General features: G+C 41.0%; 5 protein-coding genes across 8 annotated transcripts in view; 4 read left to right on the top strand and 1 right to left on the bottom strand.

Annotated features, from left to right (window-relative positions):
* The window catches only part of LOC123760225 (spermine oxidase), a 40,207-nt gene extending 19,652 nt beyond the window's left edge, over positions 1 to 20,555 (top strand). For all 4 annotated transcript variants that reach the window (XM_045745735.2, XM_045745750.2, XM_045745739.2 and 1 more), the window contains 11 exons: positions 4,992 to 5,131; positions 5,542 to 5,703; positions 6,188 to 6,431; positions 8,301 to 8,480; positions 8,737 to 8,823; positions 10,809 to 10,917; positions 11,811 to 11,978; positions 12,995 to 13,191; positions 14,421 to 14,553; positions 17,094 to 17,209; positions 19,383 to 20,555. In XM_045745735.2, coding sequence (XP_045601691.2) covers positions 4,992 to 5,131; positions 5,542 to 5,703; positions 6,188 to 6,431; positions 8,301 to 8,480; positions 8,737 to 8,823; positions 10,809 to 10,917; positions 11,811 to 11,978; positions 12,995 to 13,191; positions 14,421 to 14,553; positions 17,094 to 17,209; positions 19,383 to 19,422 — 1,576 coding nt within the window. In that variant the 3' untranslated portion in view covers positions 19,423 to 20,555. The remainder of the gene's footprint in view (positions 1 to 4,991; positions 5,132 to 5,541; positions 5,704 to 6,187; positions 6,432 to 8,300; positions 8,481 to 8,736; positions 8,824 to 10,808; positions 10,918 to 11,810; positions 11,979 to 12,994; positions 13,192 to 14,420; positions 14,554 to 17,093; positions 17,210 to 19,382) is intronic.
* Positions 20,556 to 28,377: 7,822 nt separating this feature from the next.
* On the bottom strand, positions 28,378 to 50,101 carry eIF2A (eukaryotic translation initiation factor 2A). The gene is made up of 13 exons (XM_045745764.2): positions 49,961 to 50,101; positions 46,654 to 46,798; positions 45,121 to 45,239; positions 43,713 to 43,812; positions 41,049 to 41,224; positions 39,779 to 39,870; positions 38,175 to 38,325; positions 36,035 to 36,249; positions 33,892 to 34,022; positions 32,878 to 33,029; positions 30,529 to 30,642; positions 29,993 to 30,207; positions 28,378 to 29,522 (listed from the first exon to the last, which is right to left on the bottom strand). The coding sequence occupies exons 1-13, from the start codon at positions 49,974 to 49,976 to the stop codon at positions 29,397 to 29,399; spliced, it is 1,752 nt and encodes a 583-aa protein (XP_045601720.1). The 5' UTR covers positions 49,977 to 50,101; the 3' UTR covers positions 28,378 to 29,396.
* A 13,556-nt stretch (positions 50,102 to 63,657) lies between these two features.
* On the top strand, positions 63,658 to 78,715 carry LOC123760261 (rhodanese domain-containing protein CG4456). Its single transcript, XM_045745774.2, has 4 exons — positions 63,658 to 63,796; positions 73,283 to 73,396; positions 76,053 to 76,215; positions 78,312 to 78,715. The coding sequence occupies exons 1-4, from the start codon at positions 63,790 to 63,792 to the stop codon at positions 78,391 to 78,393; spliced, it is 366 nt and encodes a 121-aa protein (XP_045601730.2). The 5' UTR covers positions 63,658 to 63,789; the 3' UTR covers positions 78,394 to 78,715.
* A 7,817-nt stretch (positions 78,716 to 86,532) lies between these two features.
* On the top strand, positions 86,533 to 122,803 carry LOC123760268 (rhodanese domain-containing protein CG4456). Its single transcript, XM_045745786.2, has 4 exons — positions 86,533 to 86,651; positions 119,870 to 119,983; positions 121,082 to 121,247; positions 121,680 to 122,803. Exons 1-4 carry the CDS (start codon positions 86,630 to 86,632, stop codon positions 121,843 to 121,845), a joined length of 468 nt encoding a protein of 155 aa, XP_045601742.1. The 5' UTR covers positions 86,533 to 86,629; the 3' UTR covers positions 121,846 to 122,803.
* Positions 122,804 to 132,262: 9,459 nt separating this feature from the next.
* Positions 132,263 to 133,993, top strand: LOC123756650 (uncharacterized). Its single transcript, XM_045739881.2, has 4 exons — positions 132,263 to 132,417; positions 132,882 to 132,923; positions 133,028 to 133,320; positions 133,548 to 133,993. The coding sequence occupies exons 1-4, from the start codon at positions 132,394 to 132,396 to the stop codon at positions 133,792 to 133,794; spliced, it is 606 nt and encodes a 201-aa protein (XP_045595837.1). The 5' UTR covers positions 132,263 to 132,393; the 3' UTR covers positions 133,795 to 133,993.
* Positions 133,994 to 144,179: the final 10,186 nt, after the last annotated feature.

Here is a 144,179-nt window from a genome sequence, read left to right as displayed (position 1 = left end):
AGACCCCATGAAAAGCATCAACTATTCTAAAATAAACATGCTTGGTCTGATATATTCAGCACTTGACAAAAATGAGTACCTTTTAGGACTATTTGTTGATCTTCAAACAGCCGTTGAGACTGTTAACCACAATGATGTCATCATTAAACTACATCACCAAGACGTAAGAGGCATTCACTTGTATACATCCAGTCTTATCTGAGTGGTAAACACCATATGTTTCTGTGAATGACACTACTATTCCCACACTGCCAGTTAATAGTGGCATACTACAACACTCTTGGTCCACTCCTATTTCTCCTATATGTCAATGACTCGCTAAATACCATCTTAAACCAATTCTATTTGCTGATGATGTCTTAAATCCAAACATCTTAAATGATACGGTTATCTTGAGATGAGATCTTGAGATGATTTTGGGGCTTTAGTGTCCCCGCAGCCTGGTCCTCGACGGTAAATAAAAAATTAAAATAATTTGCTAATTTCTAGCAAACTCACTCTTAACATTCACAAGGCATGCTGGATATTGTTTGGAAACAAATCTACTTGTCAAATAATCTAAGAATAAACATTTAAAATGAGAGTAAAGTACAGTAGAAGGAATATTCCATGGCATACTGTCATTTAGACAACAAGTTAAACTTTTCCAGATAAGAAAAGCATTAACAAGCTCCATCCTAAGGCGACATGCAGAAACTATTTATTTGAACATGCTAAATATTTTCTGCTTGGAATGCAGCGCATACTAGTGGCTTTACAAGAATGTAAACACCATGCTATGTATCCTCACAAACCCAATGTACCTTCTTGTAAATATATATAAATAAATATAAAATCTATATAGTACACACAATTTCAGGTGTACTCTAGATCTCAAACCTCAAAGTTGCCATACCAATCCCAAATTTAAATGTTTCTTAGAAAGGTGTAATGGAACTCGAAGATGCTACACAAGTGCCAACAGAACTCATAAACATCACACATGCACCAATGGAAAGCAAACACCACACAAGAAATAAATATCTATTTTACAGTCGATGGAAAACAAAAATGCCATGCAAATAAAGGTACCTAAATTGTGGCATATTGTTCTATACAGGCATACCTCAGTTTAAGAGTTTAATTGGTTCCTGGAGACGCCTCGTATTCCGAAAACTCGCATTCCGAAGCTAATTTCCCCATAAGAAATAAAGGGAAATGAATTAATCCGTTCCTGACTACCCCAAAAACCCCACATCAAACTAAATTTTTATACCTAATTCATCTAAATAAACCTACAAAACTATGTTCAAGTTATTACTTACCTTGCTGTTGAATGCTGTAGGCGTATGGAAGATGGTGAGGAGGTGGGAGGAAGAGAGGAGTTACTGTTTGGAAGGGGAGTCCCCTTCCATTATCACATCAGGCAGTGAGGACTTCACTTGTATGCACACTGGCACATTTTGCCTGCATACCACTAGGACCTGCTTGTTTTACTAAGAATTTGTCTAATGACACTTGTTTTTCCCTACATTTTAACACTTGTCTGTAGTAAGACATCACATTATCATTTAAAAGGTCAATGCAACGGCCTGCTACAGCTTTATCTGGGTGAGTTTTTTCAACAAAACTTTGCAGTTCTTCCCATACTTAACACATTTTCTTAATCAAGAAGGGACATCCTCTACTGCCTCTACTCACAGCTATTTTCTTAGGTTGAACCTTACCAATGGCTTGTCTTGAGACCCATGGCAAGATATATAATGACAACTTTTATGCTCAAATGGCCAAAAAACCGATAAAAAACTGTGAATCCTTGTGAAGAATTCAGGTGGGATAGTCACTGGACACGAGACACTGGTAAACTGAGGCGCGATCGCCATGCCACCACGCGCCAGTCGGCCTGTACACGTATCAACAAACTCACGTCCCGAGGTAACCCTCGCCTTCCGAGACATATTTTTGGAGTAAATCCTGCTTGTCTTCCGAAAAACTCGCATACAGGGACACTCGCATTCCGAGGTACCACTGTATGCTATAAAATACTGTATGATCTGTTACCAATTTAAAATTGATTGAAGTACCAAATTGATAATGTAATCAATATACATTATGTATATACTGTACTGTACATATATATATATATATCTACCATACCAAATTGCATATACAGTACATGTATTTCCTAAATTGTGAATTATGCTTGCTGTTACTTTTTGCTCTAAAATATTGCAACTAAACTGAACACTTCTTCTTTTAAACTCGGTATTGACCAATAAAGCTATTGACATATGAATAAAGTAGTCTGCACACTTTAGTATTATCAACTAGAAAACTGTCATTAGCTAAATTTCTTAATTTGTATCTGCATTTATATATTCAGTATTACATCTTTACATCTTCTTGTATTATTACCCTCAAATGTATTATCTTCAGAAAAAACCAAGGTTGAATGTAATGAAATGCCATTTTTTGGGTGAGCCCCAGAGGCTCCCTGAAGCTATCCGAACTGATACAGTGCTATATTAGTTTGGGGTCATCAATCACAGGAGTCCTTTGCCTACCGGGGACCACAAGCCAGAACCTGGCCCCCTCAGAGAGGTGCAGAGAGCAATGTCCTATGAGCACTTAACATATAAAATATGTCATAATTGCCATTGACTGGGGAAGGCACTCAGAAAGATAGGCGAAACAGAAGGGACCACAATCTGGAGAAATTGCTACCTATGCCCGAAAAGAGCAAAAGGAATGCCCCAGGAAGAAAACAAATAAGCAACACTGCATCCAACTAGTGCTCCTACTCGTTAGCGCTACACCATCTCCCCTAAAGGGGGAGAAGGGGGAAGCTGGCAGCCCACCACCTAAGTTCTTGAACTGATGTGCTGGTGATCGGACATCATCTCTGGCCTGAAATACCTGTTCTGGATTTTTGTCCCGTGTGGCTGTTCCAGCTGTGTGTGTGTGTGTGTGTGGTGTGGTGGCCAGGTGTCTTAGAGTACAGGAGCAGCATGTGCCTAGGGTGATCTTCCTTAGGTGCTCCATAAGTACTGCCCTTGCGTTTCAGGGTTATCTTCCCTGGAATGTTCGGGAATCAATCTCATTTGAGGGCTTCGTCGCTTGGCGCTGTCTTCTTTTGGCGTACATTGTGGGTCTTGAGCTTTCCATCTTGCCCTGGGGGGGGGGGCGGCATTATTGGCTTAGTGGGGTGCCCTGCGGCTGGCGCAGCTTGCACACACAGAGCGGCTGATGATTCTCTCTGGCTGCCAGTTTGTTTGTCTTTGGGGGTTTTTGTTTCTCTTTTCTAGCATTTTTGCTTTTTGTTAATGGAGGAGGTCTGCCTAGCGTCTCATTAGGCTAGCCTAGGTTGTGTTGGTAGTCCTCTTCTGTTGCCCCCAAGGTCTCGCGACTACTACAGTTGGTCAGTTTCCCTGCTGACAGACAGGCTTCTACTGGCTTAGCTAGCCCAAGTGCCTGGACTTCTTGTAGGGCTTACTCACTATACAGGCCGTGGAAAACCCCAGTGGGCTTGAGGGTACCAAGAAGGTGTCTTCTGAACCCTCTCTTGCATTGTGCGGAGTTAATGGTTGTTTGTCGCCCCTGCCTCAGGGAGACGTTCATCAACACTGCCTCCATCATGCTGCCTGTTCGGTTAGTGACACCACCACCCCGGAGTCTTGCGGGACTTATTCCCCGCTTGTGCTTCAATTTACTCATTCCTTGTCTGACGATCTCAGGGATCAGGCGGTGGCTGTGTTGCATGCTCGATTCTCCTGTAGCACTAATGAGCGGGAGTGCTAGTTGGATGAAATGTTGTTTGTTTGATTTCTTCCTGGGAGAGTTCTTTTGCTCTTTTCGGACATAGATAGCAATTTCTCCAGATTGTGCCATTTTGTTTCGCCTATCTTTCTGCGTGCCTTCCCCAGTCAATGACAATTATGACATTATGACATACTTTAAATGTAAAGTTCTCATAGTCCATTGCTCCCCGCACTTCTCTGAGGGGGCCAGGTTCTGGCTTGTGGTCCCCGGTAGGCAAAAGGACTCCTGTGACTGATGATCTCAAACTAATGTAGCTCATATCAGTTTGGATAGCTTCAGGGAGCTTCTGGGGCTCTCCACAGATAAACATTAATTGTAAGACTTACCTGAAGCACTGCATGTGACTAATGGTTTATAAAAACATATAAATGCCCTGTACTTATGGAAATACAGTAATTGTTTATTTTAGTCTTTAAATTTGTTAAAATAATAATGGTATTATTACATACATGGGAGTTGTTTGATATAGATGGCTCCTGCAGTTACAGCCACTCCTGTAATATATTACATAAGTTGGAGCTGTTTGATATCAACAGAAGCTGCAGCATTTATAGCCACTTCTATAGTTACAGTCATACCATTATTCCACTCATATATTTCAGCTTGTACTATATTTCACAGTTACCAATCCTGAGTGCTTGCATCACTATCATGGTTCTTCCATTTCTCAATTGTTCCTGCACCACTATCATGGTTCTTCCATTTCTCATTTGTTCCTGCACCACTATCATGGTTCTTCCATTTCTCAATTGTTCCTGCACCACTATCATGGTTCTTCCATTTCTCAATTGTTCCTGCACCACTATCATGGTTCTTCCATTTCTCAATTGTTCCTGCATCACTATCATGGTTCTTCCATTTCTCATTTGTTCCTGCACCACTATCATGGTTCTTCCATTTCTCATTTGTTCCTGCACCACTATCATGGTTCTTCCATTTCGCATTTGTTCCTGCACCACTATCATGGTTCTTCCATTTCGCATTTGTTCTTGCACCACTATCATGGTTCTTCCATTTCGCATTTGTTCCTGCACCACTATCATGGTTCTTCCATTTCGCATTTGTTCCTGCACCACTATCATGGTTCTTCCATTTCACATTTGTTCCTGCCATGTGCTACAGCCTTCATTTTCCATTTCCTTTGCTGCATGGGATGTTTGGCTGTTTATCCTAATAGAGATTTTTTCCAACAGTGTTCCAACTTCCGAAAATTGTCAACCAGTTGGCTCTCGTCAAAAATACAATGTCGTCATTGTCGGAGCTGGGGCTGCAGGTATCGGAGCAGCAAGAGAACTTAATGCGCAGGGCATCGACTCCATTCTCATTCTTGAAGGCTAGTGTTCAAAAAGTATACTTTGCTTGAAGGCCTTAGAATTACAATACCTTTCTGTTTATTATCAGACTGATGGGACCTGGGCATGGTCTGATATCTGGATGGAGGTAGTAGGTAAAAGTACCATCTGATGTTATATACAACTAGATTGAGAATTCATCATAGTCTTTTTTTTCTCTCCCGTATATGGCCCAGGAGGGAAGGGAATGCTTTGGAAAGACTCAAGCTGCATTGGGAATGATGAAAGTCACACTGTTGAGTCCTGAGGGAAGAGGATCTGATCTAATGAACCAACTGATGGGTTTGCCCAAAATGTACATTTTTTACATTAACTCAAAGCCTTGAATAGCATACAGTAATTGATTTGACATGGAATTAGACTGGATGTTTAACATTATGATATTCTACAGGCAGCAACCGTTTTGGTGGACGTGTGAATACGGTTAGAACAGTACCTCAAGGTGTTGTAGAATTGGGTGCACAGTGGATTCATGGAGAAGATGGTAATGCCATTTTTCAGTTTGCAAGGTCCAGAAACCTCCTTCACCATAAGCTATCTGTAGATGGCAGGGGTGAGTACCACTTTATTATGTTTTGTAAATTTTGAAAATATTGCTGGTATTGTAATGTTTAAGTAACCTTTCTGGTTAATCCCTGTCAGTGTCTCCTTGGTGCTTAAGCACTGGTACTACTAAGCCTTCAGGTTACATCAGGTCTCTTACACTTATTGAGGTCTAAGAGGACTAGGCATTAGTCCTCTTAGGCAACTAGGACTAGAATCTGGTTCACTTGGCAAGGAGAGAGAAGAATGGTATCTGAGAACGACCAATAACCAAGGAAAACTGATCTGAGGAACTACAAAGCAAAATATACCACTACTTGAAAAAAAAAATAAGGATAATTATGCAAATACTGTAATGGTTGGCAATGAGCGAATAACCTTAGCGCCAATTAAGCTGGCTGCCACTATGTGCTAGGCTGGACCATTTGGTACTCCCAATCAACTACTGCTTTAAATAATTCATCTTTAAATAATTTTGTTTTACCTTTTGTTAGGTGATTTCCGCATGGAGAATGGAAAGCTCATAGATGAACACTTAGTAGACGAAATATTGGATGTCATGGAGGAGGCTGATGAAGAATGCAAGACTTACAGTCAAGACAAAGAGTTCAAAGAGGTTCGACAGCTATCAGTTGGAGATGTTTTTAGGAGAAGATTTCTTGAGTACTTATCAACATGTAAAACTGATGGTCCCTTATTAAGAAACCTGAAGAAAGCCCTGTATTATTGGACCTTAAGGTTAGTGATTTTATGAAAGGTACAGTACATGCAGACCTTTTATTATTAGCTAGGAACTTTTATTATTTGGCTAGGACACTTATATGTTAAGTCATAAATTCTATCTATATAAATTTCTAAAGTTACTATACAGTACAGTGAAACCTCGAAAAAATGGCACCTTTGATGAGCTACAAAGAATCTATCATTGGAACAAATCTTGTTTGTTTTTTCAGAAAAGGGTATCAACATGACCAAGGCCTCTTTAGTTCATAGGTCTGGCTTTCCATATTTCTGGGAAAGCTCCATCAGTAGTTCCCCAAGCTTGTAGCAATTGGATTTAAATGCCATATCTAATTTGCCAAATTTCTGCAGCTTGCTCACACTAACTAGGAGCAAGTACCATTTCAAATTGATTTTCCCCCCTCAAATGTGTGGTGGCGAGTACATTGGAATCAGAGATAAATGTCATAAACTGCCCGTAAAACAATTTACAAAACACTCAAAACGCCATCCAAGTGTTCATTCGAAAAATATCTTTCACTGCCACCTGAAGGTGGCTCTGGAGGGGATGCCAGTCTCTTTTCTTCCTGCCACCATTTCTGAGTAGATGGATTCCACCGAGACCAGACATCATCTTTATAGGTGGCCATCTTTCCATTTGGTCTTTCATCCAAACATAGACTCTTTTTCTTTATTACAATACATGTTCATAGTTGCCGGTTGCCTTGAATGTCATTTGCTTAGTTTGCTTCAACTTTGTTTTCAGAGTCCCATTTTGTGATGCTGCTAGCCAGAGATATTAACCACCAGAATTTATCTTTTCTGAGGTTTTTGGACTCTACCACTTCTCCTTAGTAGTGAGGATTGGTGCTTGATTTCTTATCCTCTGGGGCCGGCCGGCCAAGCGGACAGCATGCTGGACACATGATCCTGTGGTCCAGGGTTCGATCCCGGGCGCCGGCGAGAAACGATGGGCAGAGTTTCTTTCACCCTGCTGCCCCAGTTACCTACCAGTAAATAGGTACCTGGGAGTTAGTCAGCTGTCACGGGCTGCTTCCTGGGGGTGGAGGCCTGGTCAAGGACCGGGCCGCGGGGACGCTAAAAAGCCCCGAAATTAACTCAAGATAACCTCTGTTAGATTTGACTTCTTGCCTTTGGCTTTGATGGTACAGTATATTTAGATCTGCTTGTGTTGATCTCTGTATCAGGCAGTCATGTTGGGGAACTCCATGCCTTCCATCAATGCAACATTATTGTTTTTAATCTTTGGGATTACTTTCTTAGGTTGAACATTCTTCCTTCATTCCCAGCCAAGAATGTACTGTTTTTTTTTTCAAAGTGGTCATCTAGTCATTGAGGCATGCATTGACAAGCCAAGCTTCTCTCATTCTTTCTCTCCAGTTGGTACTATTTGTAGACTAATCGGGCATCCTGTGAGGTGGCTCTGTTCCTTAACCCTCGCTCTATTCTGTACTGTTTCAAAGTAAGATTATATCAGATTATTCACATGTTGGTCAAATTTAGTCAGCTATATGTCAATTCACAAGATTTTGATCTCTAAGCAGCTGATGAAATGGTGATGGATACATGGTGAGATAGTATTGGCTCTGGAGTATCAATGTTTTATTTTTGGGGAGTTACTGAGGGGGCCCAGAGAATGGAGTGTTACTATTAATGTTTAATAGGTGATTTTTGGATGCTATCCTATTTTAGCCATGTACCCTAGAGTCCAGTTTATATGGCAGCATTTTCTTGACTTTTGTGTATATTGCTTTAAATCAAGCAGTGTTCAGCCATAAATATCAATGTATATTACATTCACTTGAAACACTTTGTGTAGGCAAATGCTGTAGTGGAAACACTGAAAATGGTTTTCTTACTTTTCAGATGGTACAGAATTGATAATGCTTGCGATTCCCTTCATCAGCTCTCAGCCACCTGCTGGGGAAACTATATATACTGCAGTGGAAAAGAGAATATGAACCCCAAGGATGGATTTTTATCCATTTTGAGTTCCATTCTTGCAGAAACTAAAACAGACTTGCTGCTTAATAGCGAAGTGGATTGGTAAGCTGTATTGGTAATAGTCGTTATTACTAACCCCTTAATTATTTGATTATATAGTATAAGTCTTCCAAAATAGAAATATATATATATTTTTTTTTTGTATACAAGATGCATTGTTCATTTGTATAGTGTTCATTCATTATGATTTGATTATTCTTAATCAGTAGAATAATCTGTAGTAAAATGTAAATTGAACACATTTGATTTTACAAGGAACATATAACACAATGTTATAATGTGAGGTTTTGTTTTTTAGCATTGACTATGCAAGTGAGGTTACGACTGACGAAGGGTCTTATGTACGACTAGATGGCACAACTTATCCTGTGATTGTCAAGTGCAAGTGAGTGAACATGTTTAGTTGTGTACATACTAGTTAAGCATGTGTTTAGTAAGCATAAGTTATGTCTTTAAAAATATATAAAAACAGGTCATTTGTCACAACATTAGAAATTTGGGTTTAATGCCAGTACAGGCTATAAGGAAATGGGGAGAAAATAAATATGACGTTGAGTGAAATGAAACATTCCTGAGCAGATTCCTCGGTTGAATCCTTGAGTTCATGGCCTCTGTATGTTCACACACACATTCCGCCCTCCAGGCTCTAATGACTTGTTCATCCACCAGAAGCAGAAACATTCCAATACTGTAGCATAGTCACATGGGTTGGGAAAGGAGTCAGTGGTATGTCTTACTTAAGTCACAACCAAAAGCCCAACTTGCAGTCAGAAAAAACCAGTATCGGTTATCATCGGTACCCCAATAACCACCAGATGGCAGCAGTACCACAGCAATAACATGTTTAAAGAAGTCAGCAATTTTACTTGTTACCAAGGAAACTGAAGTATGCATGGGAAATATATGACAGAAAGAAAAATAATGGCAAAAAACAAGTGACTGGCTCTGAAGGGGGTGTTTCATTACTGGATTTTAAAAGATGCCATTTGAACCAAAATTAAAAGGAGGGTGCCCCCTGCTAGAAATAATGTGAAAACAACTGAGCAAAGAACCTTCAGGATAGGGTTAGTACATTAACCACCAACATGTGCCAGCAAACCCTGCAGGAAGGCTAACCAATTCCAGAGAGCAACCTATGGAGAAAACCAGGAGCACTCACACCTTTTCCTCTCAGACTCACCCTCTCTTCAGACTCTTCCTTCCCTCAGCCTATGAGGTGCTGGATGGCCAGACCTGCCTGAGAAAAATAAAATAGATAGTGACTATCTATACCAAGAACCAAGCAGTGGGCACCCAGTTGTAAGAAGCATGTTCCTAGAATGCCAGATCCAGACTTTGTTAAATCACCAAAAGGAGAAGGGAAAGGCTGCAGAAAAAGATGTAGACTTGAACCAGGACAGAGGTAACTGGTAGATCACAGAACCCCATCTCTGGCCACAAAAGTGCAGTTCCATCAGTCCCAACCTAAACCCCACCCAACCACAGACAGGAAAATTATAAGGTGGGGCCAAGTTACCAGACGAGAGCTTTGCTTTTGGTGTCCCATCTTCCATTACCCTTTATCATATGATGCTTTGAAGCCACTGTACTGATGGTTTGGCATCCACCACCACCTTCTTAACTTCTTCCAACCAACTACCGCTTTGTTTGCAAAGAACAACTTTTGAATTTTTTTTGGTACCTTTGTTTCCTCAGCATGAATTTATAACCTTTTGTTTTTGAAGTTACAGGTTTCAAGAAATTTTCATTGTTAATTTTATCATTTCATGTTACTATTTTGTACATGGTGATAATATTGCCTCTTTTCCTTTGTCTTCTAGCTTGGCATATTTAATGCCTCAGGCCTATCTTCGTAGCTCTAGTTTTCATTTTTGGAAGCCATTTAATAGGATGTCTCCACCTTTTCCAGTTTATTTATGTGCTTCTTGAAGTATGGGCACCATTTAACTGCTACATATTCTAGTTTTGGTCTCACAAAGTCATGAACAATTTCTTTAATATTTCATCGTCCATGTATTTAACTGATTTTGAAGTCGGAAAGCGTAGCATAGGCTCCTTGCTGCACAACGTCCTTTATGTAATCTTCTGGTGATGGTTTACTATGTATAATGCACATTTTATTCATTTTGATTGAATGCCTTCATCTTGGAACACAATGATACAATAGTGTTCGACTGGCCATTGTGCAGTCTCACAGTTCTCGTGTAGATTTCCTGTTTGGCTCCTGTTAGGTCAGAGTGGTACTCTAAGATGTGGGATGAAATAGTGGGCAAAAATTCTTGGTGAAATGACATAGATCCAAAATAGGGGCTAGTCCATATCTGGGATACAGTATACGGTCTTTATTTTTCATGACAGTTAACATTTCAGAGATGGAAGTGAATTTGAAGCTCAGCATGTGATAGTGACTTCCTCTATTGGTTACTTGAAGAATAACCCAAACCTGTTTTTTCCTGCTCTTCCAAGAAGACTTCAGAAGGTAAGTTGTTTCTTCTTCACAAAATAGAGCCAAAACCCATTCAGAAACTCAAACACACACACACAAAAAAAGAATATAATGTTTTTAGAAATTTGTATTCCTGACGAAAACAATGCAAATCATTGCTACTGGAGCAAAATCACCGCATGGATACACTTGCTCACCACCAGATGGCAGCCCAAGCGATGCAGAATTTCAGCCAGCTAGCTGAAAACCTAAATGCTGTAATGTTCTTCAACCAATTTAATGATTTGGCTGTGACTTTGGAGGAGGATGCCGACTTGTGAGGGCAGGAGGAAAAAGTTTAATTTAAGGACAGACTGAAGGCCATAGAGGTGGAGCTGTATACTTGACGCAGTGTTGCAGGAACAGGATCTGTAGACTTGATGCAGTGTTGCAGGAACAGGATCTGTAGACATGATGTAGTGTTGCAGGAACAAAGATGACAGGTTTTCAACTCAACTGAAACCTGTCGTGATTGGCAAGAGTTGTTGTTGTTGTTATAGATTCAGCTACTCGGAACAAGTTTCAAGTAGCACGGGCTATGGTGAGCCCATAGTGGACTTACCTGGCACAGGAGCGGTGCTGTTGGCAAGAGGGAGGAGGACCTATAGGAAAGAAGTCACCAAACAATTGCCAGACTTGCAATGCTCTGGATGATGAGGGAGAGGACAAACACGGCAAAAGGAGAGATACTAATCTATGTTTTGAAATTCAGTGATATATGATAGACCAAAATGAATTGTAATACAATATTTATATAATAATGCAAGAGATCTGTTCATTAATTTGTTAATTTCTCCAATAATAGGGCATTTCCGAGTCATTTGATTCAATTTATGGGATGAGGCAGCGGTTATAATATATTTTTATAAGTTTCTCATTATTTGCAGGCTATTACATCCATGGGATACGGTACCATAGACAAGATATTCTTGGAGTACACAGATGCCTGGTGGCAGAATGACTGGGAAGGCCTTCAGATAGTGCGGACCACCGATATACCAGATTTTGAACGCAAAGCTCCTCATACAAGACTTTGTGACGGCACTACAGAGCAGGTACTAAGTGTACTTTTTATATTATCAGAATGGCTTAGTTATTAATTTTCCTGATACCCAAATCTAACGTCTGTTAATGAGTGCTTACCTATCAGTGAGATTCATGTATTGTTGCCCCTCCAAGCTTTTTGAGGTTGTGGAAAAGGTGGTTTCAACATCTTCTTTCCCTGTATTACACTTGTTATCCACTCATACAGAAAATGAGTATTTCATTACATTTCTTTGACCTGATTGCAATTCCATTTTCCACCGATATACTGTACCTGGTTGCAATTCCAGCTTCCACCGATATACCTGGTTGCAATTCCAGATTCTGCCGATATACATGGTTGCAATTCCAGCTTCAACCAATATACCTGGTTGCAATTCCAGCTTCCACTGATATATTATTGTTTTGTTTTCTTTCACGTTAAAGATGATATCTTTGCCTGTCTCTCCCTCAGTATCTTGTACATAGTAATCATATTATTTCTTTCTCTTCACTCAGGCTGTGAGATTGAGTTTCCTTAATTTGTACCCACAGTTTTGTCCATTTAATTCAGGCACAAGAAGTCTCCAATTTGGAAAGGGTGTCATTCAAAAATTTTTGAAAGATGCTCTTCATACTAATGTTCTATTTCTGTGGTGTTTTCATAGTGGCTTCTCAGAGCTTCTAACCCCATGACACCTGGAATATGGAACCCTTCAACTCAGTTCAAATACTTTATTTACCTAAAAACCTGAAAAAGAAACATTATTTTTCTTCTCAGTTTTGGGTTGATCCACAAGCTCATTGAGGGAGTCAGATTTTGGTCCTGGCTCCTGGTAGATAAAGTGGGTCTCAAAGGCCTGGTGCATCTTAATGCACCAACCCTTTTTCAAGGCTTGGCTAGACCAGCTTTTAGCTAAGGGAGGTACAATGGCTACTGCCAGAAAAGGGCAGTTCATTACCTTCAGTGCTTACTTTATGGTGCTTTATTAACTGTACTGTACAGTACTCTTAATCTTGTAATTAATGTTGTTTATTTCCACTACAGATGAGCAAATATTGGGTACGGGCAGTCTCGGGGTTTGATCCTGTTTTTAATCAAAGAGCAATGCTCTGTGGTTGGATTGGTGGACCTGAAGCAGAGTACATGGAAGGGCTGAGTGAGCACGAGGTGGGCCGAGAATGCACAAACCTTTTACGACGCTTCTTGAACTGGGATGTACCTTACCCTAAAAAAGTTTACAGGTATGTGTTATTTGTATTTTTATTTATAGGTATGTGTTGTTTGTATTACCTGAATTTTAACTTTTAGGTTATATATAGGGAGGCACAGAAGCAATACTTCATTGGGATTTTCAATAATAATATTTGTTGTAGGATCCATTAAGAGAACTCCTCCAAGTAGTTTATATCATTTTGCCTACCTTTCTGGGTCCTTCCCCGCTTAATGGTAATGACATACAGTACAGTAGTTTAAATGTAAAGTGCTCATTGGTCATTGCTCCCTGTGCCTCTCTTAGGAAACCAGGTTCTGCTTCGTAGTTCCTGGTAGGCATAAGAACTCCTGTGACTGATGGCCCCAAACTAATATAGCACATATCAGTTCATATAGCCTCAGGGAGTCGACGAGGCTCCCCACAGAACAGTATCTTGCAGCACAGTTGCAAATGATGAGTCACAATAACGTGGCTCAAGATATGATGACCAAACCACACACCAAAAGATGAGGAGACGACGAGATTTCAGTCTGTACTGGACCATTATCAAGTCGAATGTGATAGTGACATTTAACATGATGATGGTCCAGAACGGACCGAAACATTGTCGTCTTCTCATTTTCTGGTGTGTGGTTTGGCCATCATTGCAACACAGTTATTTAGTACCATAATGTATAATTGTTAGTGTGTGGGGACAGGGTGCCAAGTAACATCATGAAAGGTAATAACTTTGAACACTTTAAAAATACTGTTGGTTGGGTGTGAATGAAAATGATTAGATTTTAAAAGGACTTGCCTTGCATTGGCCAATAGGTCTACTGCATTTTTCTTATAACTATGTTCTTGCATTGTTTGAAAATGCACATTAGCTAAACATAATGGTTAAGTTTAGCACAGAGATTAACAAAATACGAAATTAAAATTTAAGTTATAAAAAATTTGTAACATAATTCCATAAGTTACAATAATGGAAAAGGGTGAAAAGCTTTTTCAAGCATTGTTAAATTGTAAAAACTTGCTAAAAATATTTGTGAAGAAATCCTCCACACGCAATACTATTTTGAGTTAGTATGTATGAATAAGTGTGCTAATATCATGATGATCACCTCCTGCTGCATTGATTGAATAGCAGTAAAAGTTGAGCCTGGCATTTGGCCGGTCTCGGAAGTAGAAGAACTCCCGATACCCCCTCCAGGTATGCTCCAGGTACAGTATTTAATATTGTGCTAAGGCTCTTAATTCCTATCATTATGACAGATCTCAGTGGGCAAGTGATCACTTCTTTCAAGGATCTTATTCCTATCATCCTCTTGGTTGTGACTGCTGCAGTGAAGACTCGGAGAATGATCTTAACGTGCCAGTGTGTGCTCTTTCAAAGGACGGTGATGAGGTTAGTTGAGAATATTAGTGCATTATAAATGTAACATTGATATAATGAATTATATAGAACTAGATCTATTCTCAAATTTGAAGGTTTCTGTTGTATCAGGGTTTCAACTATTTACTGCTAAATTTTGCCTTTAAAATAGAAAATAAAAAATATTCTGTATATATAACTTGTATTTGCAAATATTAGTAAAGACTATATTTGCAAATTAGCCTTTATTCTGTATCTGTCTGTATTTTTCTGAATAAGTCACATGTCACTTTGTCTTTCATATTCATATACAGTACTGTACATCAAACATTTAATGAATATGATAGACCCACGTGTAAAAGCTGAAACAGTGATATGCACACATGATAGCAACTGCTTATTTCTTAATGGAAAAATGTTACACATGCACACACACTCACTAACGGGCTATGCAGCATTGCCAGTCAGTAACAAAATACTGATTTTGTTATTTCAACATCAACAATATCCTAATATTTCATGACGAGCTTTATGTGGTGTGTCCCAGTTCAATACTAGTACAGTATCTAGAAACTAGATGTCTCATTATAAAGCCTGGTGCCCAATGTGACAAAACACTTTTCATAGTTTAGCTTCATGGTTTGAGGCTCACTCTGCTTGTGTACCTCACAAATTTCAGTCTGCTTTGGCTTGGTTTGAAGGCAGTACCCTACCCCTGGCTTTCATTTATGGTGACTCAAAAGCCACCAGTTCTCTCCTCCGAGGCTTTTTGGGCTACTCATCTTTCAGAATGCAGATGTGGTATGCGCAGACTTTGCAAAGGTAAACAAGATAAATGTGACCATAGAGTGATAGCCCACAAAATGAGGTCAACACGAATAACAGATAAAGGAGGACGATGGATATTCAATTTTCTGTCAAACCAAACAAACAGTAACAGTCAACCAAATAAAATTGAGTCTTAAGTACAGTTAAAAGCTTTGTACCTCAGGGTACAGTCCTTGTACCACTGCTTTTTCTTACTCTCATATCAGATATAGACAAAAATACAAGTCACAGATTGTCATCATTTGCAGATGACACAAAAATCGGCATGAAAATTACTTCTGTAGAAGACATTGAAAAACTACAAGTTGATACAAATAATGTTTTTGATTAGGCAGCTGACAATAACACGAAGTTTAACTATGATAAATTCCAGGTATTTAGATATAGTAAGAATAAAGACCTTAAGCAAAATACGGGTTACAAAACACAATCATATCTGGTCATAGTAGGAAAGCAACATGTAAAGGATCTGGGAATAATGATGTCCGACAACTTAACGTTTAGGGAGCATTACCAAGTAAATATAGTGTCAGCTAGACAAGTTATAGCATGGATTATGAGAACCTTCAAATCCAGGGATCCCATCACAATGCTCATACTATTAAAAAAAACACAAATCACATTAACTCACATTAACTCATTAACTCTTCTCACTCATATTATTTAAATCACTGGTGCTGTCCTGCCTTGAATATTGCTCAATACTCACTTCTTCCTTCAGAGAAGGAGAGAATGCTGAAATAAGAGGGAATACAGAGAACATATACAGCACACATAGACAATGATAAAGCATGCTAATTATTGGGATTGTCTCAAAGCTCTCAAAATGTACTCTCTAGAAAGGAGATGAGAGAGGTATCAAACAATATATACATGGAAGGTGCTGGAGGGTCAAGCCCTAAATTTTCACAGTAAAATAATAGCAAGTGAATGATATGGAAGGAAATGCAGAACATAACCAGTGAAGAGTAGATGTGTCAGGCACAATCAGAGAACACTGAACATCAGAGGTCCTTGGTTGTTCAGTATCCTCCTAGCAAATGTAATAAATATTGCAGGAACAAAAGTGGAAATCTTCAAGAAGTCCCTGACCAACCAGGCTGCAGTGGATATGTGATCCTACAGGCTACTCCAAGCAACAGCCTGTTGAACCAAGCTCTCACAAGTTAACCCTGGGCTGGGCTTGGGAAGTAGAACAACTCCCAGAACCTCATTCAGGTACAATCCAGAGTCTACACACTACAAGTGCTTTGGTGTCTTGCTCCCCAGTTGAGGACCAATTCTCAGGACCATTGGTATAACACATAGTATGATGAAGGAGGACACATATAGGTCCCCCACATGACTACATAACACAAGTCAACAAGACGGCACCTTGAAACATATCTGCCACTAAAGGCACAACTTGAACCCTCGGAGAGGACAGGAAAGCAAAAATGTAGATCAAAATCTATCCAGTAATATATACATATACGTCAGAGCTGAGGTTAATATATATGGTCCGCCTTACAGCACAGTATGTCCCCTTAATGTTCAAGTATGGTATTTTCAGTACATACAACGTTTTTTTTTAATTCTTCTGCCATTTTAATTTAGAGCATATAGCATCATCACTGTCACCACAGCACACGTGCAGAATCACATTACTGTATGTGTGCATTATGGATCTATAGTAGTGAACTTTTAAATTGAGTTAATATTATTCACATAATTATAATTTGCATGATGGTGGCATTCTACTTCAGATTCCATTGTTGGTTTTAGCTGGAGAAGCAAACAGCCGAGCTTATTACTCTACTGTCCACGGTGCACTGCAGAATGGAATAGAACAAACTGGACATTATGTCATCGCATATCGGAGGTAAATTATGCCTATGCTTTTTTATTCATCATGTAATGTCTAAATTTTTTTTAATTTTCAAGAAACTATTGCAATTTAATGTTTGTATTTATTATGTATCAAATCATTTCTCATTAACATGCTGGTGTGTAAATGCAGTCTCTCATTCAAGTGCAGCATTCTTGTTTATGCACAGCTCCATCTAACACTCATAACACGCTCATGCCTCCACACTGGCACTCATTTCAACCCCACTCCTCAACACTGATGTCCATCTCGCCCCCACTTTTCTGCACTGACACTCATCTCAGCTTCGCTTCTCTATACTGTCACCAGTCTCACTCCAATTATGTTTACTAACTGGGCTCGGCTGCCCCCAGACTGTGTGCCCGGCTGTTGTATGCGTTGTTTACTATTCAGAACCACCCCTAAAACCTTTCCTTGTCAGAGTTCATCAAACCTGTTCACACAACATTTAGGCTGTGTGTGGCTTGTGGATAGTATTGGCTTCAACAGCCACTTCAAACAATGCATTCCACTTGCCTACTTTCCATACAGGGAACAAGAACTTCCTTATGTCTCTTCAACTGAGTTACAAGTCTAGTTTCCACTAGCGTCCCCTTATACTCCTACCCCTTTTAATTTAAATAGGTTTCCTTTATCCACTTTATCTATTCTGCTCGAGATCTTGTATTTAGTTATAACATCCTGTCTGTGTTCTCTCAACCTGTCCTCACAGCTGAGAGACAATTCTGGTACTAATCTAGTTGCAAACCTTTGAACTTTCTCTTCAGAAACAGAAAGTGTGTTTCTCCTTCAGAAGATGTTGCATGCTAGAGCAGCATACTCAATGAATTGTCTCACATAGGTAGTATCTTCAGACATGAAAGCTTCCTTGTTTAGATTCTTAAAGAACGTTCTTATGATTCCTAATGTCCCATATGCTGTTGATGATGTTATCCTGCTCACATGAGCTTCTGGTGTTAGTGTTGGGATTATGTCTACTCCCAGGTTTTTTTCTCTTATTGTTTCTTGTAATTGCCTTTCCCTCATGGTATACATGTAGCTAAGTACTGGTCTACTATCTCCTCTACCCATTTTCATTAAGTTGCACTTATTTGGATTGAATTCCAGCAATCATTTATCTGCCCACTCCTGAAGTTTGTTAAGGTCTTCTTGCAGCACCCTACAATCTTTTTATCTCCTTTTCATCAGTTAATGCATCAGATGCATTAATTTTGCATCATCTGCAAACATCAACATGTACAAGCTCACCCCTTCTATGAGGTTATTTACATAAATTAAAAACAACAATGGTTCTAGGGCAGAGCCCTGTGGAACACCACTTTGCACTCCTCTCCAGCCTGACAGATCGTCTCTATGATCCTTTGTTTCCTTGTCTGTCAAATTCTCCCGTACCTTTTGTATCTATCTTGTGCATTAGCCTTTTGTGAATTGTATCAAAAGATTTTTGGCAGTCTAGGAAGATGCAGTATACTGAGCCTTTAATCACTTGTCTTATTTTTGGTGACCATGTCATGGAATTCATGGAATGTTTGTCAGGCATGATTTTCTCTCTCAGAAGCAGTGTTGTGCCACTGTATGTATGGAGGTATAGTATGATCTGTATGTCTGTCTTTATATATTTGCCTGTGTATACATGACATTCCATTCACCTGGGCTGTAGGAGGCTCGAAACAGTGGACCCGGACACATGTGAGGCCAAAGCTCTATCGACCGAGCTATTGAGTAGTCTTCAGTACAGTACTATTCAGTAGTAGTCAGGGGAAAGTAAAAAATTTCAGTTTGGCGGCACGATGCTGCTTCTGGAAACTTTCCTTATTAATTTAAGACTCCTCAATAGCTCGGTCGATAGAGCTTCAGCCTCATGGTTCGAGTCTCCTAGAACCCAGGTGAATGGAATGTTTATTTCCACGGACGTGTGGAAGACAATTTATATACATGACATTGTTTTGTTACATTGATAACAATTTGATATCTAAACTACTCTCTTGCCTTATGTGAGTAGATGCCTCCCAAACCCATGAATGTGGGGAAATGAGGTAATGATGCTGATGGTATGTTGTACCTTCGGGTCCAGCTGGTGGTGTCATTAACCGAAATGAACTGCAAGCTAATAAAACAAATGTTGGTAATGCTTAGGTGACAATAATGTTGTTTTGTTTTGTTATAGGTTACGTGGTGGTCGGTGCAACATCAAGAGTAAAATATAATTCTATGGTTTATTGATCAAATTTGCAAAGTGCTTATTTGCATATTTGATGAGACTATATATCAGCACAAGAGCTGCTTGCTTCACAATGTTTATTAAGTAATCATTAGGATATGGTGATAATAGTAGGATATTGTACAGTATAAAAATTTAATGTTTTAAATTTTACTGACAGAATTTATTCATGATTTTAAATGTAGAGTATCAAATTTTATTATTAATGTATTTGCCAAAATAATACTGTAGTGTACTGTATAGTTTTATATTGCAGTGAAGTCTTGCTCAAATAGACCAATTTGTTCCAGACTCCTCTGTAGCAAAATAATTTCCATTACATCCTACCGTTGCTGTCTCTTGTTACCGTATGCTTCAAATATGCCTTTTTATTTAGGGAAAGCAAAACAAAACAAAAACAAAAAACATGCTTTTTATGCATATTTTGGATACAAAAATCATGTAAAAAAGTAAATGTTTGATATTAACATTAATATTTTAGTGAACCTTGTTAAGCTTCTAATATTTTCCCTGCTGACTATTTGCAACAATATTATGTCTGGAATTATTTCTTTTCCCATGCATGTAGTCTTTCATTTGACTGAATTTTATTTGAGCAAGACTCCTCTATACTGTACAGGGTACAGTACTTAAACCTTTTATTCTAAATTATAAAAATAACTTGAACTTCCAAGATTTTTGTACTATGCATGTTCCAAAATTCAATAACAATAATCAATATTGTTATTCCAAATGTCTGACATATAAAAACAGTGTGTTAATGCAGAATAATCACAGTTTTGGAGCGCGTGTGAAGCGTAGCATCCGAGACATAACTGTTTCCTGTCCACTGTATGCGAACTAACGAAGTACTACTGTACTTACGTTGCAATAGTACGATACGTGTTGTAAAGATAAAGGTAGTGAAATCAGTTTAGAAACGCTTTATATAGTATAGGCAAGGTGAATACACTTCCCTATTGTATTTGGGGAAATGTGTGGGCAAATTGCTATACAATGCCCACACATTTAGCATAATTTTTCCATTAATATTTATTGTTTACCCATTAATAAAATAGCTAGTACTCAAATGTGCCTAACGACTAAACCCACATTAAAAATATAACAATAAAAATAAAAGGATGCATCATTGTACCTTTACGCTGATGGATCCTATAACAATACCCAAGGCTATTAGTATAAGACAACAGTTTTGATGTGATAATAGTCCAGGGTAGAGTAACATGTTGTCAGTTTGATGTTTCTTAGGTGTAAGGTTTAGCGTTAATGTTCCAACTGCAGTACAGCCAAACATCTAAATAATTTTAATCAAGATATTTTATATACGTACTGTATAAAAAAAAACTCCCGATTCTGACATTTGTCTGTCTTCTTGGTCTCAAAATACAAATACTAGAACAGTAGACCAAAAAAAAAATTAATTTTACAAAAATTTCTTTATTATATTTTATCGTTGTATTTATACAACCTAATTTATAAAGTTAAATTACACAAGAAATATGTAAAGTAGCAAGTACATACCTAAATGAAAAAAATGCCCAGTGGTCTGACTCAAACTATTTCAAGTGTTAGATGCTTGACTGTATTTGTGACTCCATTTTTTTAAAAGCAGTGCCAAATGAAGTACAATTACAAATGTAATGTGTGCGTGCCGATAGACCAACGAGACCCATCAATCCATCTAGGCCTGGATATTATTTTTGGGTCCAGCCCAGATAATCAATTTGCTGCGCACAGTATCATTGTTTGTGTCATACTGTAAGTATTTATTGTGCGTGCACTCATAAGATAACATGTATTGTTAGATAGAGTGGCTACAGGGTCTAACCATGTAAATATGAAATCAAATGTAGGTTACTGACATTTGTGGCTGCTCTAGCTATTTAAATATAAAGTTTACAAGGGAAAAAATTAATGCAGTTTATTAATATGAAATCAATAAATAATATGGTTTTATGTGCTCTCCTTCCATTTGCAAATTGTTATACAATGCCCACACATTTAGCATAATTTTACCATTAATATTTATTGTTTTCCCATTAATAAAATAGCTAGTACTCAAATGTGCCTAAAGATTCATCATTTATTACTATGTGATTCTTAGATTGTATTATGTATTTTATTTTGCATTTTAAATTCTAAATTCTCTCGCCAAGAGCCTCCCAAGGGTTAAATAGTGTGCGGCAAACTCAATCGTCTATGTATGATGTGAGCCATTTCGTGACAGTTACTCCTATTGTCTATGTATGTATTGCTCCCTTTAAGGGGTTATATTGGCTGCTTCTCGAAGCATCTGAGAACACATTAACTATTGTTAAATTACATACTAAAGATATGTTTCATAATTGTGAAAATTGATCCAAGGGTGTGATGGAGTCGAGTGCCCATGCCAGATAAAAATAATACTGGCTCCACCATACACTTGGGACAAGGATGTACGAGGGTGACTGTGGCAAGTGGCGCCTCTGTTGTGTTGTTAAGTGGGAAGCACTGTCGGTGATTGATGTATGAAATATCCATGCCCTCGTGGATAGGTCACCACTTTTAGTCGGTTGACTCAATTGACTCGATGGATAGCATGAATAATTAATCAGTTGCTGTAGATAAAAACATTAAAACCATATGTGTAATGTGCTCCAAACACTTCTCTGAGAAGCAGTATTGTGCCACTGTTATGTATGGAGGTATGGTATGGTATGAGGGAGAATACTCCCGATTTGATGAGTTCCATAGGGTCCCTGGGTATATTAAAGTATACATACATACTGTATATATACTTGAAATACTGTATTTTACACTAAACAGTTTTAAGATAATATTGGTGCGTAGATCATCTTGCATATAAAGAACTTAAAATGTTTTAGTGTTAACTGTTAATGTTCATAAAGATTTTAAAATTATATTAGTGTACATTTAATCAAGAAATTAAATTTCAGTGCAGTTACTGGCATACAAAATAATTGCATTGAATTTTATTGTTATTAATTAATTTTTCTTCATGGTACTGTAACTAGAAGATTATTAGACTATGTTAAACATAGAGAGGTTAAATTTTCTATATATTTTTGCATAATGACATCTCGGTTATTTACACAGATTTTTCAGAAGTACAGTATATTTGTAATATATTGAGAACAAGTCAAGCATATATTCTTCTGCTGTAATGTATATATATATATATATGGTGTAGTAATAACATACTAATGTAATATGTATGATATACAGTAGAATCACAATATTTTGCGAGGCATTTGTAAGATTTCTCAAAACGCCCAGTTGTGAAAATTAGGATGTTCTATTAAGGTGGATTTAGGAATAGTATGTAAAAAAAATATTCATGGTGAAGGAAAGATGTACAAATGTATTAAAAACCAAATTTTCTGATGTAACCTACATCCTTTCTCAATGTGCTGTGTACAGCACCTTGAAAAAGGATGTAGGTTACATCAGAAAATTTGTTTTTAAATACATTTATAATACATGTACTGTATATTGGGTTTTTCCTTCATATAAATTCAAGCACTACAGCATTGTAGTAAGCATATAGTTGTGAGAAGCAGTGAGAAGCATGCTCTAGTTAACCCTGAGGAGCAGTGATTGTTGAGTACACTCATTATTAACCTAGTTTATTATAAGTGTATAAAAGTTTAGACAGAGCTTATTGTATTATCAATGTATATTGTATTTTATCAGCTTTTAGAGTTCCATAACAATTAAGTGCAGATGAAACTTAAGATAAAGACCACCAAATTTTCATCCTTTTGCTACCAAAGACTTACATCCTCGTACAAGATTAACAATTTACATAGAAAAATCATTATAATGATTGTATTTTTCGATTGCTAAAAATTGTTTTACAAAATGACCCTCACAAGAAAATTGGATTGTACTGTATACAATATATAATTTTGGGGTGACTGCCAGTTCTATACCTCATCCAGTTTTGGTGCTTTTAGGGGTAACTTGATTGTCAATTCCTTTTCTAAGATTATAGCATGTAAGAGTAACTATTGTTGTAAGTAAAAAATGTACAGTATATAAATAAAACAGGTTTTAACTAAAAATTCAAATATTTGCCCAGTTGACATTTTAATGACTACAACAAGCGCTTGTAAAATCTTAGTAAAACCTGTTTTTAAAACTTAAAAAGTAACCTTTTTTTTTAATATTTATATAAACCTGTACAAGAGTTCTTACATTCTGGTAAAGCCATTAGCATGCATAGCATTTCAGGCAGGTCTCAATTTTAAAAATCTTAATATTCCTTGGAATAATACCCGCCAAATCGGTTAATGACCAGGTACCCATTCACTGTTAGGTAAACAGAAATACTGTACAGTCAAGGATTGGCGTCTAGTCAATCCTTCCTGACTAGGATACGAACCCAGGTTGGTCCAGGCTGTTGGATGCAGCTGCTTGCAGCCTGATGTATGAGTCACAGTCTGGTTGATCAGGTATCCTTTGGAGGTGCTTGTCAAGTTCTTTCTTAAAACACTGAGGGATCGGCCAGTTATGCCCCTTATGTGTAGTGGAAGGGTGTTGAACAGTCTCGGGCCTCTGATGTTGATAGAGTTCTCTCCGAGTACTTATCATACCTCAGCTTTTCAATTGGGGAGGGGGGGGGGGAGGTATTCTACACATCTGCCATGTCTGCTGGTCTCGTGTGTTACTTCTGTGTGCAGGTTTGGGACCAGCCCCTCCACTATTTTCCATGTGTAAATTATTATGTATCTCTTCCGCCTGCGCTCAAGAATACAGATTTAGGCATTTCAGTCGGTCCCAATAATTTAGATGTTTTACCAAGTGGATTCTAGCAGTAAAGTCCATAACCATAATAGAGCTAACACAAGTACAGTATTGGATACGAGTGAGACAGACATTGATGACGATGATGCAGCGAGTGTATATAGTAATAGTATGGTCATCTCACTCACCCCATCTGTGCTATCCTAGGTCAATGCCACTCCCATTATCATCACCTGTGCCATCTGCATTTCCTGATCACCATGGTAATGTAAGAGACGAGTCATTTTGCTGGGTTCAGTGGCATTGGTTTAGATTAAAGTAGCATAGATGTACTGTCCTATCTGGAGAACTGCTCAGTACTCGCTTCCCCCTTTCAGAGCAGGAGAGATTGCAGAAATAGAGGGAGTATGGCGAACATATACGGCATAAATAGACACGATAAAGCACCTAAATTATTGGGATTGTCTCACAGCTCTCCAAATGTACTCACTAGAAAGGAGACGAGAGATATCAAATAACATACACGTAGAAAATACTGGAGGGCCAGGTCCCAAATCTGCACAGCAAAATACTGTAACAACATACTGGAGTGAACGATATGGAAGAAAATGCAGAATAGAACCAGTGAAGAGCAGGGGTGCCATAGGCACAATCAGAGGACACGGTATAAACATCAGAGGTCCACGGTTGTTCAACATCCTCCCAGCGAGCATAAGAAATATTGCCGGAACAACGGTGGACATCAAGAGAAAACTAGATATTGGTCATTTTCTTCAAGAAGTGCTGGACCAACCGGACTGTGGTGGATATGTGGGCCTGTGAGCCGCTCCAAACACCAGCCTGTTGGACCAAGCTCACACAAGTAGAGCCTGGCCTGAGGCCGGACTTTGGGAGGAAAAAAACTCAATCAGAAGTACGCATTGGCATGTCCCAAGCCAAGAGGACTGAAGATAGTGTGGCTTCCAGTTCAACTGTTCGTGTTGAGACAATACAATGTAGAAGAGCTATATCTCCTGGCCAACAAAGTTTTATTTCGAGAAAACGGCCATTGTGCTGGCGGCACCAGTATAAGCAGCAAGTGCATTCATATGGGACGTGATGAATTTGTACTAGAAATACAAACATTTGCCTATATACTAGTGATGAGGAGTGATTATTATATGGCTTATTCTGTTGAGCTTACATGCAGAATCTTGATGATGAAACTTCTCTTTCAGTTTGTATTTCTAATATTTTTCCTCGTGTTGTTCCTTCCTTGCCTCCGTGGTGAGTCCCCCTTCCGAAGTTTTGTACATCCTTAACCCGCATCACTAAAGCTTTTACCAATCCTACGGTTCTGAAACGCCTTTTCCTTGAGCACTTTTCTTTGCACTCCCACTTCGTTTCCATCTTCACCGATGTGTCTAAGTCTGCAGACGGTGTGGGCTACTCTGTTGTTTTTCCTGACAGCACTTATATGTGTCGCCTCCCTCCGGAGACTAGCATCTTCACAGCGGAACTTTGTGTTATTCTCTATGCTGTTCGTCTCCTGCTTTCTCGTTGTCAATCTTCCTTTGTAGTTGTCGACGACTCGTAGTGCCCTCATGGCTCTCGGGTCCATCCAGTGGATGTCGAGATTCAGCATTGGCTGTTTCTTATTTCCAGTAAATTTAAGTCAGTTGAGTTTTGCTGGGTTCCCAGCCAAATTGGTCTCTCTTTAAATGAGCGTGCGGATGCTGCCGCTAGGGAAGCTGTCCACTCGTCCCATCTCCCGTAAAGGTATTCTTTATTCCGACTTTTATCCAGTTATTCATTCCGCCATCCTTACCCGTTGGCAGGATTGTTGGTCTTCTGTTACTGGTAACAAACTGCATACTCTTGGGAGTAGTGTGTCCTAATGGCCGTCCTCCTACCACTGTAATCGGCGATGGGAAACGGCTCTGGCAAGGTTGCATATTGGCCATACACGCTTAACTCACGGTCACTTAATGGAGCGCCACCCTGCTCCTTCTTGTCCAAATTCCATTGTCCGTCTTATGGTCGTGCATATCCTTGTTGATTATCCTGACTTCTGGGACAAGCGTGTGTCTTGTCCCTCGATGGAATTCTTGGTGAATCGGATATTTTTTATATCGTTTACGCCTTTTGTGCTTGTTCTTTTATTGGCATCCTTGGTGATATTTAGTGCCCTCTGGTTATCCCGCACATTTGATGGTGCTACATAGCCTTCCTGGTTTGGTGCCTTCTTTTGATAATTACTTACTTGATGATGAAACAAACTGCAGTGCTACTCATTGCATCTGGCATATTACCAGCTTCATGTATGACATGTTGGAAAGACACGAGACTATGTTGGTGAGATGTGTGTTTCTTTTGCTGTATATGATGGTGAAACATGTCATAACAGGATTATTGAAACAAAGACAGTAGTAACACACTTACACACACAAAACCATGTCGTAGCTCAGTCGATTAAGGCAGCGTCTGGGATGCTCCCGGACACAGGTTCGAATCCTCGTCACGGCCTTTGTGGATTTGTTCAAAGACAGTGGTGTTCCATCCCCAGGTTTGGGGAGATGCATGTCACATGACAGGTTCCTGCTACTTCTAAGGTGCATACATTTTGAAAACATGTCACATCATAGGTTCCTGCTACTTCTAAGGTGCCTACATTTTGAAAACAATGATAATGTGGATCGAAACAATGGACTGTAGAGAGTGAGTAAAGTATTCAGTAATGTGAGAGAAAAGTTAAATTTCTTTTAGGCCAGAATATAGTGACTGACGAATTGCAAGTTCTTTTCAAGGTATTTCTTGTTTTCAAACAGCACGCGTCTGGACTGAAATTCTTCGTATGTGAAACCAGAATAGTGAATGATGACATATTCTAGTACCGACATACACCCGGTCGAGTTCCTAACAGTGTGGTCAAGACACTCACGAAACCACTGCTGAACATGGGCAATACACTGTACTGTCTAGTAAGGCAGTATTCTGTACGCTGACAATTATACAAGCCTCTTGCTATGTTTCTGCTTGAACATGAGACTGGAATCCGTGTCACAGTAAAGGCACATAGAGAAATGTCAGTGTTTGGCACTACCAGTACCAAACACTGGCATTTCTCTCTCATTATAAGCTTAAAACCCACATTATACAATATAAATTTATATTTCAGTGGGTGATTGTCAGTCGAGAAAAAGCAACAAAATTTTATCGTTGCATTGGAAAGACACACAAAGTGAATATGTTGACAACAATTCACACTGGTGAAATGGTTGACAGTGGCAATGTTAACTTTGCAACACAAGATAAATTGTATAAACTAAATTGTACCATAAATGACGTAAATATTAATTCAAAGCTAGTCTGCACTCTCCAAGACATGGGAAAATTTTCCAATGCTCAAGGGGCATGAAATGGCAGTCTCTTCCACTCACGAGGCATGGAATGACTGGAAAGATGCCTTCCATGAAAAGAAGGGCAAGTGTCAAGGAGGAAAAGCTTTTAAGAAATCTAAAGTAATACTTGCCATTCCATACCACCTTCCATTTAGCGGCGGCATGGTACCTCTCAGTAGTGTTGTACAAATCTGGCATCATAACTTAGTACAGTACTGTGCAAATCTATGAATTGTACAATCTTAGTATTGTACAATTATCAATTAGTATTGTACAATTAGTATTGTATTGTACAATTGAATACTATGGATATCAAAGACTGATATCCATAGTATTCAACAGTTCCAAATTCCAGGTTTCAGGTACAGTACATCATGCAAATTGCTATAAAAGCAATCCGTTAATAAACAAATCCACAAGGGCCTTGATGAGGGTTCGAACCTAATACTGTTATCTGTTAATACTTTAATAACCTATTTCCACTCTCCATTTCTGCCCACTTTTTGAACTGCCTTTGCCACTAATTTGTAAAAATTACATCTACGACTCCTTATTCATTTATTCTACATAGCCATATTGCTGTACACAAAGACATCACAAAAGCGTGATATACCTATGAAAACATCATTGGAGCAGGCTGGGGAGCGAGCCAGCACCCTGGGTAAGGCACACGTCCGGGGTGCCCAGGATGATGGTTCGATCACAGTCTTGCTGCAATGATTTTCTCTCGCTAGTGTAATCAACCTCCTAAATATTATTGTCGCTGACTTGTACACTTGTATTTGCAGAATATAAGGTTAATTGAAAGCAATTGGTGTCTGTGATAACATTGTTTATGAGCTAGAACAGCTTTTAATTGTATTAACAAAATAACATCACAAAGATAATTATTTATAGGTTGATAGCTGGATTGTTTCAATCAAACTGTATTCCTTCATTTAATAATTAACTATTAAGGTTCTGAAGGCGTCTAAGCTTATTATATCCCATTACATTGGATAAGTTAGGCTATACTGTACACACACAAAACTATTTAGCCTAATATAGCTTCTAATTATTATGGAAAAAAACACAAAATTATACAAATATTTGCATTAAACTTCTATCTAATGGGCTAGTGCCTTCTAACCCTCATAAACCAATCCATCCGTAAATATACAAATTATATAGTTATATAAAAAGCAAATAATGTTAACACGTGGATAGTTCAAAACATTGACACTGTCAAAGCAGTGAAGCTCTCTGCTGTTATAAATATAAGAAAACAATAACACTTAAGAGACAACACCATATATACAATTTTTAGAAAGCTTTCTTTCTACATTATAGTGTAATTATTCATACTGGTAACAATATTCCAAGCTTGAAGCTACCTTTCAACTCAAATACATTAAGTTTCAAAGAGGGGTATGGAAGACACAAAATTTAAAGAAATTATGGCCAGCATCTAAAAATATCTTTGATAACGACATTGATTCTAAATTATATAATCCTGTATGTGCAAGAACATGTGAACTTAAAATGAACTTGAAGAATTAGTTATTTCTAAAGATTAATCCAAATGTTGACAGTTCAAGGATTCTTTGTTTTCTTTTTAACTGGAGACTAGACAGACTTAGGTAGTGAATATATTGTTTCCTTTGACTAATATGCTGAACATTACCAGTGAAGCACAAATCTAAATACTGTTTACCGCTAAAAAATCTCTTACCTTAATAGGATATGTCACCAGCCAGATGCTGTCAAGTTTTTGCTCTCAAAATTAAAACTAAATGTACTTCACTTTTGAAAGCTTGTCATAAAACAAAATTGCAAAAAATAATATTTAAGCAAATCAGAGTGTTAGTTCCTCCAAGTCTTTGATCAGTTTCTCTTCTGTGGCAATTTTGTCCAGTTGGTTTTTCTCCAAGGTCTTCCCATTCTCTTGCTCCCCTTTCAGCTTAGCAATTGCATCCAGTTTCTGAAAAATACAGAAAACTTGTTTAATATGAGCTTTCTTGATATGCAACAAGTAGATGTGCTCCAATTGCATGAGGGCAATTGCAACACATTACAGGAAATAACCAGGGTAATGTAATGAGTTCAAGTAGTGCACTGCTAACAAGCTCTAGTAAATGACGGGGATATAATATGTTCGATAAGTATGTTGAGTACAAGTTCGTGTAATCTCAATGCTGATTTAGGAAGTGTTTACAATACAGGCTGAATGTGGACCAATGTCTAGTTTGTTCAAATTTTATGTTCATATTTCTATCTTTGAATCCCTGTTCAAAATTTTCAAGTATTGTTCTAATAGTCAAATCATCACGGCTTTTAGAGCCGTCATTACTTCCAGTTTCTCCCCCTAATATTTTATGTCACTCATCATCTGAATTCTCTAATCATGCACAATAAATCACAACTGTTTACCAGTGTTCTTGTAGTCCTTACCTTTTTGAGATTTTTTATTTTTTTGTCTTTCTCTGGATCGCCAGTCAGTTCAATGTTGGCAGCAAAGGATTTAACTGGAGCTGCAGTCTCTGGAGGACCCGCCTCTCTCCAGTTGTTTCCCCCTTTCTCAGCCTCCCCTTCTTCTTCACGCTTTTTCTTTGCAGCTTCTCTCTTCTTCTTGTTTTTCAAAGCTGACTTTGACAACTGGGCAGGTGCTATCCATAACAAGAAACGTAAACTATAGCTAACAATTATGACAAATTACAAGACAGACAACTGTCTATTAACGAATCAATTACAAATGGTGATGATATGACAGCACAAGAGGAAATCTCCCTCCAACCTTCCATATTTTTCAAATGACCTCTAAACTTTCAGGAAATATTCCTCTTTAGTGTCAATTTATTCTAAAATTGATCCAAACTAATAGCAAGTTTTGCATTAGCAAAATTCTTTTCATGTAAAGACATGATAATAAGTGCACATCAACAACACAAATTGGCCTTTTACCATAAACAAAAATTGTAAAGTATTACCTTCATTCTTTGTTGGGTCATCTACTTCACTGAGGAACTTTTTCTCAGTATTTGTCAAACCAACAGGGCCTTTGGCTCCTCTCTGACTTGGAAGGATGTACTTCTGCTTTGAAGCTGCAAGCAAAGATTAGACCTTACATTTATAATCTCTCCGAGTCACGAACATGTGTAACTAAATGCTGTACTGAGGGGCAGTTGAATGATACATTTTAGTCATCTACAAAAGTGTATATACTGTATCTCCACATGCATACACAATTTTGTTACATAATATTGAAAAGTAACGTCTTTTCAGTTAAAAAATTGAGCATTTTGATGGCCAAGGAACACAATTGGAAAAGAATCTTGAATATACGTGTAGTCAACCTGCTCTTTTCACAGAATCCTCAGGACCACAATTCTCCAAAAAACCTGTTGAAATGGGTTACTGTCCAGAATTTTCAGTCAATACTATGGTTGATAATGCATAATTGTTTAGACGGTTGAGTGGTGGATGTTGGACGGCCAGAAGCCCTGAGCCAAGACATTAGCCATGGACATAATGGCAAAGAAAACTGTGACACCAGTAAACTTTCACACGTGTGCAAGGATATATAGCCAGCTATTGAACTGGACTACATCCTGGATGACCTGAGAGAAGTAGGCTTTGAAACAAAGAACATTAGGAACACGGTTAACAAACAATGCATCCACCAACACAGTACAAGTAGCATGCAAATAATATTGCACTGCAGCCACAGAACAGACTATATGATGAATTCTTGGCTTAACAAACCATGCATCAATGACCAAAAATCCCCATCATACAACCAAAGTCTCATTCTTAACAAAAAACTAAGGAGAAGCCTGGAAGCAAAGAATATCATCCCCTGGACCAAAAGAATAAACCGATACATCTGACTCACAGCATGACGATAGAAGACTTTTTAACCCAACAGTTGGAAACAAGGGCCAGGAAACACATTAAAAAGAATTCCTTGATTGAGAGAAAAACCTGAAAAATGACAAGAGGACAAGAATGCCAACACATGATTTACAGATTACAACAGTTCTAGAGAAGAACTCATTATTCACTTCAATGTAACGAGAAAAAAGGCTCTGCCAAGGCAAACTGGTACGAAATGACAGTAATAGATATCAGTCAGTAATACATACAAGAGACAGAACAGAAAAAACAGCACCACAACCAACAACACAAGAGGACAGACACTGTAAAGAGAAGAGATGGAAGGACCACCAACTCAACTCATGCTGCTGGTGCATAGAAAGATGCAAATGCAAAAGGTCCACCTCGTTTTTTATACAGGTGATGGTACACAAGGCCTAGAGATGCCATTCAAATTGGCAGAGCCTTGAACCATCAAAGTAGGTTGCATTGCAAATTTCTTAGGGGAACCATGGGGACCAGTACCAAACCAACCACACAGGAGTCAACAGCAGAAAGAAACTCATAAAATACTCCAACCTGACCAAAACAAGAAGCAGGATGGACTAGGTATATATTATCAGTATATTATCCACCAACCCCAGTCCAGGTAAACTGCATCCACAACAGATGCCTCCTGATCTAGAAGCAGATGCAAGATAGTGTCATATTACCTAAAAATAGTTACAGGATGAGAGTTGAGCTCATGGTGTCCCAACTTCCCAGCACTATCATATACTGCTTTGAAACCACCAACAGTTTTGGCTTCCACCACCACCTCACTTGACTTGTTCCAACTGTCTACTGCCCTGTTTGCTAAAGTGAATTTTTCTAATATTTTTTTCAACAGCTTTATTTAGTCAGCTTATATCTGTGACATCTTGTTCTTGAAGTTCCAGGTCTCAAGAATTCTTCTTTATCAATTTTGTTGACTTCCATTACTATTTTGTTCGTTATGATCATATTTGCCTCTTTTTCTTCTAGCTTTGGCATATTTAATGCCTCTAACCCCTCCTGGTAGCTCGTCTTTCATTTCAGGAAGTCATTTAGTTGCAAGTCTTTGCACCTTTTCCAGGTTGTTGATGTGCTTAAGATATGGGAAGGTTATCTATCTAGAGGTTATCTTGAGATGATTTCCAGGTTGCTGATGTGCTTAAGATATGGGAAGGTTATCTATCTAGAGGTTATCTTGAGATGATTTCGGGGCTTTAGTGTTAACTCAGAGTAGTTAATAAATGGAATGCACTAGGAAGTGATGTGGTGGAGGCTGACTCCATACACAGTTTCAAATCTAGATATGATACAGCCTAATAGGCTCAGGAATCTGTACACTGGTCGACTGACAGTTGAGAAGCGCGACCAAAGAGCCAAAGCTCAACCCTCGCAAGCACAACTAGGTGAGTACAACTGCACATACAACTCACCAGCAACAATGGAGGATTCTATACCAGTGACCGGTGTCGTGGAAATAGTGAAGGGCTTAGCAGCCTCAGGGTCAGGAATCCACTGGGCAGCATAGAGCTCATTTACGAAGCTTTCATGCAGCAACACCGCTGTGTAGTGCCACATTTTATATCTGAAAATATTAATGACCCTTAACTGTTGCAAAATTGGAGAAAATGGATTATTTAACAATTATTATTGAACATTTGCTATCTGGACAATAAATAAGGTTTATAATCTTATTCTCAGACATAAAAAGTGGAGCAGAAGAAATTCCTGGAGTCCTGATTAATACTTTTTAGTTTTTTTTTACCAGAATATTTATGGGGAAATTTAACAAAAATCTGAGATGAGAGAGAAAGATGAGAGTAGAAAAAAAAGAGAACATGATAATACAGTAAATATGGAAAGTTTATAGATAAGGATAGAGAAAATACATACAGAAGCCTGACAGAAATGGGGCAAGTAACAATTACAACAAAACAATTTACCGAGATAGAAAAATTGAGAAATAAGAACAAGATGACAAGAACAGAAACAGGGAGTGAGGTAATTAATCCTGACAATGCTCCACAATACTGAATAAAGGGAAACAGAAAAGATAACCGAAACAGAAAGATGACCTGAAAGTGCAGGTGTAAGAAATGTAGTGTACCTCTTGGGCTGGACGGTAGAGCGACGGTCTCGCTTCATGCAGGTCGGCGTTCAATCCCTAACCGTCCAAGTGGTTGGGTACCATTCCTTCCCCCCATCCTATCCCAAATCCTTATCCTGATACCTTCCCAGTGCTATAGTCATAATGGCTTGGTGCTTTCCACCTGATAGTTCCCTTCCCCTTCTGTGTACTGATGGCTGCTTTGAAGATTATAGCATTAAAGCAGAAGACCTAGAGAGCGAGACTAAGAAAAGAACTGAACTCCAATACTGTGTAAAATGTACTAAAAATCAATGGAACACACAAAGGCGACAACTCTTTTTGTTGAGTAAAAACATACCCATTATTAACTCTCAGTCTTGGAGAGCAGGTCGCTGTCAGCATGTACTGTCCACATGGAGACCAACTGAAAGATGTGCTATCAGGGCACTCGGTTTCACCAATTTTCTTGCGTGCTGCGATGTCCCACGTCTGCAAGGAGCCCTTTGGTTATAGCACAAGAATATATGTCTTGCGGCTAAAAATAAACATTGGGGACCCCATGTTTCAAAGTTACTTATGGAAGCACCACTGGCTGAAGTAAATCAATTTCTTTTCTACCAGTGATACGTTATTCTTTTGTGTCCCCAACATCGTAACAAATTAATGAACCTTCCCTAATTACTGTACAGAAAAATGAGAATAAAATAGTGTACTACAATTCTATCTTGTTTTCATCTATATCATAAGTTTACTATATAAATACATGTTCACGTAGTCATCATTTGATTTATACTATTTACAATCTTCATTATATTCTACTCATTATATTTCCAGTAATCATTGCACCCCATCACTCTTTACAACTCGGTGCCAGCCTGGAAATACCTCGCACGATTGACCAGGGGTGCCAGATTTGAGCTGCAAAAAGTCGCGAGCTGAAGAACTAAATGTCACAAACTTTACAATAAAAGTAGCCAAATATTTTTTTCCCGATTGATTCGCTTTTTAGAATAAACAGCCCAGCTTATTTTAACTGTAGCCAAAAAAGTAGTACGTAGCGACATACATAGATGGCTTTTTAATTGAATACAATTATCCTAATTGGTAACCGAATTGGGCTACAAGTAGCCCAATCTGGCATCCCTGCGATTGACTATGGACAATGCATATCTAGTTGTTCTTTTGAATTTCTAAACCTTAAAAGATTGTGTCATGTGTTCTTAGTTAATGATAATATTTTCTGAAGCTGCATGAACATGTATTTGACCAAAAGAATAAAAATGACGAAAATCAGGATATATTAGCTGATGTTTATTATACATGGTGGCCTCTCTTTCTAGTACAATGGATTCCTCTATCCTCTTTCGAGTACATTGGATTCCTCATCCCTTCAACCATCCCAACCACCTGCCTACCCGCATATGCACCATACACATTTTTCAAATGAATGATTTTTAACCCTTAGACAATGGTGGTTCATATACGCCTATGCCCCCCCCCCCCCCCAACAAAAAAAATTAAATTCCAACAAATAAGTTTTTATTATAGAATTATTAACTTGTATGCAGAATGCAAGAAAAACACAATTTCTTTTTTAATATTTATCGTTTCACCGAGTGGGAGGTGCTCGGCAAGGCTGCGTCTCGCACTTGTCAACGCCTGGTGCTCAACTTTGCTGACGCTTCATGTTTTATCCTCCAATGTTTCCCTGATTGTTTTATCACTTGTTTTTCTTTCTTTACATCCACAGAGAACTTTTATATCTATATTTGCATTATATATGTAAAACCCAGACAATAATTGTTTAAATCATCATATGATGATGACCACATTCCCTAGTAACATTCATGATGATAACGGCATTTCTACCTTGAAATAGTAGCAGGATTTTATACATGGGTCAAGGCAAACTCCATTACATCTATATAGACCCATTATATCCATATTTGCATCATAAGTGTAAAACCCGCCCAATAATTGTTTAAATCATCATATGATGATAACTACACTACCCTGTGAATCAACAATTGACGATAACTGCTGTCGAAAGGTCAATGAATGTTTTGTCATTACTGTATAGCCTGTGTTAATCACCTGTCTGAGAGATAATGGCACCCCCCTCTTTATAGATGCCACAGAGCAGATCGTACTATGAACATGTGAACGTGGGTTCACATGTACGAAGTAATGTTTGTCAGTCTCATGTCCGCAACTTGGGGACACCCAGGATATGTAAACCCAGACACTGAGACTACTTACGGCTAAAAATAGAAGATGTATATAATTTTGACAGATTTATGCTAATATATGAATAATATAATTAAAAACTAAAAAAAAAAAATCTGGTATCATTTACATCAAAATAAGGTTTGTTAAGCAATGAAACAAAAATTTATGCTGAAATGTATGTTCAATTCTGTGTGATATCAGTGAAATAGAAAATTATTGAATACTGAAGACTGATTAACGAAATAACCAAATTTATTCTAGGCACATCTTACCTCAAATCTAGCTGCAATGTTACCAAATCCACCCACTAATGCAATATTACCAACTGGATTGACAAGAACAGTGTTCCGAGCCCCTGAGCCAAACTCAGCTATGGCTTCACACTTGTGGTTATAAAGTGTGGCTTTGGACGGCATTGTACCATAGACTGCGAAGAATTCCTGACCATTTGGACACCATGACACGGAGTGAATGTTTCCTGGTTTGGCTGAAAAAAAAAAAAATTGTCTGAATTTAAAACATAATGGCACAGTAATTTATTCTAAAAAAATTTTAACTATCCAGTAGCACTACGTGGTATTTTGCTCCTGCTTCTCCTCCTCCACACTGAACATTTAAAGAAAATCTTGACCCATTTTCTGTCTTTTCATCTTACCTGTACTGTACTTAAGAATGTGACAATGCCTGCCATTGGCCCTTAATTTTCTTCCTTGTATATACTTGGTGAAACTTCTTTCACAACAGAGTTGGTTCTCTATGCAAGCAACAAATCCCTGCTTCACTCTTAAGAACCAGAACATGGGGTACTATTCAAGTCTTTATTATGCACCCCATACCCATTCTGCGGACAGTGGTGGAAAGGGTTACAGAGGCACATAATCGGTTTTCAGGAACCAAACCCATAGTTGTTTGGGTAATAAACCATTTGTTACACCTAAAGTCTTCAACTCTAAGCCAGTTGTAATGTCAAGAACAGATTCATATGTGGGCCAACTCCCCAAAATAAATCGGGTATCAATGTTGTTGTTGTTCAAGATTCAGCTACTCGGAACAAAAGTTCCAAGTAGCACGGGCCATGGTGAGCCCGTAGTGGACCTGACCCTGGTATTAATGAAACAAGATAAACTGATTCGAAGAGCTATTTAGATACAAAATCAAGAAAGAATCACAAAAATAAATACCAACTTTTTTACATGGAATTTAAATAAATTTGGGGTCTCACTAGAGCATGTTAAATTCTGAATGGAAACTACATTTCCATTTTAATTTACCACCTTTATAACCCATGACTGCCATTGTAAGACGTCTGGTTAATATAAGAGGCAAACAGAGCCGACGATGCATTAACAACATTGTACACTGCTCAGTCAAATGACTAGTGCAGTGGAGTTGAATAACTATGGCTTCAGAGTATATTTCAACATTTGTTTCAGCAATTTTGTGTATACTGTATGTCAACTTGTTATTTGTCAACAATTATATTTGTATAATAACTGGTTGTATTTTAGGTGTTCAAGTTTTTATGTATTTTATCAATATTTGGATTTAGCATTACTATCCCTTGTGCATAGATGAGCAGTTATATCACATAATGCAATAGATTAAATCTTAACCACTGTGTGTATAATTTAGTTTAATAGCTTTATTTTATAACATAATTAGTAAAATAATGTTGTATCCGAGTTTGTTCGAAACATTTTATGGACTGTACAGTAACATAGTTTACACAAATGAGCTTAGGAACGAGCACAGGTGCTACACCACCACCACTGAAAGAGAAGGATATATATGGACAAAATTTTTTTAAGCAACTCTTTGAAAAGATTACAGAAGCCAAAGGCTCCTGGAACAGATGAATGTGGTGGGTGGGCCACACTTCCTAGTACTGTCTGGGAAGACATAGGGATGTCTGGCGATTCCTATCGAAATCTGGGGATATTTGGTGCTGCTACTTATGTATTTTATAAATTCCCATTACAGAAAAAGCTAAGGAAAATGGAACAGTTCACCGATAAAAATGCTTCATAATGTGGCTTATTTTTTATGGATTTTTTTGTTTTTCACAATACAAATATTAAATAAAAAAAATAGAATAAATACTAACAAGACTGAGAAATCATTTCTTAACACACAGGTATACAAATACAGTGTATATCAATAAAAACCCCAAGCCATATACATGAAAGTGATTACTTTTGAGCCCATTAGGGACCCTTATGTGAGAGTTGGGAAATTTATTTTCAGCCATGATTTTGTGATTTATTATTTTTAAATATAGCAGTATTTATAAGCAGGAAACAAGAACTGCAACTCACAAATGGGCCTGGTGTGCAGGCCCCATTTGTGAAATCTAGGGAATTCATGAATTTATTTCAAGATACATGACAAATTCATGTAATGTACTATACTTACAGAACGTGACCCTTGTCGAATCTCCTCGAGTATTGAGGTAGAAAAGCATGTGTTCACCATAGTATGAAGTCCCTGACTTATCCATCTCGGCAGCAGTCAGAAGCAAACATGCCGTAGACTGCTTGTTCCAAAAGCTGTCTATCGTGTCAACCTGTAATAATAAACAAATAAAAACTGCAAAGAAAACTGAAATGGTGTCGGGTATTAAAGCAATACAACTAGACCTAAATAATGCTAACATTGCTTACCTGAAAAAGTCCTAGGATAAACTACATAACTGCAGCAGTCTACTCAAATATTCCAGTAAGGTTATGTTAGCAATTCACCATAATTAGGGCTCAATTTTACCATGTATATTTACTGTGAACTCAAATATGATAACTATCAACTCTGGTGATCATTTCTTATAAATTTGGCTGGGGGGAGGGGGGGGGGGGGGGGTTAAAAAAATGTCTTTTTTGGCAAGACCAATCGGACAAGTTTACCAAGATTTCTTGCAACAAGCATTACTGCAGTATCTAGCATTACAAAACACCAAAATGTTTGACATTTTAACTGAAAATAATGAGTCAGATGGGCCTTCTCTTGCCACTATACAGTACTTGTATAAATTGTAGTACAGTACATACAAAAATACCTTTTGTCATTTCTTATTTGAAATTTAATAATGCAGGAGTCTTAGTGATAATATCTGCACATGAACAGTACAGCAGTTACTGAAAACTATTTTGAAAAGCTACCAAGCCAGCGATGGTAAGAGGAAGCTGTTTTCTTTCCTCCTACCTTAGAACACAGAAAAATCAAATTACCACAGACAGACATTATACCTAAAACAATAAACAAAATACTGTACACAGGAAAACTGAAAAGTCTCTCCTCAATAATAGCTACGAAAAGAACTTATCCATCCACCAGTTATCGTTACTCCATTTCCCATTTTCATCGGGTCTGGAGGCATCATCCCAGAGAAAAAAACTCCAGATATGCTCTCATTGTCTCTGTACAATCTTTGTACATTGTCTTCGTACACACACAGACTTGATGCTCTCCAGGTAAGCATACTTCTCTCAAGTACATATTCACATACCCTTGTTTGCACAATTGAATAATTCATCCTGTATTGTGTATCATTACATGTATTATAATCAGTGGTACAAACGGTATCCCAACAAAGATGTCACATCAGTCATACAACTAGGCAGAAAGTAACACTATTGTGTGTGTTTCCACAGAAAATTCACAATGGTATAGTGTCCACCTTTAGCGCTTCTCCAGGAAAGCATCCAAAGTGCTAAACGCTGTAGGCTTGTACTTTATACAGAGATTTATTACTGCCAAATTTTGGATGGCACCTAGACTCAACTCTGACAACCATCTAAACATTTAATGGTTTCCCAATTTCACAGAAATCTAAGTTTTATGTACTGTTGAACTTTGGGAGCTTCAATTTTCCACCTTAAACTTAATACTTTCAAAAAGTTGCACAAGGTGTATATAATCAAACTTGGAGAATATACTGTATAGTGGTCATATTATTACATAGTGAAGTAATAATAATAAAGGTGTGTTAGACATTATATAATACATATACAGTATTCAAATACCTTAAAGAAACTTTTATTGGCCAAAGCATTAGAAGCTTCCTTGAAATTTGGATAGCGATAGAGGTGCACATACGCCGGAGCTCCCTTAATACCTGAAAGAAGACAAATAAGTACATTAATTTAAATTTGTAATAAGGTGTGCAATTTTACATTTTAATCACTAAGAACTTCCAATTCTCTGTTGTTGCTACAATACAATGTGACTGATCATAACCCTCTCCTATATTTTTATATACTGAATTAACATTAATTCAAACTCCATTTTCCATAAGAAATTGGATATCAAGAACTTTAATATTCAGCATTCTTAATTTATATACTATATGCTGAACCGAAGGTAAATAAGATTCCCACACACTGCAGAATTAAAAATCATTTCTCATTTCATTTCTGTACTGGCACTTCACTCCCTGGTAATGGCCCCGCCCCTCCAAGTGGTTGGGCACCTTTCCTTTCCCTCGTCCCATCCCAAATCCTCATTCTGATCCCTTCCAAGTGCTATATAGGCGGTAATGGCTTGGCACTTTCTCCTGATCATTCCCATCCTCCCTGCTAATGGCAATCCCATTCACCATTCCAGAGTGCCACACCCTTACCCAGGTCAGCAAGCACTCATCTGTCTTTTCAAACACCATCTCAAATTCCCTAGACACATCTGTGCAGTCTATTACCATAAACTCTTGATCAATTCTCTTTTTCTTTCCCATAGTTATGCATTTTGAGCAGTTTTTCTTTTTTTAACCTTTACACTGAAAAGTTAAATGACAAAAACAGGTCTGTAGAGAACAACGACAAGCAAGTATTTAAAAACAAATCTTTTCAACCTGCCAAACCCATTACAGTATACTATACAAACTTTAACCCCTGATTAATAATTTATAATACAGACTGTAATACTCCTTGGAGATATCATCACCGTTCAAGCCATGCATTGTCTGAATAGTACAAAAACATCCCGAGATTTTACATTTGCTTGGCATATTATATTCTGATGGCTTCTGTTTCACTACATTAAAATTTTTAGATCAAGAATATACCTTAGGTGCATCTTGCATGGGAGTTGTGTGTGGTGTTTCCAAATTTCCAAATATGTTTTGAAATGGTCTTTGGTTTTAAGAATTTTTAAGCCTTATCTAAACTGCTCTTAAGAACAATAAATACAGAACTAAAAGTAAAGAAAACAAATGCAATATACAATAGATAAAATAAATGCAGTACTGTATTACAAAAAGTAGATAAGAGTAATAATAAAGTTGTCACTAGCACTTACTAGGTACAAAAAAAGTTACATAATGGGTGGCTGTGGATGGTGAAATACTGAACGATCGCACTTTTTGAAGGATTTTCTTCTCCACAATATTTTGAAGGTCATCTGCTTTATAAAAATGTACTTCGTTGGTAACACTGCGTGCAAATACTGTTTCATCATTGGTCCACTGTGGCTGCCTGAAAAAATAACATTTCAATTAAAATTATAACAAATAACATGTTTAATTACAATGTTACTAAACTTGCCAAACTACCAAGAGTTACTCTACACGTGTATTGAAGTAAGGGCGAAGAGGAAGAATAATTTGGTGACAGAGCCCGAGTGCACGGGGGAAATTGTCTAAAACCCCGGTTTGTGTCTCGGAGAGACTGCGGGATCCGTGTGAGAGCAGTAGCAATCCCGGTTGCAATTCTTTTGACCATGTTGTGGCTCAGACGATTAAGGTGCGTCTGGGATCATCCTGGACGTAAGTTCGAACCCTCATCATGGCCCTTGTGGATTTATTCATTTACCAAGAGTTATCCCAAATACACTTATGTTCCAGGAAAGCACCTGCACTGCCCCCAGACATGTACGACAGGCTGCGTTTTGAACACAATTTTTTACCACAGTATTATATTTCAACGTTTGTGTGCTGATTATTGTTATACAACAGTATTCATATCATTGAGCTAGGCCCCCTATGAACCACAGCCATGGGGCCATCCATATCACTACTGGATCCTATGTGATTGAGTCCCACAGAAACAGGTACCTTTCTAAATGGTCTTGTTGCACAATTCAGGAGTGAGAAGCACAGTGGAGAGCATCTCTTAAAATTCATCACCGAGACACTTTCCACGCTTTGACAAAAGGACATATCAAACCCCCCTTCACGGCCCTTCCGTAAGATAATTGGGACTGCTTAGGATAGCCAATTATCCTAACTACAACAACTTAACCTGAACTACAGTACATCCTTATCAACTACCTCAAACACCAACCACCACAGGGGTTACAGTATTAGTACAACCAGATCAGGAAAGATGGACACCTCCACTTTCTGCACTTGTGAATGAAGAAACAACTGATTTTCTTTTGACTTTGGTTTCGTTTGTGAATAGCAATGTCTTTTCCCATCGGATAGGGACAGACAGGATTAAGTTGAGTGCACACCTAATGCACTTCTCTAATGACCAAACTTTCACCTTGGGATGTCACATAATTTTTTAAGATCTTTTCTCTGCTAGTCAGGGTACGGAGAACCTGTTTCGTCTGGATAGTTATTCTGGGGTGTAGTTTTTACACGTTGCTCTGTTTTTTCTACCCTGATAGAAATTGCATTCGGCATGCCCCTTGCTGAGAAACAAAGTAATTTTTCACTCTCTTGTTTGAGACCTGTGTCAGTACATAAATCTTGATTCATCCTCTTCAGCAACCAGGAGGCATAGTCAGAGATCAGGCCATGGAGACATAGATTCCCAGAACCTTCAACAGGTAGGTAGGTAGGTAGTTCACTGCAAGAAGGGTTTTGTTCCTTTCATCCTGGAAACTGTTTTGTCTCTAGTATGCTTTATACTTTTTGGCAAAGAATAAATCCTCTGCTTTTCATAGAAGTCTTCTGGTGGTTTGTCCAGTCACAGATGCATCATGCCCTCTGTCCAGCTTCTGCTGGGTCGCATTATTTACATGTTACACTTCCTGAGTTGCTATCAATCCTGTTTCCTTGATGCCTTGTTCAAAAGCTAGGTTCTCTCAAGTTATCCATCAGGTGGTTCGATTCACTGAGTATGATGTGAACCATCATATGCACGATGCACTTAATTAAGTATGCTGTTACTGCTATGTCTATGGCTCATATATAGACCCTGAATTTCTAGCAGTCTAACAGTGCCGTCTGTTATTACCTTTCATGTTTCCTATCCTTACTGGGGCTGTAAAGTGTTGCAACAGCTTTCCAGTCACCGAGTTCATCATTTCCCGATCCCTGGGTTTCCTCTCTTCTATGAGGCACTGTAAGAAGTAAAAACGGGAAGCTACCGAAGGTCAGCTCGGAAATTAAGCAGTGGTAGTAATAAAATTCCCTTTTCTGGGAGGAATTGACATTTCCTTCTATCCACAATTCTTTACACATCCCCACAGGAGTTAGGGCATTTTTGGGGACCCATATGAGTAAGGCAAACAGGCAGGTTGAATCCTTAGGTGACCTGAACTGCCATCTAGTGGTACACTCAGATAGTAACACATGGTTTGTTGACTGTTGCTTCGCTTCTGCTTTCTGGGACGTTTTACTCAGTTTGCAAGTTGATCTCGGATCCCCAAGCTTCCGTTACCTCTATGAGCACACCAGATTTTGGTCCTGGCATTAACTAGGCTTCCATAAGTCCACAGGCTTGGGAAAGTTTTAAATGTATCGGTGAAACCAGAAGCTATACACTGAGAAAATACTGAGAGGACAGCCCAGACAAAGAATTTGCACAAATCCATAAAGAGTATACCCTGAAGTATGCAGAAAATTGAAAATATTATAGTTTATAAATAATAAATTATTCTTTTCCCTAGTTGAAGATTTGTAATCAACTGATAATATAACGGGCTTTGTACATGATGAAAATTATAATAACGTTTATAAAAATAAATAAATAAAAACAAGACGCCACGCAGCAGCAAATTAAAATGGCTTACCAATTTACTTGACTCTGCTGGAAGAAGGACTTCAATGGTTTCTTTCCTGTCACATCATAAACACTTAAGTTTGGTTGAATCTGACTTTGGTCTGTTGTTTCTGGAAGAGCAAAAATTTTATTAATGCATTTTCTTTTTTACCAGTTTTCATATGCAGACAGTGTTAAACTGCACTGTATTGTACTGTATTACAATGAAACAAAAATCTAAACTTAAATTTCTTAAAATTAAGCAACAAAATAATTTATTGAAAAACTGACACTTGCACCAGTATAAGCATAAGATTAATATAAATTGCTATACGATTTACAATATCTCCTATTGACCGAATTTATTTTAAATTAAGAAGAACCTTTCCTGGCAACCAGAATGAATCTGGACATGACCGTCAATAATTAGGAAACAGAAAATTACCCTCCTGTCCAACATTTTGCAAATGTGAAATTGAAGTAAGAGAGTAGAAGGGTGCCTTAAAACAGACATCGGAGGAAACCAAGGGAACCACACCCATAAGAGCCTCTCGCTAACAATATGAAAAGACCAAGCATCCAAGCCTTCCTAAAGGCCTGCAGACGTTCCCCCACTATGCCGACATTAGGACTTTCCACAGAAGCAGTTCTGCAGAGATCTCCCAACAAAAAGCAGAGCTGCAGCTGACCGAAAGTAGTAGGGAGAAGAGAGCCGCAGAATGCATCTGAGCAACCAATACCATTAAGAGCAGCCAGTCACTGCGATGCACTCAAAGGAGTAAGAGACAATTATCAGAACAAAAATGTGCTGCCCATTTGTAGTCAAGATGAGATATAGAGCACTACCTACTCCATACCTTATTCATATTTGGGAAGTCTGCACAGAGCCTGCACCAGGAAAGGTCGAGGACCAAGAGCACCTAAAAGTGCCGAGGCATGCAAATGATCAGTTGCATGTTATGATATGGACCAATTAAAGGGCTCACACAAGACCCTCATCAACAACTGTGCCTATGATAATAGGCACAGTTGATAACATGTAAGGGATAACCAAGGCATGAGAAAGATTTGCAAATAAAAGAAGTTTCAGAATCAAGACACTAAGGGTCACTGATGCTAAGTGTGTGGAGGAAGAGAAACCAGAACACTTTTCTTAACAGGAGGAAATCGGTAGGAAAAGAAGTGAATGTACATACCACTATGCATAGGTTTGCATAGTGGTAATAGGAAGTTTATATTTGTATTGCAAATGACCTATAAATAATCTTTATACAATGTTTAATCAACCTTAATAAGATTTGCTCTGCATAAACAATTTTTTTTTTTTAATTTATTCTTAAAAATTAAGGTTCAAGTAACATGCTGACAAATTCCCACGTGTACCAAGTTTCTCGTGCCACTAATAAAATATAGTTTCTCTTATGAAGACTGTTACTTACTGACATAGGATTCCCAAATTGCCAAATAGTTGCCTTGAGGAGAAAAACAAATCTCTTGAGCACGCGGGTGCTTTAGAGATCCAATTCTCTCCCAAGATGGAGCCTCTACCACAAACACCCTGCAAACACATAAAAGTTTAAACACAGAAATCACAATTGCATGATGCATCAGATGAACAAATCCACAAGGGCCGTGTCGTAACTCAGTTGATTAAGGCAGCGTCTGGGATGCTCTTGGACGCAGGTTCGAATCCTCGTCACGGCCCTTGTGGATTTGTTCATATAAAAGTTTAACAAAGAGCTCTTGTAACTTGCATTAAACAAAACACTAACCCCCCCCTCCACCAAAATTAGCATTATGGATGAAGAAAATGCAATATACACAAAAAATAAAACATTATTTGTAAGTCATTACAAAAAATAAGAAAGTTTCTGTGTAATTTTTGTCTTATTTTTGTAAATAAGACATTCCTTTCAATGTGATTCAGTACTATAAGAGCTCGGTAATCCGATATCTAGTAACCTGAATCATTGGATAACAGGAATGAATTGACATTCGGAGTTCTTGACTTTTTAATCCGAATAGGATTTCAGGTTTAACCCATCCACTACGCATGTCATATATTATATATTATATATATGAGAGAGAGTTAGAGTACTATACAAGTCCCATGAGTACATGGGGCTCACATCAGCTTTCTCAGGGCTCCAGCAAACTGACACCATTTTGAAAAAAGAAAATCGTGGACACCAGTCCTGGTTTTGAAGGCCTGAGTGAGCAACCAAGGCTGGCGCACATGCAGCACAAGCTAAAAACACTACTGTTCAGCTTGTGACCACAGCATCACTTAAAAATTATGTGTTGTGCTAAGTTAGGTAACGTAAATTTTCAAGAATTATTGATTTGAAGATACTGTATGCAGTATCAATCAAGACGAATTACAACAAGGAAAGTCAAAGTTTCTGTTTTAAATTACAATACTAGGGTACTTTTTAATTACTGTATAATGTGTGTGGAAATTCAAACTATGTTGGTTGTGGTACAAAAACATTATGACCACTGAATATTCACTTTTGGACTTCCCAAGTAAGAATTCTGCTTATCCAGCAGGATAAGTCAGACAGATCTGATCTTATCAAATCTGACTTATATAAATATTTATATTACTGTATATAAAATATATATCAAATCAAATCAAATCAAATGTTTATTCAGGTAAAAGTACATACATACAAGATGAGTCACACACACACATACTGTTGGATTTATAGATAGAGCTAGTACATACAGTGCCTAAAGCCACCAATATGTACAGCATTTCGGGCAAGAAAATAGTAGTATTGCACTAAAGAAAAAAGTGACTAGGTATATTAGCAATATAATTTAGGGGACATATACAATAACTATACGTATTGAATTTAGTCAAATATTTTATGTATAAAATTGATGAACTTGTATACATTATTACATTACAATAATACAATACAAATAAAAAAAAAGAGAAAGATTTTAAAGAAAATGTTAACACTTACTGGCCATCTGCAATCCAAGCAAATCTCTTCCCATCCTCAGAAAAGACAAATGTCTTTACCTTCCCTTGAAAACCTTCAAATTTTGTAGAGTTTTTCCCAAAGTCTGGGGGACCATCAGTAAACTGTGCCCCATCACTGGTGTGAACTGTAAGGCAATACATCCTTTCACTTAAGGCACTTTATTTGAAAACATTTAAAAATAAATATTACATAGGCAGTTAATTATAGCAACATCTTATATATTGAGGTACAGTTCTTTAAATGGAATTAAATATTTCCCAGACTCAAAATACTAACACTCCTTTATGGAGAGATACTAAACACATGTAGGTATTAAATCCAGTATCCTATTTGTCTTATTTCAAACATGTATACTTTTTTCACTCGAGATTCCTGCTCGATTTGAATACAGCAATTCCTAATGATTCGGATATAGCAATTTTGACTTATTTTTTGCATCAAATCCTTCAAAATTTGCAACACGACAGTCATCTTCATTAACGAGGTCAGATGCAAGACAAGCTTTCAAGGATTTCATGAGTACCTTCACAGTGCCCCTCTGTTCATGAAGAAGTCTGACAAACTAATGTCTGAAGTTTGAGACTCAAAATTATTTCTTAATCCATAGGATGGTTCAATGACTTATGTTTGTAATACATAATTATGTTGCTAATTACAAAATTGACAATGAAACGGATATATATTTGGCTGAAATGTACATAATATTACTATGGTTAGAAAGTACCATTCATTGTATTTGTAGTAGTGGATTATACACTCGGTATTTATTTTGCATTCAATTAGTCCAGGATTTATATACAATATATCTTTAAGGCTTTTGTTTGATAAGCACTTACATGAACTCTAGATACCATAAGGTGGTTAACGTACGTGTAGTACATCAAGACTTACATTGGCAAGGAAACCGACACTATCAAGCTGATAAACAGTTAAGAATTTCTTCATGTAGAAGTGGTCAACAGTATGATAAATCCACTCATGTGGATCTAGAAGTTGTTCTCAATGCAACAGAAAATGTTTTCTGCTCAATTTTTTTTTTTTGTACATTCTACTTAGGCTAGCCTATTAGAACTTAAGAATTATGGAGCACTGCAGCAGAGCTGTTTACTCATACAAGGGGGAAGGGGGGTCTAATCTAAATATACCTCCTCTCACCAATATACCTATCCTATCTATTCTTGAAACCTGTTAACCCTACTTGCTTGTTAAAGGTCAGTTATCGTCATATGTTAATCCTTGAGCTAATGCGATTATTATAAAACTATATGGATGTATACCTGATCAACCAGGCTGTGACTCATACGTCAGGCTGCGAGCAGCCGCGTCTAACAGCCTGGTTGATCAGTCCGGCAACCAGGAGGCCTGGTCGACGACCGGGCCGCAGGGACGCTAAGCCCCGGAAGCACCTCAAGGTAACCTCAAGGTATGTAATAGCATTAAACAAGACCCATAAAAAAAATTCTACAATCATTTTGAAATGCTTATTATACGATGAGGCTAATGTGCACTAGTAACCTACTATTATTGTCAGTCACAATTTGGTCTTTCCCATCAGTTTGAATCTATTTCTGGACAATACTCCTAGACAGAATAGCAGCAAAGGATTGGGTTGTATAACAGTTCCTTTGAACTATGCCAGGGCCAAGTGTTCTATTACATAGATATGCCCAAGATTACCATCAGAGTGCCGGTGGGCTGATGGGCTAAATAGCCTCGGCTACCATCAGTTTTTGTCCGGTCCTGATGGTCAAGTGGATTAAGGCGTCCTGTACATACCAGTTGCGTTGCTCCTGGCAGTATGGGTTCGAGTCACTTCTGGGGTGTGAGTTTTCAGTTGCATATAGTCCTGGGGACCATTCAGGCTTGTTCGCACATATTACATTGTAGGCCTGTATATAGTACAGTACTCAATTGCTGTTGTTTCCATCATATTTAAATAAACTGAGGTACTCGACTTCCAAAAAATACATTATGTAAACTAATAAGTGAAGTCACGAACCTGAAAATAAAACAACCTGATCATTCGAGTCCTCTCAACTCTACAACACGAGTCGGCAAACTCTGTATCTAGTGTTGAAATACTCGTTGATTCCGCCACCTGGCTACTGTGTACGCCTCTTACATAACCAAAACTAGGGAAATATCAGGAGAAAGAACTAAGCCATTACACCTGTATAGCACTGGGAAGGGATCAGGGTAAGGATTTGGGATGAGACGAAGAGAAGGAATAAGAGGATATTATTTAGTTTTTTTTTTATTAGAGACAAGGTGACAATTCTGATGGTAGTATATTGATGGCTAGAAATGTATTGACCAGTGTATGAGAATGAATGCCAGGCATGTACGTCAATTCACATGTAGTTAACAACAGTATACAATTCAGAGACAGAAGGGAGGGAATTATCAGGGGGAAAGCACCATGCCATGACAACTATATAGCAGGTGATGAGTCACAATAACGTGGCTAAAGTATGTTGACCAGACCACACACTAGAAGGTGAAGGGACGACGACGTTTCGGTCCGTCCTGGACCATTCTCAAGTCAATTGTGATGACTTGAAAATGGTCCAGGACGGACCGAAACGTCGTCGTCCCTTCACCTTCTAGTATGTGGTCTGGTCAACTATATAACACTTGGAAGGAGTCAGGATAAGGATTTGGGATGGAATAATTCAGAGAGTAAGCCTCAAATCTTTACAAGTTACGTTTCTGCGGTATAGTTGTGTATATAATTTAAACATTCACATTGGCTATTTAACGAGCGAGCACGAACATGGAGTCACCCCAAGTTAAAAGTGAAGCAACTGAAAAAAGAATGTTGTGTAGTGCATTAAAGCACATAACTGATCTCTCTCTCCACCCGGTGGCCTATGTAGTCACGATGTTAAATATATGAGCTAATCTTCACTATTCATTCAACGGAATAACTTGAAATCTAACTTGCTCTCCTGTTCAGGATGACCACTGAAATTACACCAAAAGAATGGTGGATATTCAGGGTTACCTAATAAGGCTTCCTATAGTGCCATTTGGTACTGAAATACATCAACCTACCATCGGCCCCTTATTCCAAACCCACAAAAATAGAAATAAATCACCCGGGGGAATATATTGTATCCCGAGTGGGCTTCCCACGCGAGCAGCAGCAGAGGGGCCAACATATGCTCTGGAATAGTTAGTTACACATGTTGCACATAGTCCCCTCCCTAACCACCCGCCAGGCATAACAACCGACGCGCTACACGAGTCTATGTGACAAATCAACTAAGAAAAGGCAAAGTATTACTTGCAAAATGTGTCATAATGACAATCGGACGGATACCATGCCGCTCACAACACTAGAGTCGTCCGGCAGAGACAGGCGCAGCCAATCACAGCGCCGATGTCCAGGAAATCTGAGCCAATCAGAACGCAGTTTTCCTCTGACTTGTAAAGATAGTAGGTATAAATATTTACTTTTAATAGTAATTAGAATTCGGTTCAATTTCTTAATTGTGCTTTCCACTTTTAATAATAAATCTCGAATAATATTCATTTTTTATCGACAGTATAAATATTTTCTTGAATGGTTTAGATCATTGGCAAGCGCGGAAATTGTCACGTGGTGCGGCCGGACTCCTCCACGTTCATGCCCTGTCATCTACATGATCTTGCGGCTGGATAAAATTTAGCTCTTCATAATAAATACTCTTTACTATAACTTTCCAGTGCGTTTCCTAAATTTCACGCAATTATATATTTTTTTTTAATAAAATTACGCTTTATTGTTATTTATTATATATATTTGTGAGAAAGCTGCATGAACGCGCAAGCTATATATTACTAAGAACTCTTTGACCCGGCCAGGATTCGAACCCATGCCGTCCAGGATCACCCCTAAACGTACACAGTACCGTGACCACCGCACCAATGATCGTCAATTATTATATATATATATATTTATATTTATTTATTTATTTATATACAAGAAGGAATATTGGATTGTGAGAGTACATAATATCGGCGTTCTTAGATTTATACAAACCAATTAACACGCATATTTAGAACCGAGAATTAAATGTACGGGCAGCATAAAACATCCACTAGACAGTGTGACATTGTAATTGCCAGAATTAGGCTGGGATGTTGATATCTATAGCAGGTGGCTGCAGGTAATGAATCCCCCCAATGGTGAACATTTTAATTGTAAACTTATGTGAACAAGAGTTGGGACATATTCTCCAACACTATATCTGTGATTGTCCCTGTTATAAGGGACTTGAGACCTAATGGTATGAGGTACTTTGAGCTCTGTAATTACTCCATATACTCAAGAATATTGGAAGATATTCTTATGCTGTACCCAGGTTTTTTTTTTTTTTTGCTAGTGGAGGCTAATAGATCATCCTTACACTTCATGTTCTCTCCTGATTTTTAGCCAAAGTTGATTTGTTTTTGTACTGAGGCTGGTATAATCTTCCCCTGATTCCATGTATGACTAACCATCCAGTGAGATGGGACTATTAGATGAACTTATAGCTAGTTTTTTTTTTTTTTATCTACAGTGTGTAATCTTTGATATAGAATAGGATAGCAGCACATTGCTATGTATACCCAAGCTTATTAATAAAGTAAAAAGGTCCTTAAGCTAATTATTATATTTAATTATATTTTATTATTATTTATTATTATTAATATAATATAGAAGTAGATAGTATGTTATTATTATTATTATTGAAGGTGAAGGAAAGACCCCTTAATTAACATATATTTAATTGGGAGCCACAAACACTAGTGGCCTTGACGAAAACAGGAAGCCGGCGGCTTGTCGAAGGTTCTCCCACTTGCCTTGATAATATTTTCCAGCTGTACTTTAAAAAATAACAGAGTTTTGACATTTACGGCTTCGGCGGGTAGGCAGTTCCATGGGTTTATAACTCTGTGGGTGAGGAAGCCTCTCCTGTTCTTAGTCATATCTTGTGGCTTGTTGAGCTTGAACCCGTTGCTCGTTTTCTGTGTTACATCTGACCTTTTGAAGAAATTTTCCGGACCAACATCCTCCAAATTGTTCAGTATTTAAAAGTTTCAATGAGATCCGCCCTGTCATGCCTGGTTTGCAGTGTTGTTAGCGCTCTGGCCCTCAACCGTTCCTGATGCAAGAGTTAACTTAGCTCTGGAATGATTTTTGTTGCCCGGTGTTGCACTTTCTCCAGAGCAGCTATGTCTTGAAGATGTGATCTCCATGCTTGGATACAGTACTCCAAATAGGCGCTCACCAGAGATTTATGCAATTGAATCACTACCTTCTTTTTCCTTAAAGTCAAAGGTACGCTTGATTATTCTAAGTGTTTGATTAGATTTTTTGACTGCTGCCCCAACCTGTTGTGCAACTTTCGTTGAGTCGTGGATGTTGACTCCAAAGTCCTTTTCTTCATCAATCTGCTGTAATGTGACGTTATGTGTAAGTGTATTAAAATGTTATATATATATGTGTAAGTGTATTAAAATTCTCATTTTCGGATTGAATCTACATTCGAAAATGTTCATCCCAAAAAGCTGTATACAATGTTCAGAATACTGTATACAGCACCTTGAAAAAGGATGTAGGCTACAGCCTAAAATTTGGTTTTAATACAATTACACTACCTGGACAAACTGGAGGAATTGTATAAAAAATGGCTACTTAAAGCTTAACTCAGGTAAGTGTAAAGTAATTAAATTAGGTGAAGGGAGCAGAGGGCTGAACACAAGGTACCATCTGGGAGGTGAAATCCTGCAAGAGTGAAATAGAGAGAAAGATCTGGGGGGTTGATATCACACCGAACCTGTCCCCAGAGGCCCACATCAAAAGATTAAGGCAGCTTAATAAGGCGTTTATTAAAAACTTCTCACTTTGCCAATCCGACCAACTTCTTTGCAGGTTACCTGTCGACTGGCCTGACTGATCCTGTATCCGTGGGAAAAAGACATTAATTGCAATTAACGGGCAGGGCGTGTGTTGCAAGACAGTGTGTGCAGGGAGGAGACGTCAAGTGTGTTGGTAACGCATGTAAGATTAATGTAGAGCTTCTTGGGATGTGGAATTCTTATGGATAGATTATGTGGAATTAACAGACACATCTAACTATCTGCACTGAAACTTCTGATAAGTTAGAGCAATTATATTACACTTAATATAATTGCTACATAACTTCCCTTCCCAGCGGAGGAGAAAAGTGTGAGGAGAAAAACATTAATGTGTGACAATCGCTCCCTAGGTCACTGTGGAGCATGGATAGATCTGGCGCCAGAAGACGCAGACGGCTACGTGCGGACGGGCTCGCCCACCGGCCCCGCAGGAGACGATGGACGGGAGAAGGATGGTGGGTGTGTAGTCCAGCAGTCGTCGAGGGCTGGGAGAGGCGTGTAGGCAGTTAGTCAGGACAACGATGGAGGGAACTATTGTTAGAGATGAATTGTCCTGACGGTAACGTTGAATAGGCAAGGCTAGCTGTAGGTCCTGTACTGCGTTGGCGAAGTTCTTGAGTCGACAGAGCAGCCGACCCAAGGATTTCACGCTGCATACATAACTCCCAGGCACCCACTCCACATACCCCCAGGCACCCACTCCACATACCCCCAGGCACCCACTCCACATACCCCCAGGCACCCACTCCACATACCCCCAGGCACCCACTCCACATACCCCCAGGCACCCACTCCACATACCCCCAGGCACCCACTCCACATACCCCCAGGCACCCACTCCACATACCCCCAGGCACCCACTCCACATACCCCCAGGCACCCACTCCACATACCCCCAGGCACCCACTCCACATACCCCCAGGCACCCACTCCACATAACCCCAAATATCCATGCCAGACGCCCAACTCATCGTCAGAGAGCTGCCGGTCCTCGAACATTTAGTCCTGTTTTTCGAAATAAAAAAAATCACTAAAATCAATACAAGCCAGAAACGCAGAGCTGAGGTGTATAAATATTTCAGTGCGACCTACGACTACTGGTGCCGCTTCCCCGTCCTCCTGGTGGTGGCCCAGCATCTCAGGGCAGAATGAGGTTCATTCACGCTCACGTAACGTTGAAGGAACTGGACTTCAGCACTGAAAACCAGACACGACAGGGCTGATCTCATCGAAACCTTTGAAATACGGAAGTTGGAGGACATTAATCCAGACCGTTTCTTTAAAAAGTCAATTGTAACACAAGGAGCAACAGTTTCAAGCTCAAGAAGCCACAATGCAGGACAGAAAACAAGAGATGCTTTCTCACCCACAGGCTGGGTGAGAAAGAACTGAGATTCTATGATTCTATTCTATGAAAGATTCTATGAGAATCAACTCATAGAATCGAAAACCCGCCGAAGCCGTAAACACCAACACATTACTTCAGTTTAAGATCCCGTTGGACAAATCCTCAGGAACACTGGGAGGACCTTTGACAAGACCCCGGCTTCTTGTCCACGTCGAGGACACCAGATAAATAGTGGCCCCACAGGAAAATTCAGGTAAATTTACCAACGCCTACGGGGGAAATGTGCATACCAAGAAGTGTACCCCGCTTTTCGGTGTATATACAATTAGAGATTTCTTTTCTGAACTATGTTCAAGACTAAACCAACAAACGTATACCTGTTGACCAGACCACACACTAGAAGGTAAAGGGACGTACTTGAGCCACGTTATTGTGACTCATCGCAAACGTATACCTGCTGGTTGATCAGTAAGCTAGAGTCACGGCCTTCCAGAGGTTGACAGGCCGTAAGCTCAACGCCAGACTTAATTGATCTCTCAGTGGGTCACTGTCTCCAGTGACACTGGGGAGAAGCAGCCGCAGGGGCTCGTCAAAGGTCGCCCTCCTCACTTCCCTCCCTTCCTGAGGAGTTCCCCCCTCCTTGTGGCATTCTCACAAGGAGCTCTGTCTTGGCATTTACGGCTTCGGCGGGTTGGCAAGGTGAGCTAATCATCGTGAGAGTGTGCTAAGCTACAATGACTATATAGCACTTGGAAAGGATCTGTGCAGAAAAAACTGTGATATGAGGACAAGGCGCTGGGATATGTGGACAGGGAGCTGGGAAATGAGGAGAGGGAGCGGGGATATATGGACAGGGAGGTGGATTATATGGACAAAATAAGGAAACAGACACTCGCCTGGCGTTCCGCGAGCGCTATGTCATGGGTTCGTATCCTGGCCGGGGAGGATTTACTGGGCGCAATTCCTTAACTGTAGCCCCTGTTTAACGCAACAGTAAAATGTATACTTGGATGAAAAAACGATTCTTCGCGGCAGGGGATCGTATTCCAGGGACCATAGGATTAAGGACTTGCCCGAAACGCTACGCGTACTAGTGGCTGTACAAGAATGTAACAACTCTTGTATATATCTCAAAAAAAAAAAGAAAAAAAAAAAAAAAAAAAAAAGAAACGGTATTGAATCGGTCAAGCTAATGGGGATCGAGCGCCAACTCTGCAAGATCGCTCTAGCACTCAGTCCAAATAATTGATATTTCAGCGGATAGGCGATTCCATAGGTTCATTACCCTATGGTTGAAACTGCATTTTGTTGTTGTGTATCCTATATTGTGGCGTGTTGAGCTTGAAGCCCCATTATAACACCCATGTGTGAGCTACACTGGACTTTTTAAAGGAAATAGTCTGGGTTATCCTCCAACTTGTTTGGTGTTTTGAAGGTCTTGATGTCTGGTTTGAAGTATTGATAGTCCCGAGGCCCTCAATGTTATCCTGGCATGAGAGTTGACTTAGTTTTGAGATTATTTGGGTGCCACTCTTTGCTAAATCTTTACCATTGCTGTGAAGTCCTTTTACTAGGCGAGGTGTCTTTGCTGAGATATAAATAGTGGAGATGAGAGCGTCCCAGGGATTTGTACAGCTGAATAATCAATTAGTTTTATTGAAAATCAAATTAGGTTCGTTTGATTATTCCTAGATATATTTTTTTCCGGTACCGCAGCTTCTTCATACTGAGCATCTCTCAGTGACTGATGGCTCACTACTGTGAAGTCGTTTTCTTTATCACAACCTGTTCTCTCAAATAATACATCGAATTTTGACGTCAAACCCCTCCAATGGACGCAATATAAATATACTATTAATCATAGCCTCTCACAAACAACCACGTTTTCTATGTGTGGGCCCCATCAGTTAGGTTAGGCTCGCGCAATTTAGTATATACATTTTTGCGACGTTGTGAGAGGGGGGAGAGGCCGGGCTGCTCACTCGTGTGGATGTTATGGTTGGAGGTGTTTGTTATGTCTTATGTAAAACATTTGCCGTGCTGAAGTTAAGCAGCAGGAACATCAAGGACTCTGCTATCTTTCCGGCATAGACCATGCATATGTATCTCTTCTCACGGGGTTGTGAGATAGATGCTATGGTTAGCAGAAATGACTCATTGTTTAATATATTTTAAATGCTGTTAAAGGATGGATATGGGTTCCATAGTAAAATAATTCAACTTGAAAACTTCTTAATTCCGTAATTGTATATTCGTCTGGAACCGATTAGGTTATTCAGTGTCATGCCTGTGTACTCATTTAGTTGTACTCACTTAGTTCTGTTTGAGAGGGTTGAGCTTCGGTTCTTTGATCCCGTCTCTCAACTTGCAATCTACTGGTGTACATGTTCCTGAGCTTATTAAGCTCTATCATATCTACATATGAAAATGTGTACGGAGTAAGCCTCCACCACATGATGTGGTGGAGGCTCCTCCACACACATGATGTGGTGGAGGCTCCTCCACGCACATGATGTGGTGGAGGCTCCTCCACACACATGATGTGGTGGAGGCTCCTCCACGCACATGATGTGGTGGAGGCTCCTCCACGCACATGATGTGGTGGAGGCTCCTCCACGCACACGATGTGGTGGAGGCTCCTCCACACACACATGATGTGGTGGAGGCTCCTCCACACACATGATGTAGCGGAGGCTCCTCCACACACATGATGTAGCGGAGGCTCCTCCACACACATGATGTGGTGGAGGCTCCACCACACACATGATGTAGCGGAGGCTCCTCCACACACATGATGTGGTGGAGGCTCCTCCACACACATGATGTAGCGGAGGCTCCTCCACACACATGATGTGGTGGAGGCTCCTCCACACACATGATGTAGCGGAGGCTCCTCCACACACATGATGTGGTGGAGGCTCGTCCACGCACATGATGTGGTGGAGGCTCCTCCACGCACATGATGTGGCGGAGGCTCCTCCACGCACATCATGTGGTGGAGGCTCCTCCACGCACATGATGTGGTGGAGGCGCCTCCACGCACATATGTGTGTGTGGGGTGATGTTCCTCCTGTTGTTTGGGTTACCATGGGATCACCGCCTGGAAGTACCCTGGATAATAGTCGGTTGTCGGACTGTATTCTAGAAGGATAATCACTGTAGCTAGGCTACGGTCAAATTCAAGCGTAGATGTGGTAGACTTTAATACATTTGCTCATATTCTGTTACTCATAGTGATGTAGGGATTAAAGGAATTTTAATGACAGTCTGTCATTGGTGAGAGCTACACAAGCAGATGGTGCAACTCACTTAGATAGGCTACTTGTACTGTCCATAGCCCGTGAGGCAAAACCCGAAAGCTAGTTAAATTGTTGCAACATCTTATCTACTAATCTTACGATGAACCGTCGATATATATCCTTTCGGCGTTCTTCTTGCATGATAGTATGATGATAGGAATAGTAGGCATAGATAAAATAGCAGCTCTAGAAATCCAACATTCTGCTTGTAACTCATTTTGTACGTATGTACTTTTCCCTAGTTTTGTATATATGTACTTTTTCATTATCATTATTATCATAAATATTCCAAACAACTCTGCCTGAAGGGCTGGTAGCTCAGGCCTTCCTTCAACCCCTGGAAACACAAACCGAAACTGTCTCTATTTTCCGCTTGTTACAACTTGTAATAAAGTTTCTTACATCTTGGCTTAACGTGTTTACGACGTATTAGAACGTCGTTGCAACTTGCTATATTGGTTGTTATAACTGGTTAGGAGGTGTTAAAACTTGTGCAAAACAAGTGCCGTCACTCATCGTCACAACAACGGGATATATAAACAGACCGGCAGAAGCTACTCGTCAATCTGCGCTACAATCTGAAAAGAACGGCGCAGTCGAAGACATATTTACGTATTTCCAGATTAATCAATGTAGATTGTTGTTGCGGCCAGCGGCGGCTAGTTTATCGTGGACCCCATATTCATAAAATAAAATGTCTGTCTGTTTGTCCAAAGTTGGGGGTCCAGACGCTTGGGGCTAGCCTCAACCAACTTTCCTTGATGAATCATGTTAGGTACGGGAGTGTCATAGGCCAGTTGGTGTCAGCCTAAGTGAAATGCTTTAAGAAATGTTGGTCTTTATATAGACTCATGCTATTTTCATGAAATCTAGTTCATGTCTCCGTGGTGTAGTGGTAAGACACTCGCCTGGCGTTCCGCGAGCGCTATGTCATGGGTTCGTATCCTGGCCGGGGAGGATTTACTGGGCGCAATTCCTTAACTGTAGCCTCTGTTTAACGCAACATTAAAAAAATGTGTACTTGGATGAAAAAACGATTCTTCGCGGCAGGGGATCGTATTCCAGGGACCATAGGATTAAGGACTTGCCCGAAACGCTACGCGTACTAGTGGCTGTACAAGAATGTAACAACTCTTGTATATATCACAAAAAAAAAAAAAAAAAAAGTTTGAAATATTTGTTGTTTCCCATAGAGTTGTTCAGGAGTTACCGTGTTGTGTAAGACTATGTCTCATTATGACGGGTTATATTTATGTGTGAAGGTATCCATACAAAGGAGATTCGAGACCCTTTACTCTGTGCATCAATTAGGTCATTTATAATTGGGAGTATGAGGTTCTTGCTGTCGATCTTCCAAGAGAAGTTTTCGATTGCTTGAAGAGCAGACTTTGAATCGCAGAATATTAAATGAGACAGACATTGCAGCCAAATTAGCGTGTAACAAGTTTGAAGTTGAATTAGATCTAGGTATCCCCATCTCTGCTGTCAAAACTGTATTGGTCCAAACATTCAGATCTGATAGGAAAGAACTTACTGACTCCCAACGACTTGAAAGTACTAGTATAAAAAGCTATGATTTGTTCAGATCTGAAACCTACATCTATGGACAGCACAAAACGTCCACTAGACTGTGCGACACAGTGGTTGCAAGGATCAGGTTGGGTTACCGTTACCTGTGGCAGGTGGCTGCAGGTGACGGGTCTCCCAATCCTGAGCACTCCAGTTGCAAACTCTGCGAGCAGGAACTACGGCATGATCTCCCGCACTACATCACTGAATGCCCAGTTATTAGACCTTTCAGACCAGTTGGCATGAGGTACCTGGAGCTTTGCAATTACTTTATTCACTCTCGTATTCTTGAAGATATCCTCACAGTATACCCAAAATTTGCCAGTGCAGGCTATTAAACACATGGCTCTGTATGACTAACCATCCTGCGAGATGGGGACTTGTATTACCACTGCTACCTTATTCAATCTTGTGTTGTTGATATCCTCAAAATGCATCCGGAGTCTGCCAGTGCAGACCGCTTATCACATGCCTCTGTATGACTAACCATCCTGTGTGATGGGGATTTTTTAGCATCACCTAGTTAGCTTTTTTGACACACTGTACTCCACTTCATATAGTCTAGGGTAGCTGCACTAATGCAGATGTACCTCATATTTTAATAAAAAGAAAAAATGTAATAATACACACAGAAATCACAATAGCGTGATGCATCAAATGAACAAATCCACAAGGGCCGTGACGAGGATTCGAACCTACGTCCGAGATAATCCCAGACGTTGCCTTTATCGACTGAGCTACGACATGGTAAAAGAGTTGAAATCGAAGTTCTACTGAACTTACTGGATCCTGCAGCCTCTCCGAGACACAAACCATAAAGGCAGCGTCTGGGATTATCTCGGACGTAGGTTCGAATCCTCGTCACGGCCCTTGTGGATTTGTTCATGTGTAATAATACATTTTCTGAGAGGGGAGTGACGGGGAAGGAATAGAGGGGAGAAAGAGGAGAGGACGAGAGCAGGGAAGAGGAGGGAACAAGAGCAGGACGAGGGGGCGGTTAAGAGACCCAGGCACAGCCAGGTACCCACTTCTAGTACTGTAAACATGGTACCGGAAAATTATTGAGGGAGCACAAAATTTTAATTAGATCTAGTCTGTGTTTTTTATCTAAATTTACTTGAAGACCACTATCTGAATATTTTTTCCATTTGTAATTTAAACTAAAGCATCGTTTTGACATTTACGGATTCAGAGAGGGTAGGGGGGGGGGAGTCGATTTAATGGGTTTATTACCCCTGTATATTTACCTACTTAAAATTATCTGTTAGATTAAGGACCTGCCCGAAACGCTGCGTGTACTAGTGGCTTTACAAGATTATAAACACCATGCTATGTATTCTCTCAAACCCAATGTACCTTCTTGTATATAAATAAATAAATAAATAAATAAATAAATAAATAAATAAATAAATAAATAAATAAATAAATAAATAAATAAATAAATAAATAAATATGTTTGAAAGCATCTCCTGTTCTCTATGCTATATTGTGTTTTATTGAGCGTGAAGTCCCTCGTGTAAGTAATATTGTACCTGTTAAAAAATTATTTGCCTTAATGTTTTCTAATTTCATAATTTTATTGATCAGCATGAGATCAGCCCTGTCGTGTCTGATTAGCAGATTTGTTAGTTCTGAGACCCTCAACTTTTCGCAGCATGAAAATTGGCTTAGTTTTGAGATGATTTTTTGTTGCTCTCCCCTGAACCTTTTCCCCATGCGGTTATGACTTTGTGTAGGGAAGACCGCCATCCATGGATACAACAGTCCAGGTGAAGCAGTAAAAGAGATTTGCGCAGCTAAATGTCATCTATTTTTGTCTTGAAGCCAAAAATTCATTTCATTATTCCAAAGGTTAGGTTGATTTTTTTTGTTTACCGCTACTCCTACTTGCAGCTAGGACATCTCTCAATGTGACTGGTTTAATATTAAACCAAGATTCCTTATATTTCAACTTCCTGTGTTGTTATTTGCCTTACGTGTTAAGTCTTGTAGTCCTCAATGCTGAAGAGCATTTGCCAACCACCTGACCATTTGTGGATTTCGTGTAGATTCTTTTGCAAGGCCTTAATATCGTTTTTATATCCCACTTTCTCATAGATGTTTGTGTTAGTGTGAATTTGATGTTGTCTTTTGTGGTGATGTTGATCCATAGTTCAACTGATCTACTACTAGAAATTTTAATCAAATATCTCCAGTTTGCTAACTGTAGGTAGTAAATGCAGGTGATTAGACCCTTTCCACTGTTGCCCACTATAGGTGGTAGATGGGGTGCATGATAAGCAAATTAAATTATGAAACTAACTCGTCGTAAATGAAAGTTGATTAGCTTACAGATTGTACTTGTAGTTGGTCTCGAACCCATTACATACATTAAATGTTGTAACTAGCTTATCAATACTAGCTAAATGAATTTTGGGGTTCAGTTCCTAAGCCCATGATGTGCCTGCTTAACATTTTACATTACCGGAGGGGTATGGGGTACGTAATAAATAAGCAAACTAAATTATAACATTACAAAAAAGGGCTGACCTTAAACTGGAACCTCACGGAACGTGCCCTGCAATATTTGTTTTTTCAGTTTAATTCCCTTACGCTGAGGACGAACCTTAGCTTTCTGCGCTTTATATATATTTTTGTAATACTTTGAATGATTTTACTGTTGATTCCACGGGTTTGCAATTTCTCGGCCAGTCTTTCGTGTCATGATTAATTTAAAGCATTTGAGAACGTAATCAAGCGGCCAACATGCTCGAGTTAAGTTTAATCAACGTTAATTCAATGTTATTAACCTTGCTTGCTCGAAGGGATGGGGTTGTGCACTACATCAATTGGAAATCCTTTAGATGTACAGATGGTAACTGCTTCAAGAAATACGAGCAGGTGTGGGAACCACAAGCTACATTTTCTATGGGTAACTTGTGTATGCAACGGCAGCAGCAATATCTGCCCATTGTATGTAATATTATTAAATGGTGTCGGGTTTTCCGACAGCAGGTTTGTAAGGTAGGATATGTTTTTGACTAAACCATGAAATGATGCTTTTACAAAGTTGTGCACTGTGAATGGTGGACAAATGTGTTTCCTTACAATTCTCTCAATGAACTTGCAAATATGAGAGGCAAAGTTCATTGGTCTATTGTTTTCTTATACCCTTCTTCCTTTCATGAAGACAGAGGGACTCTTAGCATATTTCCAGTCTTGGCAGACTTTTACTTAGTCTAAGAATTTCCAAAGTTGACGTTCAGTGGCAGACACAGTTGATCACTATCTACTATTTTGGACCGAATTACATGTACACTCTTATATGTTGAGTACAGTAACTTGTCGATGTTCTGCTGGATGTAATAGGTATATCTCCTAATTCTTTTCCTGTTTCAGACATCTTTGGGGGTGCCGGAAATTGTCTATCATTTATAGTCACTCTAGATGAATTTCGTTTACTAGGCTACCTATGCCATGTTCTAGTCTGCTTCCAATTATGCTTTACAAAACTGGTTAAGATAGAATAATATAAATATACAAAATAGTTTGATATTAAATTCTTTTAAATTTCCATTTCTTTCACATTGTTATAGACGTTAATCCAGACTATAAGGTCCAATATAACTTGCAAAAGGGCAACAACTTCAATTATGAAGCTGTTATGTAGGACAGACAAAGGAGATGCATTTCACACTTATGGCAGTAAACTCATAGAATCACTTACCAGCCAAAGCCGTAAATTACAAAACAATACTTCAATTAAAATACAATTGAAACAATAACGACCTATGCATGTATCTGGGTTGATGAGGGAGGACCATCATGAAGCCTACTAGGCTTCATGACCCTGTCGAGGCTATTACAGATGGCTTCTCTTTAATTCTGGTAATACACTGTGACGTTCCCATGCCTTGCGTATAATGTTCATCTCACTGATTAGATTTGATCGAATATATATAAATATTCAGCCTGTATTGTTAACCGCAGCCATATGTTTAGGCAAAAACTGTATCTATTGTTTATCTAATAGGCAAATTCCCAAGCTAATTTGTTATACATACATATAGAATGTGAGTTGATACCTGATGTTGTTTATACATACAGTTCACAGGTATTTCTACATAAATATTTACTAAATACTTTCTGCCCTTTAAATGCACTTAAAGGGCAGTCTAATATGTCTTATCGCGTGGTTTTAATACTAGAGAATAGGATTCCAATATAGATCACAGGTCTAGTTTTACTTAATGTTTGTTACATGTAGCTTTGATAACTTTGCCTGTGATATCGAGCCTAACCGGTTCTCGCACTTAATTTTGACGTTATCGGATTAATGAGCCTAGGATAGGATACATGGGTTGGCAGGTTCCAACGCTTCAGGTTAGGCAAAATCACTTCATATCTGACGCTTTTTAAATTGTGGAAAGGGCTGACGGGAGACGGTATTCCCAGGAAGGAGAGTCTGAAACCCCCTGACGGAGTCCAGCAGATCCTATGTGAGCGAGAACCAATATGATAATCTACTTGCCCTTCGGCCGGTTCAGTTGCGTGACAATATTTGAAGAATAACCCGCTCTCAAGTTCCCGCTTTTCAGACGATTCCAACTGAAATGGAACCGAGGCTTGTGCTGGCTCGATCTGCAGTATACCGGAATGAACGTGATATTTGAAACCGTCTCTTCCATGCGTTATTGATGGCTAGCAGAGCCGGTGCGTAGTGCGGCCGGCCATATCTAAGGTTACCAAAGACACCTTTAAGTTACCTTCAAACCCCTTCTAATACCCCACGGCTTTTATATGTTATATCCATCAGGCTTTGATTTAAAAGCTCTAGACAGTGAGAGGAGGTTATCTTCTAGGCTTAGTTGTTACAAGCGAGGAATGTAGAGAAAAGGTTGGCTGGTAACTGGGCGAGCGGCCGGTGGATGTTAACAGCTCCAGCGCCGCCGGCCGCCACTCCTCCAGCCTCACCCGACAAGCTAGCACTCTCTTCAATCTCCGTCCACCACTCGACTTTATTCTTCAACAACAATGTCAGGTTAGTACCGGTGTTGTTCAGGTCATAGGTCAATTCAAAAGTTTATGCGAGCTAACAGATCTTTAACTTAATTAAACCTAAGGTACTACAGTTTTTTTTTAGTCATAACGTTGAAGGCAATGAGTTGACGAAGATATCGAAGGCTAGGTAGGATAGCGGTAAATTATAATGCAATAGTGGGGTCAGTAAGGCTAGTAGGTGAGGCTAGACCTCACCTTCCCGTAGTCACTGTTAATTAACCTTAAGCACCTGGGAGCAATGACCTGTGCCAACTAGGCACAATATCCAAGAGTAACGGGAATTCAACATTGCTAATGTTGATTCAACGTTAATTCAACGTTGTAAAAGCTCAGTGGTGTTAGCTGGCAACATCTGCAGTGTTGCAAGCTTCCGGTCTGTTGTCGGCAAGATTTGTATCCTGACTCAGGTGCGAGGACAGTTTCGTAGTATATTTCAATTCTTCCTTTGTTATTTTTTTTAATATACCCTGCTGAATTAACACGTGAATAAATTAAACTAACTTTTGCAATTTCCTCGTTGACCACAAGACAAATTACAGACTTTGTCAGCAAAACTATACACAGGCTATAGATAGCAATACACATTGCTATCTAATTATTTGTAAAAAAAACTTGGAGTTTGGAGACAAATATCACTAATCAAATGAAGCACAGTGTTTTTTAACAGTAGTTTAGTTCATTTATTATGCACCCCATACCCATCTTGTGGGCGGTAGTGGAAAGGGTTACAGAGGCACATAATGGGCTCAGGGACTGAACCCCACAATTCATTTAGCTAAGCAAGTTACAATCTTGATGAGCTAGTTACAAAATTCAATATAAGTCATCACATCAACAATGGGTTCGAGATCGACCTCAAGTACAGGTTCTAAATTAAGCAACTGACATATGTGGAGAGCTAGTGTCAAAATGTATATGTTTGTCCTGCACACCGCCCCCCATCCAGTGGGCAGCGGTTTTTTTGTTTTTAACAATACAAAAAAATAACAAAATAATAATTATTATAAATTATCATTAAAAATCTAGACTCCATAGAGTCTATTCATAGAGTTACATTGCCCACATAACAGATTTCTACAGAATAGATTTTGATATGCTTTCCAAGATTACTATAATCATTTACCATAACTGTTTGGAGGGAAAGGGATTTTGTTGATATAAGTAAACTACTAACTCAGCGTGTTGTTAACCCAACACCAGCCAGTACGGTGGATGCCAGCTGATTACCTCATCACCCGACACAGATAAGCTTAATCCAAATACAGCTGCAGTCTGGCTTATATTTCCGGATATAAAATAAATAATAAATCAGCCCGTTATGTAGATTTGACCATAAAACTTACAACTGAACGGTATAGCTGACCACATAGCTTACATCCGTATAGAATATTTGAGCATATAGCCTCATCCGAACAGTATATTCGACCATATAGCCTCATCCGAACAGTACGTTTGACCATATAGCCTATATCCAGCCATATTGTCTACATTCGAACAGTATATTCGACTATATAGCCTCATCCAAACAGTATGTTTGAACATATAGCCTATTTCCAGCCATATTGCCTACATTCGAACAGCATATTCGACCATATAGCCTACATACGAACGCCACCCACCCACCCCCCATGAAAGTGAATCCTGTCTTCCTACAACGAACGTCGCTTTTCGCTCGTATGCGTTACTTAAGGCCAAAATTGGTCGTACTAGAACATGGAAGCGGTTCGCGAAAGTGACGTACTGTAACTGTCGCGAGCTGCTTAAGAGAAAGATCATTTAATTAAGATTAAGAAAATGTTCACTTAATCTTTCCATTTTTATTATTCGACGTTTCGTCGGCAATGTGACATCTTCAGGAGACACTGTAAAACTGACACAGCTATACTGACAGCTATAAGCTTAGTATAGTTGTATCAGTTTTATAGTATACTCTTGAAGATATCACAATGCTGACGAAACGTCGAGCAATAAAAATGGAAACATTAAGTGAACTAGTGTTTCTTCACCCTCCAGATGGTAGAAGTTATTTGCCTAGAATGGACGATATCCAAAAGAAATTTAATAATAGTCACAATGCTTTTGTGTTTAATGATACGTGTATTAGAGAAAACGTGCTCCTGTTTTTCTGTGTATAATAGTAATAGCATATATCTACAGGAAAGACTCTACCAATATATATATATTCAGTGCTGGATATTCAGTGTGAGCTGCCTGGACCAGAACCACACACTAGAAGGTGAAGGGACGACGACGTTTCGGTCCGTCCTGGACCATTCTCAAGTCGAGATTGTTTGCCATGAAGCGCTTCGCCGATGTTTAATCCTCCGTTGTCGTTGTATATGTCGATTATTTCAGATTTGTTAGGTAGGATTCCTCTGGTGATGACCTACTGGCGTGCAGAAATTATATGTTCTTTGATGGAGCCTTTTTTGTTTTTGCCCCTTCAAAACGATGTTGTCTTGCCTATATATTGAGATCGTTGGGCTGACTCACCATTTGGGCATGTGAAGGTCCCTTAGAATGCACAAACAGCATGCTTCATTAAGTAACATTACGGGCTAGTCATGCCCGTGCCACCTCTTGGGTGGCTTAATCTTTATCAATCAATCAATCATTAAGCAACATGTGATCTCATCACACAAGTCGCTCATCACCAAAGGTATCCTGACAAATAACTGAAATAATCGACAAACAACAACAATATAAGATTACACATTACCGAAGCATTACATATCAAACAAACTCGACCAGCAACAGCCTGCTAATACACTTACACAGCTCAACCACTTGGGCTGGACGGTAGAGCGAGGGGTCTCGTTTCATGCAGGATCGCCGTTCAATCCCCGACCGTCCAAGAGGTTGGGAACCATTTCTATCCCCCTTGTCCCATTCCAAATCCTTATCCTGATCCCTTCCTGGTGCTAAATAATCGTATGTTGTTGTTTTAGATTCAGCTACTCGGAACAAAAGTTGCAAGTAGCACGGGTTATGGTGAGCCCGTAGTGGACTTACCTGGCACAGGAGCGGGGCTGTAACTTGAAATAATCGCAATAGCTTTGCGTTTTTCCCCTGCTAATACCTTCCTTCCTTCTATCATCGTCAAGACCAAGACAACACCCACCGCACTACCTCAGCCACCATAAGAATATGGGAAGGGGGGGGGGGGGGGGTGTTGCATAGGGCCTAGTGACCCATGCAACACCCTATTCCCCTTATTCTCAGTTATATATTAGGCTGTTCCAGATAATTGTATCTTACGGGCTATTCATACCCGTGCCACCTCTTGGGTGGCTTAATTTTTATCAATCAATCAATAATTGTATCGACTTTTATTCTGTCCTTGAAAATGTTGACAGGATCTATGAAGCGCATCGCTTAGCGTCAGGCTGTAATAAAACCCTACAATGAACTTTGGAGAGTTAAATTTTCAACTTCCTTTTCAAGTGAAGAAGAACATAAGAAATATAGAGATTCGCGCTAGAATCACGCGTTAGTTCAGTGTCATTGACAAATTTGTGAAGGATACGGTTTACTGCCATGTGTAAACAGTTTATGTATTGTGAACCTTGCGGCCTCAGGGTGGTCTTGCCGCTGAGTCCCGACTCCTCCCGAGGACTGGCCACACACTGATTGATTGATTGATGAAGATTAAGCCACCCAAGAGGTGGCACGGGCATGAATAACCCGTAAAACCATACACTGCATTTAAAGCTGGCCTGTATACACCCAATAGGTCCTTACTCATTCACACGGGAGACATCTCCCGTCACGCAGGGTGCAGTCGCACCTCCACAGATCTCCAGTATCAGCTCTTGATACTGGTAATGGCTCAAAAGGGCCACCACTTACGGGCTATTCATGCCCGTGCTACCTTTTGGGTGGCTTAATCTTCATCAATCAATCAATCAATTACTCATTCACTAACAACTTTACTGGGCCCGGGCAGTTTGTCTTTTAAGCAATTTCTCAATGTTATGTCAAACTTGATATCGTATGTTTGGAAGAGGAGGAGACTTGTCTGGTCGTAGCCATTTTCTTATTCCTCCTGTCGTGGTGGACATAGGTGTGAAACTGATCGACAAACGGATTGACCAGTTCCGTTTGTCGTTCACTGTCACAGAGTAGGCAGCGTTGATGTTCTGCAGTGTAGTGATGGTCCTCTGTACAGATGCTACACTTGGTCTGGCGTTGTGGGCACTTCCCGCTGTAATGAGAATATTCGTAGCATGTGAAGCACTGTTTTAGCTTAAAGTAGCGTTCCTTCGCGAGGTTTGATGGGGTCGTTTTGTCAAAGCATTTGAAGCCATTGGTGGCGGCGAAGGTGGCCGCGGCAGCTGTGGTGAAGGTCACCTTCAGAGTTGGACCTTGGTTATCGATGTTAGGAATGGTCCATGCTGAGACTCCCGTCATGGATGAGGTTTTCGTCGTTGATGCTGGCGATAATTTCATCCGTTTGTCGATCCGTAATCCAGCTCACTTTGCTGTCTGAAATGTAGCGACGTGGTAGGGCGAGGAGGAAGCTTGCGTCTTGAAGGGCTGCCGAGTTTGTAGTAGAGAACGGTTGTTCAAGTTTTCATCCTGGGAGTAAAAAGAGTACAACTCCCTCTTGACGAACGTCGTTGGGTGCTGTGATGGTGGTGTTGGTGATGCTCACAAGTTCACTCCTGGCGAGAGCGCGGTCCCCTCGGAACCGAACCTTCACTTTGTGGATCGCTGGCTGGTGCCATTAGCGAAGGCTAACCGAAGCAACACATCTAGCACCCTGTCAACGGGCCACAGTACCCATGGAAGTGTGCTCCCTCACTCACTGTGAGACTAGCCAATCACTGGTGAGGAGACGGCTAAATTCAGTCGTAATTTGTAAAAAGGACGGGTTGGAGGAGCAGCCTTAGGCACGTCCGGCCCGATGGCTACTGGCGCTCAACCTCTGATCTTCTGTCTGTGACCTGCCTGTGTGTGCTTTCGTTTTAATATCTTGGCTTAACATAACATTTTGAATGGAGAGATTCCATGGAGAAAATGGAGCTGTCATCGTGGCGTTAGGAACGGGTTATAATATCACCGGCGCTTTGACATTTCGCGGATCAATATCGTGATCACAGTGACATTTCGCGGATCAAAATCGTGGCCAGATTGACATTTCGCGGCGATAACCCAAAGTATTCTCAGCCGGACTTATCTGGTCGCCGAGGAAGAATTCTACGCAACATAGCATTGCTGCAGAGCAACATTGCTCTGCTACAGTGCACTGCTCTGCTACAGTGCACTGCTCCACCAGAGTTCACACTACAATGTATCACTGCCTGAAGGCCAGACTCTACCTTGCGTTGATTTCGAGGCTCAACGTCTCCGCGGCCCGGTCCCTGACCAGGACTCTATTACAGGAACCCTGGACAACCATCTGTCTGAATACGTAAACAAAGATTACAAAGACTTCGACTTCGACTCTTAGTCGAAGTCAACTTTTCGACCTCGAGCCAAACTCTTGATAAATTGGATGAGAGATTTTGAGATCTATTTAAATTTTTTAATAGCGTCAGAAATGATGTATTATTATGAGTCCTAATCAGGTGCTTAATATCCCCCACTGAAATTTTTCGACTCTGGGAGTCGTTCAGTGAAGCGACGTGTATCTGGATTCTCGAAACTTTGAAAATGTATAGATGGAAAATCCAAATGTGGAGGAACGATTGAATGAGTAAAATTGATATAATTACATCAAACCTTTGCTGAAGGATCGATGGTGCCTGTCCTTCTCTGTGGGAAAGGTTAAGGGAAGGTACAAGTGATGGCGGGAGGGAGAAGGAGTGGGGGGGGGGGGGGGAGGGGAGGATATAACGAGAGGGGGGGGGGAGAGGATCAATATAGTGATCACTATGACATTTGGCAGCACCGGTTTACACCCGAACTCAACTAACCCGGCAAGGTAGAAGATGAGGTGTTGCAGACGCTGCTGGTGGGGCTGGGGTCTTGTGTTGCCGGGACCCCTGCAGACCCCTGTGGTCTTCTGAACGGTGTTGAAGACAACACCGTGTTGTCCACTAGTCCTTCCCCCCCGTCCCCCCGCCCCACTACACATTCGACGCTCCCCCCGTCCCCCCGCCCCACTACACATTCGACGCTCCCCCCTCCCCCCCGCCACCACATACCACACCACAGGTGGGTGCTAGCGTGACTCCACTAGCGGCAAGTGTGTGTGTGGCGTGACTGCGGGTGCTAAGAGTGCCTGTACCGAGTCCTTGTTCTTGAAGTGCTGGTCTAGGCAGGTTTGCACCGGTCGTAGCCATATAAGCTGGACAAAGTGGGTTTTGATAAACTTAACGTACTAAGTTTATACTAAGTACTATACACTCATGTTAAGTTAATTATATCTGTATTTACTATTGGTGTCTGCAGGATCGAGTTGTTAGCTCTTGGGGCCCGTCTTTCTAACCGTCTGTTGTCTAGTGTACTGACTCCCGACTTAATTTTTACCTCTATCATATCTATACTGCATATATTTCTCTCGTACGTACTCTCATTTCCAGGATGCAGCAGCTGTCTTTAACTCCCAGGCACGTTATTACTGATAGGTGAACAGATGCATCAGGTGAAAGAAACTCTTGCCCATTTGTTTCTTTCTCGATCAAGAATCGAACCCGGGCCGTAGGACTACAACCCCCGAGTTGTATTTCCCGACACAAATGTTTTTGGGTGAAGTGATACGAATCAATGGGTATTCATGTCACCTCACCCAAAAACATTTGTCATATCACCTCATCCAAAACGAATATATGCATGAAATGATGTGTACCACATCCTTTGTTCATTTGATATGTGTAAACCTGTCTTTGAAAATGTGAGGAAGTCCTTACGAAACGCTTTTAAGTGTCAGACCATAAATAAAAAAAGGAGAAAATGAACTTTGGAGAGTTAACTTTTCAATTACCCCCGACAGTGTGTTAGAATCATTAATCTTTCGGTCATATTCAACAACATTTACAAGAAACACTGCTACCAATATATATATATATATATATATATATATATATATATATATATATATATATATATATATATATATATATATGGCACAACTCTCCTAAACACGAGAGTTAAGTATACAACTTTAGAACACTTTCCCACCAGGAGACTCGAACCCTAGCCAGCACAGAAGCCTTCCAGCAACTGGCATAACAGGTACGCCTTAACCCTCTCCACCACCGCTCAGACCCTTAAAAGAGATGGTAATTTCGGAGTATTTAAATACTCCAAAGATCAACACCTCCCAAGAGCACCAGAACAAGTGAGGGGTCATTTAGACGTTAATTTCATCAAGTCCCTGTTAATATGGGAAGACACAGTGTCTCTGCTTAAGGCACACCTGTTATGCCAGTTGCTGGAAGGCTTCTGTGCTGGCTAGGGTTCGAGTCTCCTGGTGGGAAAGTGTTCTAAAGTTATATATATATATATATATATATATATATATATATATATATATATATATATATATATATATATATATATATATATATATATATAAATATATAAATATATATTCATATCTCCCCCATTCCCTCATCCTCCCCACCCTCCCCCGTCCCCCATCTTCTCGTTCTCCCTCGTCCAATGCGTTCCCAAATGATCTGTCATTGAAAAATAAGAACAGTTAAAAAAAGAAAATGAAAAGCAACGATAAAATAAAAAATAAACTAGATTCACGAAATGAACGGTATGGTAAACAACACAGGCCAATTACAATGCAATGTCACAGAAAATAATGAAATCAAAATGAAAATATATCGAAATCTATGAAAATTCAATTTATCAATGCAATCGGAAACATTGAAATGGAATCATAACATATTTAGTATAGCGTGTGTTGCTTTTACGTTCAACAGATGGTTCTGTTTTTCTTTAAAAAAAAACCATGTTCTTTTACCTGTCAAAGGTGTGACATGTATATAGTAGGTATATAATAACACATATTCGAATGCAACTTTGTGTCAAAATTTCAAAGCAATCTGTAAAGAGGTTTTGGAGATTTCCCTCACATGAAAAACACAGTTTAAAAAAAGTATGTTTTTACCTGTCACAGACGTGACATATATATATATATATATATATATATATATATATATATATATATATATATATATATATATATATATATATATATATATATATATATATATATATATATATGTCGTACCTAGTAGCCAGAACTCACTTCTCAGCCTACTATTCAAGGCCCGATTTGCCTAATAAGCCAAGTTTTCATGAATTAATATATTTACTATAATTTTTTTCTTATGAAATGATAAAGCAACCCTTTTCTCTATGTATGAGGTCAATTTTTTTTATTGGAGTTAAAATTAACGTAGATATATGACCGAACCTAACCAACCCTACCTAACCTAACCTAACCTATATTTATAGGTAAGGTTAGGTTAGGTAGCCAAAAAAAGCTAGGTTAGGTTAGGTTAGGTAGGTTAGGTAGACGAAAAAACATTAATTCATGAAAACTTGGCTTATTAGGCAAATCGGGCCTTGAATAGTAGGCTGAGAAGTGCGTTCTGGCTATTAGGTACGACATATATATATATATATATATATATATATATATATATATATATATATATATATATATATATATATATATATATATATATATATATATATATATATATATATATATATATATATATATATGCGAACAAGCCTGAATGGTCCCCAGGACAATATGCAACTGAAAACTCACACCCCAGAAGTGACTCGAACCCATACTCCCAGAAGCAACGCAACTGGTATGTACAAGACGCCTTAATCCACTTGACCATCACGACCGGACATAATGAGGTGATAGCCGAGGCTATTTGAACCACCCCACCGCTGGCACTCGGATAGTAATCTTGGGCATAGCATTTTACCAAATCACCTCATTCTTTGGGGCACACGTGAGGAACACAAATTACCTGTCAAAGATTTTGTGTTCCTCACGTGTGCCCCAAAGAATGAGGTGATTTGGTAAAATGCTATGCCCAAGGTTACTATCCGAGTGCCGGCGGTGGGGTGGTTCAAATAGCCTCGGCTATCACCTCATTATGTCCGGTTGTGATGGTCAAGTGGATTAAGGCGTCTTGTACATACCAGTTGCGTTGCTTCTGGGAGTATGGGTTCGAGTCACTTCTGGGGTGTGAGTTTTCAGTTATATATATATATATATATATATATATATATATATATATATATATATATATATATATATATATATATATAGTAGGTATATCAAAACACGCCCGTATGCGAATGAAATGTTATGTCAAAATTTCAAAGCAATCGGTGAATAACTTTCACTTTCAGAGATCAATGATTTTGAATAAAACAAACATTTACATTTTTATTTATATAGATATATATTTGTTGTTACTGTTGTAAATTGTTGTGTTCAGTTGGCATCTGAAAATTAATTAGTTTTCATTTTCAGATATTGACTACGAAGAGCTGTCGTCCGACCTTGATAACTATGTAGTGTTGGACGTGAGGAACAGGGACGAGGTGAAGAAGACTGGTCGAATCCCTGGCTCACACTGCATTCCTAGTATGTATCTTCCTTCTCCCTCTACACACACACGCACTGAGCTCACATTGCTTTCTTAGTATGTCTCCCGTCTCCTTATTACAATCACTGGGCCCCACACTGCCTTAATTCTTAGTATGTTGGTCCCTTTACCCTCAACACATTGTCACGGGGGAAGACAAAAGGCAGAGCTTCGTCAAGTTCCACCGGTGACAGTCACTACTCTCTTTACAGTTTCTTTACTGTCGGCTCTGTACTCACTTTCCCTCTTGATGAAGTCGGCGCTTAACCCCTGTGTACACCAGCCCCAAAACACAGGGACCTTGCAGCATCTCTGGGAACTCACTAGGCTACCTTCTGTCTCCAGAGGGCGGCAGGAGTCTACCTCGGACATCTGGTTATCCAGCTATTCCTGCTATCATCAGGGGATCTCACCTGCGCTTTGCGCGGAAAAAGAAATGACTTCAATACTCCCCTGTAGTCCTCTTGAACATGAGGCTACGTTCCCCGATTTCATTAAATCTTTATTCCTGAACTTCAAGTAGACAGTACTCTACTGTCAGGTTTTCACATATAAAAGACGTGGCATAATCGTAATGAAGGTACATATAAACACAGCGTTTGAACTAAAATAATATTTACAAACAAAAGAACTACATAAATAAATAATTATTTGCCTTAGCCACATTCAAGTCTGCAATCAATGGCCGCTCGACCTTCATTAATACCAATATATATATATATATATATATATATATATATATATATATATATATATATATATATATATATATATATATATATATATAATAATAATAATAATAATAATAATAATAATAATCAGTTTCTACAGGTTCCCTTGGGAACGCCTATTCACCAAGGGGAAAAGGGCAGGGCAGATTACTTAGCTAGGAAATTATGGTATCTCTAGTGGTTTGTAGCTCCCATGTGTCGCCAGTTCACTGAAGTTCCATCACCACATCCTTGGCTGCTACTTGGTTCACACGTATCCTCGTCCCTCTTCCTTCCTTAGGTAACACAGAGCTGGCGCCGATCCTCTCGACACACCAGGGGACACGTTTAGTGTGGTGTCCAACGCTGGTGTCGACACTGGGTTTCCCTTGACTCTCGTCACTCCGTGGGATGTATCTTGTCCAGGCAGACTCATGTCAGTGCCCAGTGCACTGATTCACAGCCATGGAAGGAGATATTACGACGGTCGACTTCACTGGCTTTGTCAGTTTCTATACAGGGCGCTGTCGCAGTCTTCACTATATTCAATCTTTATAGGGGTAACCAGAGATATTAATTTCTGCCACACTTGCTCACTTCACTGGTTACTATAGAATTGTTTAACATCGATGCACGATTGTTCGCAGCCTCTTCGTTGGCACAGATAAATAAAACACTCCCTCTCCAGGAGTTAATCAACATTCTACTTGCCTCTTCACAGGCAAAAATCAAAAGAATCACTTGCTTATTATGACCTTCGTCGTATCTTCAATAGCCTCTTCACCGGCTACTTCTTATGGATTCTCACACACCGAGTCGTTCCCCTTTCTGGCGCTCCCTGGTCAGGACTGTCACTAGGCTTCGACAGTCAAGATCCAAATGAAGGTACTTGCAGCTCCCTCCACTGAATCTGGCATGCTATCGAGACTCTTCTACTCTCAGCTGGTTCCTTCGTCGACGATACTTGTACCACCTCATCCAAAAAGGTCCCCTTGGCACCTCAATATGGTCAGAGTCCTGTTGCCTTTCTCCCAGGATCAACTCCCTACTTAAGCAACCTGTCCTCTTAAAAAGAACGTCGCTTTTGGCCGTTTACCCGTATGGCCGAATTTGGACGTAATTTGAAAATGAAAAAAAAAATGAAAATAAATTTGGGATTTTTTTTTCAACAACAGTAAGTTTAGGGTCCTCTGATAGGTTAGGTGGGCAGGAAATTCTCATAAAGTTTCAAAACGTTATGAAAAACGTGAATTTAAAGTGTCCTCTTATAACCTCTGCGCGTACGCCGGAAGACTCAAATAGAAAACGGAACAGAACGTCACTTTTGTGAGTCGATTTCATTTCAAATTACGTCCAAATTTGGCCATAGCGCGCATACGAGCCAAAAGTGACGTTCTTTTTAAGAGGACGGGTTGCAGTTTAAGATCCAAATCTGCCGATCCACGAGAGAGCGGCCAAGGTCACAACCTGTCTGAAGTCTGGCGGAACAATGAGCTGAGCTCCTTCCCTGGGGAGGGCTCGGTGCCCACTGATGATGTCACAGAAAGCTCGTTGCTGATTGGCTGAGCACCTGAGTTATATGAGCTTGAGGCATGTGTCGCTACACTCCACCAAGTCCCCAGATGTGTCACCGCCCGCCCGGGTGCCATATTATTTCACAATCTGCCACAATTCATCGCCTTACAGCCAAATATCACGCAAGATTGTGTATAAGACTCGTTCCTTTTTAACTTAAATTACAGCTTGGGCCGTCTGCGATCTTTCTAAGTGGGTAAAAATGACTCTTGAGGCCGGAAAGGACTGTTATTGAGACGGTGATCGTAACAACACATACTGGGAATATATTCCCCCCCACTACCTTTTGCCTCACATTTCATTTCTAATATGTATCTCTTTCCCTTAAAGGAAGATGTAACACAAAATTGTAAATGTGATTGCCTTACAGTCTCGGAGCTGGATGACGCCCTAGACATGGACGACGACAGCTTCCAGGAGAAGTACGGGTTCCCTAAGCCTACCACCGACCAGACCATCGTGCCTCACTGCCAGATGGGCGGACGCGCCAGGCGGGCCGGGGATGCTCTCACCGCCAAGGGGTTCCAGACAAGGTTAGTTCTGCCGAACACTTATGTAAACTATTTGCGACGTTTGTGTAGCAGATACAGCAACTGTCTGTAATTTGGTAATATTTGATTTGTGATTTTCTTATATTGTTTTGAGAGTGGGAATGTTAATGTGGTTCCCTTACAATACATATTTGGCGTTCTGGACGTCACATTAAAAGAAAATTAGATTGGTTTATATTTAAGTGTAAGGTTCTTGATCATGGTTACATCTTACCTATATACTAGGCCGATGTGTGAAATAGAATTCAAATAGGATGCCAAAAAATTACCTCCATTTGGCAATCTACTTCTTGTTTAACTCGTGAAATGCGCATTTCTCTCAGCCCTGGTTAATAAATATGCTGGATTCTTAAAATATTCAATATTTTGTTGGACTTCTTTGCAAATAACTCAGATCAGTTAAAGATATGAAAAAGATGAACAATTCTATATACTTGGATATACAAAATTACCTGAATTTTCCTGAGGGCCATTCTATGGCAAACAACTTAACATGGTTTAATGGACACTTATCAAATGCGGTTTCTAGGGGGCACTACAGTAACTACAGTTTGGCCGAAACGCTATGCATGCTAGTGGCTTTACAAGAATGCAAAATCATCATCACTACTATGTATTCTCTTAAGCCCCAATGTACCTTCTTGTATATAATTAAATAAATAAATAAACTAATGGAAAACATTTGGGACCCCTCACAACACTAGTAATCAGGAAATAATCAATGTTCACGAAACAAATAATGTAGGTTCTCATGGCTGATCATCTCTGAAACGAAATCATACGTGGGATGGCATACATTGGCGCCAACGTCACAATCTATACATAGCTCCTGGAGGAGCAGTGCATGATGAAATAACCAACATAATAATTCTGGTTCTCCCACATGGGTGACAGAGTGTATGTAGTTTTCTGAATGGACAGGTGACTACTTCTATACTCTGTGGCGGTACTGTTGCAATAGCACAGGGTATAACTTGGTGACGGAACGCAAGGTCCAGTCGAATATGTTTAGCCTAGGGATAAGAGAGGTGATCTTCTCAGGCAGAAGCTGGCATCCGAATGTCTTTCTTTCCAAACAATAGGGCTTTAGGGGATATTTTCATAGGTTGACCAGACCACACACTAGAAGTTGAAGGGACGACGACGTTTCGGTCCGTCTGAACCATTCTTAAGTCGATTGTCCGAGTCGACAATCGACTTGAGAATGGTCCAGGACGGACCGAAATGTCGTCGTCCCTTCACCTTCTAGTGTGTGGTCTGGTCAACATACTTTAACCACGTTATTGTGACTTATCGCCTGCATATTTTCATAGGCTTCCCAAGAATCAATCATGACTGGGTGTATTCGCTATGGGCCATGTCTGCCAGGGAGGATTACCTGAAGGCTCGTGGATTGAAACGTCGACCATCGGTGGTCAGTTCGATTGCATGACTCAACTTACTTGTGAGAGTGAACAGATATCGACCAGAATAATATTCTCTGATGTTTGTTATTTCTACAAGTGACATTGGCCGCCTTCAGAAATCATTTATGGCAGACAACGTTTTGCTGCAATTTATGTGCATTTTCACACATATTCTAAGTGATAGGATTAATGAAACATTTGATCACAGCTACCCTATGTTCAAGAAATGTCTAAATAATTTAATGTGATATACCACTAAAACCTTTGTTGAATATTCCAAATTTAGCTACTGAAGGCAAACTTGGGTTACATAATAGGTAAATGAAAACTTTATGTAACTACTTTGCTGCATATGTAAATTGTTTAACTTAAATAACATTGGTATCCAGTTCCTGAACCCATTATGTGTGTAACGTTTCGACCCATGTCCGCAGGGGATGGGTCGAAATGTTAGCATGGGGCACTAAGTTAGTACGGAGCACAAAGAGGAATTGGGTTAGCATGGGGCACTAAGCTAGTAAGGGCCACTAAGCGCAACCTTTGAGTTTCCCCGAAGTAACCAAAAACCCCCGGAACAAACCATGCCAACTCTTTTTAGCTTCTTGCAATTCTTGCATGTTTTTTATTCTGAAAATATTCCTTTATATCTCTGTTGACTTTGTCTGTGTACAGGGTTTATGGCGGCTCCTTCAAGGACTGGACAATCAAGGGCGGGCAGGTGGAAGCCTGCGAACCATTCGAGGGAAGCAGCTAGAGGGAGCCACCAGCCTGCTGTATTCTTCTGCACACACACCAAAGGCAGAGGAGAGATTACAAAGCTCTCTACAACGTCCTTCATCGGCATCAGTACACTGTTTGTTGCTGTGTGTCACTAAACACTGATGATAAATGAGAACCTCTTACACAGGACTGCCTCACGCTTCAACTACTCCTAAAACTCTAATTTTTATTTATTTATTTCTAAATCAGGATGCAGCATTTTCGGATTTAAAGAGTTTTTAAGTCTCTACTTCTTATCATCACGGGTTTATTAGGCATTATTGCACAGTGCTTTATGAAATAAAAGCAATTGAATTTGAAGACTTTAATTGGCCTATTTTTTGTATGATGGAAAAAACAAGTTTTCTTGAAGTTTGTATCATCCTCACATAGTTCCATACTGGCACAACTTCCTCTCATGTCCTTCAGTGGTCTCCTCATCATTCTGACCTCATCAATCTTCTCTTCTGACCCTATCTCTCTTCTCTAACCCTATTCTCTCATGTCGTCTGATCTCAGTTTCCTCTTTTGATTTTCTCTCTCTCTCTCTCTCTCTCTCTCTCTCTCTCTCTCTCTCTCTCTCTCTCTCTCTCTCTCTCTCTCTCTCTCTCTCTCTCTCTCTCTCTCTCTCTCTCTCTTTCTCTCTCTCTCTCTCCTGACCACAATCTATTCTGACACCACTCTTCTCTCTTTTTTACCCCTTTCTCCTTCTGACCCTACTCTATAAACCTGGTTCTAATACACACTGTGTAGTCATGTCCTCTGTGTTCTACATAGATTTTTGAGTTTACGCTGAAGTATACAAGTGGATGAAGGGCTATACACACGAAACAATGGACACAAATCGTTTAAGTTCAGAATCAGGCAAGACCTGGATAAATAATTCATGGGACAAATTATTAGGTATTAATTACTGGATTTGTTTCAGGGTTCTGCGGGTTCATTTACCACGTTATATGAATCTCCATTCTTTTGTTTTCATGTGATTATTTCTCAAAACGTATGACTATCCTGCCTTTAAAACTCTATATACTTTACTGGTGTTAGTAGGGTCAATATCTTCTTTTAAAATATTTAGCTAAATTCATTCACAGTACTTTTCTATTACGATGATTCGTCTAACAAAAGGATGTCATCCACATATCCTTTGACATTTGGATGATCCTTAATTATTTTTTTTTAACATGGGGAAGGCCATTAGAACCTCAGGTCAGATGTTGTAGAATTCATGAAGGGGAAAAAACATTGTACCAGATTGGGGAATGAAAGACAACTATTTCTGAAACATTCTACTTGACGTGATACTTGTAGGTCCAGGAAGGGCCGAAACGTCTTCGTCTTTTCATCTTCTAGTGTGTGGTTTGGTCTACACTCAACTCGAGGTTTGGCAGAGTCACTTCAGCACTCGAGTAGTATATATGTTAGGTGTATATCGACGTCCACCCCCTCAGGGTGGAACTACTGGCCTCCACCCTCCCTCCCAGGATGGAACTACTAGGAATGCATTAGGCAGTGATGTGGTGGAGGCTGACTCCATACACAGTTTCAAATGTAGATATGACAGAGCCCGGCAGGCTCAGGAATCTGTACATCAGTTGATTGACAGTTGAGAGGCGGGACCAAAGAGCCAAAGCTCAACACCCGCAAGCACAATTAGGTGGGTGAGTACTGACCTCCCTCCCCAGGGTGGAGCCCCACACCAGTTGTCCAATTCATGTATACCTGTTTACTGATAGGTGAACAGTGGCTTTATTAAATAGAAAACCTACCCAATCATTTCTGTCTCGAACCCCGGATTCCAGATTGTGAGTCGAGGACGAACCCAACTGTTCTGCTAAGCTCCGAAATAATATATTTATGGTTCGTGCTGTGTACAATCAGTCGAGAAATGCTTGTTTGTTTGTCCTTCGGTTTGATAGTGACCACAACGGCCACAAAATAATCACACACAATCAACACCAATTATTTATAGACACGGGTTCGAAAATACAATAGAGTCATATACAATTTCCACTCAAACATATTGTTGCTTCATCTAAGTAATAATTTTTTGTTACATAAACGCTTTTCACCTTTGAGTAATATTGCACAATAAATGTATGTATGTATATATGTATGTATGTATGTATGTATGTATGTATGTATGTATGTATGTATGTATGTATGTATGTATGTATGTATGTATGTATCTTACCTAAATAAACATTTATTTATTTATTTATTTATTAACTCAATACGTTGCTTTACTAAATTACACATTTATATTTTCTTTCTGTTGTTAATGTAAAAAAAAACTACTGTGCTGTTGCTAGAACTGCAGATTCCATAATGTAATAGTCCCATCCCTGGAAACACAAACCGAAACTGTCTCTATTTTCCGCCTGTTACAACTTGTAATAAAGTTGTTACATCTTGGCTTACCGTGTTTATGACGTATTAGAACGTTGTTACAACTTGATATATTGGTTGTTATAACTGGTTAGGAAGTGTTAAAACTTGTTCGAACGTTGTACCAACGTCTTAGTTTCGGCGTGTGTTTGGCGGGATATGCCAGTCACCATTAAGTATCACCCAACGACCTGTCCTCAGGAAGGAGATCCCATTAAGTTAATGACTTCAAAACCACTAACATCTACTACGGGCTCACCATAGCCCGTGCTACTTGGAACTTCTTGTTCCAGGTAGCGAATCTTTAATAACAACAACAACAAAACGACTAAGGAGTTCGTGCTGTTATCTACTCCCTATAGGATAAGGCTAGGTTTCATTACTACTGATTAATACTGTTTTAATATTCTCAAAAATGTGAAACATGAAATTCGAAAACTATTTGAGTATACCCTAGAATTTTATTTATAGAAAGCCAAAATCTTTAGACCGCTTCAAAGAAAACGAGTTCAGCATATACTTTTTATATTTTAAACCAACGATTTATAATACAAGAAATGAACCTTATGAGTATAATGTGACGTGAGCTCTTGTTGAGTGTGACGTGTGTAGCAGTCCCCGTGGCGTAGTGGTAAGACACTCGCCTGGCGTTTCGCGAGCACTTTGGGCCTAGGTTCGTATCCTGGCCGGGAAGGATTTACTGGGCGCCAATCCTTAACTGTAGCCTCTGTTTACCCAACAGTAAAATGGATACAAGGTTGTTAAACGATATGGCGGGGTTGTAATCCAGGGAACATAGGATTAAGGACCTGTCTGACACGCTATGCGTGCTAATGGCTGTACAAGAATGTAAGAACTCTTGTATATATACAAAAATAAAAATAGTAAAAATAAATACAAATAAACATGGTTTTTTGTTGAGTGTGACGTGGGCTGTCGACATTGTCACTGTATACAAACGTATGCACCGTATTGACCCCTAAGCTATATATGCTATCACAAATCTACAATAGCCACCACATTGAGAAAATCCGTAGGAGCCTGGATGAGGATTCGAACCTATGTGCTGGGTATTCCCAGGCAATGATGTTTTTCTCATTGTCACATCACGTTAATGTGGTATAGCTCTCTGTGAACCAGCACATTGATCATCACTACTGCCGTTAATACAGAGCATTAAACCGTGCAAATAACAAACTCCGAAATAACACAAAGCCTAGCGGTTTTCAACCAAAATGTCAGATCACTTTGTAAACATTTTGATATACACTATTAGAAGCTCCAGGTGTTAAAGGACCAATCTGTGTTCGGAAACATATGACAGGTTGGCTGTGATCTGACCCATATGACAGGTCGGCTGTGATCTGACCCATATGACAGGTCGGCTGTGTTTTGACCCATATGACAGGTCGGCTGTGATCTGACCCATATGACAGGTCGGCTGTGATCTGACCCATATGACAGGTCGGCTGTGTTTGGACCCATATGACAGGTCGGCTGTGATCGGACCCATATGGCAGGTCGGCTGTGTTCGGACCCATATGACAGGTCGGCTGTGATCTGACCCATATGACAGGTTGGCTGTGTTCTGACCCATATGACAGGTCGGCTGTGATCGGACCCATATGGCAGGTTGGCTGTGTTCTGACACATATGACAGGTCGGCTGTGATCGGACCCATATGACAGGTCGGCTGTGATCGGACCCATATGACAGGTCGGCTGTGTTCTGACCCATATGGCAGGTCGGCTGTGTTCAAATCCATATGACAGGTCGGCTGTGTTCGGACCCATATGGCAGGTCGGCTGTGTTCTGACCCATATGACAGGTCGGCTGTGTTCTGACCCATATGGCAGGTCGGCTGTGTTCTGACCCATATGGCAGGTCGGCTGTGTTCGGACACATATGGCAGGTCGGCTGTGTTCGGACACATATGGCAGGTCGGCTGTGTTCAAATCCATATGACAGGTCGGCTGTGTTCTGACCCATATGGCAGGTCGGCTGTGTTCGGACACATATGGCAGGTCGGCTGTGTTCGGACACATATGGCAGGTCGGCTGTGTTCAAATCCATATGACAGGTCGGCTCTCATCAAAATCACGTGCCTCGCTACCACTTATAAGTTCAAGTACTGTCAAAAGGGAAATACCAGATCAATGAACAGTTTTATCAGTTGGTAAGTGATTGGTCTTTACGTCCAAGATTATCTTAGTCGGCTCCTTATCTGATATTGCCTAGACGACCAGATGCGGATGACCAGACGCCCAGACGGAAGGCGACCAGACAACCAGACACCCATGTAACGGCTACCCAGGGTCATGGCGTCCTCAATAGGGTCCTGGGGTCCTCAGTAGGGTCCTGGGGTCCTCAGTAGGGTCCTGGGGTCCTCAATAGGGTCCTGGGGTCCTCAGTAGGGTCCTGGGGTCCTCAGTAGGGTCCTGGGGTCCTCAGTAGGGTCCTGGGGTCCTCAGTAGGGTCCTGGCGTCCTCAATAGGGTCCTGGGGTCCTCAGTAGGGTCCTGGGGTCCTCAGTAGGGTCCTGGGGTCCTCAGTAGGGTCCAGCTGGGGTCAAACTGTGGCCTTGGGTCCAGGCGGTGTTTTAAGAACCATTAAATGTGGCGTTTGACAAAGGTCCACAAGACGCACACACACAGACCAGAGAGTCTCCGCTGTGTGAAACATGAATGCCAGAAGAGGTCTGGTTCTTGAGACACGTATAAATAACCAGGAGAGTGAGTGAGGCAGTTCAGAGACTAACGGCTCATTGTTCCATGTGACAGACGGGTGGTGTCTGGGAGAATGTTTGGCCGTTCAAGGTTCAGGGGGAAAGCCCCTCCCCGTCGATAACAGAGGACCAATATTGAGGAATGAAAGATCACGTTCAGTTCTGGGAGTGCCTGTAGACCTATGCCCCCATGACTAACTACAGGTACCAAGATCCTAGTTCTCGGGGATTGGCTGTAGACTAATGTGGCTAATCCTTCTGATCTTAGGATTGGTTCAAGGGGTGCAAGAGAGGGGGCTTGGTTTTGGATACCCCTGGTTGGTGGGAGTGAGGCAAGGTCAGTGTGTATAAGGCGGCGGGGAAGGGAGGTTGTGAGTTAAGATTGGACCTTATGAGGGGCAGCACTTGAACCAGTACTCACAATTCTGCTGCACGGACAACAGAATTTGCATTGCAACTAGATGAGTCAACTTTGCTATGCAATGAATCCCTGCTACTCGTCGATGTGCGCTTTATAAACGACGGAAGTTGAACCAACGAGTTGTAATTTGCAAGGCAACTAGTCACGGATACTAAAGTTGAGGTTGACGCTGATGTTGAGAGAAAACGGGAATCCGCTTACTGACACACTTGCTTGAAATTGAAATAAGTTTATTGATGTAAAATACACACAAAGGGATGAGGTAGCTCAAGCTATTCTCACACCGTTCAGTACATCGTGTTAATACATACATAGACACACATCATAAACAATAAACATATTACCGAACATTCTGAGAGATAAACATATACATTTCCTCCTTTACACAAGTAGTCTGGTATCAGACGTACACACAAATACTTTTATGACCTAGGTCACTTGCTTGTGCAGCTGACTGAACAAGGGCAGTGATGAACACCCTAAGAAAGTGAAGGTGTTCCCTGGATTGTTTCAAGGGGAATGATCAAGAGGCCGAGATATGTTTCAAGAAACAAATCCCTTGATTGTTTCAAGCGTAGGTTAGACATATATATATGAATAAGATTGGGTTGATTTAAATAGGAGCTGCCTCGTATGGGCCAATAGGCTTTCTACAGTTATCTTCATTCTTATGTTCTTATGACTGGCCGCTATCGTGGTTTTGTTGCTTATTTGAGAAAAAAATAAGAAGCCGCTCCTAATATCTGCAATATTTATTGCTGATAACAGCTCCTTGTGGCTGTCAAAAGGCAAATTGTTTAATAATACTTTTACGAACTTTCCGACACTACAGTCGAGTCTTTGGAAAACTCATGTGCTTTTTTTCCCAGTGATAAACTAAGAAGAATTATTGCACTATATTGCTTATTCATCAGACCTATTTGCCAGGCTGAGTAAGATAATATGCACAATATGATAATATGAGGTGTGTCGAGTGCTTGGCTTAAAGGGAGGGAGCCGGTCGGCCGAGCGGACAGCACGCTGGACTTGTGATCCTGTGGTCCTGGGTTCGATCCCAGGCGCCGGCGAGAAACAATGAGCAGAGTTTCTTTCACCCTATGCCCCTATTACCTAGCAGTAAAATAGGTACCTGGGTGTTAGTCAGTTGTCACGGGCTGCTTCCTGGGGGTGAAGGCCTGGTCGAGGACCGGGCCGCGGGGACACTAAAGCCCCGAAATCATCTCAAGATAGGTGCGTGGGGTGTGAACTAACTCTTCTGTTTTCCAGCGACGTGAGGTTTAGTTCCCGTAGTCTCTCCTCGTAGCTCATACCCATCACCTCGGGTACTATACAGTCTGGTGACAAACCTCTGAACCTTCACCAATTTAGTCTTATGCTTGACGAGATATGGACTCCATGCTGGAGCTGCATACTCCAGGACTGGTCTGACATATGTCGTATACAAGTTTGTGAATGATTCCTTACACAAGTTACTAAAGGCCGTTCTTATGTTGGCTGCTGGACACTGCTGGTCTGAAGACGCTCCAGCATAGATTTGGGTTCTGTCTGCTGCGTTGCAGACAGAACCCAAATCTACAAATTAATCTGTATTAATAATAATAATAATAATAATAATAATAATAATAATAATAATAATAATGTTTATTCAAGTAAAGGAACATACATACAAAATAAGTTACAAACAGAATGTTGAATGTCTAGACAGAGCTACTGTATACAATACCTAAAGCCACTACAATACACACAGCGATTAAGGCAGCGACGATGTCTGATAACCAGGTGGTTACTTCAACTGGTATCGTCCCTCAAGGCTGCAGTTGATAAACACAAATAGTACAGCAATGTGGGAATTATTGGAACTTAGAGTAAGCGTCTGTCTCCCTTAGATATAGATACCTGACTGAGATAAACCCGTGTTTATTTAATAACCTGGGTACACCCTCGTTTATACAGCTGCCCCTAGATTACACAGAGGGTTACATAGTTTGTGTCAAGAGCTATCTATAGGTTCGTGATGTTAAAAGATCCTCATCTCGTCCTCACGCCAGACTTGTTAATGCAGCGGCCGTCTTCAGGCTAGGCTTTTTAATGCACCGGCCGTCCTCCAAGACGCACTCGTCAATTTTAACGCACTGCGCATTCAAAATTAGTCTTTTGTCAAATATAAGGTAATATTATTTCACACTTGAATGAGCTGAATAGTAACAGACTTAGCGCGGTTTAGGTTAGGTTCTGTTGACCGTTATTGGTGTGTGTACTACGGGGGGGGGGGGGGGGGGGGAGCATTTATTGAGGTGGGATTCGAGCGGAGGACATGAGCGAAGCCCTGCTCGAGGATACATGTATCATTTGTGTGTCAAGTCTCTCTCTCTCTCTCTCTCTGAGAGAGAGAGAGAGAGAGAGAGAGAGAGAGAGAGAGAGAGAGAGAGAGAGAGAGAGAGAGAGAGAGAGAGAGAGAGAGAGAGAGAGAGAGAGAGAGAGAGAGAGAGAGAGAGAGAGAGAGAGAGAGAGAGCAACACAGAGAGAGAGAGACAGAGAGAGAGAGAGAGAGAGAGAGAGAGAGAGAGAGAGGGAGGGTAGGGAGGGGTGTCAACGCCGAGCCTGATATCGGCGGGTGTCAGTAGAGAGGAAGCAGCTGAAGCGGCCACAGAGGACGGTGTACGCAGCTCCACCACCACCACACGCCCTCCCCGCCACCATGACCGACTCCCAACACAGAGGTAAGCCCTCCACATGTACTCACACACACCTGCAACATTGCACAATGCAACCTGTGTATGTGATTTTCTCAGCTGGGTGTGCTATGGAAAAATTGTATTTACGTCCCGTGTCTAAAACTTTTGTGTGAGAAGTGTTCTGACGCAAAGAAACGTTTTTCATTTGTTCATTTATTATGCAAGGCGTAGTTTGGCATGCACGCCATCCCACCAACGGGATAGCGCCCAGTGGCGGAACACATACCCATCCCTTGGGCGATGGTGGACCCCATTCCAGTCGTTCTGTGGGCTTGGGTGGGCCCCATTCCAGTCGTTCTGTGGGCTTGGGTGGACCCCATTCCAGTCGTTCTGTGGGCTTGGGTGGACCCCATTCCAGTCGTTCTGTGGGCTTGGGTGGACCCCATTCCAGTAGTTCTGTGGGCTTGGGTGGACCCCATTCCAGTCGTTCTGTGGGCTTGGGTGGACCCCATTCCAGTCGTTCTGTGGGCATGGGTGGACCCCATTCCAGTCGTTCTGTGGGCTTGGGTGGACCCCATTCCAGTCGTTCTGTGGGCTTGGGTGGACCCCATTCCAGTCGTTCTGTGGGCTTGGGTGGACCCCATTCCAGTCGTTCTGTGGGCATGGGTGGACCCCATTCCAGTCGTTCTGTGGGATTGGGTGGACCCCATTCCAGTCGTTCTGTGGGCTTGGGTGGACCCCATTCCAGTCGTTCTGTGGGCATGGGTGGACCCCCATACCCATCACGTGGGTGTATAGTGAGGGTTACAGAGCCATACAATGCTCACTGGAACACAATGCCGAAGTCATTTAGCTAAGCATGTTACACTGTGATCAACTAGGAACACAGAACACCAACAGCCACTGTGGCTCAAGGACTGGATCAAAAAACAATTACGCAATTGTTGTTGTCCAACGCACCAGTTGTGTCCGGTGTTGCTGGCCACTGTCCAAGGAGGAACTACGGACCTGGACAAGCAACATATCCACGAGGTAATTCAACGTTCAATCAATAATATCAACTTTGACATAATGTAATTCTTGGATGCTGGGGGGAGCATCCCACATTTCGTAACAAACAAGGTCACCAAAGGTCACTATAAGCACAGGTGACTACGTGACAAGTTACAGTGGTCAGCGCAGTCGTCTCACCACCGAAGGGTCCCGGGTTCGATTCCCGGGAAGTATGTTGTTGTTGTTAAAGATTCGCTACCTGGAACAAAAAGTTCCAAGTAACACGAGCTATGGTGAGCCCGCAGATAGTTATTCCAGGAAGCACAGAGATGTTTCCTTTCATCTGATACGACTGATAACCTAACAGTAGTATGGGTACGCTGAGTTAGGCAATTGTTGTGAATTGCATCCAGGGGAAGTTGAGTAGTTATCTCAGGCCGTGAGAGGCCCACGGTGAGCCACTAGCCAGGCCTCCTCTTCCCGGTAATGGTAAAATGAGAAGGTAATTACTTAATCATGTAATCACATATATGAATGTCGATTTTTGTTAATTGGTTAACTTGTGAGGCTCAGGTGATGTGTTTCGTGTACTCACCTAATTGTACTCACCTAATTGTGTTTGCGGGGGTTGAGCTCTGGCTCTTTGGTCCCGCCTCTCAACTGTTAATCAACTGGTGTACAGATTCCTGAGCCTATTGGGCTCTGTCATATCTACATTTGAAACTGTGTATGGAGTCAGCCTCCATCATATCACTGCCTAATGCACTCCATTTATTAATTACTCTGGCGCTGAAAACGTCCTTTCTAATGGCTCTGTGGCTCATATGGGTACTCAGCTTCCACCTGTGTCCCCTTGTTCGAGTACCACCCGAGTTAAATAATCTCTTCTTATCTACCATATCAGTTCTGTTGTGGTTGTACTTCTAATGTGGCTCTACAGTAATTTGGGCTCGGGCTTTGTTTTCTCTGTTATGTCATTTCCGTACTGTCCTTGTGCTTCTAGTCTCGGTAACCCTCTTCTAATTATCTCTGGATAATTTTAGATTTAGGAAAGACTTGGGTAAATACTGGTTCAGTAACAGGGTTGTTGATTTGTGGAACCAATTACCGCGTAACGTGCTGGAGGTGGGGTCCCTCGATTGTTTCAAGCGCGGGTTGGACAAGTATATGAGTGGGATTGGGTGGTTATAAATAGGAGCTGCCTCGTATGGGCCAATAGGCCTTCTGCAGTTGCCTTTGTTCTTATGTTCTTATGTACCCTGAGGTACTCCTTCCTGGCCCACTGTGTTGTGGAAGAGGACATCAGAGAGCAGAGGATTCTTCCTCTTCTCTCGGATGTCCTGTTATTCCTACTGTCTCCGTGCCCTTGTTCTCAGTTGCTGTGCCAGCATAGATCCCCTGATTAAAACATGGGTTCCTCATTTCCAATTTGTTTCTCTTTTGGGCTGGGACAAACATGTCTGCTGCCTCCTGTCACATCTGGGGTGATGCAGTCCATCATTTCTTGTGTAACCTTTCTCCCGAGCTCTGTTACCTCATGGTATTTCTATTAGGAATTTTCTTATCTCCTGGTATTTTCCTTGTCCGTATGTCAGCCTTTTGCTTTCTGTTTCCCCCCTTCCTTGAGTAAGTAATCCCTATTTCTACCATGTACTCAAACATCAATACACTGTGGTGATGGATTCCAACGGGGGCTACGTGCTACGGCTACAAATGTGGGTCTACGAAGTGGGTTTCCCTTATGCCTGAATCATTCAAATTACATACCAGGTCAAGTCTAGCTGGTTGGTCATTGCCTCTCATTCTTGTGACATGTTGGCTTAAAATGTTTCTAGCTGCCACGTCCAGTAGTTTAGCTCGCCATGTTTCCGTACCCTCGTGTGGTCCTTTGTTCTCCCAGTCTATCTTTCCATGGTTGAAGTTTCCCATGATAAGCAGACGGGAACGATTTGTACAGGTGACGGAGTCTGCTGTTTCAATTATAGTAGTAACCGTCATGTTGTTTCTGTCATACTCCTCGCCCTGGGCCTTTTACCTGATTTACCTGAGGGCCACTAGCACCAGTGGCCTCGACGAGGACAGGAAGCCGGCGACTTGTCGAAGGTCCCCCCCACCCCCTCCATTGTCCTGATGATCGTTTCCAGTTTGACATTAAAATTTAACAGATTTTTGGCATTTACGACTTCGTCGGGTTTTGTCATTTAGTGGAGTGTTATACATCACTGCTACTGCTGCTCTTGGTCCTGCCGTCGTCATGATGCCTGTTACGTAGTCTTTGAACCCTTCGAAGGATGGACCACTCCTTCTCCTCCGTTCCTTCCCTCTAATTCCTTGTTACAGTGTAGTCCTTGGGGAAACACGGCAGTTGTTATGATACCTGACAATTTTGTTTCAGCAAGTGCTATTACATCAGGGTTGAATTCTTGTGCTCTTTCCCCAAGTTCACTTGTTTTGTTCGTAATCCCATCTATGTTTGAGGACATTACTTTGAAGATCTCTTCCTGCCCGATCTCAGTTACACTTGGTGTCCCTGAGATGGGAGCAAGGAGGGTCTTGTGTGTGTGTGAGAGAGAGAGAGAGAGAGAGAGAGAGAGAGAGAGAGAGAGAGAGAGAGAGAGAGAGAGAGAGAGAGAGAGAGAGAGAGAGAGAGAGAGAGACAGAGAGAGAGAGAGAGATAGACAGAGAGAGAGAGAGATAGACAGAGAGAGAGAGAGAGAGAGAGAGAGAGAGAGAGAGAGAGAGAGAGAGAGAGAGAGAGAGAGAGAGAGAGAGAGAGAGAGAGAGAGAGAGAGAGAGAGACAGAGAGAGAGAGAGAGAGAGAGAGAGAGAGAGAGAGAGAGAGAGAGAGAGAGAGAGAGAGAGAGAGACAGAGAGAGAGAGAGAGAGAGAGAGAGAGAGAGAGAGAGAGAGAGAGAGAGAGAGAGAGAGAGAGAGAGAGAGAGAGAGAGAGAGAGAGAGAGAGAGAGAGAGAGACAGAGAGAGAGAGAGAGAGAGAGAGAGAGAGAGAGAGAGAGAGAGAGAGAGAGAGAGAGAGAGAGAGAGAGAGAGAGAGAGAGAGAGAGAGAGAGAGAGACAGAGAGAAAGAGAGAGAGAGGGGGGGGGGGGGGGGTAGGTCCCGGAGCAGGGTCCCGGATCAACGTGTTTAGTGTCAACAAACCCCCCAGTACATTTGGCTACCTCCGAGCGCCACGGGCATACGTATCATAGCAGGACTGGGGGTCACTGACCGTACCGTGTGTACCTTCAGGGTGACGGGGTACCAGGGGTCCTCCATCACGGTGAAGTGGTCCCAGGGGCTCCCCATCACGGTGAGGTGGTCCCAGGGGCTCCCCATCACGGTGAGGTGGTCCCAGGGGCTCCCCATCACGGTGAGGTGGTCCCAGGGGCTCCCCATCACGGTGAGGTGGTCCCAGGGGCTCCCCATCACGGTGAGGTGGTCCCAGGGGCTCCCCATCACGGTGAGGTGGTCCCAGGGGCTCCCCATCACGGTGAGGTGGTCCCAGGGGCTCCCCATCACGGTGAGGTGGTCCCGGGGGCCCCCATCACGGTGAGGGGAGGGGTTGTACTCAGGGACACAAGCAATACGGTTCAGAGTGGAGAGAAACATGCTTCCTATCACTGTGCCGCACAACTGAGGGTCCAGAAGCAGTGTGTAACATCAAATATGTAGTAATCATGCCTAAACATGTAGTGATGAGGCGTAAATATGTAGTAATCATGCCTAAACATGTAGTGATGAGGCCTGAATATGTAGTGATCATGCCTAAATGTGATCATTGATGAAATATGACAACTCTGTTGCACTGAATATATTGTCGTACAGCGTCGTGTACTCTCTCTGTAACCCGACGGGTAGGGCTTCCTTGGACGAGAGGTAGAGTTACACACACACACACCGTCTGGCTCCAGGTGTCTGGCTCCACGTGTCTGGCTCCAGGTGCCTGGCTCCAGGTGCCTGGCTCCACGTGTGTGGCTCCAGGTGCCTGGCTCCAGGTGCCTGGCTCCAGGTGTCTGGCTCCAGGTGTCTGGCTCCAGGTGTCTGGCTCCAGGTGTCTGGCTCCACGTGTGTGGCTCCACGTGTGTGGCTCCAGGTGCCTGGCTCCAGGTGCCTGGCTCCAGGTGCCTGGCTCCAGGTGTTTGGCTCCAGGTGTCTGGCTCCAGGTGCCTGGCTCCAGGTGTCTGGCTCCAGGTGTCTGGCTCCAGGTGTCTGGCTCCAGGTGCCTGGCTCCAGGTGCCTGGCTCCAGGTGCCTGGCTCCAGGTGCCTGGCTCCAGGTGTCGTCACTGTTGCCGTGTGAAATAATCTATTAATCATTACGGGAAAATCAAATAACTTTGCACACAAGGAAACTACAATAACACGATGATGTATCTACGAGGAGAAGATCCTAGGAACAGGACAGGGGGTATCGAACCAGCGTCCTGGATAACCTCAGAAGCATGCCTTAACTCATGGACCAATAGCTCTAACGGGGTCTATCACATACCACCAAGTCTATCGGATGTAACTGTAGCACTCAGATTTGAAGAGGAAAACTCCTTTTATGACTGAAAATGAAAGCGTGTTGGCAAGACCAGTTGTCCTTGACGGCTCTGGACCTCATCCCGACCGCCTCCACTTCCTGCTCCGTCGCTCCTTATAAAGTTACTGACACCAAACACATTGGAAATTAGGTTCTATATTTGGCGTAGGAGCGGTGCGGTGAGTATATGTCAACTCCGCGGACGCTGGAGTGACAGTTAGTTGTGTCTATTCTTAACCCCCTCGTATTCTAGGAGACACCTTGATGGTGTTCCAGCAGGCTCCTGGATGGTGTTCCAGTAGGCTCCGGGATGGTGTTCCAGCAGGCCCCTGGATGGTGTTCCAGCAGGCCCCTGGATGGTGTTCCAGCAGGCCCCTTGATGGTGTTCCAGCAGGCCCCTGGATGGTGTTCCAGCAGGCCCCTGTATGGTGTTCCAGCAGGCCCCTGGATGGTGTTCCAGCAGGCTCCTGGATGGTGTTCCAGCAGGCCCCTGGATGGTGTTCCAGCAGGCCCCTGGATGGTGTTCCAGCCGGCTCCTGGATGGTGTTCCAGCAGGCCCCTGGATGGTGTTCCATCAGGCCCCTGGATGGTGTTCCAGCAGGCTCCTGGATGGTGTTTCAGCAGGCCCCTGGATGGTGTTCCAGCAGGCTCCTGGATGGTGTTCCAGCAGGCCCCTGGATGGTGTTCCAGCAGGCCCCTGGATGGTGTTCCAGCAGGCCCCTGGATGGTGTTCCAGCAGGCCCCTGGATGGTGTTCCAGCAGGCTCCTGGATGGTGTTCCAGCAGGCCCCTGGATGGTGTTCCAGCAGGCCCCTGGATGGTGTTCCAGCAGGCCCCTGGATGGTGTTCCAGCAGGCCCCTGGATGGTGTTCCAGCAGGCTCCTGGATGGTGTTCCAGCAGGCCCCTGGATGGTGTTCCAGCAGGCCCCTGGATGGTGTTCCAGCAGGCTCCTGGATGGTGTTCCAGCAGGCCCCTGGATGGTGTTCCAGCAGGCCCCTTGATGGTGTTCCAGCAGGCCCCTGGATGGTGTTCCAGCAGGCTCCTGGATGGTGTTCCAGCAGGCCCCTGGATGGTGTTCCAGCAGGCCCCTGGAAGGTGTTCCAGCAGGCTCCTGGATGGTGTTCCAGCAGGCCCCTTGATGGTGTTCCAGCAGGCCCCTTGATGGTGTTCCAGCAGGCTCCTGGATGGTGTTCCAGCAGGCTCCTGGATGGTGTTCCAGCAGGCTCCTGGATGGTGTTCCAGCAGGCCCCTGGATGGTGTTCCAGCAGGCCCCTAGATGGTGTTCCAGCAGGCTCCTGGATGGTGTTCCAGCAGGCTCCTGGATGGTGTTCCAGCAGGCTCCTGGATGGTGTTCCAGCAGGCCCCTGGATGGTGTTCCAGCAGGCCCCTGGATGGTGTTCCAGCAGGCTCCTGGATGGTGTTCCAGCAGGCCCCTGGATGGTGTTCCAGCAGGCCCCTGGATGGTGTTCCAGTAGGCCCCTGGATGGTGTTCCAGCAGGCCCCTTGATGGTATTCCAGCAGGCTCCTGGATGGTGTTCCAGCAGGCTCCTAGATGGTGTTCCAGCAGGCCCCTGGATGGGGTTCCAGCAGGCCCCTGGATGGGGTTCCAGCAGGCCCCTGGATGGTGCTATTAAAACAAGAATATCAAGGATTCCAATTATTGAGGTTAGAAAAGCGTTATTAGCCTTATCAGGTCCACCGCAGACGCACAGCAGACACCCTCTCCCCCCCCCCCCCGCACGGGCTGCACCCCCACAACAGCTGCCTAACTCCCGGGTACCTATTTACTGCTGGGTGAACAGAGGCAAGGAACGAAAGAAAGCGCGCCCAACAATTTCAGCCCCGCCCGGGGAACTGAACCCTGGGATATACTCATGTGTAGACCACTGCACCACAGGACCCAGGATCCCTAGTTACAGTATAACTCTTGAACTAACTCAATTTGACACACTTACGGGCTATTCATGCCCGTGCCAACTCTGGGGGGGGGGAGGGAGGTGGCTCAATCATCAATCAGTCAATTTGACACAGTTGTTAATGTGATGGTCGCTTGCAGGGGCTTGCATCCTGCACAGTTGTTGATGCGCAGACTGCTTATATGTTGTTTACTCGGCTTATAATGCAGTCCGTCCTCCCAAGGTTTCCCCAATGTCAAGAAAACGGTCAATTTAAAGTGGTCTCTCCTAACGTATCGGAGGACCCCCCAAAACAGAAAACGGGACAGTACGTCACTTTCGCGAGACCCTTCCATTTACTAGTACGACACTTTCGCAAGACCCTTCCATTTACTAGTACGACACTTTCGCAAGACCCTTCCATTTACTAGTACGACACTTTCGCGAGACCCTTCCATTTACTAGTACGACACTTTCGCGAGACCCTTCCATTTACTAGTACGACAATGTGTGGCCGTATGTAATGCATACGAGCGAAAAGCGATTTTTTTTTAGGATGACAGGTTATATAACGATCACAGGATTGTTTATATTCGGCCTAGATTGCTTTAATTAGGCCTAGGATTGCTTATATTAGGCCTAGATTGCTTATTTTTATCCTAGGATAGCTTATATTAAGCCAAGATTACTTATATTGATCCTAGGATAGCTTATATTAAGCCTAGATTGCTGATATTGATCCTAGGATTGCTTATACTGATCCTAGGATAGCTTATATTAGGCCTAAATGCTTATATTGATCCTAGGATTGCTTATATTGATCCTAGGATTGCTTATATTAGGCCTAAATGCTTATATTGATCCTAGGATTGCTTATATTAGGCCTAGTTGCTTATATTGATCCTAGGATTGCTTATATTAGGCCTAGTTGCTTATATTGATCCTAGGATTGCTTATATTAGGCCTAGTTGCTTATATTAATCCTAGGATTGCTTATATTGATCCTAGGATTGCTTATATTAGGCCTAGATTGCTTATATTGATCTTAGGATTGCTTATATTAGGCCTAGTTGCTTATATTGATCCTAGGATTGCTTATATTGATCCTAGGATTGCTTATATTAGGCCTAGATTGCTTATATTGATCTTTGGATTGCTTATATTAGGCCTAGTTGCTTATATTGATCCTAGGATTGCTTATATTGATCCTAGGATTGCTTATATTAGGCCTAGATTGCTTATATTGATCTTAGGATTGCTTATATTAGGCCTAGTTGCTTATATTGATCCTAGGATTGCTTATATTGATCCTAGGATTGCTTATATTAGGCCTAGATTGCTTATATTGATCTTAGGATTGCTTATATTAGGCCTAGTTGCTTATATTGATCCTAGGATTGCTTATATTGATCCTAGGATTGCTTATATTAGGTCTAGATTGCTTATATTGATCTTAGGATTGCTTATATTAGGCCTAGTTGCTTATATTGATCCTAGGATTGCTTATATTGATCCTAGGATTGCTTATATTAGGCCTAGATTGCTTATATTGATCTTAGGATTGCTTATATTAGGCCTAGATTGCTTATATTGATCCAAGGATTGCTTATATTGATCCTAGGATTGCTTATATTAGGCCTAGATTGTTTATATTGGTCCTAGGATTGCTTATATTAGGCCTAGTTGCTTATATTGATCCTAGGATTGTTTATATTGATCCTAGGATTGCTTATATTAGGCCTAGTTGCTTATATTGATCCTAGGATTGTTTATATTGATCCTAGGATTGCTTATATTTGCCATTGAGAGGTTAGATCAGGTGGTTGGCACAGTTACCGTGTGGGTGACAGCATCGGGCACTCCAACATGTTATATACAGGTACCGGCCGGTGAAGCTACGTACATAGCATCCATAAAACACACACACACATACATAATCATACGTCATTTCCTATACGTTAGGTTACCATGTGTTTGCTTAAAAACAGTAACGGTGACGTCGGAGGGGCATAAAGTTTGGCCCTTTTTGTACCCTACTTCGTGGAAGAGGTCCACCATTGACCACTCGACATTATGGCCTGCGCGTCACAGCTCCTGTATCGTGAATATTACGCATTTACCTGGAACCTTGAAGGAAGTTGCTGTCCGTTTCATTATATATGTAGAGCACATATTGTAAGCTTGCTTACATATTGTGTACACATATTGTAAGTTTACATACATATTGTGCACACTTATTGTAAGCTTCATACATATTGTGTACACATATTGTAAGCTTCCATACATATTGTGTACACATATTGTAAGTTTACATACATATTGTGCACACTTATTGTAAGCTTCATACATATTGTGTACACATATTGTAAGCTTCCATACATATTGTGTACACATATTGTAAGTTTACATACATATTGTGTACACATATTGTAAGTTTACATACATATTGTGTACACATATTGTAAGTTTACATACATATTGTGTACACATATTGTAAGTTTACATACATATTGTGTACACATATTGTAAGCTTCCATACATATTGTGTACACATATTGCAAGTTTACATACATATTGTGTACACATATTGTAAGCTTCATACATATTGTGTACACATATTGTATGTTTACATACATATTGTGTACACATATTGTAAGCTTCCATACATATTGTGTACACATATTGTGTACACATATTGTATGTTTACATACATATTGTGTACACATATTGTAAGCTTCCATACATATTGTGTACACATATTGTAAGCTTCCATACATATTGTGTACACATATTGTATGTTTACATACATATTGTGTACACATATTGTAAGCTTCCATACATATTGTGTACACATATTGTAAGCTTCCATACATATTGTGTACACATATTGTATGTTTACATACATATTGTGTACACATATTGTAAACTTCATACATATTGTGTACACATATTGTAAGTTTACATACATATTGTGTACACATATTGTAAGCTTCATACATATTGTGTACACATATTGTAAGCTTCCATACATATTGTGTACACATATTGTAAGCTTCCATACATATTGTGTACACATATTGCAAGCTTGCTTACATATTGTGTACACATATTTAAAGTTTCCATACATATTGTGCACACATATTATAAGCTTTCATACATATTGTGTACACATATTGCAAGCTCCCACAGACTGCAAGCCTGGTACACACACAACCAATCACTATGAGCCTAGCAAGAGTACTCAACTGCCCTCGTTACGTGATCCACTAACATGGTTAACGACCGCTGTAACCAGTTCGCCACAAGTGTTTAACGGGTTAGCTTAAAGACTATTGGGGGTCTTCAGTTTCGTACCCTTTACGTGCCCTTTACGTACCATTATTTGACTAGCCATTTCGCTACAGAATGATGATTGATTGATAAAGATTAAGCCACCCAAGAGGTGGCACGGGCATGAATAGCCCGTAAGCTTCAAGATGGGTATGGTGCCCTTATTAAACTAATCAAACTCATAAATATATAAATGTAAAATGAAAATTATGTAATATGCCGTTACACAAACGGTTGTTAAAATACAGATTTTGGGCATTAATTACATTTATTTGCATTCATTTAATTAAACATTAAATATATAAGATGATTAACTAATTATATTGAATTAACTTATTATTTATTTATTTTAATTAGTTATATTAATTACATAGTATATTTTTACAAAAACCGGAACCACTGATAGCGCTGTATATATATACGCAGCAACATGATCAGTATACTCCTCTTTAGGGGGGGACCAACTAGCTCCCGTTTTCTGGTGCCTTGGGTGGGGCGCGATGCTGTTTAACAGATCTAAGACCACATCTGGTGTGAGCCTCCAGGGCACACCCAGCTGAGGGCTGCTGTCTCCGTGGGTGCTCAGAAAAGACGAAATGTTGTCACAGAGATCCGATTCCTTGCCTTCACTGCCTAGTCTGGTCATAACGATTTCAATGCCATGCAGCTGGGTCTAGCCCTGGCACTTTACCTCATACTGAAAACCCTTCCTCTCACCCCCACTAATTCTTCCCCTATCTCCACTTCCACGCTCACCCATTAGGGTATCTTGACCTATATTTAAATGAATGAATGAATCAGTATACACATACACAGCCCCGCTCCTGTGCCAGGTAAGTCCACTATCGGCTCACCATAGTCCGTGCTACTTTGAACTTTTGATCTGAGTAGCTGAATCTAAAACAACAAAGGATGATTATGACGGGAGACATCTTCCGTCACACTGGGTGTAGTCCCATCTCCAGTATCAGCTCTTGATACTGGTAATGGCTCAAAAGGGCCACCACTTATGGGCTATTCATGCCCGTGCTACCTTTTAGGTGGCTTAATCTTCATCAATCAATCAGGATGAGTATGTATGATAATTTACACAAAATTGTGCCACGTGCGCATCAGCTGGTGCGCAGGTAAGATAGTGCCAAACCCAAGGGGCCAGGAATGTAGGTCCGCTGGTGGCGACGCTGTTGTGATGGCGCCGGGCCAAGAGTCAGCTGTTGGATGATAACAACATTCCCCCCCCCCCCTCCCCCATCAATGTTGTGGACCCTCCTGAGGCCAGACACCACTCTCTCTTACACACACAAACACGTGTATATGTGTGTGTGTGTGTGTGTGTGTGTGTGTGTGTGTGTGTGTGTGTGTGTGTGTGTGTGTGTGTGTGTGTGTGTGTGTGTGTGTTTGTGTGTATGTACTCACCTAATTGTACTCACCTAATTGTGCTTGCGGGGGTTGAGCTCTGGCTCTTTGGTCCCGCCTCTCAACCGTCAATCAACTGGTGTACAGATTCCTGAGCCTATTGGGCTCTATCATATCTACATTTGAAACTGTGAATGGAGTCAGCCTCCACCACATCACTTCCTAATGCATTCCATTTGCTAACTACTCTGACACTGAAAAAGTTCTTTCTAACGTCTCTGTGGCTCATTTGGGTACTCAGCTTCCACCTGTGTCCCCTTGTTCGCGTCCCACCAGTGTTGAAAAGTTCGTCCTTGTTTACCCGGTCGATTCCCCTGAGGATTTTGTAGGTTGTGATCATGTCCCCCCTTACTCTTCTGTCTTCCAGTGTCGTGAGGTGCATTTCCCGCAGCCTTTCCTCATAATGTGTGTGTGTGTGTGTGTGTGTGTTTGTGTGTTTGTGTGTATGTGTGTGTGTGTGTGTGTGTGTGTTTGTGTGTATGTGTGTGTGTGTGTGTGTGTTTGTGTGTGTGTGTGTGTGTGTGTGTGTGTGTGTGTGTGTGTGTGTGTTTGTGTGTATGTGTGTATGTGTGTGTGTGTGTGTGTGTGTGTTTGTGTGTATGTGTGTGTGTGTAAGAACATAACATAAGAACAAAGGCAACTGCAGAAGGCCTGTTGGCCCATACGAAGCAGCTCCTATTTATAACCTCCCAATCCCACTCATATACTTGTCCAACCCATGCTTGAAACAATCGAGGGACCCCACCTTCACAATGTCACGCGGCAATTGGTTCCACAAATCAACAACCCTGTTACTGAACCAGTATATACCCAAGTCTTTCCTAAATCTAAACTTATCCAATTTATACCCACTGTTTCGTGTTCTGTCTTGTGTTGATACTTTTAATACCCTATTAATATCCCCTTTGTTATGTCCATTCACCCACTTGTAAACCTCTATCATGTCACCCCTAACTCTTCGCCTTTCCAGCGAATGCAACTTAAGCTTTGTTAATCTTTCTTCACATGAAAGATTTCTAATTTGGGGAATTAACTTAGTCATCCTACGCTGGACACGTTCAAGTGAATTTATATCCATTCTATAATATGGCGACCAAAACTGAACTGCATAATCTAAATGGGGCCTAACTAGAGCAAGATATAGCTTGAGAACCACACCAGGTGTCTGGTTACTAACGCTGCGATTAATAAATCCAAGTGTCCGATTTGCCTTATTACGAACATTTATGCATTGATCCTTTTGTTTTAAATTCTTACTAATCATAACTCCCAGATCCTTTTCGCAATTCGACTTCGCAATCTCAACACCATCTAGCTCGTATCTTGTAACCCTATCATCATTACCTAACCTCAGAACTTTACATTTATCAGCATTAAACTGCATCTGCCAATCCTTCGACCATTTCAAAACCCTATCTAGATCAACTTGAAGTGATAGTGAGTCCTCCTCCGAATTAATTTCCCTACCGATTTTCGTATCATCGGCAAATTTGCAAATGTTGCTACTCAAACCTGAATCTAAATCATTTATATATATTATAAACAACAGAGGTCCCAGGACAGAGCCCTGAGGCACCCCACTTACAACATTTTCCCACTCTGACTTGACTCCATTTATACTAACTCTCTGTTTCCTTTGGTATAGCCATGCCCTAATCCAGCTTAATATATACTCGCCTATTTGCCTATTTGTGCTTGCGGGGGTTGAGCTTTGGTTCTTTGGTCCCGCCTCTCAACTGTCAATCAACTGGTGTACAGATTCCTGAGCCTACTGGGCTGTGTGTGTGTGTATTTAAAATCAGAATTGCTTTTGAATACATAGATGGCAAATTACTAAAGAAATTGTTCACGACTTTTGTTAGATCAAAGCTGGAATATGCAGCGGTTGTATGGTGCCCATATCTTAAGAAGCACATCAACAAACTGGAAAAGGTGCAACGACATGGAACTAAGTGGCTCCCAGAACTGAAGGACAAGAGTTACGAGGAGAGGTTAGAAGCATTAAATATGCCAAAAACTAGAAGATACACGAAAAAGAGGCGATATGATCATCACGTACAAAATAGTAACAGAAATTTATATGATAGGGAATATTTCCTGAGAGCTGGAACTTCAAGAACAAGAGGTCATAGATTTCAACTAATTAAACAAAGATGCCGAAGAAATATAAGAACATTAACTTTGTAAACAGAGTGGTAGACGATTGGAACAAGTTAGGTGAGAAGGTGGTGGAGGCCAAAAATGGCATTAATTTCAAAGCGTTATATGACAAAGAGTGCTGGGAAGACGGGATACGACAACTGCAGCGTAGTTCTAGGTCTGTAACTACACTTAGGTAATTACGAGCACACTACGCACACTGGAAACCGAGTACCCAAATGAGCCACAGGGACGTTAGAAAGAATTTTATCAGTGTCAGAGTAGTTAACAGATGGAATGCATTAGGCAGTGATGTGGTGGAGGCTGACTCCATACACAGTTTCAAATGTAGATATGATAGAGCCCGGTAAGCTATCTTGAGATGATTTCGGGGCTTAACGTCCCCGCGGCCCGGTCCTCGACCATGCCTATTTTTTGTTACACACCCCCAGGAAGCAGCCCGTAGCAGCTGTCTAACTTCCAGGTACCTATTTACTGCTAGGTGAACAGAGGCATCAGCTAATGAAAGAAACTCTGCCAATTTGTTTCCACCTCAACCGGGGATCGAACCCGGAACCTCAGGACTACAAATGCCGAGCCCTGTCCACTCAGCTGTCAGGCCCCTGAGTCAGGGGCCTGACAGTCTGACAGCCACGCAAATACACTTAAGCCAGATTGATTGATTGATAAAGATTAAGCCACCCAAGAGGTGGCACGGGCATGAATAGCCCGTAAGTGGTACACTTACTTTCATTAAGCCAGAATAAGTCTCTAGGTTATGTATGATATACATAGTCAGGTGATGTTTGGTAAAATACAAATAACAGAGAAACTCTCCTCACACAGCTCCTATAGTTTGCCCTAGGCCTAAATAAATCATCCGAAGCCTAATATACACAATCGTAGGCTAATTATGAACATTTATATAATGTACAAGGCCTAGGCAAGGTCGACTTCGGTTAGTGTCTTTGTTTTTATCGAGTCATAAAAACTAAAGAGTAAAATTCGTGTTTTTTGGTGCATGCAACAGTTTATATATTATATATAATATATATTATATATAATATAATATATGAAATAACAATGATTGGATGAGAAGTCTATCTTGCTACGTTCAAGATAGACACACGGAACGATGCTCCCCCCAAACACCTTCCTACATTAATATACATTTGTTGAAGATATACATCAATATTGTATCACTCTATTGTTGTTGTTTTAGGTTCAGCTACTGGGAACAAAAAGTTGCAAGTAGCACGGGCTATGGCGAGCCCGTAGTGGACTTACTTAGCACAGGAGCGGCCCTGTAACTGATTTTTTTTATCACTCGTCGCATGGAAGTGCGGCAGAGTTGAACTCCCGGACCCGCCTCTCCACACGGGTAGGCAGAAGGAGGGGGGGGGGGGGGGGTGTGATATGGGCACTTGGGAAGTCGACCAAGGTACTTGAAAATCTACCAGCCCGTCCTTCTAAGGTTTCCCAGCGTCAGGAAATTATCGGACTAAAGTGACCTTATCTTAACTTACCAGAAAACGGTAAGTAACTTACATGTTTTCTTACATGTACAGAAAACAGGGACAGTACGTCAATTTCGCGAGCCGCTACCATTTTCTAGCAGTTTTTGGCCTTAATACGTCAAAATATGACGTGCTGTCATAGGAGAACAAGTTGTCATCATGGAACAGAACGTCACTTTTGTGAGTCGATTTCATTTCAAATTACGTCCAAATTTAGCCATATCGTGCATACGAGCCAAAAGTGACGTTATTTTTAAGAGGACGGGTTGTTAACGTGAAGAGTCCTTCAAAATTGAATTTCTAATCTGCACACCAGGTTGAGAATGACAGTGACAAAATGGAGATGACAGAAAATGCTGTCATCTCATCCAATAGGTCGTAGTTTTCCCGGAATCGACCAACCCGTTCTCGCAAATTTAATAAGTCAATATTGACTTATTAAATATGTGCATAGGTGACATACTTAACATAATAGTTTCCCCTTGAAAGCTTCATAGAAAACACCAACCTTACCTAACCTACTTAGTATGTTAAGATAAGCATCTTATTGCTTCGTAATTACAATTATTACCTAACCTATACCTATAATAGGTTAAGTAACAATTGTAATTACGGAGCTATAAGATGCTTATTTTAACATACTAAGTAGGTTAGGTAAGGTTGGTGTTTTCTATGAAGCTTTCAAGGGAAACTATTATGTTTAGTATGTCACCTATGCACGCTACTAATAAGTCACTATTGACTTATTAAATTTGCGAGAACGGGTTGAATCGACCACACCGCTAAAAATGCTTCGTATTAGTAAACATTAAAGCGCAGTGATATTAACGTTTTCTATGCATTGGCCTCAATAGGTTAAATGGGGTACTTAGCTTTGTGTGTTTCCGGTTAGGGCTAACTGTTGCATTTTGATGTGATTACAGAAATTGTTACAGAAATTACTATTAATTTTAGAGGTTCAAAACGTTCTGCCAACAAATACAAAAATTATTACTGAACAGTAAATAACTTCAAATAACTAATAAATTCCTTTAGGTAATGAAAGATCAACTAAGTTGTGATGGATTTTGTTTTTATATCAAACTGCTAAACTGTTTAAGTGGTTCTGGGAATATTTCAAGAGTAGAACAACTCTGGAAATCATTCACAGGTAATTAACCCGTGTGCAGACACCAGCCACGCCAAGAAGACGCCCGTACGTGCCACCGATGTGTACCTGTACCGTACATGTGTACCTGTACCGTACATGTGTACCTGTACCGTACATGTGTACCTGTACCGTACATGTGTACCTGTACCGTACATGTGTACCTGTACCGTACATGTGTACCTGTACCGTACATGTGTACCTGTACCGTACATGTGTACCTGTACCGTACATGTGTACCTGTACCGTACATGTGTACCTGTACCGTACATGTGTACCTGTACTGTACATGCCAGGCGGCCCAAGGTGCTGTACCAGCCTGGAGGTTTGATGGTCTGGATACTTGATATTGGTGATGGTATCAGGCTTTGTGGTGGTGGTGGTTGTGGTGGGGGTGTTGGTGGTGGTTCTGGTAGGTAGTGGGGGTGGTGGTTGTGGTGGGGTGTTGATGTTTGTGGTTGTGGAGGTGGGGGTATTGGTGGTGTGGTGGTAGTGGTGGTGTGCTGCTGGTAGCGGTGGTGGTAGTGGTGATCGTTGTCTCCAGCAATGTAGTGGATTTTGGTGTTACTGGTTCGAAACCCCTGATTAATGATATTTACATTAGATTATAATCGCCGATGACACTCTTCTACACATCAATCGTTGCAATTGTCACGAATTGCTTAGAATGCTGTGTGATGCGAACCAGGAGGGGGGGGGGGGAGTTAGGGGTTAGTAGGGGGGGTTGATGTAAGCTACTGCTGTTGCAAGCCAATATTATTGCACCCTACTGCCAGCCAGAAGATGTTGCACATCACAGATGTTGATCGTTTAAGAATGCAACATACCCCCTTCCCCTCCTCCTTTTCACCCCATTAACTGGATGGGTGACCCCCGACGAGTCATAATCCGGCTTAATGCCTGTCCCCCCAACACTGCAACCCATTCCTAGGCCCATATATAAGGATTAAGGCAAGATAGACTTTTCCATTATTAGCACAGTTGTTGTGGGTGAGGGAGTATAAGTAGCACATGTGTGTGTGTGTGTGTGTGTGTGTGTGTGTGTGTGTGTGTGTGTGTGTGTGTGGCGCCCGTCTCGTGTGTTTGTGGTGGTCCGGGCTGGTGGTGGTGGCGGCCGTCGTCTGACACACTTCACTGTTTGTGAGTTGGATGTCCCCCCACCATGCACTCACCCCCTCCCCACTCGCTCACTCACTCACTAAACTTTAATCCTAACACATGAAAGGTTACGAGGACAGGAGTTAGAGCATGAAGCTCTGCTATACAGTACAGGATGAAGGGAAGGCAAATCCCCTCAACCTCTGACAGAGAGAAAGACTTAAGAGTGGACATAACTGGAGATCGACCACCAGAGGCACACACACCAGCAGGATATGTCCTACTGGCTAACGTCCGGTTATCCTTCAGTAACTTGAACGAAGATTCCTCCCGAGCGCTGTATACATCCCCCCCCCCCTGTGAGACCCATTAATCAGACTGCTGCCCCCAGCATAGAACCCCAACCTAAGGAATCACAACAGAAAACTATTAAAGGTTCAACAATATATAAGAAGGTTGGTTCCTGAGCTAAGGGGACTGAGCTATGAAGAAAGACTGAGGGGGAACTGGACTCCACTGAATGAAAGAAGGATTACGGCAGACTTGATAACAACGTACAAGATACTAACATGGATTGACAAAGTAGACACAGAAGCAATGTTCAAATTAAGGAACAGTAGAAGGAGAGGACATAATTAGACACTGGAAAGACGGACGAGTCACAGAGATGTCAGAACTTTTCAAGTGTAAGTGTTGTAAATAAGTGGAACGAAGTGGAATAAGTGGAACGAAGTGGAATAAGTGGAACGAAGTGGAATAAGTGGAATTCGATACACAGCTTCAAATGTAAACATAAGAAAAACAAGTGAAATTAGTCACAGCACTGATCCAGTGATGATCGAAAGGCGGGGCTTAAGAGCTCCACCCTGCAAGCTCAATTAGGTGAGTACTCACTCACTTTCACGTACACACACTCAGACACGCTTGGGGGGGGGGGGGGCTGATAGCTGAGTGGATAGCGCTCTGGACTCGTAATCCTAGGGTTCGGGTTCGATCCCGGCTGATGGCAGAAACAAAATTGACTGACTTTCTTTCACCCTGTTGCTCCTGTTACCTAGCAGAAAATATGTACCTGGGAGTTAGACAGCTGTTACGGGCTGCTTCCACTACTCACCTAGTTGTGCTTGCGGGGGTTGAGCTCTGGCTCTTTGGTCCCGCCTCTCAACCGTCAATCAACAGGTGTACAGATTCCTGAGCCTATTGGGCTCTATCATATCTACACCTGAAACTGTGTATGGAGTCAGCCTCCACCACATCACCCCCTAATGCATTCCATTTGTCAACCACTCTGACACTAAAAAAGTTCTTTCTAATATCTCTGTGGCTCATTTGGGCACTCAGTTTCCACCTGTGTCCCCTTGTGCGTGTTCCCCTTGTGTTAAATAGACTGTCTTTATCTACCCTATCAATTCCCTTCAGAATCTTGAATGTGGTGATCATGTCCCCCCTAACTCTTCTGTCTTCCAGCGAAGTGAGGTTTAATTCCCGTATGTGTGTGTGTGTGTGTGTGTGTGTGTGTGTGTGTGTGTGTGTGTGTGTGTGTGTGTGTGTGTGTGCGTGCGTGCGTGCGTGCGTGTGTGTGTGGGGGGGGATAGTTAGTAGTCAGTAACAGTTGATTGATTGACAGTTGAGAGGCGGACCGAAAGATCAGAGCTCAAGTCCCGCAAGCACAACTAGGGGAATTCACACACACACACACACACACACACACACACACACACACACACACACACACACACACACACACACACACACATACACACACACACCCACACACACCCACACACACACACACACACACACACACACGGAAGATGTACTCGCCACAGTGCTGCCATCCTGCCACCGTCAACTTATTATTATTAACATCTTTATTGACAAAATTAATTACAATTTTGCCTAATCTGAGGATTTTGATAGTCTTATTAAATTGAGGTTAATGCTAGTATTCACTGTCACGCAGGACAGAGGGTCATACATAAGACAATAGGCCTAAACTGTAGGCTGAAGCACATATATATCACGGTTACAATCAATGTTTTAATGTGTGGATATGTGAAAACAACTTTCTATTGTGCACTGCCACACAAGTGCAGGGATGGGTTCATAAGTGATACAGCTTAGAATATAAGTAGAAATTGTTCTTCATTCTTTAAAATGGACAAGCAAATTTTGGGTAAATTGTTAGGATGTCGTCCAGAACACCTGAGTCAATAAAATAGTTACACAGTTGGTGGTACAATAGGCCAGGAGGTCTAAAGTCCTTTACGGTTTCACATTCATCAATATAGTGTTCTAGTGAATGCATTAAAGGTTTATCACAGAGTTTACAATCTGAATATTCTGGTAGTGGCTCAGCCTCACTAACCTGCCAGATGTGTCTATAGCCAAGGCGAATTCGCGCAATTACTACATCACATTGCCTGGTCCGGTTACTGTGCTGACCATACAAATACCTATTATTACAGAACTTGTCATAACTTTTAATACTGCAGCTTTCAGGTCTCTGTGCATTTCTTAGTTCTTCTAAATCTGAATTAATTTCTTTAATTTGTATGTTTCTAATAACTGCATTAGATAGTCCAAAATCATAATCAATGTTTTCTTTCCTGCAAGCCTCATTGGCCAATTGATCTACAAAGTCATGTTTTTCAACTCCAACATGGGATGGGATCCACACAAATTTTATACAAGAATTATTATCATTGGCAAAAATTACATTCCATTTAATATTACAAGCTACTTCCGACATACATTGTGATGGGTTATTTAAGGACTGCAGAGCACTTTTAGAGTCACAGAAAATAACTCCACCACCATTGAGCTTAAGGTATTCAGTGGCTAGATAAATACCCAATAGCTCGGTCTGTGTCGTGCTTGCCCAGTTGTTCAATCTCTGTGTACTAGTCATGATCATTTCATTCCCTTTATACACTGCACATGCACAACCTGTTCTACCAGTGCCTAACTGCACAGAGCCATCAGTAAAGGCATAGGATTCAGTCGGTTTGAGAATTTGAAGATGACTGTCAATAGCTTCTAATGTTATACATCTCAAAATGTCAGTGTTATACATTTGTTTTACACTGATGGGAGTATATTGCAGAGAGACCTCCACATCTTTCCAAGGGGGAATATAGTGAACAGTTTTATCAGGGTTAAGAGATACATTCAGTTTCTGAAGATTATAGTGGTAAGATATAGTGCTGAAGATTTGTAGTGGTAAGACACTCGCCTGGCGTTCCGCGAGCGCTATGTCATGGGTTCGTATCCTGGCCGGGGAGGATTTACTGGGCGCAATTCCTTAACTGTAGCCTCTGTTTAACGCAACAGTAAAATGTGTACTTGGATGAAAAAACGATTCTTCGCGGCAGGGGATCGTATTCCAGGGACCGTAGGATTAAGGACTTGCCCGAAACGCTACGCGTACTAGTGGCTGTACAAGAATGTAACAACTCTTGTATATATCTCAAAAAAAAAAAAAAAAAAAAAAAAAAAAAAAAAATTATAGACACAACAACTGAGCCACACACTGTAGGGAGCTTTTTGCGGCGGATTGAGGGAACAGTCAGAATTGTTTAGAATGGATCTCAATTTAATTTGAATAGAGCTGGGGGGACCATTATTTTTCAAAGTTTTGGCGCAAAACATAGTACTAAGTAGAACTATTCTTTCGTAAATGGAAGGTAAGTTTAGTTCCTTTCTCATGTTAACAATTCTGACAGTTCTAGGATAACCCAGGATGATGCGCATGGCATCATTCTGTACTACATCTAGGCCTTGTAATTGTTTAGGAGAAAAATTAAGAAGATGCTAGGCATAATAATCAACAACAGATCGTATAAAGGCAATATAAAAACTACGAGCATATTTTATGTTAATGCCAAATCCTTTGCCAACAAGAGTTCTGAGAGGTTTAAGACGCTCAACAAGTTTTTTACGCAGGTTGCTGATGAGATTTGTATCATTAACCTCGACTCCAAGATATTTATAAGACTCACAAGTCTCCACGGGCACTCCATTAATAGTATAGTTAGTATGAAGAGAATGGGGAATAAGAACCCTTGTTTTATCAACAGAGATTATGAGGCCACATTCTACTACTTTCTTGGAGAATGCATCAAGTAACATTTGTAGCCTTGGTTTACTGTGTGCCATAATACAAATGTCATCAGCATAACATATAACTGTTTCCGTAGGTTGTACAGGTATGTCATGGATAAGTTTGTGCATAAGTATATTGAAGAGCATAGGGCTTAGGACACCGCCTTGAGGTGTGCCTAGTTCGAATGCATCTGTTCTTGTACTTTTAACTCCTTTAAATAGGACACTAGCACGCCTGTTGGATAGGTAGCTCTTTATCCAACTCAGAAGATTACCTTTGATTCCAAATTCAGCAAGTTGCTCTAATATTATTTCGCCATTCGCTACATCGAAAGCTGACTTTAGGTCAATAAAGGCTGCCTGTGTCCCATCCTGGGAGTTTACAAAGTATTCAGCAAAGCATGTTTGTGTGCTACACTTGGGCATGAACCCATATAGGTTTGGGGCCAGTTTTTCTTTGACCTGAAACATGACACGATTGAGAACAATTCTCTCCAAGACTTTACACATGCAAGATGTAAGGGAAATGGGTCTGAATTTTTGAGAGTTAGGTTTAGGAATTGGTATTATGAGACTTTGTGTCCATTTCTTTGGCAAGATACCTTGTGAGAGACTCATTTGATAGAGGTCAAGCAGAGGGTGGCTAGGGACATCATTCAGTAAGCTCAAGATGTTATAAGTTATACCATCCTCACCAGGGGCAGTTTGCCTAGGTTTTCCTAATGCTGATGTTAATTCAAAGGGGGTTATAGGAAACTGATCCGTTAAATCTGGTGAGGAGCGTGCTATTTCAATATTAAAGTTTCTGTTAATGTTGGTATGTCTTAAATGCTGCTGTATATCTGGGGGTAAGGAAGAAATTTGTGAGACACTAGACCATTGAGCCAGGAGCATGTCAGCATATTCTGCAGGAGTATGATGAAGCTGAACTGGGGCTGAAGGTTTGGTAATGTTTTTAATTTTGTTCCACATTTCTGATAATGTTGTAGTTCTATTGATACCTTGTAGGAATTGTTCCCAATATGTGTTCTTAACTTGACCCTTAAGCTCGCGAAAATCTCTGTTGGCATTAAGGAATGCAAGTAAATTGTCAGCTGTTTTGTCTCGTTTATAAGAGTCAGCAAGCTGAAGCACTTTAGCTCGCTCTGCAATAATAATAGGATCCTCTGTCCATGAGGAAGAACGAGTGTTCTTTTTTTTCCTTGATTTAACCCAGGTATCATAATAACTGGTAATGATACTGACAAGATCATTGTAAAAGTGGTCCACTGATACAGGTGTATACCCAGTGTACCACTTATGTACATAAGCCTTAAAGTGCTGTTTAAGATTGTCTGGAATGTTAATTTTAACTCTAGGATGAGGATTGGACCTAATATCCGCCACATTGTATTCACAATATATTGCAAAATGATCACTTACTAGTTCTGGGATGAGCTTAACGTTGACGTTGCTATCTACTAGGCTGTATCCAATCACATAATCCAGTCTACCCCCCAATAAATGGGTCTGCCGTCAACAGCCCCCTTTACAGACCTGCCAACTATAACAATGTAACTCCAGCTCCCTCGGGCCACCACTGGGCGGCTTACGATGCCTAGAATTAATCAGATGTGTGTTAAGGTGTTGTGATGAAGGTGGTGGTGGTGTGGTCGGGCGACCTTGAGGGAAGGTGGTGGTGGTGGTGTCTATACCGTGGGTGTTGGCTAACCACTCCCTGGGGGGAGGGGGGGGGTGTAATCAATGAGTGTTGTCTAACCACTCAGCCCCTGGGTGTTTGGTTATGGTATTTGACCTAGAAAATTGAGTAAAATGACGTTTTAGAGAATTAAGTTTTCAAAATCGTGTGAAGTGAAGTACAACATATGAAATATAAAAAGATTCATGCTAGAATTATTGATCTATTTTTGGTGCAATATATATATATATATATATATATATATATATATATATATATATATATATATATATATATATATATATATATATATATATATATATATATATATACTTCACACTTCAAGCTGAACTACTTGCAGAAGCAGGGAAAAAACGAGGAACATATTCATCTACAATCTTAACCCCACGACTCAAAGAAGCAGCGAAACAACTAAAAAATCTGAAAGACGTAACAATAAGAAAAGCCGACAAAACAGCAGCATATGTATTGATTCCTACCCATGAATACATGAACAAAATTAGCGACATCCTAAGTGACGACTCCAAATTTCAACGAATCACGAGGAACCCCGTAGAAGACCTTAAGCGGAAAGTAAACAAAACAATTACAGCAATCAACGCAAAGAAAGGTAGTGTGCATTTCAATAAACTTCAAGGCGACTATGGCTTAGGATATGCCTACGGCAATGTTAAGACGCATAAACCAGGTAACCCACTACGCCCTATAATCAGCCAAATACCAACCCCAACTTATCACCTGGCAAAGAAACTCAATGAACTCCTAACTCCATACACTCCAAGTAAGTTTAGTCTACAATCATCAGCAGATTTCCTAGAATTGATCAAATCTACCCAGCCCGATGGAATCATCGCTTCCCTGGACGTTGAATCCCTTTTTACCAACGTCCCAGTCGACACAACCATAGGAATGATACTGGACAGAGTATACAGAGACGAGAGCACCCCCAAATTAGACATACCTGAGCCACACTTGAAAAGTCTTCTCGAAGCATGTACAAAGGAAGCCCCTTTCATCAGTCCACAAGGAGACATGTATTTACAAATAGACGGAGTAGCAATGGGCTCCCCCTTAGGAGTTTTATTTGCTAATTTTTATATGGGAACCATCGAAGATAGGGTCTTCAGTAGCAGACAAAAACCAACTGTATACTGCCGTTATGTAGATGACATATTCGTAATAGTAAAAGACTCAGATGAACTAATTGACCTAAAAAGACACCTAGAGAGAGAGTCAGTACTCCGATTTACACATGAAAATAGTGAAAATAACAGTCTGCCATTCTTGGATGTACTAATAACAAAAACAGGAACCTCTTTAAGCACCAACGTATATACCAAGCCCACCAACATAGGATTATGCCTGAACGGTAGAAGTGAGTGCCCCCAAAGATACAAAGCCAGTGTTCTCAATGCTTATATTCGTCGAGCGCTTACCCACTGCTCTGAATGGAGCAACGTGAGTAGAGAGTTTGAAAGAGTAACTCAGGTATTGGTGAACAACGGATATAGCAACGCGGAAATAAACGCTGCTATAAGAAGACACTTGGACCGTTGGTATAATTCAGAACCTAGAACAGAAACCACAACACCCCCAATAAAATTATATTACAAATCAACCATGCACAGTGAACATATAAAAGAGGAAAGAATAATGAAAGAAATAATCCGTAAAGGAGTAAAAAGCACTACTCCTAACCAAAACATAAACCTGATAATATTCTACAAAACCAAGAAGACTTCCGAACTCCTTGTCAAAAACAGCCCGAAGCCGACGGAGAACCCTCTACAGCAGTCAAGCGTTGTATACATGTACACTTGCCCCCACGAAGGATGTAACCTTCAATGTAAGTACATAGGTATGACGTCGACCAAGCTGACGAGGCGTTTGACATGCCATCTTCAATCTGGTGCCCCTAGGAATCACATGAGACAAGCCCATGACATTACTCTAACAAGAGAAATGTTGAACAAGAATACTTGCATAATAGACAAAACCCAAGATTCAAGAAGATTACAAATTCTTGAGGCAATTCACATAAGAATAGAGCGACCTACCATGAACACCCAAATCACGGAACTATTTACTCTACCCACCATGAGAGTAAGGACAAGACAAGAACATATCGATGCCAACACAGAAGACAATGGCCAACATAACAGGCCAATTACACTGGATTAATCTTTGTGTTTAGATAGGAGATGCCTCGTATGGGCCAATACGCCTTCTGCAGCCCCTATGTTTATCCCTTATGTATCCCCCCATGTTTTTCACCTTCATTGTATTATCACCTGACCTAATGCGGGTATAAAATCAACTAGTATTGTAAGATCTGTTCACTTGAGAATGAACCATGGAGGTTCGAAACGTCGTGCAAATTATACAAATAAGTGTAATACACTCTATAGTAAATCACTTCTTTTCTTCACCTTAAAAGTACGAAAATGAGTTTTGGAGAACTCCTATTCCAATTAAGCCCTGATGCTAAGAAAATAGTTAGAGGGATAGAAGCCCTAAACCAGAAAATAATAAATACAGAATATGCGGTCATATTCAATGAAACATGTTTGAAAGAAAACCTGCTGCCAGTATACACCAATATATATATATATATATAACTGAAAACTCACACCCCAGAAGTGACTCGAACCCATACTCCCAGGAGCAACGCAACTGGTATGTACAAGACGCCTTAATCCACTTGACCATCACGACCACTTGACCATCACGACCGGACGAGTGCCGGCGGTGGGTGGTTCAAATAGCTTCGGCTATCACCTCATTTTGTCCGGTCGTGATGGTCAAGTGGATTAATGCGTCTTGTACATACCAGTTGCGTTGCTCCTGGGAGTATGGGTTCGAGTCACTTCTGGGGTGTGAGTTTTCAGTTGCATATTGTCCTGGGGACCATTCAGGCTTGTTCGCATTTGTGTTCCTCACGTGTGCCCCAAAGAATGAGGTGATTTGGTAAAATGCTATGCCCAAGATTACCTTCCGAGTGCCGGCGGTGGGGTGGTTCAAATAGCTTCGGCTATCACCTCATTTTGTCCGGTCGTGATGGTCAAGTGGATTAAGGCGTCTTGTACATACCAGTTGCGTTGCTCCTGGGAGTATGGGTTCGAGTCACTTCTGGGGTGTGAGTTTTCAGTTGCATATTGTCCTGGGGACCATTCAGGCTTGTTCGCATTTGTGTTCCTCACGTGTGCCCCAAAGAATGAGGTGATTTGGTAAAATGCTATGCCCAAGATTACCTTCCGAGTGCCGGCGGTGGGGTGGTTCAAATAGCTTCGGCTATCACCTCATTTTGTCCGGTCGTGATGGTCAAGTGGATTAAGGCGTCTTGTACATACCAGTTGCGTTGCTCCTGGGAGTATGGGTTCGAGTCACTTCTGGGGTGTGAGTTTTCAGTTGCATATTGTCCTGGGGACCATTCAGGCTTGTTCGCATATATATGTTCGCATATATATATATATATATATATATATATATATATATATATATATATATATATATATATATGTCGTACCTAGTAGCCAGAACGCACTTCTCAGCCTACTATGCAAGGCCCGATTTGCCTAATAAGCCAAGTTTTCCTGAATTAATATATTTTCTCTAATTTTTTTCTTATGAAATGATAAACTACCCATTTCATTATGTATGAGGTCAATTTTTTTTTATTGGAGTTAAAATTAACGTAGATATATGACCAAACCTAACCAACCCTACCTAACCTAACCTAACCTATCTTTATAGGTTAGGTTCGGTTAGGTAGCCGAAAAAGTTAGGTTAGGTTAGGTTGGTTAGGTAGTCGAAAAAACATTAATTCATGAAAACTTGGCTTATTAGGCAAATCGGGCCTTGGATAGTAGGCTGAGAAGTGCGTTCTGGCTACTAGGTACGACGAAATATATCACGAAAATAAACACGTGATTAAGAATGTGACAATGTCAGACCACGGAGGAAAAATGAAACAGGAAATTTCCTTAAGTACTTTCGTATATTAAATACATCTTCAGAAGGTCATTTTACAGATCGAGTGATGGGTATAAATAGGCAGGAAGGAGTGGTGAAGTAAGGTGAGGTACAATACTTGGACAACGCAGACGGCCCATTGGCCCATCAGATGCACCCAATTGGCACATCCGATGTAGCCCAATGGCCCATCTGATACAGCAGACATACAAGCATAATATATAGGTAATTATAACATAAAGAAGTAAATATATACAATAAATTAGTGAGACAAATGTTTTTCAATGATTCTACTTAAATCGCCCTTTAGCTGATCTATTAGAAATGGATCTAAGTTATATAGACCACTGCTAATATTCAAATTACTTTCTTTGGTGATCTGTATCAAAGCAGATTCAATTATGTTTCTGTTATAGGTGCTTTTACAATTTGTTATTGAAGAAGCACTCTCCCAATCAATTTGGTGAGCTTTTTCTGACAAATGCACAAACAAAGCATTAGACAATTGGCCATGTCTTACAGAGTATTTATGTTGCGATATTCTACATTTTAAATCTTTAGATGTTTGCCCGACATAGAACTTATTACATTCCTTACAAGGTATTTTATAAATGACGCAATTATCACTACGAGGGCTGTTCCTTACTAATAGCTTACCAACAGTGTTTTCGTAGCTAAACATTACATCTATATTAAAAAGTTTCAAGGCCTTGACAATATTCTCAAACCCAGAGAAATATGGTAAACATAACACATTCTTTGGGCGAATCCTTGCACTGCATACATTATTATAATATGTACGACGAGCTTTGTTACGACAAACTTCCAAAAAATTCAGTGGGTAACAAAGCTTAAGACCAATCGAATCAATATTCTTAAATTCTTCATCTAAGAATTCTGGACTCACAACTCGAAGAGCTCTTAGATACATTGAAGAAAAAATTGACTTTTTTACATTGTATTTATGCCCTGAAAAATAATGAACATAAGATAAATTGTTCGTAGGTTTTCTGTAAACACTAAACTTTAATGAAGAGTTTTCCCTATGAATAAGCACATCTAAGAATGGCAAACATTTATCAATTTCAGTCTCCATAGTAAATTTTATGGAGGTGACTTGGTCATTAAGTTTGGCTACAAATTCGTCTGTGTTTACATCTGAAGGCCAAATACACAAGATATCATCAACATATCTAAACCAAGGAATGATTCCAGGAGTTATTTTTGAAACAAATTTCTTTTCAAAGAATTCCATGTACAGGTTTGAGAGCAATGGCGATAGAGGATTCCCCATTGCCATTCCAAAAGTCTGTAAATAATACTCATTATTAAAGGTAAATTTACATTCTTTAATGCACAACTTAACAAGACTGACAATAATATCAGCAGAAAGAGGTAAGTCATGGCTCATTAGTTCACGAGCAAGATAATCGAGAATATCATCGACCGGTACCTTAGTGAACAAGGAACAAACGTCAAAACTGATTAACTTTACATCATGAGTGACAGGAACACTATTCAATTTGTTAACTAAATCAAGAGAATTTGTCAAATGAGAAGAGGAGATAGTTCCTAACAAAGGGGACAAGATTTTGGTAAGCCATTTGGAGAGTTTGTAAGAAATGGATCCCACAGAACTGATGATAGGTCTCATGGGATTGTTAGGCTTATGCGTCTTGACAAGACCATATAGATATGGTAATGAAGGTGATGAAGTAGTAAATTGATTAAGAAGATCTTTATGTTTACTTAACAACTTCCTCAAGCTACTATTGAAGAACTTGATGATGTCCTCAAGAGGATTTTTCCTAAGCTTTGTGTACGTTGAAGAATCTAGGAGGAGATCATTCATTTTCGAAATATATTCCTCCTTGTTTAAAATAACAATAGTGCTGGATTTATCAGCCTTTGTTATATGAATGGAAGGATCGGCTCTTAACTCCTGTAAGCTTCGTCTGAATCTTTCGGGAAAATTGCTTGTTTGGGGCGTCAACATTGAACCATAAACAATACCTTTAACCAGGTTTAGGTTTTGTGAAGACAGAGAGTTATGTTTTTCAAGCTGTAACAATGAACTAGCAATTTTAACTGCAGAAGGTTGATTTGAAATGGCAAAAGACATACCATAACCTAAAGCAGTAACCACATTTTCACATATCGTTTTGGACGACAGATTCAACACGTTGTTAGGATTAGATTTCTTGTTCCAATCACTATTTTTAATCAAACTTTCTAACTTGCGCTTAAGAATTTTCTGTAACTGATTAATTTTTCCGCGTAAGTCACTATATATTTCATCCATCAGAAGATTTTTCCAGTCCAAAGGAACAGCCCTCGTAGTGATAATTGCGTCATTTATAAAATACCTTGTAAGGAATGTAATAAGTTCTATGTCGGGCAAACATCTAAAGATTTAAAATGTAGAATATCGCAACATAAATACTCTGTAAGACATGGCCAATTGTCTAATGCTTTGTTTGTGCATTTGTCAGAAAAAGCTCACCAAATTGATTGGGAGAGTGCTTCTTCAATAACAAATTGTAAAAGCACCTATAACAGAAACATAATTGAATCTGCTTTGATACAGATCACCAAAGAAAGTAATTTGAATATTAGCAGTGGTCTATATAACTTAGATCCATTTCTAATAGATCAGCTAAAGGGCGATTTAAGTAGAATCATTGAAAAACATTTGTCTCACTAATTTATTGTATATATTTACTTCTTTATGTTATAATTACCTATATATTATGCTTGTATGTCTGCTGTATCAGATGGGCCATTGGGCTACATCGGATGTGCCAATTGGGTGCATCTGATGGGCCAATGGGCCGTCTGCGTTGTCCAAGTATTGTACCTCACCTTACTTCACCACTCCTTCCTGCCTATTTATACCCATCACTCGATCTGTAAAATGACCTTCTGAAGATGTATTTAATATACGAAAGTACTTAAGGAAATTTCCTGTTTCATTTTTCCTCCGTGGTCTGACATTGTCATATATATATATATATATATATATATATATATATATATATATATATATATATATATATATATATATATATATATATATATATATATATATATATATATATTTTGTGACGTACTCTGGGATAGCGCAGCTACTATCTTTAATAAAATAATATTATATATATAAAATAATGTTAATAATAAAGAAAAGAAGAGAAAATAAATTAAAATAAAACTGCTGGTCCTTTACGCTGTGTAACTTGTGGATAATGAACAAGAAAATAAACACTTTAAATATCTAATAAAACAAAACTTAACAAAAATTGACTTTAATTTTTACAAAAAAATAATAAGAAACAATTAATGCCAAAAAAAAAATCCTTGACCACTTGGCTTTAAACAAAGAAAAAATATATATACGAGTGAATTTACGTTAATAATGGTGAATTATTAACGTAATGGTGAATTATTAACATTCACCATTAAGCTAATGGTGAATGTTACACTTTATAGAAAATGCTCCGAGTGTCTACCGTCAAGGTGAAGGGAGATACGTGAGCTAATGAGAGCACCAGAATGGTTTCTGCTTGCTCACCCGATGATTAATGAAGATTAATCCACCCAAGAGGTGGTGGCACAGGCACGAATAGCTCGTAAAACTCAGCCCTTCTGCTCGAGCCGATTGATTGATTAAGATTAAGCCAACCAAGTGGTGGCACGGGCATGAATAGCCCGTAAGCCGCTCGAGTCCTCCTGCCTGTACGTATGTACGGGGTGATGATGTCAGACAGGTGAGGTGGCAGGGTTTGGAACAGGGCGCCGGCAGAGGAACATAGTTAATGAGTGTTGATTCACGGGAGACATCTCCCGTCACGCAGGGTGCAGTCGCACCTCCACAGATCTCCTGTGTCATCTATTGATACTGGTAATGTCTCAAAAGGGCCTCCACTTACGGGCTATTCATGCCCGTGCCACCTCTTGGGTGGCTTAATCTTCATCAATCAATCAATCGAGTGTTGATTGGGAGCCGGCGGGCCGCAGGTGGGCGGCTCACGGGGAAGGTAGGGCGGTGGTTTGTGGGAAGGAGAGACTGGATAATACATTTTGTAACGTATTGCTGGCGATTCTTGATGTTGAAGGGAGCATGCTGATATTGAAAATGGAAGGAAAGAATCTGCCAGAATTATAGTCTGACGCCTAGGGATGCGTTTCGCAAGGTGCTCCTTACATTCTCAAGGTACTCCTTATGTCTAGCGAAACGCATCCCAAGACGCGAGACCATAGTAAAGTGTGAAAATGATCTTTGGAGAGTTGATTTCTCAACTTCCCTCGGCAGTGAAGAAAAACATAAGAAATATTGAGAAGATTCGTGTTAGAATCATTAATCTTACCCTTTCGGTAATATTCAGGCACAATATATATAATATATAAGTTGTTAGGAATAAAGTTTGTAATTCTGATAATGACAGTGTTTACGTGCTGCGCTGTTATTGCGACTTATGTGATTAATGTACTGTAAGTTTTAAGTAAATACTTTCCCAATTATAAATGTACAACTATATTTATGAATAAAGCTTTTGATTTTAAATGATTTAAAAAATAATTATATATATATATATATATATATATATATATATATATATATATATATATATATATATATATATATATATATATATATAGAAGAATGGCAAGCAGTTGGTATGGGACTACACGTGCGTATCAACCCTGGCTAACACCTACATTAACCTCAGTGTTGCACAACCAGGTGGCGCTGCCACCCACAGGGAAGCAGCCAAATCCCGTAAGTATAGAGAACTGGATCACAACTACAATTTTGTCCCCATTGCTTCTGAGACACTCGGCGCCTGGAATAAAAGTGCTACAAGTTTTTTTTAAGGAACTGGGTTCTAGGCTCATTGAAACAACAAGGGACCCAAGAGCTGCAAGCTTTCTTTTCCAGCGCCTCAGTGTGGCAATACAGAGGGGAAATGCGCACTGCATCCAGGGTTCCTGCCCGCCATCTGAGGAGCTGGAGGAACTCGACAACCTATGATAACCATCTTTGTAACCCATATGTAACTCCTTTTTTGTAACAAAGTTCAAATAAAGTAAATATATATGTGTATATATATATATATATATATATATATATATATATATATATATATATATATATATATATATATATATATATATATATATATATATATATAAACGGGACCATCCCGTTTACAAAGGCTGAGACCCACAAGGTAATGTTTGGTTAATGATATATACATCACATCAATTATCACCAGTAGTCAACCATTTTTGGTCACTTACAGTTATCGTCAATCATCACCAGTTATTATCAATCGTTTTCTGTTAGCGTCAATCATCCTCAGTTATCATCAGTCACCAGCAGTTATCATCAATCAACATCAGCGATGATGAGTGACCTCGTGTGTGACTTTCAGAGATCAGCTACGACGAACTGGCCGGCAACCTGGGCCGGGTCACCGTCATCGATGTCCGCAACCGTGTCGAACTGCAGCAGGCCGGCCAGATCCCAGGGTCTCACTGCATCCCAGGTGGGTCCTGACCCCTCGGGTCCATCCCAGGTGGGTCCTGACCCCTCGGGGTGTCCCACTCCATCCCTGGTGGGTTCTGACCCCTCGTGGTGTCCCACTCCATCCCAGGTGGGTCCTGACCCCTCGGGGTGTCCCACTCCATCCCAGGTGGGTCCTGACCCTCGGGGTGTCCCACTCCATCCCAGGTGGGTTCTGACCCCTCGTGGTGTCCCACTCCATCCCAGGTGGGTTCTGACCCCTCGTGGTGTCCCACTCCATCCCAGGTGGGTTCTGACCCTCGGGGTGTCCCACTGCATCCCCTACCCCCATACACGATTTTTGCAGCCTCACTTACAAATCCCTCTCCCAGCCGAACAAATCCACAAGGGCCGTGACGAGGATTCGAACCTGCGTCCGAGAGCATCCCAGACGCTGCCTTAATCGACTGAGCTACGACATGGCCTCTCTCCCCCGCCTCCCGTCAAGAGCCATCATCCTCTCACACATTCGAGGAAAATTCTAAATATTAAGCAACTATCTTTTTGGCACCCTGAGGTATAGAGATACTTTCTGGGGGTTAATTATTAATAGTTCACGAATATTCTCCTGCACAAGTTATAATACACAAGAAAATCACAACAGACTGAGATATCTATGATGAAATCTGTAGAGTAGAACGGGGCTCGAATTCGCGTTCTGGGTAAACCTTACAATATTGTGGCTTATGGGTTAAGATGTGCGTCTAGGGCGACCCAGGTTCGATTCCCGGCCTGCTCCAAAGATTTCCTCAAGTAATAATTAAATATTTTTTCAGCAAATCAGAGTACTGTGAATTTTGTAACCATCTTCAGTAGTATACCCATTAATCGTTGGTCAAAGTAGTAGTTAGTGCTCTCTAACCAATAGGAGTAATAACCACATATATTGTGTCCAACCTCTTGAACTGGTCGGCAGAACGACGGCGTTGCTTCCTGCGCAGGGTCCTCGCTCGATCCCCAAGAATCGAACGAGGACCCAGCCATGTGGATGGGCGCCGTTCGTTCGTTCTATCTCCTCCACTCCCAGATCCCATGCTCTGTCATAGTGGCTTTACGCTCTGTTCATCACCTTACCTTACAGTGACGGAGATCAAGTACGCGTGTGGCCTGGACGAGGAGACCTTCAAGTCCAGGTACGGGTTTGAGAAGCCCGGGACGCAGGAACCCCTCGTGGTGTGCTGCAGGACGGGCGTCCGCTCCAAGACCGCCTGCGATATCCTGCAGGCTAAGGGCTTCAAGAGCCACAGGTAAACATTGCTGCCAACAGGTACAGCCAGCTGGCTCCAGGCTGCACATATCCGGCTTGAAGCCGAGGGGGTCGACATGTGCTCTCTGCGATCCCAACTATTCTCTATCAAAGATGCTATTAAATGAATATTTCTTATTTTTGTCACGAACATATTAAACATTGCTCAAACACTTCATTTTTTTTTGTGTTGCTTCAATACACCTTAATTGCAATTCTTGCTCATAACTGCGATAAATATTCAATATTTGGGTAGGTCTGTATAATGAAATAGCAGAAGTTTGCCTGTATCATCACTACTCAGCAGCTGACTCGTGTTTGGTCAGCAGGTTGTGAAATAATTTCATGTAATATCTCATCATCATTCCTGCGCCTCCCTCCTTCCTTCACTCCCTCTTTACGGACGACGAGAATGACTTTCTTCCTCCCACAGGATCTACCGCGGCTCCTTCAGTGAGTGGGAGGAAAAGGGAGGCGACACCATCAAGCCCGGACAGCCCTACGAGTACGAGTTCTCAGACAGCGACGATGATGAAGAGTCCAACTCGTCCACCGATAACATGTCCTCAACTGGCGACAGCTCCTTCAAGAGTTCGTGATGGTTCATGCTTCAGTCTTGTCGCCGGGCTTACGAGACTCGTCCCCGGCCTGAGAAAGAGTTGTAATCCAGAAGCTGTGGGTCCTAGACGTGTGAAAGACCATAGGTCTTATCCTTAACATAAGCTACTCGTTCTGTCACTACTGCGTGAACCACACTTTGCCACGAAGCTAGACACACAAACACGCGCGCACACACACACACACACACACACACACACACACACACACAAGATCCTCAAGGGAATCGACAGGGTTGATAAAGACAGGCTGTTTAACACAAGGGACACACGCACTAGGGGACACAGGTGGAAACTGAGTGCCAAGATGAGCCACAGAGATATTAGAAAGAACTTTTTTAGTGTCAGAGTGGTTGACAAATGGAATGCATTAGGAAGTGATGTGGTGGAGGCTGACTCCATACACAGTTTCAAGTGTAGATTTGATAGAGCCCAATAGGCTCAGGAACCTGTACACCTGTTCATTGACAGTTGAGAGGCGGGACCAAAGAGCCAGAGCTCAACCCCCGCAAGCACAACTAGGTGAGTACACACACACACACACACACACACACACACACACACACACACACACACACACACACACACACACACACACACACACACATACACACACACACAGGCTGTCACGAACATACATATAGATGTCCAAAATTACATATAAAAAAAAAAAAACACCGTAATACAAACGTTTTACTTTTAACAACTGTGATAAAGGGTTTCTTAACTATATTTTTGTAGAATAATGTTTGGAGAATTATATAACTTTAATGCAGTCATCGGGAGGAAAAACCTTCATGCAAACTGCACCGTATCGCAAAGAAAAAATATATTACTTTAAGACTGAAACGAAATTAAAATGGAATGTGTTTGATCCCATATTGGGATAATCACAGCTAATATATATAAACAGGTATATATATGTGTAATTATAATCTTCCAGAGTGTTTAATTTTTCCTACAATAAATATAGGAGAGAGAGAGGAGTAATAGAGACACGTTCCGTGCCTGCTGAAGGCTTATTATCCCCATACGAGGCAGCTCTTGTCCCCCCTGCACTCAAGATGGTTTAATATGTCTACCCATGCCTGCTGACATAGGTATGTCTACGTATGCCAGTGACATCACACAACTTTTTATGTTACCCGGTAACTTTATTCCATAAATGAAACACACCTGTTACTGAACCACAAAAACAGGAACAGTCATGTGTGCCAGAGACTCACAAAGCTCGTATATATGTAGAAATTCCTTGTATGTCATTTATAATGCCTATAATTACTATGAGAGAAATGTGTTGATTTTATGGAGAAATAATTAATTCATAATTACTTTGCGTCTACACCTCTACGCTCATACCGGGAATGCATCAGTAACGTGACAGTAAAGGCGGAATGTTCCTTAAGTCCACTACGGGCTCACCATAGCCCGTGCTACTTAGAACTTTTTGTTCCAAGTAGCGAATCTTAAAACAATATTCTCTGTTTAATGACGCCTCGAAAACACTTGTCAAAGTTAAGTACAATAAATATTTTAGAAAATACCGTAGGAGCAATAGTCCTGTAGTTGTCAGATATCTTCATGTATTCTATGAGGTACGTAAAGAAACTGTAGAAAGCAGTAATATCCTCACTGAACCTTTCCTTAAAATTGAGTCAAAGAATCAGCTGTGCTTATTAAATCTTCATTATTTGCAGTTTATCTTGAGCCAGAATCGACAGCCATTATCTATCAAGAGTCTATTATCTATCACAGATGCCATGAACATTTAGTTTTAATAACATGCAAAAGGGTACAATGTAAAAAATAACTATGTGTGTTCGAGGTTGGGGGCCAGACGCTTGGAGCTAGAGCCTTACCAAACTTTGCCAGGAGGATTGTGACAGCACGACGACTGTCACAAGGTGGCTGGGTTCGACTCCCAGACGCTCAACTGACGTAGAACTGGCTTTTATTGCCACAATCCACGAGTCATTTGATGTTTGAAATGTGGGTTTGATTAACCCCGGAATATTTGTTCAACATATTTCTGCTGTTATCGACGTTTAATCAGCGTCTGTAACGTTCATTTAACAACGATAATGTTGATTCAATGTTACTGGAACATGTTTTGCCCACTACGGAATCATGCTAGTATATGCTAGATTGGCCAACATAAGAACTGCCTTTAGAAACTTGAGTAAGGACCCTGTATACCACTTATGTCAGACCAATCCTGGAGTATGCAGCTCTAGCCTGGAGTCCATACCTAGTTAAACGCAAGACAAAGTTAAAGAAGATTCAGAGGTATGCCACCAGACTAGTGCTAGAACTGAGAGGTATGAGCTACGAGGAATGGCTACGGGAGCTAAACCTCACGTCCCTGGAAGACAGAAGAGTAAGGGGAGACATGATAACCATCTACAAGATTCTCAGGGGAATTAACAGGGTGGACAAAGACAATCTCTTTAGCACGGGTGGAACACGGGCAAAGGGTGTGGGAACCGACCTGTGAGATTTATATTTATTTAATTTATATGAATTTATATTTACGTTAATTTATATACTTCGATAGCAATTTGTATGATAAGTGGACTGTATTTCTGCAATAATCTCACAAATCGATCCTCTACACATTAGGGGGGTTTATATTAAATTTATATATATGCAGCCAATCAAACTACAGTATTAGACTACATACATTGAAGAGGTTCCTTATCTTATTTGTACAGCAGGCCTTAGTCCACCAGGTATAACCAGGATGTAGACACCAAATTATCCTCTTTGAGGTAGCTTCCAACATCCAGTAACTGATGCACAAAGTCTTGCTTCCTCGTCTTGACCTGTCAAAAGGGCGCTAGCTATGAAGCCAGAATCCTAATATATGACAGCTATATCAGAGAAAACACTGTACATCTGTAAACACAGAACACTTAACTTGTATTTGTTGACAGAGTGTTGATGATGGTACACCTTTGGTTTCCATAACACTTCGTCCAAGTAAAATTAACAGGAGCCGAATTGCTCCCATGCCTCTGGTCTAAGTACAATAACAATGGCTGACCACTCCCTCACAACTGACGCTACTGGTCTACATTGTCCAGATGACAGTAAGTGATAGAAGGGTCACATTTACTCTATTTTAATTCTGATAATTAAGTTATTTTATATGAGATGTTTTTATGATGGTAAAGTCCAAAGACTAATGTATTTAAGAATAATTCCCACCATAATAGGTGGTGAATTTATAATAGTATGTGGTAATGATATCCCGTTTTCTATAGACGGAAATTCCACTACAAGTTACATTTTCTATGGGTAACTTGTTTATACAATACAGCAGCAATATTATCTGCCTGCATGTAATATTATTAAATGGTGTCGGATTTTCCGACAAAGGGACACAGGTGGAAACTTAGTACCCAGATGAGCCATAAAGACATTAGAAAGAATTTTGTCAGTGTCAGAGTAGTTAACAAATGAAATGCACTATTCAGTGATGTGGTGGAGACAAACTTCATACACAGTTTCAAATGTAGACTGGATAGAGCTCAATAGGCTCCAGAATCTGTATACTGGTTGATTGACAGTTGAGAGGCGGGACCAAAGAGCCAAAGCTCAACACCCACAAGCACACTTAGGTGTCAACGGAAGCGAGATGGAAGGGTTAAAAGGGAGAGGCAACGGAATTATCAGTGGAGAGCGCTAAGCCATTACGACTACACACAGCACTTGGAAGGGGTCAGGATAAAGGACGAGGATGGGACGGGGAGGGGGGGGGGGGGCCGGAGGAATGGCGCCCAACCCCCCCTTGGACGGTCGGGGATTGTCGGAAAATCCGACACCATTTAATAATCATACAGATAATAGCTGTACAGTATTGTATAAACAAGTTACCCATAGAAAACGTAACTTGTAGTGGAATTACCGTCTAAAGAAAACGGGATATCATCACCACATACTATTATAATTCACCAGCTATTCTGCTGGGAATTATTCTTAAATACATTAGTCTTTGGACTTTACCATCATAAAAACATCTTATATAAATTAACTTAATTATCAATATTAAAGTAGAGTAAATGTGACCCTTCTATCACTTTCTGAAATCTGGACAAAGTAGGCCAGGCGTGAGGGAGGAAGGAGGGCAGCCTTTGTTGTGTCACCTCCGAGACGTGTGGAGCAAATTCGGCTCCTATCATTCTGGACAATGTCGGCCAGTAACGTCAATAGTATGGAGTGTTAAACAGCCATTGTGTTTATATTGAGACCAGAGGCTCACACGGGAGCAAATTCGGCTCCTGTTAATTTTACTTGGACGTAGTGTTATGGAAACCAAAGGTACCATCTCCAACACGATGTCTACAATTCAAGTTAAGTCTATCCGAAACCCGTTTATCATTCATTTATGGCCATTAATGTCAGGATATAGGGTGACCCGGTTAGATTACGTGGAAGCCTCAAACTAAAGGTAATTAAGCCAGGTCTTCATGTTCCATGTACTGTACAGTTTCTCTGAAATACTTGTCATATATAGGATTCTGGCTTCACAGCTAGCGCACTTTTGACAGGTCAAGACGAGGAAGGAAGATTTGTGCACCAGTTACTGGGTGATATGGAAGCTACCTCAAAGAGGATAATTTGGTGTCTACACCCTAGTTATACCTGGTGGACTAACCTGCTGTACTATAAGATAAGGAACCTCTTCAATGTATGTAGTTACTGTAGTTTGATTGGCTGCATATATATTAATTTAATAACCCCCCCTAATGTGTAGAGGATCGATTTGTGAGATTATGAGATTATTGCAGAAATACAGTCCACTTATCATTATACAAATTGCTATCGAAGTATATAAATTAACGTAAATATAAATTCATATAAATTAAATAAATATAAATCTCACAGGTCGGTTCCCACAGGGATTGAACGGCGACCTGCACGAAGTGAGATCGTCGCCCCACCGTGCAGCCCAAGTGGCTAGGCACTTGGGTTAACCGGTTAAAAGGAGAGAGAACAGGAGGGAGGGAGGCAGAATAAATATAGACCCGGGCATCGCCGGATACCCCTCTAGTATTGAACATAAAATCACAGTCAGTCCTAGCAAACGTGCTGAAATTATTTTATTTTTTTGTCCTACTATACACGTATTATCCAAATCTTCAATTAAAGCAAATATAAAAAGAAATTTCATTACAGTTTGCCTTTAATGGTCTAATTTTTTTTTAGATGTCATTAGTGATCTAAAAAAGTCACAGTTTCGTATTGAGTGAATTGCTCATCTTTACACCTGGACGAAAGTACAATTATTTAACATTGTTTCATATCTGATGTTTGTAAACTTTGGAACCTACGAAATGCTGACCATGGAGATGCCCACGACGTATCCTGGGAATCCAGCCCCACACTCACTGCGGTTTGCTTGGTGTCCTGCTATGCTGCTCGGCCACGGTGTGGTCCTCTGATGTCGAGTTTAAGGCCTATAAACACAATACCTTTGAATAACCACCAACAAGTATACTTCGGTCCTCTACGTGTCAAGGACCAAAGTGAACTCTCAGTGGGGTATACTTTTCTGTGTGCATACCCCTAGGCGACTTGCTGCCTGGTCTACAGCGGAATGGACGAGGAACACCCATTCAGCTAACATAAACTCTTTTATAAAGGCATTCTTTTATCAGTGCCCACTGTCATTATCTAAATGATCGTAGGAAAATACAAGATTACAGTCGGGGGTCCCGGCTGGGATAGATATAGTTTGGTATATTTCTTTTCCACCTAATGCCTCTGTTCACCTAGCAGTAAAGTGGTACCCTGGAGTTGGGCAACTGTTGTTGGGTTATATCCTGGGGAAGATTGAGTAGTTCGATCATGGGGGGACCTCGATACAATATATATATATATATATATATATATATATATATATATATATATATATATATATATATATATATATATATATATACTATATATATATATATATATATATATATATATATATATATATATACATATATATATATATATATATATATATATATATATATATAATATATATAAAAGTTTGTGAGGGTACCACCTCTGGTGCCAATGTGGGGACCCATAGCCTCGGAGAAGAAAATAAAAAGTATTCAGAGGAGACCTTGTGGTCTCAATGGATAGATGGATAATATATATATATATATATATATATATATATATATATATATATATATATATATATATATATATATATATATATATATATATATATATATATATATACATATACATATATATATATACAGGTTCCATGGTGTTGTTGGTGCAGGGGCGGCGAGAGCAGAGGTGCCATATGCGCCCCGGCATACCCTTGAAAGGTAAATCACAAAGCCATACAGATATATCAGCATCGGCATTTGGGGGAAAATAGCGCGCCTTGCGGGAAATATCCACGCTGATGGGCAGATGTTTGGGGAGTCCCAGGAGTCCCTCAGGGAGGCGAGCACCGGGCCCCATCCCGCACAGGAGAACACTGGGCAGTCAAGGAGAAAGAAAAACTACCCCTCTTAAACTCGTATCCATATGGGCGACAACCCAAAACGTCTTTCAGTGCCATTCGGCAGAGACGAGGTCCTTGAGGACACACCAGGAGCCCCATCACGTCCTGAAGGCACACTAGGAGCCCACCACACCCAGAGGGCCCACCAGGACCTGCCATCTCCCAGCACCTCTCGGCCGGCGCCGAATACAGCAGTCTCTCCGCCCGAAGAACCAGCCAGAAAAAAATTAAAATCTATTGCCTTCTCCGTGACCCTGGGCGATAAGTGAGCCAGATGACGCAACACGACCCTATGGGTTAAATCGCGGCACGCGATCCGACGGTCCCCGATGACGATGCAGGTGTACAGACGTCAGGTCGTCGTCTAGGTTGAACCAGGAGTTCCACAGGCTTCCTGTCCTGGAGTCGAGAATCAAGTAATAAAAATAATAGAAAACGGGATTTTCAACACCTAGATACTTGGTCTTTATTATGGGGTTACTATTACACAAATAAAACACACACACACACACACATACACACACACACACACACACACACACACACACACACACACACACACACACACACACACACACACACACACATATGCCTTGGGACCTCGCGGCTGAGTGGACAGACCTCTGGGGTCCTAAGGTTCCGGGTTCGATTTCCGGCCGAGGCGGAAACAAATAGGCAGTTTCTTTCAGACTGATGGCCCTGTTCACCTAGCAGTAAATAGGTACCTGGGAGTTAGACAGCTGCTACGAGCTGCTTTCTGTGTGTGTGTGTGTGTGTGTGTGTGTGTGTGTGTGTGTGTGTGTGTGTGTGTGTGTGTGTGTATCAGAGAAAAATCTATACAGTAGATATATAATAGATGAAAAAATAAAATTGATTAAATAGGCGGGGTCCAAGAGCTAATAGCTCGATTCTGCAGACACAAATAGGTAATAGTAAATACACAGATATACACACACATGTATAACTTGCTAAAAAGCAATCTTAAGCCTGTATAAATTGAGTCAATGCCACAGAAGCTGTATTTAAAGTGGTAATTTAGTGTAGGGCTTAAGACCTATTATCCTCTGGAGAGTTATTAAGACCACCAAAATGCCTTTCTGACCAATTACCAAGTAAACTTTGGTCATCAAGATTGTCAAGCCAGAGTATACACATATCGAAAACTGGGATATGCTTTTAAGTGTATTTCTTCTGTAGACAAAATCTACCACCTTATATTCGTATTGTCGGAAACAGCCTGTGTCCTCAGGCTAGGCTCGTTCAAGCAGCGGCCGACCACCCAAAGAGGCATTCATCAATGTTAACATACTACATATTCAAAATTTGTATTTTCTCAAACCTAATGTAATATTATTACGAACTAGAATGTGCTGAATAGTTAAGTCTAACTTACTGAAGGTCAATTCATACATTAAAAAAGGGGAAACTATTATATTCTGCGTGAATGTAATTTAATATTATTAAGACATATTGACATTTGATCTTATTGTACTAGATAGATGGATAAACGGATGGATGGATGGATGGAGAATAGATGAATAGAGATAGATGAGTAGATGGATGGACAGACTGGTAGCTAGATGAGAGATGGATGGATGAACAGATAGAAGGATGGATATATAACTGAATGAATACAAAGTTTGATGGACAGAAAGAAAAAGGGATGGATAGATGTGTATATAGGGATAGAATGACAGATAGATGAATGGAAAGCTAGATAAATGTATTGATAGATGGATGTATAGATAGTTGGATAGACGGATATATGCATAAGCAGATGAACAGTGGGGTAGATGGATGGATGAATGGATATGTGAATGAGAGAGGTAAATGAATGTATAGACAGATGGATGGAGATATGGATAGATGGATAAATTGATGAATAGATTGCTAGATAGAGGGACAAATTGAATTATCTTGAACTAACCAATTATTGGACCTCCAATTGGTTATCTTGAGATGAATTCGGGGCTTTTAGTGTCCCCGCGGCCCGGTCCTCGACCAGGCCTCCACTCCCAGGAAGCAGCCAGCTGACTAACACCCAGGTACCTATTTTACTGCTAGGTAACAGGGGCATAGGGTGAAAGAAACTCTGCCCATTGTTTCTCGCCGGCGCCTGGGATCGAACCCAGGACCACAGGATCACAAGTCCAGCATGCTGTCCGCTCGGCCGACCGGCTCCCCTGGTCGAGACAAAGAGACAAAGGAGAGACAAACCCCGGCAACGCTGGGTACCCCTCTTAAATCTATACTATAAAAGAGAATGTCTGTTGGTCTGGGGTATGGGATGAACATAGACTGGGTCGGGGTCGCCAGCATTCAAAAGAGAACAACGTATCACGGTCACATTCAGACCCCCACGGCAACTCTTGCCACTGCCCGCCCAGTTCACCTACGAAAATGTTATGAAAAAATACAACGGATTTTGTTTTAATTTTCTTATGGAAATATACGCCATTATTCACTGCTCTAGGGTTAGCGGAAATATTCAGCTATTTAAACTAACACCATAATCCCATAAAACAAGTAAATTATATATTCTGCCCCCTCCTCCCCCTATCATAGAAAACTGAACAACCCATAAATTCGCAAGGGGAGACTTATATTCTGTGTATATATCATATAATAATTATAAAGACATAGTGACATTTGCTCTTATTATGATAGTAGTAATATGTAGGATAGAGACGGAGAAAAATAGAGAGGAGAAAGAGAAGCGGGGGGGGGGGGGGGACAAGTAGTAGAGACAAGGGGGGGGGGGGGGAGGGGATACAAGGGAAGAGGGAGAAGGGGTCAAGACGAAATGGGGAGACAAAAGTAGTGGGAAGAGGGGGTAAGACGAGGGAGGAAGAGACCGAAACATTTTCTGAGAGAATGGGGGACTGGGAAGGGGTTGGACATAAGGTATGGGGAAATCGGGGAAGGGGGAGAGGTAAGCCATGGGGGAGGAACGAAGGGGAGGGGTGCCTAGGGGTAACGGGATCCAGGGACTGAATGGAGAGGTGGGAGGACCCATCCTATTTACCCATCACCATACCCATACCCGTGATGGGTATACACGGCAACAACGCTAAATACGCATTTAACAGTCAACTCAAATTAAGTTAAGAAACAAATATAATGTAACTGTTACTGAATTTATGAATAAAGATATATGAAGATGAATCGAGATTCATAAATAAAGGCAATTGCCTATAACGAAATATACGAACATCAATAAGGATATACGAACATCAATAAGGATATACGAACACCAATAAGGATATACGAACATCAATAAGGATATAAGACTCTAGTTGCTAGAATATTTTCTTATAATAACATGAAAATGGGAATTGTTTAAACATTGACTATTTTGAATATTATGAAATATTTAACATTCGTATGTAGGCTTATACATATTTATGTATGTATATTGATGTGTTTGCATACGTATCTTATGTATCAAATTATAATACTAATATATTAATGAACTTTTAAAGTTCGATGGGACGTATGTTATAAATATATTTCTCATGCATGTATATATATATATACATACATAACAATCATGCTTGTATATATATATGATGTATACTTACAGAAATAACCAGGAACCATCACTCCCGTCTAACAACTGACACTGAGACCTCCAATTGCTAGTCCTGCACTTAACAGCCGCGCGGGGGTCACCAGTTTTCAACTTCTGTTTCTCTTCAAATTAAACGCCACTTATCGCTTAATGCATTCCAATAACACTTTAGCACAACCTGCGACATGGTAGCCCCGTCGCGTTGTTGTTTTAGATTTAGCGACTCAGAACGAAATGTCCATGTAGCACGGGCTGTGGTGAGCCCGTGATTCGTCGCGTCGTGTCCGTATGTAAATATCGCGCAGGGAGCACTAGGGGTGGGAGGTGAGGTCAGGGGGAGAGCGACGGTCAGAGGTCAGAGCTCCACTTTGCGGACACACGACAACACTTGGCTGCTGTGGAGGACATTAGTTACGTATTTTGGGGTCGTCGTATAACCATGAGGGTTCTTCTCTTCCTCGCAGTAAGTCTGAGTCAGGTTACGTGATAGGATTTGGGTTTTTATAAACCGGTCGTTGTATACCTGGCGTCCTGATGTTGTGTGGTGTGTAAAACTCGCAGGCAAATATAAGCTGGCCACCCTCGTTTACTCTAAATGTTTTTGGAACTGAATTGGTAATGTTCTATTAATATGTAAATTTTTTAGTGCTAGTAGACACTTCTACAATGTATTTACTGAAGTCTTAACTAAGCTCGTTATATCTAATATAAACCTGAATGCGTAACTTTGGGATCTAATAACCTTTTTGTCATTTAACTTGCACAACTCTTCATATAATTTAATTTATCTTTTGGATGTTCTCCAGACATGCTGAATTTAATATTTGATCATATAAAATCTTTAAATTATAGTTATAATCTTTTAAATATTTAATTTTGCCTTGACTAAGGATATTCCACTAAACCCTTAAATGTGCAATTTTTCAGACAAGCTTGCTGACAGTCACTGACCCGATAGTATCTGATCAGGTAAATATACCCTAATTATATTTCTTAAACCTGTTTTTCATAGTTTTAGATTTCTATACTAAAGCGTCCACATTTAAATTTTACCACAAATTTATTTCCGGCAGTCTACAACGCCTCTGGTTCCTCATCCAGAACCAACGACCCAGCATCCAAATGGCTGTTCCTCCGGAGAGTTGGATAAGGACTCTGATCAGAGTGATTCTGAGGAGGCTTCTGGTGTGCTGAACGACCCCGGAAGCTCGTATGGCATGTACGAAGGCGTCTTTGATCCCTTGGGTCAATTAGAGGATGTCCTCTCGTCCGGGGACTCTGTAAATGGCTCAATCTCCCCTTTAGCTAGAGATTTCAACAATCTTGCCAATGATGTTTTGACAGAAATCGCCCGGCAAGGCTTCTTGTGAGTAACTGAGAATATTGCAGGATTAAATCTGTGTGGCTAACTTCTCTTAAAATTAAGGTGATGCCATAAGATTAAAACTCTTCATTCCTTCTATATACATTCATCTTAGAGAGGAAAGTACTTTGTTTATAACTATAGTTGGTAGGAACAATTTGTAAAGTTTTTTAACTTGGCTTAACTTGAAGAGTCATGTCTCATGGATACATGTACCTGTTCATTCCCAGGTGCCCTGACTTCTGCCCAGAAGTCCTTGGTCCCACCTGTATAGAAGAATGTGTTCGCAGAGGCGTGCCGGAGCTTACTTGCCGGATGTTCTGCTACACCGTGGAATACACGTGCTGTCATTGTCCTCCCTCCTGCTTCGCCCCCTTGATCACCTGTTACCACGCCTGCAAGGAGGAAGACACAGATTGCAAAAACCAGTGTATGGGTATCGCGCAAGTTTGTTGTGCTAAACGCTTCCAAGGTTGACCAAAGCAGACTTGGTCTTTTTTTTTTAAATCTTCGTTGGTTATTTTTTTCTTGCCTCGCTGTTGTGTAAATGTGATCTGTTGCTAAAATACTGTAGTAGAGATAAGGTCGTAATGTTGTATTCATATAAAATGCATTTTTCTGCTTTGTGTCCTAAATATGGCGTGTAAGGAAAGTGTTAAATAAAATCTTGTGCTTATTTAGTACTTTAATTTCTAGATTGTATTTTGTATTTAATACTTGGATTTTTCATGGATTATGCTTGACACCGCCTTGTTAAAAGGAGGGGGAAGCGGGGTTGCAGGACCCTCGCCGGAGCTTCCTTTAAAACTGATTATAACAGTCGTAAAGGATTCCATTCGGCGGCCATTCCACCATTAAGTTCACTAATGGACTCTTGCTAGAGATTCTACCTGTACATTTGAGGGGGGGGGGAGGGAATTTTTTTTTTAATCTAGGAATACGAGGGAAGTTTTCTAAAATGTTCATTGTCCATTGGGATTAAAAATTTAAATGTGAAGTAAACTCATTCACTTCCAGACGGTCAGCTTGGTCACAGCCGGGTTGAAGTCTCCTTCAAGCACCCATACAAGATTTGTTCCCGTCCTCGGGCAAGGCTCGTTATTGGCGGTTGTTTCTCCACCCCCATTCTCTTGATAATTACTTGCTTACTTCTCCACCCCCACCCTCCCCCAGGAGCATTTCATAAATATAACCGTTTGTTCTCGAATTGGGCAAAGATTCAATTGCCTAGACATTGAATATGCAATAACGTAGGTTAACACTTGTTGGCCATTTTATACGTGGGCGAGGTATCTACAGCTTTGTGCGTAGAACAATAGTCAGTCTAGTGAAGTATTCAATTAATCTAAGACGCTTGGTGGCTCAACCCGATTACAAAGATTCCATCAAGCGGTCTACCCCAAAAAGACCATTGAAACATGCTCTTCATCTGCAGAAGCCTAGACGAACATATTTAAGTTACTCCAACCAGTCTGCTGTTGGAGCCATTTTTAGGAAGTGTCTTCGCCAGTTACATTTCTGACGCTTTTTCAGTTCTCCTGATAAGAGGCGAGACTTCGTGCACACTGAAGAGACTATATCATTTTCCTGACTTTTCCATCCACTGCCTCTCGCGGCTCTTGGAAGTGGGGTTCCTTGCTGGAACTAACGGTTTAACTCTGCGTGGAATATTTTTCACCTCTGGCAAATGGTATACATTTCAGCTTGATAAAGTCTGTAGTGACCCATAACCATCCTGTGGCCGGTAGTGGGAAGGGTTAAGAGACGCACAATGGGCTCGGGGACTGAACCCCAAAATACATTTTAAGCAGGTTAGTTTTGATGAGCTAGTTACGAAATTCAATGCACATTCAACAATGGGCTAGAGACCGACCAGTGTCTAAATTTGTAAACCGACATAAGTGGTAATACTGTTGTAATTTCTTTATCCTGCACACAGCCCCTTAACCAGTGGAAAGGTTTCGATCACTCGCTTACTACCTACAGGTACCAGACTGGGAATATTTGGTTTGTCTGGCAGCAGATCATAGTGAATGAAATGTCGACACATCTTGAACATCTGTTATAGAATTCTCTAAATTCGTCTTTTCGCACTCCATCAGTGACGGAGGGTGTGTGAATAATTTAGTCTCCATAGTTTACGTGGTTCCCGCCAAACACACCGAAACTACGACGTTGGTGCAACGTTCGAGCAAGTTTTAACACCACCTAACCAGTTATAACAACCAATATATTAAGTTTTAACAACGTTCTAATACGTCATAAATACGTTAAGCCAAGATGTAACGACTTCATTAAAAGTTGTAACAAGCGGAAAATAGACGGTTTCGGTTTGTGTTTCCAGGGTGGAGATCTTTTATCTAAAATAAATAGCCGCGTTAACCTCTTGCCGGAATCTGCACGAGCATTCGCAAAACTAAATGGGCGAAGTCAGGCTGGAGTCTTTTAGGTGAAGAATTTCTTGTCGTAGCATCTGTCGTTCTTTGTGGTTGTGGTCGCCGAGCCAATGTGGTGAACATGTTAGGCTCCCACTTCACTGCTATCGGCACCCGTTCCCGCCTCAATCCTGCCCCGTCTTACTAAATATTTCATGCTGGTTCACTGTCCGTATTTAACACGTGCTATCGACCCTGCCGCGATTTTCTTTCAGAACTTCTGTCCATTTGCCGCTCCACGGCACTGATGACATTCACTGATGCTCTGCCATCCTTCCCACACTTTAGTTTGTATGGCATATAACACTGCTGGTACTGTGATACGCCCCGAGGCCTCGCTGGAGGCCGTCAGGAGACCAAGTACGAATGACACTTCGTCTGGAGATTATTTTTTGCCCCTGACCAGTTGTACCTGTAAGGTTAACGTTTGGATAACGTTCGTCTTGTACGTGGTTACTGGAACATGTTCGTTGCTTCTCCCACTCCAACACTCTTGCTTGCGTAAATGTTGCAGCAGGAATGACATCCTAGAAGGATTTAATCTGTTCGTAACTATTTGCGGGGTACATAGGTAGTTATCATTTTTAATCTAGAACAACGGTTTCACACTACCATTAAGACCAATGTAGTAGAATTTTATTATACTAGCCTCGAGGGCATCTTGCCACTTTTTTAGAAAAAACTGTCTTATGAGGCCGTACTTTACAAAGTGTGCCTCTGGTCTTCCTTTTGTTGTCGGGTGCCTTCGGACAGCACAGGTTGGGCCGTGTTCACGCATCACACAATGGCCGTTGTAGGATCATTTATTAATTAGGACGAATGAACCTCGAGTCATGGTTATGAAGGAGTACATCTAGCCGCCATCTTGAGTGATGTTTGCTGTGCAATACTGACCTGAGTCAGGAGGAGGTCAGGTACTTCAACTGTCTCATTAACGATGATGTCAGAGAAGTCACTAGTTGTGCTTATGACGTAACCACCAATCAGAGTGAAGCCAGCTGAAAATGCTTATGCTGGATGGGCTAACTTCATAGCCTTTGTTTTGATGCCACGTCGAGCATGGTAGACATTCTAATTGGAGTGCTCACGGTGGCCTCCTGTGTATTTCAGTCACAGGACCATGGCGCTGTATGCACTTTACACATGAGCCCAGTAGTGCAAAGTTAACTCCAACTTTAATTTAACCGAATTTGTAAAATCATTCGTGTTGATTGCTAAAGTGAGGTCACTTTACTGACTAGGGAGACGATTAGTAAAGTGGCTTAGAGAAAGTGTTGGACGTTGTGATCACTGTGTCAAAGTGCGTGTGCGAGAAGAAAGTGATTAACATCGTAACATCCCGCAGACCAGCTGCAGGGATCTGTAGTGCTGTGAACATCACCGAAACTTAAAGTACGAATCGCTGGAGGCAGTGCCTCGAACCACCATTCTTTTAAGAAGCCGCTATCGCCTCTCGTCAGGAGACCGGCAAGTGACCTCGTGAGGTGTAGGATACCCTGACGGGTCCACGCCACCTACGGTGACTGCAGGAGACTATGTAGCCCGTCCTCCTAAGGTCCCGAACGCCAAGAAACGCTGTACTAAAGTGCCCTTATCTTAATCTACCAGAGGACTGTAAATAGAAAACGGGACACTGTCATTTCGCGAGCCGCTTCCAATCTAACCAGGACAGTGTCTACGAACCGGTCATATTAGGTAAGTACAGTACTCCAGTACTCTATTTTGTACCTTATTAGTTCCGTGTTATCCGTTTATCACGAGGTAATCTACAGCAGTACTCGCGCAGCGAACCGGTTCTTAAAGGTGATGGGGGATTAGAAGAGAGCGAGAAGAGAAGAAAATACATGACTCGCTTGATTTAATTATTCTGTAAACAACAACAACAACTGGACAATGGTTTCATGTACGTGTTGGTTGTTTGTGTCCTCGACCCTTCGTCGTGAGACGCTGTACGTCAAGAGTGTGTTTCGTGCTCCTCAGCTCAGGGAACCTGTCTTGTTTCAGCGTCCCAGAGCTCGTCTAAAGAACCCGGTGTTCCGTCCCACAGCTCGTCTGTGGAACCCGGTGTTCTATACCTACAACACAACCGCGACAGATATTTATTTTCTGAATCAAAGAATATTGTTTTCTATTTATAGTTATTTGTACATTTAGTTATATAAGTGAACAATACAACAAATATATATACACAAGGCGATATAAAAAGGTAATTTATAAATTTGTATAAACAATTTTGAGCGTCTAGAAGGCCGCAGACGGCTGCATATACACCCCCCCCCCCCGTTGCAATATTCAATTATTTCTACAGTTAATTAGTTGAATTTCAACCTGTCCTCAGGCCAGGTTGAGGACAGGTTGATTTCAATCGTCCAGGCGGCGGCGACCCCCCAGAATTGAATCCATTAATTTTAACGCATTGCGTATTAGGAATTTGTATTTTCTTAATTATAAGGTAATATTCATACTGGAATGTGTTGAATAGTTCGGCCTAACTTAGGTTATGTTGCTTCTTTTCATAATTACTTAGGTTATGTTCTCTTGGTCGTTATTGGTATTTCAACCCGTCTTCGGTCTAGGTTCGTTAAAGCAGCGGCTGTCGCCCAAGACGCATCCATTATTGTTAACATACTGTGTATTAAAATTAGGTTTTCCATATGTTAATATAATTAAGTATAAAAGCTTTAGGTATCGTAAGGCGTAGCTATGTCAGGTGTTTAGGTTCTGTTGTCGATTATTTGGATTTGCAGTACGTGTGTCTAAAGGATTTACAGGGATTCGAACAGAAGTCGTCAGCGAAGCACCGGGCGCGTAGCCTAACGCGGCCTGTTTAGCCCATTGAATATACCGGTTCATTGCTCACAGGTCCTCACTGCACTTTCTCTGTAACTAGCTGACATTGTAACTATAAGGTGTGAAGGATAGATGAAATTGTTTATGTAATAATCTAAGATACCAGGCAATGTGATGTAGTCATTGCGCGAATTCGCCTTGGTTATAGACACATCTGGCAGGTTAGTGAGGCTGAGCCACTACCAGAATACTCAGATTGTAAACTCTGTGATAAACCTTTAATGCATTCACTAGAACACTATATTGATGAATGTGAAACCGTAAAGGACTTTAGACCTCCTGGCCTATTGTACCACCAACTGTGTAACTATATTATTGACTCAGGTGTTCTGGACGACATCCTAACAATTTACCCAAAATTTGCTTGTCCATTTTAAAGAATGAAGAACAATTTTTATTTATATTACTTCTAAGCTGGATCACTTATGAACCCATCCCTGCCCTTGTGTGGCAGTGCACAGTAGAAAGTTGTTTTCACATATCCATACATTAAAACATTGATTGTAACCATGATATATATGTGTTCCAGCCTACAGTTTAGACCTATTGTCTTGTGTATGACCCTCTGTCCTGCGTGACAGTGAATACCAGCATTATCCTCACTTTAATAAGACTATCAAAATCCTCAGATTAGGCAAAATTCTCATTAATTTTGTCAATAAAGATGTTAATAATGATAAGATGAGGTCTGATAAAGACCTTTTGTGCCCTATGTAATGCTTTTTTGCGTTACCGCTCACAGGATGAGTATGGGGTGTACAATAAACAAGCCGCCTCCAGTGGCAACAATCATAAAAAATCAGGTCCTCACTGGCACCCTCCAGGCCATGTCTGGCCAAACAACGTCGATCTAACACCGATTTAACATTAATCGAGCACACTTCAAAATAGCGATAAATCCTGGTTGAAATGAACTCTAAGCCGACTACACGATCAATCCAAATTGTCACAATATTTAATAATAATCTTAAAGAGTACTTAAGCGGCGCCAGAACCCCCACTGGGAGCCGTGCATAATGGAATATTTTGTTAAGGTCCCGTCTGGGTTTTCTAAAGGTCTCGTCCTCGTTTTCTAAAGGTCTCTGCCACGTTTTCTAAAGGTTACAAGGAGAGTAGACTTTTTTTCTCCAGTCAATAGCGCCTAAGTTTAGTTGATCTAGCATAGAAGTCTCAAGATTTGGCAAGCGTGTAATTTGAAGTGGCTTATGCCTATCAGAAGCGCATAACCCACGTAAGGTATCGAGGACCGACCTTGTCTTAATGCTGGTCACTTTTGACGTCAGTCGAAGTGATTAATTTTGGTAATATTAAAGGCAAATCAGTTCGAATAGTCAGCCAGGGTAGGTGAGGCAGGACGAGGCTAGGTTCGAACGCTCCCTCGAACAGTCAGTCAGGCTCGGTGAGGTGGGACGAGGCTAGGTTCGAACGCTCCCTCGAACAGTCAGCCAGGCTCGGTGAGGTGGGACGAGGCTAGGTTCGAACGCTCCCTCGAACAGTCAGCCAGGCTCGGTGAGGTGGGACGAGGCTAGGTTCGAACGCTCCCTCGAACAGTCAGTCAGGCTCGGTGAGGTGGGACGGAGCTAGGTTCGAACGATTATGGTTGTCACAACTGCTTTAAATTAGACGCTTGTCAAGCGGTCTGGCATCGAGATTTTGACACCGCAGAAAGCCTGGATTGACAAAGTAGAAAAAAGATGAAACTTTCACAATGAAAATCAAGAGAACAAAATGACATGGAAGGGAGAGTGAGGGTGAGTGAAGATGTGAATATGTGCCATCGAGATTTCAGTTTATTATTATATACTTTTTTGTTTGCGTATAAATAGTACTAAAAATGGGATGAGATAAACGAGTAGGCTGTAGAAGAGCTCGGCTCATTAATTTAAAAACTTGTATTTGGTAGAAAAAAAGTTTTTCGATGCTGAGCGCAGACAAGTGCGTGAAGCCAGACCCGTCCCCCAAATGCTTGACATTTCGAGGGATGGAGGCCGCCCACGCCCACCCAAGCCCCACCCACGCCAGCCCCACCCACCGTAGTCCAGCCCAGCCCCGACTGAGCCTTCTGCGTCCCCCCCCCCCTTCAGCCTTTCTAAGCGTGCATGTCGCCCAAGTGACGGTGGAGACACGCGAGGCACCAGAATGCTGCCACTACTCTCTCAGGAGATGGCAGCGAGGGAGAGGAAAGGAATGATGGAAGGATGAAAATAGGGGGAAAGAGAGAGGAGTGAGTGAGAGACGGGGGGGGGGGGGAGGACTGAGAGAGAGAGGTAACGTGTGTAAATTTTATTCTATGAAGTCCTTGATTTTTGGATTTTGCCCCGAGGGGCGAGTTTATTGGCCAGCGCCACTCATCTTGTGAGTGGACACACCGCCTTGAGTAAGCGGTATCAACAATGAGCTAAGTGCTCATATTGTTCGTGTTCTCGCAACTTGCTATTTGTTCTCACACTTAATCACAAATTATTCATAAATAACATGTATTCAAATAACGATAATATTGTTACAAATCCACAGGAGCCGTGATGAGGGTTCGAACCTATGCGGTGGGTGTTCCCAGGCGCGCTCTAGTCGACAGCACCATACCATGGTCAAAAGAATTGCAACCTCTTTTTAAGATTGTAAAGAAGGAGGGTTAGAGGTAGAACTACTGGTTGACAGAGCCCGAGTGCATTAGGGGGGATTGTGTGAAACCCCGGGTAGGCTTTAGTGGAAGCCTCGGGACCCTTGTGGGGGCAGTAGCACTCCAGGTTGCAATTCTTTTGACCATGTTGTGGTACAGTTGTTCTAGAGCGCGTCTGGGAACACTCATAGGTTCGAACCCCTCATCAAGACCCTTGTGAATTTGTTCTTTGATATATATCACGTTAATGGGATTTCTCTGTGTATTATGTTGTTAATTATTAATATATACGTCGATGCAATATACAAAAAGCTATAGAATTACATATAATTTAATTTATCTTGTATTGTTTACGTATATTTATTTATTTTTATTTATTTTATTTATTTTTTAGGGGTCTGAGTTATGGTACAGTGGGTTAAAGGCGTACCTGTTATGCCAGTGGCTGGAAGGCTTCTGTGCTGGCTAGGGTTCGAGTCTCCTTGTGGGAAAGTGTTCTAAAGTTGTTATATATACAAGAGTTCTTACACTCTTGTATAGCCACCAGCACGCATAGTGTTTTGGGAAAGTCCTTAATCCAAATATTCCCCGGAATACGACCCGCCAAATCGTTAACAACCAGGTACCCATTTTACTGTTGGGTAAACAGAGGCTACAGTTCAGGATTGGCGCCCAGTCAATCCTCCCCGGCCAGGATACGTCACTTAAGTATAATATTGCTTACCACCAATAAGATGAAGTCATTAGGAAGGGTAATATTGTTATATCAGAGAAGGGTGATATTTATTTATTTATTTATTTATTTATTTATTTATTTATTTATTTATTTATTTATTTATTTATTTATTTATATACAAGAAGGTACATTGGGTTAGAGAGAATACATAGCATAGTATTTACAATCTTGTAAAGCCACTAGTACGCGCAGCGTTTCGAGCAGGTCCAGCAGCGTTTCGGGCAGGTCCAGCAGCGTTTCGGGCAGGTTCCTCAGCGCTTCGGGCAGGTCCAGCAGCGTTTCGGGCAGGTCCAGCAGCGTTTCGGGCAGGTTCCTCAGCGTTTCGGGCAGGTCCAGCAGCGTTTCGGGCAGGTTCCTCAGAGTTTCGAGCAGGTCCAGCAGCGTTTCGGGCATGTTCCTCAGCGTTTCGGGCAGGTCCAGCAGCGTTTCGGGCAGGTTCCTCAGCGTTTCGGGCAGGTCCAGCAGCGTTTCGGGCAGGTCCAAAATATATATATAACAATATATAACAAGGTTAGAGAAGGGTGAGACTCCTTGAGCATGTTGAGCGAGCAGTGTCACCCTCGAGGCCTGCAGGTGATGCTGCAGTTGTGGTGGCTCGAGATAACGGAGATTCATGTTGGACTGGTTGAAAGCATCACGCTAGCGAGGGAGTGACGGCTGGTCACAGGGAGACGTGACCACAAGCAGGGAGAAGGGAAGGGGGGAGGGGGAGTAGGGGGAAGGGAGGACCTGGTACAATGACAGAGCTAATGAGAAAGTACCTAGAATAATGACTGACTTGGTGAGGAAGTACCTAGAACAATGACATTTCAGGTGAGAAAGTAGCTAGAACAATGACATACATGGTGAGGAAGCACCTAGAAGAATGCCATACTTGGTGAGGAAGCACGTGGCACAATGACAGTCCTGGCAAGGAAGGTTTAATGTAAAAATAAAACAAATTGGAAGCGTTGTTACCTGTTGCTTATTAACAAATGACAGAGATCCAATTCAACACCTTACCTGCAGTGAAGATATATTTTCAAATATTCACATTTATCCTTTACGAGCCACCATCGCCTGTCCTGCCTAAACAGGCGGAGGACAAGTCGCACCTCCACGGGTCGTCTTCCTCATTCAACACCATAAAATACGAAGTTTACAAGCAATACTTCATGTAAACTAGTGGAGGGAGGCAGAGGCTGCAGGAAGCCAGGCATCCACAAGGCAGGAAGTGTCACCGGCGGACTCTACTTTGGTGTGTAGAAGAGTAGATCTTATAGATCGTGAGTAGATCGACTCCCTCAGTAAGTCAGAGGGAGTCCGTCTGGTGGGGGTCACCAGCGGACTCTACACTGTTATCCAAGAATTGCCTTGCGTTCAATAGCCACGATATAGAGCAAGTGAAACACGGAAATACTTGACAACAAAAACAATTTATTTATAAATTACAGGTACAAAACAATATAACGCCAACAAAACACAAGTTAAACGCTATGATACGTGCTATGTTATTATTTTGGCTGCGTGCGTTTGAGCCAGTTTTGTGGGCATCGCGAGTGACCCAACTTGTTTCCACACTAGTATCATATTTGTGCGTTTTTTGTACTAATTCGAATCCGCGTCGATACGTTAGGTAGACTGGCCCAGGTTTGCGCGTTCTGGCAGGATAAAAGAACGCACGCTGTATGCTTCTCACCTCGTGAGAACGCTCCTGGCCTGGAACAGACCCCTGGCTATGACCTTGTGGGTTGCAGACGAGGAGTCACAATAACGTGGCTGAAACATGTTGACCAAATCACACACTAGAAAGTGAAGGGACGACGACGTTTCGGTCCGTCCTGGACCGAAACTTGACAATTCAAGTGACCACTGAAACCTGGACCATTCTCAAGATCGGACTTGAGAATGGTCCAGGACGGACCGAGACGTCGTTGTCCCTTCACTTTCTAGTGTGTGGTTTGGTCAAAACCCTGTGGGATGCGGAAAGGTCCTGGCTTCTATGTGTTTTAGAAAGACTCGTAACTTGATATTGGTGTGCTTTCAGAGGGTTTCTCGTGAGGAATTATGTTTTCTTGGAGGGAATGTTGGTCGTTGGCTTGACTAGTTTGGAAAGATCCTGTGATTATATCTGGGGATGGGAAGAAAGATGTTTGACTTAGGTAGCTGGAATCTTGGGGAACACCTTGGCCAGGGGATAGTGGGCCGTATAGCGAGTTTAGTCTCGCGAACGGCGCCTCCT

Source organism: Procambarus clarkii, chromosome 22 (assembly GCF_040958095.1).
Source record: "Procambarus clarkii isolate CNS0578487 chromosome 22, FALCON_Pclarkii_2.0, whole genome shotgun sequence".
In the NCBI taxonomy this organism is placed as follows: domain Eukaryota; kingdom Metazoa; phylum Arthropoda; class Malacostraca; order Decapoda; family Cambaridae; genus Procambarus; species Procambarus clarkii.
This window is presented reverse-complemented; position numbering and strand designations above follow the sequence as displayed.

Excerpts from the sequence above, each read along its gene's own strand:
- LOC123760268 (XM_045745786.2), top strand. The coding sequence starts at position 86,630 with ATGACCGACTCCCAACACAGAG. Across the intron at positions 119,984-121,081 it reads AGGGTCTCACTGCATCCCAG|TGACGGAGATCAAGTACGCG; the intron begins GTGGGTCCTGAC and ends CTTACCTTACAG. Across the intron at positions 121,248-121,679 it reads AAGGGCTTCAAGAGCCACAG|GATCTACCGCGGCTCCTTCA; the intron begins GTAAACATTGCT and ends TTCCTCCCACAG.
- LOC123760261 (XM_045745774.2), top strand. Across the intron at positions 73,397-76,052 it reads TGGCTCACACTGCATTCCTA|TCTCGGAGCTGGATGACGCC; the intron begins GTATGTATCTTC and ends ATTGCCTTACAG. Across the intron at positions 76,216-78,311 it reads GCCAAGGGGTTCCAGACAAG|GGTTTATGGCGGCTCCTTCA; the intron begins GTTAGTTCTGCC and ends GTCTGTGTACAG.
- LOC123756650 (XM_045739881.2), top strand. The coding sequence starts at position 132,394 with ATGAGGGTTCTTCTCTTCCTCGCA. Across the intron at positions 132,924-133,027 it reads ACCCGATAGTATCTGATCAG|TCTACAACGCCTCTGGTTCC; the intron begins GTAAATATACCC and ends TATTTCCGGCAG. Across the intron at positions 133,321-133,547 it reads ATCGCCCGGCAAGGCTTCTT|GTGCCCTGACTTCTGCCCAG; the intron begins GTGAGTAACTGA and ends GTTCATTCCCAG.
- eIF2A (XM_045745764.2), bottom strand. Across the intron at positions 38,326-39,778 it reads CCAATAAAAGTTTCTTTAAG|GTTGACACGATAGACAGCTT; the intron begins GTATTTGAATAC and ends TTATTATTACAG. Across the intron at positions 33,030-33,891 it reads AGACTGAGAGTTAATAATGG|ATATAAAATGTGGCACTACA; the intron begins GTATGTTTTTAC and ends TAATATTTTCAG.